Source organism: Furipterus horrens, unplaced genomic scaffold, assembly GCF_987537825.1.
Source record: "Furipterus horrens unplaced genomic scaffold, mFurHor1.1.pri manual_scaffold_8, whole genome shotgun sequence".
Taxonomy (NCBI): Eukaryota; Metazoa; Chordata; class Mammalia; order Chiroptera; family Furipteridae; genus Furipterus; species Furipterus horrens.
This window is the reverse complement of record NW_028327178.1, coordinates 58,093,826-58,238,004: the sequence shown is the minus strand read 5'-3', so window position 1 is coordinate 58,238,004 and position 144,179 is coordinate 58,093,826.

The window sequence follows — 144,179 nt, the reverse complement described above, 5'->3', positions numbered from 1 at the left end:
GAAATAGACAAATTTAGAAACATAGAATCTTTCAAAATTGAATCAGGAAGAATAAGAAAACCTTAATAGACAAATTACAACTGATGAAATTGAAGCAGTAATAAAAAAAAATGCCCCCCCAATAAAAGCCAGGACTGGATAGCCTTTACAGGCAAATTTTACCAAACAGTCAAAGATAAACTAACACCTATCCTTCTCAAACTATTCCAAGAAACTCAAGAGGAGGGATGACTCCCAAGCTCATTTTACAAGGCCAGCATTGTCCTAATTCCAAAATCTGATAAAGACAGTACAAGACAGAAAATTATAGGCCAATATCCCTGATGAATATAGATATTAAAACCCTCAACAAAGTATTAGCAAACCAAATACAGCAATGCATCAAAAAGATGATACACCATGATCAAGTGGGATATATTCTGGGACTGCAAGGTTGGTACAATATTCTCAAATCAATAAATATGATTCACCACATAAACAAAACAAATGATAAAAACCACATGATTATATCAATACATTCAGAAAAAGCATTTGATAAAATCTAACACCCATTAATTATAAAAACTCTCAACAAAGTGAAAATAGACTAACCCCTTCACTTTCTTTTAATCAGTCTCCACACCCTGCTCCTCCTTTACAGCTGTCAGTCTATTCCATGATTCTATGCTTCTGATTTTATTTTGCTCAGTTTATTTTGTTCGTTAGACTCCTCTTATAAATGAGATCATATGATGTTTGTCTTTCACTGACTGTCATTTCACTTAGCACAATAGTCTCCAGTTCCATCCATGCTGTCACAAAAAGCAGGAATTCCTTTTCTTTTTTGCTGCATAGTATTTCATTTTGCAAATACCACAGTTTTTTAACCCACTCATCTACTGATGAACACTTAGGCTGTTTCCAAATCTTCTGCTATTGTAAATAGCACGTTATGAACACAGTAGTTCGTAAATTCTGTTGAGTTGGTATTTTGGGGTTTTTAGGGTATATCCCCAGAAGTGGAATCACTGGGTCAAAAGGTAGTTCCATTTTTAATTTTTTGAGGAAATTCCATATTGTTTTCTACATTGGCTGCACCGGTCTTCATTCTCACCAACAGCGCACTAGGGTTCCCTTTATTCCACATCCTCACCAACACTTGTTTATTGATATATTAATGATAGCCGTTTTGGCAGGTGTGAGGTGATATCTCATTAATTAGTTGCATTTCTATATACCAATAATGAAGTATCAGAAAGAGAAACTAAGAAAACAATCTGGAACTTCTGGCCAAGATGGAGGTGAAGACAGACATGCTGCGTCTCCCTCCACAACTAAGAAGGAATACAACTACCTCAAGACTAAAAACAACCGGAAGTTCAAGAGAATCAAACTGCATGGAAGTCCAGCAAACAAGGATATAGAGAGGAGGTACTCATCCAGTTAGGTGAGAGGGGCAGAGCCGGGGCAGAGAGGATGTGGCATGGTGGTGGGAGCAGTGGCAGCGGCGGCAGGCCAGCAGACTGTGCAGTCACACGTTTTAGGAGGTCAGGAGGGACACCTGGGGATGTTCCCAGCTCCTCACCAGACCTCATAGCTCACAGTCCCAGCACTGGGGAAAATCAAGCTTCACTGCTTCTGATGGTGCTGACCAGTGGGGGTTGAGATGGAGGCGGGACTGCTGGTCTCTCAGCACAGTCCGATTGTTTAAAGGGCCGCCATGGTCCTGGAACATCTGCAGACCACCCACTCTGTGAATGACAGCCAGGGCAACAGCTATAGAGGTGCCAGTCCAGTGCAGAAGTGGAAGAGGTGCTTGGAAAAGGGGCGTGTGCTGGGTAGGTGGCATTGTTTCCTCACGGACCCTTCCCCCACATACAGCACCACAACGTTGTGAAACAGGTCGCCCTGTATTGATGAATCCCTAAGGCTCCACCCCTTACAATGTAACAGAAGCAAAAGCTCTACCTGGGACACAGAGGCAAACAAACACAGGAACCTGTCAGAATAAAGAAACAGAGAAGTATGGCCCAAAAGGGGAAACGGATCAAGGTTTCAGTGGGAGAACTAAGCGATGAGGAGATAGGCAACTTAACAGATGCAGAATTTAAAACACTGGTGATAAAGATGCTCACAGGCTTGACAGATATGCTTGAGTACAGCAAATGCATAAGAGAAGAAGTGAAGGTGATGCTAGGCAAAACGAAGGAAAATCCACACAAAACCAATGGTGAAGGGGAGGAAACCGGGGTTCGATTCAATGATTTGGAACATAAGGAAGAAAAAAGCAACCAGTGCAGAATGAGGAAGCAAGAATTGAAAAAAAATGAAGTAAACTTCCCAAATTTTGCAAAGGAGATGGACATAGAGGTTCAGGAAGCACGGAGGGTTCAGGTGAGCTGGGCCCAGAGGGGACCACACCAGGACATATCATGATTGAGATGCCAAAGGTGAAAGATAAAAAGAGAGTCCTGGGGTCAGCAAGAGAAAGGTGGATGGTTGCCTACAGTGGGGTGCCTATAGTACTATCAACTGATTTCTCAGAGGATATTTTATAGGCAGGAAGGAACTGGCAAGCAGTATTCAATGTGATGAAAAGCAACCCACAACCAAGATTATGCTATCCAGCAAAGCTATCATTTAGAATGGAAAGGCAGATGAAGTGCTTCCCAGACAAGGTGAAGCTAAAGGAGTTCATCATCACCAAGCCATTATTATATGAAATGTCAAAAGGACTTACTTAAGAAAAAGAAGATCAAATTTATGAACACCAAAATGACAACAAGCTCACAACTATCAACAACTGAATCTAAAAAGTAAAAACAAAATCCAACTAAGCAAACCAGAATGGGAACAGAATCATAGGTATGGGGATCATTTGGAGGGTTATTAGCTGGGAGGGGGAAGGGGGGAAAATGGGGAAATGGCACAGGGACTAAGAAGCATAATAGGTTGGTACAAAATAGACAGGGGTATGTTAAGAATAATATAAGAAAGGGTGAAGCCAAAGAGCTTATATGCATAACCCATGGACATAATTAAGAGGGGTGGGATTGTTGGAGGGAAGTGGGTACTGGGCAGAGGGGAGCAAAGGGGAAACAAAATTGGAACTACTGTAAAAACATAATCAATAAAATATACTTAAAAAAGAAAAGAAAACAATCTTATTTACAATTGAATAAAAATAACACCCTAGGAATGAATTTAACCAAAGATGTAAATGATCTTTACTAAGAAAATCATGACAGTGAAGAAAGAAACTGAAGAAGACAGAAAGAAGAGGAAGCATATATCATGTTCATGAATCAGAAGAATTAACAATTAAAATGTCCATACTACCCAAAGAAATCTATAGTTTCATCACAGTTCCTATCAAGATACCAGTGGCATATTTCATAGAACTAGAACAGATATTTCAAAAATTTATATAAAACCACAAAAGACCCCAAATAGCCATAGCAGTCTTGAGAAAGAACAAAGTTGGAAGAATCACATTACTTGATATAAAACTATACTACAAGGCCATAGTTTTCAAAATAGCACGGTACTGGCATGAAAACAGAAATATAAATCAATGGGGCAAAATAGAGAGCTCAGAAATAAACCCAGGCCATTATAGTCAATTAATATCTGACAAAGGAGGCAATAACATACAGTAGGGTAAAGGTAGTCTATTCAATAAATGATGATGGGAAAATTGGACAGATATATGCAAAAAATAAAACTAGACCAACTTCTTACACCATACACAAGAATAAACTCAAAATAGATTAAAGACTTAAAAGTTAGAATTGAAATAAAAAATATCCTAGAAGAAAACATAAGCAGTAATGTTTCACACATTTCTCTTAATGATATTGTTTTCTGATATATCTTTTCAAACAAGGGAAACAAAAGACAAAATAAACAAAGAGGACTACATCAAACTAAAAATTTTTGCACATCAAAGGAAACCATTAACAACATGAAAAGACAACCCACTGAATGGGAGGATGTATTTGTTGATATATCTAATTGTTACAACAGATTCAGTAGGAATAAACCACTCAGAGACAGTGGATAAGGAAAGCAAAATGTTTATTGCCAGCGGCTGGGCCAAGACCAAGTCTCCAAAATTGTGCCCATCCTGAATGGGGTTTAGGGCAGGGTTTATATAGGGTCTTTTCCTTCAGCGGGAAAATGACCCCGGCAGGAAATGGGGGTGGGGCATCTGCAGGTAGGTGTGTACATGACATCTGGCTGCAACAGGGACAAGGTTTACAGGGTTATCTTCAGTCATAGTTGGCTGCTTAGCCGGATTCTCTGCAGGACAGACAGCTCTGCAAAAAGGATGGATTCTCTCCAAGAGAAAAGCCTCAAAGAAGCAATTACTTAATGCTAGCAGCAGACATTTGCAAATTTTTATAGGTCTTAGGCAATGGGGCCCTTAGGGGAGGACCGGAATTCCTTACAAGAAATGGCTGAAGCCCTTCATAATGCCCCCTCTCAAACTTAAGACACTTTATAATCTTATAAAACAGTGGGTGAAGGTCTCGTGCTCATCTAGCTGCTTCCTGCTGGACATGGTCATTGTCCTACCTACCCTTGGGTCTAGAAATCTGTAATAAGAGTGAGGGTGTTGTAGGGGAGGGTGGCTTTTCCAAATGGGGAAGGATCTTGCAGAGTCCAGGTCAGTTGGCTGTCCCCGGGCAGCGGAATGCTCAGTTTCCAAGGGTTGGCACCATCGGACAAGCTGGCATGCTTGTCCTATTCTGGGGGCAATAGATTTGGCAACAGGGTTAAAAGGCATCATTAAAACCATAACCACTATATGACAAAAAAATGACTTCTTTGGAGGAAAATATGCAGGGCATGTCACACCTATCCAAAGCCCTTTTGCCTACTATACTTAGTTTGGATTGAAGGGAATATTTTAGGATTTCCCCCCTCTCAGACCTCTGGGCCCTTTCTGTCCAAGCCATCAGGACAGAAAAAAAAAAAAAAAAAAAAAAACAGTTTTAAAATAAAGCCTACAGACTACCTCATACTTTACCAACCCAACCACTTAGTTCAGCCAAACCGTTGAGTCTCAGGAGGTGGCGATGCAGATGAGCTTCTTAAGTGAGGCCTGTATGTACAGACAATTACTCAGGTAATGAGATCATAGGTATATATCCTATGAAAACAGAAATAACACACATGTTAATTTACACAGCACAATTTACAGACCAGTCTAAATCTGAGAGACTGTCCTATTGGGAAGACATCCAGTTGCAAGGCCTTTGCTATTCTTCTTCCCTGTATATTAAGCATCTTCGATAATGTCACAGATCTGGTTTAACTTTCAAATGAAAACAAACTTTAAATGAAAATAAACTTTATAGACAGTTAGCTGCACTAGTTTATAGTCTAACACTGAGCATTGTGATTTTCCTTGAATCATGATTTTTCTCCTTAAGATTACCCTCCTTGTCAGTAAAGGGACTACATTAAGTTCAGTTTTAATTTCACCTGTTCATTTGCATAAACACAACAAGAGCAGCAATTGATCACATATGATCTTTAAATGTGGTTTGCTGGAACTTATACAAGGAACCTTCATGTTGACTGTTAGTCTGCCATCAGGGCATAGAAGCTGAGCCATACACCTGCCATTCAGCCTTGCCTGTATACATCTGTCTTTTCCAAGTCCTTCGGATTTTCCATTTTGCCTTAAGGTCTCTTCCAGCCATCTTTCAGGAAAGCAACCTTTGTTTCTTCCCTGGAAAGATTGCCATGAACCACACAACCAACCAAGGTGCCAGGCCTTTTTTTTCTCATGGGCTTTTATTACCTTCAAAAGTCAAGTCCAGTTCCTCAGGCTTTCTGATAACAACCAGAGCCCAAGCATGCCTCCTTCAGGCATGACATTCCAGTCAAAGTCTTGGTTAACAAAACCTCTATTAACAACTGGTCTTATTAGTTTTAGACAAAGAAACCTAATGTCATTACTTACTCCTTCAAATTGCCAAATTATGGAGGGATCAGGTAGGGAGAAAAATATACAGTGTGAAGGAAAATCCTCGTCCTTCTAATATTCACTAAAATTGCATTTCCATGCCTTATACTTTCTTTTGTTCACTCTCCTACATGTGAAGTTTTAACTTTCCCTGGGAAACCTCAATTTACCTTTCAGAGCATATGGCCTATACCAATACAGTGAATTCCAGATGACCTTTCCTAGGTCTCATTGACCAATACTCGCAGAGAATTCCAGACGACCTTTCCTAGGTCTCAATGGCCAATACCAATACAGAGTACAGCAACCATACAATCAGACCTCAAGTGATCGAGGTTTCCTCTTCCCAGGTTTAAAACTTTCACAATATTTCCGTATATTTACCCATTCAGATTTAACTATAACCCATTTCAAATTCTTGTTCTTTTTCACACTGGAAAGAGCTATACTCAAACTCAGTATCTGGCAGCTAAAAGTTCCCTAGATTAGTAGAGATATCCTGCATTTTTCTGAAGCTTAGACCTTGCAAATGCCCTGTCATGTAGCAATGACCTGAATGTCTAGACATATGCCATTGTACTAACAAGGCACATCACCAGAAGAGCATACCTAACCCACTATTTTGCCCACTTCAAAGATGGCGGCAGCGTTACATGCAGCACTTTCAAAAATGGCAGCACCTGTATGTACCACCCACAAGATGGTGGGAAACCCACGTGACTCATCCACCATGGTGGAGCACTTACATGACTTAATTGGCTTGCTTTAAGTTGGGAGGCCCCCACTGTATCCTGGGTTCCTTGCTGGGTTCTGGCAGGATAGACCCACTCCTCCTCCTGTGGGGGTGGAACCGTGGGCTTTGTGGTCACTTCAGAAGCCGTAACCAAAAGTGGTGGTGGGAGGGAAGCCCCCTGAGTTTGCAGAGGGGTGGGCTCTGTGGAAGCCACTCCCACCTGTGGAGGAGGTGGTGCAGTGGAAGCAGCCTCCACCTGTGGAGAGGGCAGTGCCACAGAAACCACCTCTACCTGGGTCCAGTTTGGCACCAAAACATCTCCTTTTGTCTGCGAGTTTTTGTCCTCCGGATTCAGAGTGTTAATGAGGGCTATTTCCTCACTCTCTCTTTCTTCTGGTGTTTTACTCTCAGGAAAAAGCTTTGGGACCACTTTTTCCTCTGCACCATTCCATGGTCAAAAGCCCTCCCATCTTCTTGGGGCCTTGGAAGAACCAAAGCCATTTGCATAACTGAGACACTATTTACTAGCTATAGTCATGCAAAGACATCTTAAAAGCTATTCCCTTTTCCCCATCCCCTAATCTGCAGGCTCTGGGGATTTTTGGAGACCCCCACTCTGTAACAATTTCCTCCTCTAGTCCTTAGACGAGACCTTTGGAGTCCATCCTGGGACTACCTACATAGCTGAGTCTGGGGGAGGCTCTGACAGCTGTCAGAGGGGAAGGTTTTGGGAGGCTGGGTGAAAAAGGTGAAGAGAATAAGCAAAAAAAGAAGCCCACAAAACTCTTACACATAGACAACAGTATGCTGATTACCAGAGGGAGACGAGGCTGGGGGAAGGTAGAAGAGGGTATGGGGGAGATAAATGATAATGGAAGGAGACTTTACTTTGGGTGGTGAACACACAGTGCAATATACATGTATTATAGAATTGTGTACTTGAAACCAATATAATTATTTTAATCAATGTTACCTCAATAAATTCAATATAATTTTTTAAAAAACTAACAATAAATAAATAAACATCTATGGTATTTGTGATATCAGTCAAGATATAATTCAAGGCAAAAAATATTCTAAAGAATTAAAGGAAATGTGTAACTCAAGATTCTGGTGTGAAACAGTCAATGGTTCATTGAATAAAGTTTAATGTTTAATTAATTAACTATTTTCAGAGGTCTGAAGTTAGTTAAGGAAACCAAGAAGAGATGGTAAAACACCCAGGGACTATGAACAATGGTGAGTCCTTCCCATTCCTGGGTTGGAAAGGGCAGGGAAAGGGCAGTGACATCAGTACTACAGGGAATCAAGGCTCTGAGAACCTTCTTGACATGAGCTGTGGCATTTTTTACAGGATATTAAAATTTTGAAGAAGACACATAAAAAGCTTGCCTTTATGTAAGTTTTACATAAGTTTTTCACAAGCAACATGATGTAGTGACTATAGGAGCATGGAAAATGGAGCAAATCCTATACTTCTTACTGGCCATATGGCCTCATCTGTGAAATGGGGAAACTAATAGAGCCTGAGCCCCTGTATTAGCACCAATCCTAACAGTACACCTGGCCTCTTCTCAGCCCTGCTCCTCAATCAGGGGTGGACTAAATGTTTATCTTGGTGGGTGAGGAATGAATAGAAATATGACTGTTCCTGGTCATTTAGAGTCTCCTGTGGTGTTCTGTGTACATTTTACTATGTTTACTTTGGCCTCACAGAATTTATAATAACCTCATAAAAAACGCAGCTCCACGTTTTAGGCAATTGGATTTTCTGAGTTCCACTGGTTGTGCTATGGTGTGGCTCACAGGGTGAGGTGAGGATTAAAAAAGGTTAATATATGTTAAGAGCTCAGAACAAAGTCTGCCAGAATATGTTCTTATTAAATGTTGAAAATTGTGGGGATTATTTTGCATATACCTAAATGATTGTATTCAGCAGAGCATACACATACCGAGTTGAATTCAGACTAGTCACACTCAGGATTGACCCTTGCTGAGTACAGTATCCCCTCACTTATTATGGGTATTACGTTCTAGACCCCCACTCCCCTGTGATAGGTGAAAATCCACAAAGTAGGAACCTTACATTTATGTTAGTATTTATATATATTTTAAGGCTTTATAAACCCTTCCCAGATACTTATAAACCTTTCCCACTCCCTTATTAATCTTTTCCACACTTTTATAAACACTACTTATGTTCTTAAACATATTCTACACTCTTAAACCTATGTAACTTTAACAACATACATATACAGTACTGCAAAATCCTACAATATAGCAAAAAAAATCCACAATAGATAATTAAATATAATATTTTTTTAAATCCCACTATACAATGAGGCCACGATAAGTGAACCATGATATAGAGAGGGACCACTATATCTCCTAGAACAAGAGAAATAAAAGAAAAAATAAACAAATGGGACTACATCAAACCGAAGAGTTTGTGCTCAGCTGATAGTTTTATGGGAACTCCTTTGTAGGTAATGCTCTGCTTTTCTCTTGCTGCTTTTAAGATTCTTTATCTTTAACGTTTGGCATTTTAATTATGATGTGTCTTGGTGTGGGCCTCTTTGGTTCTAGTTTGTTTGGGATTCTATGTGCTTACTGGACTTGTATGTCTATTTCCTTTACCAAGTTAGGAAAGTTTTCTTTCATTATTTTTTCAAATAAATTTTCAATTTATTTTCTTCCTCTTCTCCTTCTGGCACCCCTGATTCAGATGTTGGTATGTTTAAAGTTGTCACAGAGGTTCCTGAGACTCACCTTGTTTGTTTGTTTGTTTTTGCATTCTTGTTTCTTCTTTCTGTTCTGGTTGAATGTTTATTTCGTCCTCTTGTTCCAAGTTGTTTACTTGAATCCCAACTTCCTTGCCTTCACTGTTGGCTCCCTGTGGATTTTTCTTTATTTCACTTTGTGTAACCTTCATTTCTTACTTTATTTTATTTTATTTTTTGCCATACTCTGTGAGTTCTCTAAGCATCCTTATCATCAGCGTTTTGAACTCTTCATCCAATAGGTTGGCTATCTCCATTTCGTTTAGTTTATTATTTTTTTCTGGGGTTTTGTTCTGTTCTTTCATTTGGGCCATATTTCTTTGTTTCCTCAATTTGGCAGCCTCCCTGTGTTTGTTTCTGTGTACTATATCAGCAAAAATATTGCCATGTGGAATATATGAAATTTTACTGCCTATGTTTTCCTCTATGGCTTTTATGGTGTCACAGCTTACATTTAAGTCTTTTATCCATTTTGAGTTTATTCTGGTGTATGGTGTAAGTTGGTGTTTTAGTTTTACTTTTTTTACATGTCCCTGTCCAGTTCTCCCAACATTATTTGTTGAAGAGGCCAATTTTACTCCATTTTATGCCCCTTCCCCCTTTGTCAAATATTAATTGACCATAGAGAAGAATCCTGAAACCCCAATTCAGAAGAACCTATGCACCCCTGTGTTCATAGCAGCACTATTTACAATAGTCAAGTGTTGGAAACAGCCTAAGTGCCCATCTGTAGATGAGTGGATCAAAAAACTGGTACACTGACACAATGGAATACTATGCAACAGAAAGAAAGGAGGAACTCCTACCTTTTGCAACAACATGCTTAGTGAAATAAGCCAAGCAGAAAAAGACAAATACCATATGATCTCACCTAATACAAGAACCTAATGAACAAAACAAAAAAATGAGCAAAATAGAACCAGAGGCATGTAAACAAGGAACAGACTGACAGTGACCAGGGGGAGGGGGGAGGAGGCAAAGGCAGGAAAGAAGGGAAAGAGTTTACTCAAAGAACTATTATGAATGACTCATGCACATGGACACAGGGTGGGGATTCAATGTGGGATATGGAAGAGGTGGACGAGGTAAGGGAGAGCAATGTGGGAAAAGTGGGAGAATAGAAAAACAATTAAAAAAACTATCAGCTGATTTCTCAAAAGAAATTTTGCAGGCTAGAATGAAATGACAAGAAGTATTCAGAGTGATAAAAAGCAAGGACCTACAACCAAGATTATTCCATCTAGCAAAACTATCATTTAGAATGGGAGAGCAGATAAAGTGTTTCCCAGACAAGGTAAAGCTAAAGGAATTCATCATCACCAAGCCATTATTACAGGAAACATTAAAGAGACTTATTTAAGAAAATGAAGACCAAAACTATGAACATTAAAATTAGAACAAACTCACAACTATCAAGAACAGAATCTAAAAAACAAAATCAAAACAAACCAAGTAAACAACCAGAACAGGAACAGAATCATAGGTATGAAGACCATTTGGAGGATTATCACCTGGAAGAGGGAAGGGAGAGAATGGGGGAAGTGGTGTAAGGATTAAGAAGCATAATTGACAGTAATAAAATAGATGGAGGAATGTTAAGAATAGTATAGTGTTGGGGACCCCAGACACACAGAGATCCCCTGGTGTCACAGATGAAATGAAGACTTCCCAGGCAGCTCGTGTTAGGGGGTAGAAGGCCAGCAAATGTCTGAGAGACAAATGTCTTGATTGTCTTCCTCCAAGATCTTTCATTGAGTGCAGTAATCTTAAGGGCATATAACATGCATGCAAATATCATCAATCAATGTTAACCAGTGCAGGTTACAGAAAACAGATATTGTTCAGGGATAACAATTGAAGTAACATTGAGATCTTCCTAAGGTCAGAGTGTATTGGACACAAAGACTTCAGATGGCCATAAAATAGGGAGGGTAAGTTCACTCTGAATTAAAATTAAAACCTCTGCTGTTGGTACAATAAAGCAATCAAGCAAGGTAAAGAACAGGGAAAGCTTCAAAGGACATAAAACATTTTCTCATGGCCCAATTCATACCGGGCCCACTGGCTATATCATTGAGGCATGAATGCACCCAGCTTTCCCATTTTTCTGGTCAGGTCTTACAGGCTTCATTTCCTTTGCCTGGCCTGCGTGGGGCTCCAAGTCTCTATACATTCCCAGGGTGAACTTGACAGTATAGGAAAGGGTGAAGCCAAATAACTTACATGCATGAGCCATGTACATGAACTAAAGGTGGGCTATTGCTGGAAGGAATGGGGATACTGGGTAGAGTGGGCAAAAGAAGAATAAATGGAACCATTGTAACATTATAATTAATAAAAAATACTTAAAAAACAAATCTTAATAAATTTAAAAGGATTGAAATCATGTAAAGCATGTTCTTCAACCACATAGGGAAAATTAGAAAGCAATAAAAGAAAGAAATTTGAAAAATTCACAGATGTGTGGAAACTAAACAAGACACTCTTAAATAACCAATGCTTCAAAGAAGAAATCACAAGGTAAATTAGAAAACACTTTGAGATTAATTAAAACAAAAACACAACAGACTAAAACTTATGGGTTACCATGAAAACAGTACTCAGAGTAAAATTTATACCTACACATAACAGCTAAAACTATAAACTTATTAGAGGAAAATACATGTGTAAATCTTCATGCCTTTGAATTAGCCAATGATTTCTTAGATATGACACCTACTACAAAAGCAACCAATGAAAAATAAACTGAAATTTATCACAATTAAAAATTTTTGAGCTTCAAAAACACAATGAACTGTAGAGATCCACAGAATGGAAGAACATATTTATAAATCATAGATTTAAAAAGGGACATGTAGCTAGAATAAATTTCTTAAAACTGATATAACTCAACAATAAAAGACAAGTAACCCAAGATAATAATGGGCAAAAGAATTGAATAAACATTTCTCCACAGAATATATAAAAATGGCCAATAGCTTATGAAAAGATGCTCAGCATCACTAGTCCTTAGGGGAATACAAATCAATCACAATGAGATACCACTTTATACTAACTTAAGATGGCTATAATAAAAAAGACAAAAATTGGTTCTGCTAAGGATATGGAGAAAGTGGTATCCTCACATTTGCTGTTTGGAATATAAAATGATGCAGCTGCTGCAGAAGACAGTTTGACAAAGAGTTATAGAATTATATGGCCTAATAATTTCACTCCTAGGTGAAATTTTTTAAAAGCCACATAAAAACTTGTACATCAGTGTTCACAATAGCATCATTCATAGTAGCCTGAAAATAAAAACGACCCAAATGTCTATCAGTTCATGACTGGATAATAAAATCTAGCATATCCATACAATAGAATATTGTGCCTCCATAAAAAGAAATAAAATTGAATGCATGCTACAACATGGACTAACCTTGAAAATGTTATCCTAAGTGAAAGAAGCCATGTATTTATATGAAATATCCAGGATAAACAAATCCATAGAGGCTGAAATTAGATTAGTGATTGCCAGGGGTCAGAGGGAGGTGGAATGGAGAATAACTACTAATGGGGGTGATGAAATGTTATAGAATCGATGATTTTACCTAAAACCATTGAATTGCATAGTCTAAAAGGGTGAATTATATTGTACCTCAATAAAAATTTCATTAATCTGTACATTTAATATTAATGCACTTTACTGTATATATGCCACTCTGCAGTAGAAGGTAAGAAGTGGGATACATTTAGATTTATCTAAATTAAAAGAGAATAAAAAATGTGCATGTTAGTCAAGAGATATGGCAACCAACTCTAATGCATTATTATTGATTAATTCTAGTTTTATAATCTATAAAATATATTTTGAGAACATTTATGCAAACTTGAATATATAGTCAAGTAAATATTGAATAATATCATGAAATTGACTCTTGCAGGTAAGTTAATGTTATATGTGAATGTGAGAGAATGTCCTTATTTTTAGAGATACTTCCTTGAGTATTATAAAAATTCTAATTTATTTTTCAGTGACTTAGCAATGTGTATGTGGAGGGGGGTGAGAGGGAGGACAAATATGGCAAAATGTCAATACTTGTTGAATTCAGACAACGAATGCATGGATGTTCTTTCTACTTTTCCTCATCTTTAAAGTTTTTCACAGTAAAAAGTTTAAAAGGAGAGAGAAGAGTGTACATGGCTGTGAGTGTTTAATTGAATTCTCCTCTTTCGTGACCAGTCCCATGGAGGGCCCCATCCCAGTTGCCAAATGTAGGTGTGTTCTAAGCAAAGTTCTGGTGGCTTCTCTGTCTTGTGCTGGTAGAGTCACTGCTATGGAGGAGGCCCATGAAGGGCCTCATGGCTGCAGGGCATGTGGAGCTTGGCTTCAGGTTGATCACTGGAAAACAACAAAAAGTGGAAGTCAAGTTGTCCTTGGCCTGAGGCCTGGAAATCAGCAGTATCTGCTCCTGTCAACAGCTTTTGTGTGGGTCCTTGTTTTCATTCAGATGAGGACAGTTGGTTGGAAGCTGACCCTCTGAAATGAAATACAATTTTCCTAAAATGTGGCTATCATTCAAAGGTGAAAAATCGTTCACAATCTTGGAGATTGTTCAAAACTAATATGCCAGACTGGGGTCACCTTGGGAGAACACCACCCTGAAGAAATAATCACAGGAAAATAAAGTTTGGAAGAAAATCATGGAAAGTTGAAGAGGACAAACCTACCCTGTCAAAGAAATTATCTCAAGAATGAAAAGTGAGTAAAGAGACCCAAACACTCAGCACACAGGGAGAGAATGGATAAAACTGCAAAGATGATCCAGCCACTAAAGGTGACTTTGGGTCTCTACCTCACAAACACTTCCTGCCTGTGGAGCACCAGACCTATGACAATCCCAGCATGGCCCCTCATCAACTATTCAGTTTCCATCTGAAGCAAAATCTGTCCTTTCCTCTTCATTCTCTCTTCGTGTGAATTTGAGAAGGCAGTTTATGAAAAGACTTGTATTCTGCATCCTCTTTAAGAAGAGCCCAAGGACCCTGACTTATTACTCATTTTTGGGCTGGTTGTCCATCCTTCTTTACATATGAAAGTGGAGGCTTCTGTGACTTATACAAAGATGTTCAACTCACTAACAAAGAAAAAAATTAAGAAGGAATAGAAAATTGGCTTTAATTAATTAATTTGGTAAAGCATAAAATGTTTAATCCTGAAACCAGAGGACAACCAAGTCCAGGGCTCATGGTGCCTGTAACTGCTCAGCAAAAAAAGCAGAGACAGGTGTTACAGATGGAGACATGGTCCAGGCTGTTGGTGGTCATGAACAAAGAATTGGACTGACCACACAGATGTTGTAAAGCAACACAAGAGGGGAATTTATTAAGGAAAGTACACTGTCCAAGAGATGGGAGCAAGCCATCTCTGGCCAGGGAATGGATCCCTTCTATTGAAGGGTTACAGGCTTTATGAGGTTTTTACTTAAGCTTCTACACATAGGAATTCTCAATCCTTGATTGTCCATTCAAGGGGAGGAAACCACAATGATTGTAATGAGGCAAAGGTGGTGTGAACTGAAGCTCTGGTATGCAAATGTGGAAATCTAGATGCTGACTGATGACAACTTTAGTGTCTTCGGGTTTCAAATTCTATCTTCTGCCTCAACTTCTCCCTGAGACACCTGGTTCTCAAAAATTATTTTTTGGGGGTTGCTGAGAGAAGATGGTCAATCTTCTCTATCTACTTTCTGCTGGAATGGGACAGTAGACCCTGCCAACTGATAACCATGAAACTCACCCTAACTTATCTAGTGGTTGGGGAGGTATTTCTAAGACTGGCATGAATATTGGGTTTTGTAATATGTTGGCATCGGATTCTTTAGGGATTGGTTGAAAACTCTGGAGTATCATCATCCTGATGTGGCAATCTAGAAGACAGAAATTTCCAAGGATTAGTAAGTCCCAACAGAGGCAGACACCAAGTAATACTGAGGGAATGTATCCCTTAACGGTATCCCAGACAGATTCAGGGTTCCCAGGATACAATTCTTTTAGCCATGTTGCTTGCTGTAATACTTTTTGTCAGCAGTTGTTTCTATTTACCCTGATGAGTTTATCAAGAAGTATTGACTATAGTACAAAATCTACTCTCCTGGACCAATAAGTAATCTACTTAAAAGTCCACTTGGGTTTCTGGGATGGCAAGAGTACTTAGATGCTCAGATTGTGTATTAGTTCATTTGTCCCAAAGTACTATTAGGATTATACCTCCTAATACCGCCCAGATTCTCTGTTTTGGTTCAGGTCTTGGTGCTGAAGTTGGCATAACTGACTTGTTTCTCTATCAAGTTGCCCACTGTATTGTGGTTGATGATGGCCAGCCCAGCAATTGTTAGAAGTATTGCCACAGAGCAAATCCTGGGTAATTTGAAAAAAAGAGTTATTGACACAAGATGGAATAGCAAGCATGCAGATTGTTAGCAAGAAGAGGTTTCATATTGACTTATCTTTAAGGTTTCTTCTTGAACAGTAATTTGAGTTCTTCTAAGGGTTCAGAGACATAGCTGGAGTCTGGATTCTTCTGCTGGTTTGGACATGGATCTTCTGCTTTTACTCTAGAAATATGGACCTAACTATCTACCCCTAGCAGCTTCAGAGCCCTGGTATGGTCCCTCTCTGCTGAATAGGCTCTAAAAGTGGGGGAAGGGATTTTTTTACAGGGTCATTGTGGGCATAAAGGGTGCAGGCCTGGCAAATATCCTTTACTATAGTTGTTAGTCCTTTGCCTACAAATAATTTGTTAATGATTGTTGTTGTGGCATTCCTTCCTATGTGGAAGGAATCATGCAGAACATTAAAAAACTTCCACTGACAGGCTGAGGAAAAAAAGTTTTTGTATATCCAAGGTCCTTTGTGGATGCCCTCTTGCTCAAAAGCCCAAGACATCTCCTCTGATGTATAGTTGGGTTTTATACCTGAGCCATCCAGAGAAGGGAATAAGGCCAGATTTTTGGCAGTCCCTGGTGCTGCTTTCTTGCCTCTTGGTCTGAACTTCTATTTCCATGGGAGACAGGGAAACAAATCTTTCTGGTGACCTTTGCAATGCATGACTGCAACTTCCTCAGGGAACTTTACTGCTTCTAATAGAGTTAGGATTTCTGGTCCATGTTTATGTAATGGGCGAAATTCCTAACAGTAAGGAGCTCTCTTTCTTTCCTTAGTAAAGGAAACATGCAGAACAAGGAAGGCATATTTGGAATCTGTATAGACACTAATCCTTTTTCCTTGTCCTAGAATAAGTGCTCAGGAAAGAGCCATAATTTCAGCTTTTGGAGTAAGGTTGAGGGTGGAAGGGGTTGTACCTCAATGGTGTTATATAAACTAACTACTGCATACCCCACTTCACTACCTATTCCATACAAAGCTGCTTCCATCAGTGAACCAGTATTCATCAGGGTTTTCTAAGGGTTGGTCTAGCAAATTAGTTCTACTGGAATAGTTAAAATTAATAATCTCTGAGCAGGAATGTGTCAAGTCTGGAGACTATTTTATAGGCATTAGGGGGATGGATTTAAGATATTGTAATTTTTAATCAAGAAGAAGTAGAAAGTCTCAACAGACCAATAACAAAGAAGGAAATTGAAACAGTAATCAAAAATCTCCCTGCACACAAAAGCCCTGGACCGGATGGCTCCACAGGTGAATTTTACAAAACATTTAGGGAAGAACTAACTCCTACCCTCCTCAAACTATTCCAAAAAATCCAAGAAGAGGGAAAAATCCCAAACTGTTTCTATGAAGCCAGTATTACCCTAATCCCAAAACCAGGTCAAGACACAACAAAGAAAGAAAACTACAGGCCAATATCACTGATGAACATAGATGCTAAAATCCTCAATAAAATTTTGGCAAACAGGATCCAGCAATACATCAAAAAGATCATATGCCACGATCAAGTGGGATTCATCCCAGGGATGCAAGGATGGTTTAATATTCGCAAATCAATAAATATAATACATCACCTAAACAAAATGAAAGACAAAAATCACATGATTATATCAATAGATGCAGAAAAAGCATTTGATAAAGTACAACACGCACTTATGTTGAAAACACTCAGCAAAATGGGAATAGAGGGAGCATACCTTAACATCATTAAGGCTATGTATGAGAAGCCTGAAACCAACATCATACTCAATGGACAAAAACTGAAAGCATTCCCCCTTAAATCAGGAACTAGACAAGGCTGTCCACTCTCCCCACTTCTATTCAACATAGTGTTGGAAGTCCTAGCCACAGCAATCACACAGAAAAAGAAAAAAAAGGCATCCAAATTGGGAAAGAAGAAGTAAAACTATCACTATTTGCAGACGACATGATAGTATACCTAAAAAACCCTATAAAATCCACTAAAAGACTACTTGATATAATAAGTGAATTTGGGAAAATAGCAGGGTACAAAATAAATATACAGAAATCTAAGGCATTTCTGTACACCAACAATAAAGTATCAGAGACCAAAACAAAAAAGAAAATACCATTTACTATAGCAACAAGAAAAATAAAGTACCTAAGAATAAACTTAACCAAAGAGATAAAAGACCTGTACACTGAAAATTATGCAACATTGAAGAAAGAAATTAAGGAAGATAGAAATAAATGGAGGCAAATACCATGTTCTTGGATGGGAAGAATCAACATCACCGAAATGGCCATACTACCCAAAGCAATTTACAGATTCAATGCAATCCCTATTAAAATACCAATGACATATTTCACTGACCTAGAACAAATCCTCCAAAAATTCATATGGAACAAAAAAGACCCCGAATAGCAAAAGCAATCTTGAAACAGAAGAACACAGCAGGAGGAATCATGATACCAGACATCAAACAATACTACAAAGCCAATGTGATCAAAACAGCCTGGTACTGGCATAAGAACAGACATATAGATCAGTGGAACATAACTGAAAGCCCAGAAATAAACCCAGGCCTCTATGGTCAACTAATCTTTGATAAAAGAAGAAGGAACATAAAATGGAGTGAGAAGAGCCTCTTTATCAAATGGTGCTGGGAGAACTGGACAGGGACGTGCAAAAAAATGAAACTAGACCACCAACTTACACCACACACGAGAATAAACTCAAGATGGATTAAAGACTTAAATGTAAGCCGTGATACCATAAAAGTCCTAGAGGAAAACATAGGCAGGAAAATTTCAGGTATCACAGGTAACAATATCTTCATGGATACATCTCCTAAGGCAAGAGAAATAAAGGAAAAAATAAACAAATGGGACTACATCAAACTAAAAAGTTTCTGCTCATCAAAAGAAAACATCAGCAAGATGAAAAGGAAACCAACCATATGGGAAAACATATTTGCCAATGATATCACAGACAGGGGACTGATCTCCAAAATATATAAAGAGCTTATACGACTCAACATCAAGAAAACAAACAACCCAATTAAAAAATGGGCAAAGGACCTGAACAAACACTTCTCCGAAGAGGACATACAGAAGGTCCATAGGCACATGAAAAAATGCTCAACATCATTGGCCATCAGAGAGATGCAAGTAAAAACCACAATGAGATACCACCTTACACCTGTCAGAATGGCCATCATCAACAAATCAACAAACAACAAATGCTGGTGAGGATGTGGAGAAACAGGAACCCTACTGCACTGTTGGTGGGAATGCAGACTGGTGCAGCCACTATGGAAAACAGTATGGAATTACCTCAAAAAACTAAAAATGGAACTGCCATTTGAACCAGTCACTCCACTGCTAGGATTATACCCGAAAAATCCTAAAACCCTAATTCAAAAAAACTTATGCACCCCTATGTTCATAGCAGCCCTGTTTACAATAGCTAAATGCTGGAAACAGCCTAAGTGCCCATCTGTAGATGAGTGGATCAAAAACTGTGCTACATCTACACAATGGAATACTATGTAGCAGAAAGAAAGAAGGAACTCCTGCCATTTGCGACAACATGGATGGAACTAGAGAGAATTATGCTTAGTGAAATAAGCCAGGCAAAGAAAGCAAAATACCATATGATATCACCCAATACAGGAAACTAAAGAGCAACACAAATGAACTAAATAGGCAAAGACTAGAATAGTAGTCAGTAGGGGGGAGGGGGGAGGGAGAGAAGGGGGATAAGTAAGGGAAGGGTCAAGGAATGTATATGAATGACTCATGGACATGGACAACGGGGAGGGATATAATTGTGGGAGAAGGGATGGGCTGGGAGGGGGGAGCAATGGGGGAAAAATGGGACAACTGTAATTGAATAATCAAAAAATAAAATTAAAAAAAATATATATATCAGATCCCACATTCTCTTACAATGTTAACTTGACCCTTTTCCCAGCAAGTGATGGGTGTATGTCTCCTCCCCTCAAACTTGGGAAGAGCTTTGTGACTGCTTTGATAAGTGAAGCAATTTGATTTCAGAAGCTAAATCATAAAAATGACATGCACTTCTAAATTGTTCTATTAGAATGCTCACCTTTGGAGCCCTGAGCCATTGTGTAACAGGACTGAGGTCATCATTCTGTGAGCAAGCCCAGACCATAAGGAGAGACCATGTGTAGATTCCCAGGCAACAGCCAGTGTCAAATCCTGGGCATATTAGTGAAGATACTTCTAGTTGACTCCATTCCCCAGCCATCAATCAGCACACCCTCAGTCTGGAAGTCTTTCCAGGTAAGGTCCTAGACATTGAGGAGCAGAGAAAAACCACATTTGCTCTCTAAAAAAAAAAAAAAAAAAAAAAAAAAAGATATTGCAATTTTTACAGTTACTTTAGGATTGTCCAGAAGGACCTGATATCTGGTCAATCTATCTCCTGTGAGCCAGAGATGGCCTTTCATTTCTATTACTCCTTATACCTTATGGTACCTTACGTGGAGTTCAGACCTCTAACTTCTGCCCAAAATTTAAATTAGCAGCTTCCTCTGTTAGCATGGTTGTGGCTGCAACTGTTCTTAGACACAGAGGCCACCCAGTTGCTACATTGTCTAGCTTTTGAGAGAAATATGAGGTCTGTCCTGAAAATGTCCAGCAATTAATATAACAAGAACAGTTTGCACAATATAGATGTAACCTGGCAGCCAAGGAGAGTAGACTGGAATGCACGTGCATGAACAAGGGTGACTTCACTGTACTAGTCAGTGGGGGCTGTAGACACCATTGAGTGAGCATATGTACTGTGTGGCCATTGCATTCAAAATGAGCAAGGAGAGCAATGAGTCTGCATCAAATTTTGCATTAAGCCTGAACATTCCTCCCAGGAAACTATTCAGATGATTTAGAAGGCCACGGCTATGGGCAACTGATGATTAGCTTCCTCACAACAGTGTGCTCATTCATATATCATGTCTCATGGAGTTTCTTTTCTTTTTTATCCTTGGGTGAAACATCAAATCACCCAGGTGATTCAGCCCCACTACAGCCAAAATTTGGCACCCTGCGACTTCTGGCTTTTCCTAAAACTAAAATCACCTTTGAAAGGGAAGAGATTTCAGACAGTTGATGAGATTCAGAAAAACATGACAGGGCAGCTGATGGCAATTGGGAGAACTGTATGAGGTCCCAAGGTGCCTACTTTGAAGGGGACTGAGGTGTCATTGTCCTATGTACAATGTTTCTTGTATCTTCTTCAATAAATGCCTCTATTTTTTATATTATGTGGATGGGTACTCTCTGATGTGCAACTGGTTGACTTTCATTTCCTAGGCTTGGACTAAGACCCCTAAGGCTATTCTCTGCCTCTCTATGTAAAAAGAGAAAGGCTTCTTTAAGTTGGGGATACTTAGGGCTGGGGTCTCAACAGGAGCTTCCGAGGTTTTATTAAAAGCTTGATCATATTTCTTTCCCTATGTAACAGGTTCTGTGTCTGGTCCCTTAGTAGCTTAGTATAAGGTTTTGCAGTTAGTTCAATTCTTGGGACTCAAGTTCTGCAAAATCCAGCCATTCCTAAAAAGAGCAAAGTTGTTTTGTAGTGGGAAGTGTTAGCTCAGTGATTGCTTTTATTCTTTATTGTGACAGTAGTCTAGATTCTGAGTTGAGGATATATCTTAAATGGTTTACTTTCTGTCTGGTAATTTGGACCTTTTTATAGAGACTCAGTATCCCCAGTCATGAGGGAAGTTTAGAGTTTAGATAGTATTCTGATCTGACTCTTCCTTCAAAGAGCTAGGGGTTCATCTATATATTTTAAGATGGCTCCCTCTTGTATTGTAATTGTAATTTCTTTAGATCTTCTTTTAATGCTCTTCTTAACAGATGAGGGCTATGTCTAAACCTCTGTGGTAGTACCATCCAGGTCGTCGGCAGCCGTCCGTCTCGAGAGACGATGGTGTAGCTTCTTAAGAGTCTGAAGCTACAGAGCCTGGGCAGGGTGATATGGAGGGTCTGCTGTTGCCCATGCAGCAGAACCCCCCTCTCTTCGCAGCTGAAGGGTCCAAGGGAAAGACGGAGTCAATACAGCTTGGTTTCAGGTGCGCCGCAGGAGTTGCCGGTGTTGACTACAATGTCAAACCGCCTTAGGGACTCCGGCTCCGGATTTTCTGTCGGGGTTTACTCCCTTAGCCTTTCCCCTGAAGAGGTATGCCACAAGGCAGCGGAGGTTTTTTGGAGTCAGAGTTTTCCTTCTCTGATGTGCCCTGACTGGAAGATCGAACCAGCGACACTTAGCTCGCAGGCCGACGCTCAATCCACTGAGCCAAACCAGCCAGGGGAGGTGAAGGAGGTTCTATATAAATTTTTGAAATATTTGTTCTAGTTCTGAACTATGTCACTGGAATCATGATAGGAATTGTATTTGATCTACAGATTGCTTTGGGTAGTGTGGACATTTTAATGATGTTAATTCTTCCTATCATGAACACAGCATAAGCTTTCACTTACTTGTATCTTCAGTATTTCTTTCAGTGTCATAATTTTCTGAGTGCAGGTCTTTACGTCCTTGGTGTAGTTTATACCTAGATATTTTATTCTTTTTTAAGCCATTGTGAATGGCATTGTTTTCTTAATTTCTCTTTCTCTTAGTATATTATTAACATATGAAAATGCAACTGGTTTCTGGATAATAATATTGTATTATGCTACTTTGCTGAAATAGTTTGAGAAGATGAGGAGTTAGTTCTCTTGGGGAGAGCTAACTCCTATCCTCCTCAAACTATTCCTGAAAATTCAAGAAAAAGAAAGACTCCCAAAATCTTTCTATGAGGCCAGTATTACCCTAATTCCAAAACCAGGTCAAGACACAGCAAAGAAAGAAAACTATAGGTCAATATCACTGATGAACATAGATGCTAAAGTCCTCAACAAAATATTGACAGTCAGGATCCAGAAATACATTAAAAGATCATACACCATGATCAACTGGGATTCATCTAAAGGATGCAAGGATGGTATAATATTCACAAATCAATAAACATCATAGACCACATAAACAAAATGAGAGACAAAAATAAATCACATGGTCATATCAATAGATGCTGAATAGCATTTGACAAGGTACATCACTCATTCATGATAAAAAACACTCAGCAAAGTGGGAGTACAGGGTGCATACCTCAACATAATAAAGGCCATATATGAGAAATCTACAGCCAACATCATACTCAACAGGCAAAAACTAAAAGTTATCCCTCTAGGAACAGGAACCATACAAGTGTGTCTACTGTCACCTCTTTTATTCAAAATATATTGGAAGTTCTAATCACAACAAACAGAAGAAAAAGAAATCAAAGACATCCAAATTGGAAAGGAGGAAGTAAAACTGTCATTACTTGTAGATGACATGATAGTGTACATAGAAAACCCTATAGGCTCCACCAAAAACAACTTGACCTAATAAGTAAATTTGGCAAAATAGCAAGGTACAAAGTCAATATTCAGAAATTGAAGGCATTTTTGTACACCAACAATGAAGTAGCAGAAACAGAAACTAGAAAAAATATCTCATTTACTATAGCAACAAGAAAGATAAAGTGCTTAGGGATAAACTTAACCAAGGAGTTAAAGTACTTTTAGTTGGAAAACTATAGAACACGAAGAAAGAAATCATGAAAGATACAAATAAATGGAAGCATATATTGTGTTCAGTGTTTGGGAGAATTAACATCATTACAAAGTCCTTACTATTCAAAGCAATCTATAGATTCAACACAATCCCTATTAAAATACCAATGGCATATTTCACAGATCTAGAACAAATATTTCAAAAATTTACATGGAACCAAAAATGACCCTGAATAACATCAGCAGTCTTGAGAAAGAATAGCAAAGTAGGAGGGATCACAATACCTGATAACACAATATATTACAAGGCCACTGTAATGAAAACAGCCTGGTACTGGCACATAGATGTCTAGACTGTTAGGTAAAATTCACCTGCGAAGCCATCTGTTCCACGGCTTTTGTTTGTTGTGGTTTTTTTTTATTACTGCTTCAATTTTAGTAGGTGTAATCTGTCTATTCTGATTCGCTGATTCTCTGATTGAGTTTTGGAAGATTTTATGTTTGTAGGAATGTATTCATTTCATTCAAGTTGTCCAGTTTGTTGGCATGTGGTCATATTTTCTTACAATCCTTTGTATTTCTTTGGTGTTAGTTGTTCTTTCTCCTCTTTCATTTCTGATTTTATTTATTTGGGTTTTTTCTCTTTTTTTCTTGATGAGTCTGGTTAAAGTTTGTCAATCTTGTTTATATTTTCAAAGAACCAGCTCTTGGATTCATTGATCTTTCTTATTGCTTTTTTTAGACTCTACTTCATTTATTTCTCTTCTGATCTTTATTATATCCTTCCTTCTACTCACTGCAAGCATTGTTTGTTGGGTTTTATTTTTTTTTCAAGTTCCTTGAAGTGGGAAGTTAAATTGTTTATTTGAGTTTTTCTTGTTTTTTTTTTTTCCTTTGTTTGCTTGTTTTGATAATTCTATAATGCTATGAATTTCTGTCTTAGGACTGCTTTCCCAGTGTCCCACAGATTTTGGATTGCTCTGTCCTCGTTTTCATTTGTTTCAAGGCATCTTTTGATTTCCTCCTTGATCTTTTTGACCCATGTATTGTTTAATAACATGTTATTTAGCTTCCATGTCTTTGCATGTTTTTCAGTGTTCTTCTTGTGATTGATTTCTAGTTTCATAGCTTCGTGGTCAGAGAAGATGCTTGATATGATTTCAATTTTCTGAAATTTGTTGAGACTTCTTTTGTGTCCTAATATGTGGTCTATCTTAGAAAATGTTCCATGTGTACTTGCAAAGTTTGTATAATCTGCTGCTTTGGGGTGAGATTCTCTAAAGATATCAATTAAATTCATTTGATCATGTGTGTTTTTTAGGGCCACTGTCACCTTATTGATTTTCTGTCAGGAAGATTTATCCATTGAAGTCAATGGGGGTGTTAAAATCCCTGACTATGACTGTATTTCTGTTCATCTCTTCCTCTGTGTCTGTCAAGATTGATTCATACATTTAGGTTCTGCTATGTTTGGTGAATAAATGTTTACTAGGTTTATATCCTCTTATATTGTTCCCTTTGTCATTATGTAGTGTCTTTTTTTTTGCCTCTTACAATAGTCTTGGTTTTAGAGTTTATTTTGTCACAGATAAGTACTACTATACCAACTTTTTTTCCTTTTCATTTGCATGAAATATTTTTCTATCCATTTACTTTTAATCTGTGTGTATCTTTCTATCTCCAATGGATCTCTTGGAGGCAGAAAATATATGAGTCTTGTTTTCTTAACCACTCAGCTACCTTATGTCTTTTGTTTGGGATATTTAAGCCATTTACATTTGAGGTGATTATTAATAGATACATATGTAGTGCCATTTTACTGTTAAGTGTTTTCTCTGCTTTTTTCTTTCTCCTTTTCTTCTTCTTTTTCTCCCTCTCCTCCTCCTCTTCTTCCTCTTCCTCTTCTCCTTCTTCTCTTTCTTCAAACAAGCCCTTTAACATTTGTTGCAGTACTGGTTTGGTGTTAACAAACTTCTTTAGCTTTTTCTTGCCTGGGAAACTCTGTTTCTCTTTTGATTTTAAATAATAGTGTTGCTGGATAAAGTAGCCTTGGTTGTAGGTCTTTGCTTTTCATCACCTTGAATATTTCACACCACTTCTTTCTGATCTGAAGTATTTCTGTTGAATAATCAGATGCCAGTCTAATTGATACTCCTTTGTGGGTAACTACCTGCTTTTCTCTGTGGCTTTTGGGATTCTCTCCTTGTCTTTAAGCCTTGTCATTTTAATTATGATGTGTCTCAGTGTAGGCCTCTTTGGGTCCCACTTGTTTGGAGCTTGGAGCTTTATGGACTTGTGTGTCTTTTTCCTTCACCAGATTAGGGAAGTTTTTGATCATTATTTCTTCAAACAGGTTCTCAATTCCTTGCTCACTTTTTTCTCCTTCTGGTAGTCCTGTGATGTGGATGCTATTATGCTTCATAATGTCCAAAATGTTCTTAAGCTCTCATTTTTAAAAATTCTTTTTTCTTTTTGTTGCTCTGCCTGTGTGTGTTTTCTTACCTTGTCTTCCAAATCACTGATCCTAGCCTCTGCTTCACTAATCTACTGTTTATTCCTTCCAATGTATTATTTATTTCATTATTGCATTATTTCTGACTGGTCCTTTTTTTTTTAAATGTTTCTATGTTTGTTTGTTTTTTTATGCTGATGAGTATCCTAATAATTGTTACTCTTGTTATAAATAGTAAAAACCGAAACCAAGGACTCTGAGATGCAAGGTTTATAAAGAGGAACATGCCGGGCTGTCTCAAAAGGAGAACAGCAGCTGGCGTACAGGCTGACAAGGTTTTAAAGGGAGTGATAGGGAATTACTGGAACAGGGTATTGGGGCACCTAGTGGTTGATTGGGCCTGGGGGTAACGGCGGGAACAATGGTTTGGGTCTGGGGGTAACGGCGGGCACAATGGTGGGAACAACAAGGCACTTGATTATTTGTTGGGTATGTTGCTGGGAAGAAGGCACTTGGTGATTTATTGGGCATGTTTCTGGGGAGAAGAATAGAATAATGAAGTAAAAAGTTTTCTACCCCCTACTGGTGTTTTGCAAGATTTGAGGAACTTTTCACTGGATTCCTCAATAGTCATTGTTTGTGGTTTTTACTTCCTGCTAATCAACTTATTGGGTGGGGGTCTTTGAGGCTTTTACTGAACCTAAGAACTCTAAACTCTCTATCTGATAAATTGGTTGTCTCCATTTCACCTAGTTTTTTTATGGAGAATTCTCTTGTTCTTTCATTTGGGGTCTGCTTCTTTGTCTTCTCATTTTGGTTGCTCCTTTGTATTTTCTTAGTTGTTAATCCAGTCAGCTGTTAAACTAATCAATCTGTAATCAGCAGCCTCACTCAACTCCACAGAGTGGGGAAGAGGAATTCCTGCAGGCAGGCCTTTCGCTTCCTCTCAAGCTGATGCCATTCAGAGGGGAGTGCTCTGCCTGAGAAAGATGGCTTCTGCAGTATGGCAAATGACTCAGCACAGGGATCCTGGCAGCTGCTCCTTCAGTTCTCTCTCCAGAGCCTCCAACCTTAGATTCACCTCAAAGGTCTCTAGTCCACTCTGCCCTCCCTCTGCTGGAGCCCAAGGTAAGTGACTGCAAATGAAATTTTGTGCATTGGCCCTGTAAGAGGCTCTCTGAGTCTCCAGCCATCTCACCCTGGAAGACATAAACCCGGCTGTTTTTCACAGCTGGATGTTATCTGGGTTCCTTTATGGCTCTGGTGCTATAGGCTGGGGAACCCAGCATTGAGTTTAGACCCCACACTTCTCAGGGGAAACCTCTGGCTGCTGGAATATCCCTCAGACATTTCAGCTGCCACCCCATGGGAGCCCAGCCAGCCCTCTTGTGCCTCCTCCACACTCCCTACCAGTCTTGTGGCTAAGCGATATCTTATGTCCTTAGTTATAAGGCTTCTCTCCAGCAATGTTCTGTTTGTTATTCAGGATGATTTCTCTACAATTTAGTTGTAATTTCAGATAGGTCCTGGGAGAAGGTTAGTGTAGCTTCCACTTACTCCTCTGCCATCTTGGATCTTAGAAATTGATTATTTAAGTTGGACTCCTGCAAGGATTTGTAGGGAGGGGACTGTAATTGATTAATTTGTGCTAGTTTCCTCTGCTCCTCCCCATAATTAGTTTCCTCTGAATTGATTAACTCAATCTAGTTTCTTAATTCAAGCTACTTCTTGTGTTTCTCAGCTTCTCATAATTGATTGACTTGAACTAGTTTACTCTGCTTAACTCTATTGAGTTTCCTCTGCTATGAACTCACCTCCTCAAAATTGATTCCTCTGCACAGGGGGCAGAAGCTTTCTAGTTTATCTATTTTACAAACCTAACCTGGGTTGGGAAGGTCTCCAAAAGGATTTTAAAGGGCTCAGCATCCTTGACTTATATTCAGCAAATGCAGCAAACATTTATACAGAAGTGCAAAATAGAGAGGTAGTGGGTGAAGCAAGTTTTAGGAGGAACATGGTTTGCTTGTGAAGAAAAGAGGTGCACCTGGCAACCCTTTTGGAGAGTTATAATAGCCCTGAATGGAGAGCCATGAGAGAGAATGTTATGTTTTATGATGTGTCTTCTTGCGTGGATATTGTCTTGTGCCTGGTGGGGAGCTAGTCTCTAATCTTCATCCATAACAAAGTAATCCTCATATAGGAGTCTTTTAATATGATGGGCACACTTTTGGCTCTTAACTGCCTGACCCATGCTTGCACAAAAGCAGCAAACTCTCTTCATGAAACTAGGGTATCCCAAGGCATAAAGAAGACAGAGCAAAAGTATCCTGCAACCACTGGGGAGGGTGGAAGGGGTTGTCTTACCACTCTGGCATTTTACAGAAGTTCTGGCTGGCTCAACAATGGTAGCAGGTGGAGATGGGGCTCAGGCTCTTTGTGATTATAAACAAAGAATTGGACTGACCACATAGATAGTGTGAAGCAAAGCAATTGGGGAATTTATTAAGGAAAGTACACTTCTCAAGAAATGGACTTCCGGCCAAGATGGAGGCTTAGACTGACGCGCTCGGTCTCCCTGTACAACTAGAGAGGAATACAACTACTTCAAAACAAAGGATAACTAGAAATTCCAGAAAATAAAACTACACGGAAGCCCAACGTATGAAGTTATAAACCAGTGGCGCCCTTTGGGCAGGTAAGGGGAGCAAAAGGGGGCGGTGCTGTTTGCGGTTGCACCAGGGACAGCGGCAGGGAGAGCAATCCCAGCGGCAGGGAGGACAATCCCAGCTGCAGTTGAACCCCCGGCAGCTCGCGACCCCAACGCTGGGGAAAGCAGCCACCACATCACCTTGAACAGTGAGGCCCAGGGGGGGCGGGAGGACGGATCCCAGTCTCCTAGTGGAATAACTGTGTGAATCCATCTTGGACCCCTGCCCCCAAAGAAAGCGCCACAGGGCTGCGAAATAGGTCGCGGACAGGCTCCGGTCGCTGGGTTGTGACGAGTACACAGGCACTGCCCCCTATTGCTGGCCCAAGAAAACAAAACACATCTGTCAAAATGAGGCAGACAACTATAGAAATCCCGGTGGCACAGCTCACCAGGCAACAGATGAGGAATCTGGCAGATGAACAAATAAGAAACCTGTCAGAGGCTCAGTTCAGGGCCATTGTTATCAGGTGGCTTACAGAATTAACAAAAGATCTGGAAAAAGATGAGAAAGAAGCGAAAAACACTCATAACAAAAGGAACAAAACAACATACGAGACAGATGGTGAGGAAAAAAATCCAGAGTTCATTTCAACAAACCGGAATATGGAGAAGGAACAAGCAGACAACCAATGCAGCGAGAGGAAATGGGAAGCAACGATGAGAGGATCAGAAACCTCTGGGACAGCTATAAAAGGCCCAACATAAGAATCATTGGTTTGCCAGAGAGCGAGGAAGATGAACTAGAACTTGAAAAATTGAGTGAAAATATAATAAAGGAGAACTTCCCAGACTTGGGGAAAGAAATAGTCTTACAGGTCCAGGAAGCACAGAGAATTCCAAAAAAACTGGACCCAGGGAGAACCACTCCAAGACACATTATAATCAAAATGTCAAAAATTAAAGATAAAGAGAGAATCCTAAAAGCAGCAAGAAAGAAGAAAAGAATCATGTACAAAGGGGTCCCAATTAGACTATCAGCTGACTTCTCAAGGGAGACCCTGCAGGCAAGAAGGGACTGGCAAGAAATATTCAAAGTAATGAAAATCCAAAACCTACAACCACGAATACTCTATCCAGCGAAACTGTCATTCAGAATAGAAGGGCAGAGAAAGTGTTTCCAGGACAAAATAAAACTGAAAGAGTTCATTAGATCCAAACCACTGTTATATGAGATGTTAAAGGGACTGGTTTAGAAAAAGGAGGATCAAGACTATGAAATCTAAAATGAAAACTGCATCACAAGAAACAACAGAAGCTAGGGAATTGAAACAAAGGCAAACTAAACAGGCAATGAGAGTGGAAAAAGAACTATAGGTACGGGGAACATATTGGGGGGAGGTCAACAGGGAGGGGGAATGGGGAGAGGGAGGGAGATGATATAGGAATTAAGGATCATGGTAGGAGGGAATGGAATAGACAGAGGTTGAGAAGAACTATATGCACAACTAATGGACATGATCTAAAAGGGGGGGACAACTGGAGGGAGGGGGACCACCAGGTGGAGGGGAGCAGAGGGAAGGGAAATTGGGACAAATGTAATATTATAATCAATAAAACATTAAAAAAATAGTGAAGAGATAAAATCTGAAATTAAAATTCAATAAGCAACTGTATAAGAATATTGTTTAGAAAGTTGGGAGTAAATACCAGCATAAACAACTATAAGAGTTAAGGGACTGTAACAATATAATCAATAAAATATACTTTAAAAAAAAAAAAAGAAATGGAGTGGGCCTCTCTGACCAGGGAATAGCTCCCTTTTACAGAAGGGTTACAGGCTTTGAAACCAGAAAAGCCAGTGCTCATGTTGCCTTTCATCTACCAGACCCAATAAGCAGAGACAGGGATTGAATCTTTATGGGCGCTTTATTCAGATGGTCAGTGATCTGAGAAGACAGCGTGTTTGTACCCTAATAGACTGTCTTAAATTCCAGTATACAATAGGCCCTTTTAAAGGAGAAGAGTAAGTAAGGTGGTTGGAATTCAGGGAAAAGATTAATTGGATAAAAGCTGCAGTGTCCTTCCATCTGTGCCCTGGGCGCTGGTCCCTGTGCCCTGGGCGTTGGTCTTTGTGTCCTGGGTGATGGTCACCCTGGAGTACAATGGCTCAGATACTGTTTTGATTGCTTGCTGTCCTCCTGAGGCACAAAGGTGGAGCTGCTTATGGTTTCCTGGAATCAAGGTGGTCATACCTTCAGTTCCTGAAACAATAGTTTTTTACATACATTGATTACTAAGCTCATTACCTGTTCTTAAAACTAAAATTTTCCAACATTTGAGTCCCCCATCAGCTTCATAAGGTTTTTACTTAAGCTTTTACAAATGCAATATTCCATAATCCTGCTTGATTGCCCACTTAGGGGAAGGAAACCACAGTGATAATGTGGCATGCAGACATGGAAATCAGGATGCTGACTGATAATAGCTGCAGTGTCTCGGGGGTTCCTGTTCTAACTTCTGCCCCACAAGGATTGGATTATAATTCCACTTTTATTTATATCGGAGGCTAGCACTCTGAGAAGGTGGTGGGTTTTAACCCTAACATTCACCTCACTTTAGCTCAGAAGGAGGTTTATACAGTGGAAATGTAGGGGTTTGGAGGAGGAAATTCCTAGGGGGAGTGCAGATGTGCTATCTCCCTTGGGAGGAGGAGATGGAAAGGAAGTCCATAGCTTCTCAAACTGGCTCCTTTGTTCTGGTGTTAACTCTTTACTTGCATTAGAATTCCCCTTCCTCTTTTTCCCAGAGACCTGTGATTTATGGCCAGGGTGGTTATGTATTCCCTGCTCAGGAGGTAGAGGTATAAACCATTTACTCTCATGCACATTGGTTAGGGGAGATAAGGTATGAGGATCTACATTGCTCAAAATATTTGGCTGTGTTTAATTTTCTCGTTTCAGTTTCCCCATTCCACCTGCCCAGGAATTTTCCTAGCTTCTTACTACCAGTCTCAATCCCACCTAGTGTTTCACAAGCTACAGAGATAAACCCATTTTGATGCGTTGTTGAGGCATAAAGGGAAGCTTAGAGATCAACTCAGGACAACACCGCAAACCAAAATTCGCAGACCAGGATGGGGTGTGGGGAGGCAAAGAGACTGGATACTGAATATATCTGGGACATGGGCACCATTGTGGGAGAGGTTTCTAGGGCAGGAGTCTTGGTGGTACTGGTGGGAGTTTGTGGTGGGGTGGGGGGAACAGTTGCAGGGGGAAGGGCTGGGAGGAAAGCCAAAAGAGCAAAGGAAGAGGGGTAATCCTATAAGGGGCACATGGGAAGGGAGCAGCTAGGAACGCTTAACTGCTGAGCAAAGGGGAAATGCAAGAGATCAGAGCCATGGGAATAAAGGGTCAGTGGCCCTCAATCCAGGGCAGATTGATCCCCACACCACAGAACCAGACACAATACTCCACTTGACCCGGTTAGCAACATCTGTTCATCATACTTCTGTGGATGAATAAGGGCCCACATACTCAGGGAAGACATACATGAAAGCCTTACACACTTAGAGACCTCGAATAACCACAAAGGAGAGTCTGGACATTAAAATTTTCTAACTAAAAGCAGTTCATGGCAGACAGTCATTATCCAATCTCAGAGCTAGCCTCCTTTGCTTTCTCTTGCCCCCCTACACTATCACCAATGAATTTCATGTAACCTCCTTGCACCTTCTCTTTGATAAGATGTAAAACTTCCATTCTTTGGAGCATTTTCTCAATCTTCGAGATTTTTCTTTCTACCAATTATCCTCAGTTTGGCTCTTATAAACTCTTAAAAATTCTTACAAGTTTCTTTTTTCCATTTTTTTTATTGTTGTTCTTTTTTAGTTGTCCCATTTTCTCCCATTGCTCTCCCCTGCCCAACGCATCTCCCACCTCATCCACAGTCAATCCTCACCCTGTTGTCCATGTCCATGGGTCATTTATATTAGTTCCTTGACTAGACCCTTCCCCTTCTTTCCCTCCATTTCCCCCTCTTCCTCTCTCATCACTGTCAGTCTGTTCCTTGTTTCCATGCCTCTGGTTCCATTTTGCTCATTTGTTTGTTTTGTTCATTAGGTTCCTATATTAGCTGAGTGTCAGAACATGAAGGCAGCTAGAATGCACACCTGGACTTTTGATATATGTTAATCAACCTGGCCCTGGGCTTAGCCATTTCCAAAGATATGCTGATGAACTTAGCAGTTCCCAAAAAATATGTTGATGGACTGAAACCATTCCCAAGGGAAATGATAATGAACCTATCCCAATATGTTAACTAACCTAGTGTGTGTGTGTGTGTGTGTGTGGTGGTGGGGGTGGGGGGGTGAGCTATCAGATGTAAATTATCTACTAAATATGTTGATAAGGAAACTCACCCTCACCAAAATGTGTGGTTGACAAGTAAAAAAAGGTGCCTGCAGAAGTGCAGGTGGGACTCCTACGGGCCCATGAGGAGGACCGGGAGTCCCCATTCCCCGTTCCCCAATCCTCTTGCTCCTATGGGCCCTTGAGTTGGTCTGGGAGCTGCCTCTCCCCTTCTCCCCGCTTTTCCCTCAATAAATGCATTGCCTAATACCACAGTGGTCTCTGGGTGATTTCTCAGAGCAAGGCTGTCTTGACAGTGAGATCATATGGTATTTTTCTTTCACCACCTAGCTTATTTCAGTAAGCATAATACTGTCCAGTTCCATCCATGTTGTTGCAGAAGGTAAGAGTTCCTTCTTTCTTTCTACTGCATAGTACTCCATCATGTAAATGTACTACAGATTCTAGATCCACTCATCCAATGATAGGCACTTAGGCTGTTTCCAGCATTTTGCTATTGTAACTATCACTGTTATAAACATAGGGTTGCATAGGTTCTTCTGAATTGGTGTTTCAGGATTTTGGGGGTATAATCTTGTAGTGGAGTCACTGGATAAAAAGGCAATTCCATTTTTAGTATTTTTGAGGAAATTCCATATTGTTTTCCAGTCTGCATTCCCAACAACAGTGCACTAGGATTCCCTTTTCTTTACACCCTCACCTCAGGTAGTTTTTTAGTGGAGTCTATAATTTTTTTTTATGTGCACTATCATGTCATCTGTAAATAATGACAGTTTTACTTCCTCTTTTTGAATTAGGGTGACTATTATTTCTTTTTCCTCTCTGACTGCTGTGGCTAGAACACAAGACTATGTTATATAGGAGTGGAGAGAGTAAACATTCTTGTCTTATTCCTGATCTTAGGAGGAATGCTTTCAGTTTTTGCCAATTGAGTATGATGTTGGCAGCAGGTTTCTCATATATGGCCTTTATTATGTTGAGTTATGCTCCCTCTATTACCATTTTGTTGAGTGTTTTTATCATGAATGGGTGTTGTACTTTATCAGATGCTTTTTCAGCATCTATTGATATAATAATGTGATTTTTGTCTTTCATTTTGTTTATGTGGTGTACTACATTTAGAATTTTCAAATATTAAACCATCCTTGCATCCCTGGGATGAGTCCCGCTTGATTGTGGTGAATGATCTTTTTAATGTATTGTCGAATCTGGTTTGCAAATATTTTGTTGAGGGTTTTAGCATCTATGTTCATCAGCAATATTGGCTTGTAGTTTTCTTTCTGTGTTATGTCTTGACCTAGTTTTGGAATTAGGGTAATACTGGCTTTATAGAAAGAGTTTGGGAGTCTTCCCTCTACATGGATTTTTTGGAATAGTTTGAGAAGGATAGGAGTTAGTTATTCCTTAAATACTTTGTAAAATTTGCCTGTGAAGCCATCCAGTGAAGGGGTTTTGTGTGTCGGGAGTTTTTTGATTACTGCTTCAATTTTATTAGTTGTTATCAGTTTATTCAGGATTTCTGCTGCTTCTTGATTTAGGTTTGTTTTGAAAAATATATGTTTTCAGAAATTTATCCATTTCATCTAGGTTGTCAAATTTCTTGTCATCTAGTTGTTTATAGTAATTTCTTACAATCCTCTGTATTTCCGTGGTATTGGTGATTTCTCCTCTTTCATTTCTGATTTTGTTTATTTGGGTCCTCTCTCTTTTTCTTGATGAGCCTGGTTAAAGGCGTGTCAATTTTGTTTATCTTTTCAAAAAAACAGCTCTTGGTTTTATTAATCTTTTGAATAGTTTTTTAGTCTCTATGTCACTTAATTCTGCTCTGATCTTGATGATTTCCTTTTTTATACTCTCTCTGGACTTTATTTTTTGTCGTTCCTCCAGTTCTTGTAGCTGTAGGGTTAGATTTTTTTATTTGAGAGTCTTCTATCCATTTTAGGTAGGCTTATATTGCTATGAACTTCCCTCTCAGGACTGCTTTCACTATGTCCATAGGTTTGGTGCTGTTGTGTGTTCATTATCATTTGTTCCCAGAAGATTTTTTATTTCTTCCTTGATGTCATTTTTAACCTATTCATTATTTAATAGCTTGTTATTCGTTCTCCATGAATTTGAATGTTTCTGAATTTTTTCCTTCAGGTTGGTTTCCATTTTCAAACCATTGTGATCTGAGAAGATGCTTAATATGATTTCGATTTTCTTGAATTTGTTTCTAAGGCTCCTCCCTGGGCCTGGGGAAAGGCTCTGCCCTGACCTGTGACCCAACTCATGCCACTCCTCCTGGGAGGTAGATGTAACTGTCCAGGTAATAACCTGGTGAAATATTGGGCTGTCACTATTGTGAGGCTAATTTATTTATTTTTCCAGAGCTCTCTCAAGCACAAAATGCTGAAAAGTAAAGAAAAAACTTCCTCCCTAAACCCACTCCTGGAAGGTCTGTGTGGGAGACAGAGGAAACTGCAGAGTCAGGAGCCAGTCTCCCTGGCCCTGCTTGTGAATTTTGTTTTAATACAATTTGAGAGACTTTGTTAGTAGATTAATATAAGCCATTCATGTTTATTCCTCTGTTTATTTTGTTTGTTCTATTCACATGATTTTAATATATTTTCCCATTCTGCCATTCATCAGATCACTTAATTCCTTTTTTTCCTTTTACTTCTGTTCTTTTAGTAATTATCTTTAAATTTTTAATTTTTGCACACACAGAAATATTATTTAAATTCCAGTGTTAACTAACATCTGTATTATTTCTCCCCAAATATACAAATCTTCAGAATCCCTTTTTCATTAAGTGACTCTAGTCCTCCCACCTCCCCTCATTCCCACTGATTAGCTCCAATGTTATCAAAAACTTTAATTTCTTCTAATTAGTAATATCTTGCTTTATTGTTTTAATTGATACTGATTTGATTATATCATAAAGATTCCTGATTGTGAAAGATCTATGTTGATTGTCCCACAACTCCTCATAGTTATTTATTTATTTGCTTTATATATTTTAAGCTTTGTTATTGTATATACTGGGTGCTTTAATTAATATATTTTCTCTATGGTCATTCCTTTTATCAATATGATATGTACATCTCAGAGATGATCCTTCCCTTTTCTGCCCTACTCGCTGCCTCAGAGGCTGGCCTTAATAGACTGCATCCCCTCAGACCCCTCCCTGCTCTCTCAGGCTTCCAGGAAACCAGGGGGCAGGGGCATATGAGCTCAAGTTCTGGGTCCACCACTCTGGGCCTGACCTAGACCCACTCATTCCCTGCAGGGTTATGGGCTAGCAGCAAGTGCACTCCTTGTCAAAGACCACACCACTCCTCCTCTACTACAGCCAAAATTGTCTCTGGGTCCTGGGAACACTTCCCTCTTCCGCTCTGCAGACCTAGGTTAGACCCTGAGAGCCTCATCATCTCTTGTTGTTCATTCAGCCCTGTCAATACCTCTGTAACTAAATTTGTATTTCATTAACTGCTCTTCTGTTAGACTTTTATGTCCTTCTGGTATGTGACTAATTCATTGTCTCTGACTTCAAAATGCTTTTGTCTTGTATTCTATTTTGTCCTATACAACTGCTGTTATATCCTCCTATTAATATTTACTTGTCAGTCTTAACCTTTTAATAAACATGTTAAATCCATTCACATTTACTATCCTTACCTGAGTGAATCAATACCATTATTCTTCCTCAACAGAAGCCATTTTCTTGACATCATTTTACCCTTCTCTGCTCTTCTCACATATCCCAAGACTATTTTAAATCAATACTTCTGTAAACTGAATACCCACTTACCATAGTTTCTCATCTTCCACAAGTTCCTCCTGAGTTTCTTGTAATTACCAGAGAACCTGCTGTATGATTTTTTTTTCTAGTGAGTTCTGTGAGGGTGGTAAACTCTTTTGAGTATGTTTGTATGCAAAAAACATCTTCATCTCCATCTCAGTTGTTGTTGACAGTGTGGCTAGGTGCAGAGCTCCTGTGTCTCAGCATTTGAAATACATCCTTTCTTTTTTCTTCTTGCCTTCCCTATTGCTGATTTCATCTGAAGCTCATTCTTTGTAGGTGGTCTGTGTTTTTTGCTGCTAACTATTAGAGTTGAGTCTTTATCCTTGTGTAAGGAAATTTTATCACATTTGTCTGCTTTTTGTTTTATGGTGGTTTGCTCTTCTCTTTACTCCATGTGTTCTTGCAATCTGAAGATCAATTTATTTCTCCTGTTCAACAGGTTCTCATCTTATTTCTGAAAAGATTTTCTTCTATCTAGTCCTTCTTTTCTTCCATTATGGAACCCCACTAGATAGATGTTGAAACTTCCAGATTCAATGTCCCCATACAATTCTTTCATACTTTCTACCTGTTTACTTCTTTGTGCTACATTGTTCTTCAGTGTGCCCCATTGTTACAGAACCCCTGGGCTGCTCCAGTTGAAAACAAACCCACGGGCTCTTTAGTTAGGGGCCCGATTGCCCGCCGCCAAAATTATAACTCTCAATACCAGAGTTTGGTGAAAAGAAAAAGAATTGTTTATTTAACAGTTATATAGATTTAGTTATTTGCGGATTTCTGTTGTTAAGTCTTATGCTCTTTAAAATACCCACAAACACATATCCTTGCCTCCCCCCTTTCCAAACCAGGCTAGTTTTAGGAAAGTCAGAGAAACCGTTTCCCTACTTTCCAAACACAGTTCAGCTTTACCAGCAGTTGCCAATCACTCAATCTGATTGGGGAGGTCCTTTCTGTGCTGTGGTGCCCTCCAGCTCTCAATGCAGAACTGCCTGGATTCTCAGCCTCCTTGCAAACTGCCTTCTTCCTGCAAAACTGCGCGGATCTCCTTTCCTTCTCAAAACCACATGGTGAGAGCCTCCTAACGCAGCCTGGAGACCCCTTCTCCAAGCCACATGGAGAAGGCCTCTTCACCAAGCCACATGGAGGGAGCACACGAGAGCGGGAGAGCGAGAGAGCCCGAGAGCTAGCGCACGCGCGCGCGCGAGAGAGAGAGCCAGAGCCCGAACGAGAGCTTGAGAGAGTCTCCGAGTGCCAGAGCCCGAGTCAGAGAGCGAGAGTCTCAGGGCGAGAGTCTGAGAGAGTCTGAGCGCCAGAGCCAGAGCCCGAGTGAGAACCCGAGTCAGAGCGCGAGAGTGTCTGCAGCTGCTTATATATCCCTGACTGCGTCATCTGACGCAGTGGGCGTTGCAAACAGTTCTGACCATTCACAGAACCTTACGTAGGCTCTGTGTGCTTTCCATACCATCCCCTGGTTCAAGACTCCTCCCATCTGCCTGAGGCTTTGGATGCATTAAAGCCATTTGCATAAGAAAAACAGTAGCCACCAGCCTCAGGCATGTGGAAGCATTTGAAAAGCTGCTTACTTCTCCCCATCCCCCAGCAGCAAACTCTGGGGATTTTTGGACTCCCCTGTTTCTGTAACACCATCTTTTAGTCTTTTACATGAAATATTATATATTTCATTTCCATTTGGTTCTTTTTCTTAACCCTGTCTTTGTTTTGTAAGTGAAGCAGTAATCTTTATCTCTGATAGTACTAGTGATCATGTTCACTTGTTTTTTTAATGCTAGCTTTTAGAAATTCCTGATGACTAGTCTGTTAGCTCATTCTCCTTTGGGTATGGTTCTTCCCTTTGTAGAGGATGGCATTGGCATTTCTCAAACACCTGATGACATTGCCTGCACTCCTCTGTTCTGGCAAACACCCTCATCCTGTCTGGGCAGTAGTTTTTTATGCCATATAATCCCACTCTTCTGCATTTGGGGGATTCCTCACAGTTTCATGCCCAGCATGAAGTCCCCTTCATGTTTACAAAAGCAATAGTGCTTTTTCTTTTAAATTGTTGAAGATTTTCATCTCTGGTATGGTTTAGCACAGAAAGGGAAGACTAGCATTTTGTAGCCCATAGTCCTAAGCCAGGACTCTCTGCCTTGCTATTTATTTGTTTGTTTGTTTGTTTGTTTGGGAACCCCCAACCCACAGAGATCCCCCTGGTGTCGCAGATGAAATGAAGACTTCCCAGGCAGCTCATGTTAGGGGGGAGAAAGTTGGCAAGTGTCTGAGAGACAAATGTCTCCATTGCCTTCCTCCAAGGTCTTTTGTTGAGTGCAGTTAGCCTAAGGGCATATAGCATGCATGCAAATCTCATCAATCAATGTTAAACAGTGCTGGTTACAGAAAACAGATATTGTTCAGGGATAAAAATTGAAGGAACATCAAGATCTCCCTCAGGTCAGGGTGTGTTGGACGCAAAGACTTCAGGTGGCCATAAAACAGGGAGGGTGAGTTCATTTTGAGTTAAAATTGAAACCTCTGCTGCTGGTAGGATAAAGTGATCAAGCAAGATAAAGAACAGGGCAAGCTTCAAAGGACATAAAGCATTTTCTCAAGGCCTGATTCCCACCAGGGCCCACCGGCTATATCATTGAGGCACGTATGCACCCAGCTTTTCCTGGTTTTCTAGTCAGGTCTTACAGATTTCATTTTCTTCACCTGGCCTGCATGGGGCTCCAAGTCTCAATATTTTCCCAGGGGGACCCCAAAATTTATTTATTTATTTTTAGAGTGAGAGGAAGAGGGGGAGATGCAAGAGATACATCAATTGCTTGCCTCTCTCATGTCCTCAGCTGGGGACCTTGCCCACAACCCAAGCGCATGCCCTGACTGGTAATCAAACCAGTGACCTTTTGGTTCACAGGTCAGCACTCAATCCACTGAGCCACACCAGCCAGGGTTCTGCCTTGCTTTTTAATTTTTTTATGAAAGTCATTTAAGGTTTTAATCTTCACTATTGTTGCTGTTGTAAATGGGACATTCTCCTGTAGGATCTTTGTTTCATATTGGGTTTTCCCGACTGTGTAGAGTGAGCTATAATGATGGCGTCATGGAGAGCTGTCAGAGCTGTCCCAGTGGCTTTGACCTTTACCCCATCCCTCATCATTGAATGTGTGCACTCTTGGGAAGGGTGTGTCCTTGGTCAGGGTGGCTTTCTGCCCTGAAGGGCTGTCATCTGAAGACCATCTACTGACCAGGTTCCCAGCAGATGAAGTAAGTCTTTCTGTGAAGGGGACTCCGGATGGTACACTCTATAAGATTTATTTTTGAACTGGCTACTTTTTTTTTTTTTATAGGGAAACTATTTACATGGGTATAATTATCTTTCATTCAGCTACTTACAAAAGCTCCTTAAATTGCAATTAATTTTCTATTTATTCAGAGAGATTTAATTGTACACACATTAATTAATTATCACTTTGTATGCTTGTTTACAGAAGTTATACTTCCAATTTCTATTTCTTGTATCATTGCATTAGTCAGGATTTACCCCAAAATAAATGTTTATAAAATTGTTATGTAGAAGCAGGGGTGGGGTGGGAGAAATGGATGAAGAGACTCAAAAGTTACAAGGTTCTAATTATAAAATAAATAAGTCATGGGAATGTAATGTACAGCATGGTGGGTATTGTAATACTGCAATTGTATACCTGAAAACTGTTTAAAGAGTAACTCTTAAAATATCTCATTTTAAGGGGAAAAAAATGTTTGTAACTATGTAAGGTGACAGGTAGTAACCAGATTATTGTGGTGATCACTCCACAATGTATACAAATATCGAATCATATCAAAATGAATGTAATTATATATGCCAATTACACTTCAATAAAAAATAAATAAAATAAAAATGAATGATCATAAACGAAGAACTCTGTTTTACTCTTGATTTCTCATGAGAATCTTGAGTGATATTAGCTGTTGTCTTAAAATGTGTCTTCTCTTCTTAGTAAAGAAAGCTCTTTTTAAGCCACATAAAAGTACAGTAAATGGAGATTGTTAGGAACTAGCATTAGCAAGTGAGTGGCACTATTTTGCTCTCCTTGTATTTATATGAAGAGTACCATCTACTTGTGGCAAATAATACTGGTTCTCCATTGAAATATTCTTAGTAAGCCCTGTGATCAGCCTTTTGCTTTTAAATGTTCTCAGATTGTATGCATGATGGTCTATCTTAGAATTTTTCCTGAAGCTGATCTCCAGCTCAGGAGCTCCAACCCTCTAATCTACCCTTTGAAAGATGGAAGCACATTTGTCCATCTCCATCCTGGTGGGCCCCCTGTGTCCTTGCTATTGGGAAGGCTGTAAGAATATTTGTCCTGGGAAAGGTTGTTCCTGAGGACACAATCTGGAGTCAAAAGTTATGGGATCTGTCCAGTGCCCTCTCCCCATCAAATTCTCCATTTCTGTGACCCAGGTGTTGGTCCCTCCTTTTCATCTGAGGATAATATCCAGGGAGAAGGAGAATCAAAGTGGGAACAGATCCTCACACCCAGTTGGTGAGGCATAGCCTAACCTTTGAGTGGCAGAAGGAGACAGAGGAACCACTTTGGAAGTCCTCCACCGTACCTCCTGAAACTTGTATCTCCATTTGTCCTACATCAATGACTTTCAATCTTTTTTATCTCATGACATCTATAAACTAACTAAAATTCTGCAATACACCAAAAACAAAAATATTATTTGCTGATCTGACAAAAAAAATAGGTATAATTTTGATTAATTCACACCAGATGGCTATTGTGCTATCTGTTGTCATTTTTTATTTGACAATCTAAGGGAAAAGAGGTCAGTGTGCTTGACTAAATAGTTGGGTATTGTATGCTTTAAAAATTCTGACAGCACACCAGTTGAAAATCTCTTGCCCTACATGAATCAAATCATGTCAACCCCAGTGATGCACTCACTGATTATATATTCATTTTTGCTCAGAACTCTGCTTGGCCTCATAGCCCTCAGAGGCTCTGATCATGCTTCAGCTGGCATTGTCAGACATTATGTCATAAGAACATTAAGTGCCTTTTAATTCTCTTCCTTAATGCTACTTATTGTATCCCTCAGAAAGTCTCAGTTTGCTTCTAAACTGTCTTTAACACCTCTCTAACATGTGTTAATCCCTCTTTTTGACAGAGAAAGAGGGCAGTCATCAGGCCCAGGGCCTTGGCAGGTTGAAAATGCTAGCCAGAATTGCTTGCTGTTGTAGGTGTTCATTGTGTTTGGTTTACACTTCTTGTGATGGCAAGTGGAACTGACTTTCCAGTTTTTTTGTAGGGATTCGCAGACATTTGTTTAAGGTTTTTAAGTGAACAGAATTAAAGAAGACATATGAATTAAATAAAAACATAAGTAGTCTAACACCATGACCAAATTCACAGTGTCAGGAGGTTGAGGAATGCTAATTTACAAAATGAAGCCTGACATCAAGGTTGCTCCCACCCCATCCTGACACTCTCACACAACTTCCCATATCCCCTTCATGCCCCATGTACCAGGTAAGAGGAAACATTGCCTTGGGCTTCTGCATCTATGACCCCCTCCAATCCCTCCTATTTCCTCATGGCATATCATGCCCATCTTCCTGGATCAGCTTGTAGGTCAAGGCTACTACAAAACCAGAAGGGAGAGGAGAGGGGGATAATGGTGGAAAGAAGGGAAAGGGACTAGTCGAAGAATGTATATGAATGACCCATGGACATGAACAATAGTATGGGAGTTGACTGGGAGTCAGGGGTGGGATCGCTAAAGGGGAAAAATTTGGACAACTGTAATAGAATAACAATAAAAATTAAAAAAACAAAACAAAAACTTATCCAAGTCAAGCTGCAAGTGACTGCTGTTGGTTCCACTACACATTTTGCTCTCCCTTTCCTGGGGCCACCTCATACTGGTGGGTTCCAGCCCAGTTCTGGAGGGGAGGCTGTGGTTGTGGTACATTCTGTGATCAGTTCTGACAGAGTAAGCCTTACCATACAGGTCAGCAAGACAGTGATCCTGGCTGGATGTGAAACAACACACATATTTATCGAGTACTTGTTCTGTGCAGGGTAGGGGCTGTGTGTTCCATGGATGGTGACATTACAGCACTCACTAGAAATGCACTCAGTTCTAAGAAACAGAAGACACCAATGTGCAGAGGCTTAAACCTGCAGGGGTTTGCTGTCATGCAGTGAGAAGTCCAGAGACAGCAGGTCCCAGCTCTGATTCACTGCTCTTTCCATCTCTCTGCCCTACCATCCTCAGCAGACTGGTTTTGATTCTCATGACTGTGGACTCTGACATCACATTCCAGTTTAAGGCAGGGGAAGTGAAGAAAGAGGATCCAATGCCAGGCTTGATTTCCCAGGGCCCGCAGAAGATGCTGCTGACATTTTATTGGGAGGTCACAGTCCTGGGCTGTCCTCAGCTTCAAGGGAGCCTGTAAAATGGGTGCTTTTAACCTGTGTGGAGACAATAGCTGCTTCTCCCACAAATTAAGGAAGAAGTGAAAAATAGATATGGAGCAGGTGCACAAGGGCACCCGTGAGGCATCCATTTTGCAAAGAAAAATACTGAAATTCAGAGACGTAAAGGACCTCCTGAGGGAACTGGAATTCTAAGTGGATCTGCCTTGCAAAAAGGCAATTTCCTAGCACATCAGTCCCCTTTATCTTACTCTCTGAAGCCCAAAAAAGTCTAAGAGGGAAGAATTTATTCATTCACTTATTCATTCATTAATTCAGGAAACCTGTTGTCCCTGTATCTATTTAAGGGCTATGCTGGGCATTGGAGACATGGAAGTGAATTGAATTAGGCTTTGTCCTCAGACAGCCCAGTCCAGAGGATAAGCTGGATGCAGCATCTCATGTGTAGCCAAGAGGTTACCTGGGGCCCAGGCATAAGGCCTACAGGCTGAGGGCCAGGTTGAGTGGACTATCAAAGGAGGGATAGCAGACAGAGAGGTGAGTGGCAGGAGGGCATGGCAGCTACCAGTGCAGAGAGGGTGTCTACATTCTGGGCTCTAGCCCAAATGCCCTGTGATCATTAACTTAATCCTCAAAATAACCCACAGGTATTATTTGTCTCCTTTCATCCATAGATGGAGAAACTGAGGAACAAAGAGGCTAGGAATTGATCAAGGTTATACAGCCAAGTAATATAACTCCAGGCAGGGTGGCCCCAGAGCCCATGCCCTAAATGTGTTACCTGCCTGCACTTCCTCAATCAGCAGAGGGACATAGGCAGTGCGCTGCATGTCACTGGCAGCGTGCAAACAGCCAGCATCCATCAAGGATTCTGCATCCTGAGCAGGAAAATGGGCAGCGTGATTTGGTTGCCTCTCTGCCCAGCAGGTGTCTGATGTGTGGTGGCACGGGGTGGCTGCAGTGACTGCCATGTCTCTGGCAGTGTGTCCAGCCCCTCTCACAGACACACAGGGTGATGTTTTATGTCTTAATTAAATGGAGAGGAGTTTAAGTAATGAGCAGTTGGCTGCCTGCCCCAGCTTTCTGGCTTCCTACCCCAATGACTCATGATGTGGCATCCCCAGATGCTGAGAGTCAGTAATAGATTTGCAAGGCTGATCACTGCTCTAGACCCACTTAACCAGGCTCCAGGAAGACTCTTGCCACTCTGAAATTGGATTGAATTGCTTTTCATTTTGAGTGTTGTCCCATAAATCCCTCACACATCTCCCACCCTTCAGAAAAGTGATACGCTCAGGCCTCCTCCCAGCCTAGCACAAAGGCCTGCAGCTTTTCATCAGAGGGACAGTTACTATGGGTAGGGAGATTGAGACGTGAATGTGGCATGGGGGAGGGAGGAGAGAAGCTTGCAGGAGGGCTGGCCTTGTGCCGGTTGTTTTCACTAATGCTGTCTTTCCCACTCTTTCAAGGCTCATGGGAGAGGCTGTTCTTGTCTCTGCTTCATTTCATGAGCAAGTTGGGGTCCAGAAGGGGCAGATGTCCCATGCACGGCTGCTGGGGCAGAAAGTGTCTACTCAGCAGCCCTCACCACATTGGTCTGTGGAAATTCATATTCCCTCCCCCTGGTGTCATGGCGCAGTGACTCTCTGCTTCCTTGTGGAAAATTAAGTGGACAATGCTTCCATGAAGGAAAGATCTAAAGATACCATAGATTGGCTCACTCCACAAAGATCTAAGGAGCACCTGCTGTTCAGGCACGGTTTAGGAGCTGGGGCTCCAGTCAAGAACCAAATTTCCTGCCCTCTTAGTGCTGACAAGCCAGTGGGGAGAAGCAGACAAGAAACAAGTAAACCCCAAAAAATTATCGGGATACTTAGAGGTTGTGATAAGTGTTATAAAGACAGTAGAGAGAGACTGTTGGGTAGGGTTCCTTAGAATGGTGATCAGAGAGAAGGGGATTTTGGGAATAAAACCTAAAGGATGAGCAGGGGCTCACATGGGAAGTGTCTGGGCAAAGGAAACAGCAAATTCAAAGGCTCTGAGCACTCCAGAAGAGAGAGGCCCATGCAGCAGGAGCAAAGTCAACCAGGGTATACCCAAGATGAGTCAGAAGCCAATGGAAGGAGTCACACGAGAAAAGATGGTTTTTATTCTTCATGATCAGTTGACAGTAGGCACACTACAAATGCTCATTACCACCCTCCCTGAATTCCTCTGGAACAATTCACATCATATTCTCACCCTCTGAATGCCCTGCTCTCCATTTTTTGGCTCTGCCCTTCCTACCCAGCCACCTCTTACCACACTTGCCACACACACACACACACACACACACACACACACACACTTGCCCACAGTTCCTTCTCTAGCATACTGCTTCACATTCCTTTGCCTCCTCCCCTACAAATTCTACCACTATTCACAGGAGACCTCCTTTCATTCACACTTCACACAAAAACTCCTTCACATGGGCACACAGTACCTCTCTGCCCATACACTCACATGTCCCCTGTTCCCCTCAACTGCCATTCCTAGACAGACACTGAGAAGGTAGAGCCTCTTCTCCAGGGCCCACCATCTAACAGTGTCCTGGAAGCCATCATTGTGGCCACTAGTTTCTCCCTGAATAGGAATGAGAGTGTCAGGAGTGGGTACAGCCTTCCCTGGGCTCGACATGATGCTGCTTCTCTGCCTGGATGGGATGACACTCTGGTGCCAACCATCACCATATCAGGACCCAAGGGAGGGGAAGGGACCCTCAAAGGCCTTGGGGTCACTGAAAGGCAGCTCATGCTCCTTCCAGCAGGGAGAAATATGGTTGGCTGACAGCCTAAAACTGCTGTGCCTTCAGGATCCAGAGCAGCTTCATGTGGAGACTGAGGACCAAGCACAGAGGGTACTGAAGTTGCCATTCCAGCCCAGTCCAGAGCTCCCAAGGGCAGTCTAAGTTCTGAGGCTCCTCATGAGTGTGACCAAGGTGTCTCCAGGCTGCACTGCAGTCTGAGGCTCTTCCTCCCAGTCCTCCCTCCCATCCCCTCTCCTTTTACAGGTGTCAGCCCTGCACCTGGGTGAGGCTCTCCCACTGCTCTTGCTCCCACTTCCTCCCCTCTTCCTCCGTGGGCATTTCATCCCTAAGCCTCTTGCACGTCTTATTCCATCTTGGTGTCTACTTCTTGGAGACCAGAATTGACACACTCCTTGACCCTGGCCAGACAAGCTTGGTTCTCTGGTCCTCCTCAATGACACTGCCCACCTGTGCTATCCAGGAGGGACATATATCCCACCCGACCCCTAACCCAGGGCAAGACACACTGATGGCCACATGTTGAGAGGGCCTCCTTGGCAGAGTGCTTGAGTGCTCCCCAGCCTGAGGTGGTAACAATGGAAACATGGTCAAGATCAGCTGTGGTACGCATGGCTATGAGGTGCCTCAGTGACCCCTACCCAAACCAGCACCAATTCCTGGCTCTGCAGGGTGTCAGGGACCCTTCATCAATGTTCCCAGCATTACCAAGAAAGATGGAATAGACACCCTCAGCTCTCCCCAAGCCAAGCCAAGTTTCAGGTTAACTTACCCCCAGGGACCAGTTTTAAATCCTAAAGTGCAAGCATGTGCTGAGCACCTATTAAATGCAACTATTTCACCTTGGTGTCAAGTCACACATTGCATCTTCTTATAGTCGAGACTCAGGCAGGCTATGGGACCTATCTAAAGACACACAGCTGGTGACAAAACTAGAACTCAGACTAAGTTTCCTAACTCCAGGTCCAGGATATTAGGCATAATAAGGAGGGGAAAGAGCCATAACAGGGTCCGACAGGCCTGGTGTAAAGGCGGGACACACTCTCCTGTAACAATGACTGACACAGTGTGCGTTGCTGGCCCTGAATAGAGATGAGGCTGAAACAAGAATTCAGAGCCTTGAAACAGACTCCCGTCAGATACAGGAGGGGTTCATCATTCACACATGGGGAAGGAAAAAGTAATTTACCAAATGATGTTGAGTTATCTGTAGATCAACTTGGGGGTAGAGGGGGGCAGAATCTATTATTTACACCATAGACTCAGTTAAACTTTAGATACATTAAAGATCTGGCTATATGCAATCCTATCATAGGAAATCTAATGGAAATATAGTTGAAGCTTTGGCAGATGTTTGGAAATACTAACACCAAAGATCCTATGGGTAGCTGTGCAAAGGACCAGGGTCTAGGAGGAAATACAGTAGTGGTGAACCAGTGGCAAAGGTCTCACCTCCCATGTAATCAAAGAGCTGAACATGAAATAACTAAAGTAATGATACTTTATACCTACTGAATTAGTGAAAGTTGAAAATTGAAATAAGTGCCAGCAAGGCTGCCCAGAGGTGTGCACACACAACCCACCCCCACCCCCATGCTCACAGCCAGGTAAACCAGTACTATCTTAGTGAAGAGCAATTCCGACTGCACATGTCTGAGCCCTGGACCTGGTAGTCTCACCCATGGGAATTCATCCTCAGAAAACAAAGCAAAAGGAGTGAAAAAAGCCATGAACAAGAATATATTGGTTGATGCACTTTTCACCATTTTGTTATGAAAGATCTTAAATGTACACAAAGTAAAGAGAATAGGATAATGAGCCCATGTGTCATTCCCCTGCTTCAACAGTTATCAGCTCACAGCCAATATTGTTCATCTCCTTCCCCACAACCAACACATGGTCATGCATGCACGCACGCACGCGCACACACACACACATACACATTTTTATTTTATTATTGTAAAACAAATCCCAGACCACTTTATTTTGTTCATAAGTACTTCAATTTGTGTCTCTAGTAGATAAGAACTTAAAAAATTTAATCATAATATCATCATTGATATTATGAATAATTCTTTAATATCTCTTCATTCACAGCCCATGTTCAAATTTTCCTAAATGTCTTTAGATAACTTTAACATTTAAGCTTTTAGATTTGATTTGTTGGAGTTAGGATGCAAAAAAAAGGTGAAGCATTGTTGGTCAGTTTTTCTTTTAAGTTTCTTTTATTCTATAACAGCTTTCCCCTCTCCCCTCTTTTTTTCTTCACCGAGGCATCTTTAAATAATGTCTACGGTGCATCTGCCCAGGGTGACCCAGTGCCCTTGCTTTCCTGGGCAGCAGTGGCTAAATATAACCCAGGAGCCATTGGCTGTGGGCTCCAGCCCGATCTGATGACCACCTCTGCCACCCACAGTGACTTGGCCCCCTGCTGACCTGGCTACACCCTGAGTCTGTTCCCTCAGATCTGGCAGCCCAACCAGCGCATGCTTGATCATGGCATGTTTGGATCTCTCCCTGTTTCTGGACATTCTTCCTTGCATATGGCTTCCCCATTGTACTCAACAGCTTTGGTAAGAAGCACCCATCCTGCTCCCCTCCATGGCAGTACTAACTAAGTCATCAAGAACCACCAGCCAAAAGACCATGGAGATCCAGGGGAAATGTCTCAATGGGATGCTAACTGAATGGTCACCAGCAACTCTGCCATGGCCAGCATGCACAACTGTGCACATTGTGGTTGAAGTGGAAGAAAATAGAAATGTCCATTGAACAAATAAGTAAAAGCATAGGTCCTGGAGAAAAGAAAATTGTCATTGTGTCAGAGATGGGAGAATGTGTGATATCTACAATCTCTCCAGGAATGTCTTTTAAAACAGATGAAACTAAAGCTATATATTTTCTTTTTAATTAAGAGAAGCAAGCCATTAATCCCCTCTTCATCCTTTGATTCCTGATTGAACAACCCCTTCCATCCCATCCTGTTAGAGAATAAGATTGGCCATTATCACTTGGTTGCCATGGGAACACTCTCACACCAGAGAAATGGATAGGTGTGGGTGGGAGGGGTTGGACAGACTCAACCCTAGTAGCATGGGCTCTCTCTGCCCTTTCTCTTCCAGCTTGGAGAGCCAAAGACAGACTTCCCCCAATGCACACACCCAAAATGTTTTGATCTCCACGGCTGCTGTAAAATGCAGGCTTTATTCACATATGGTGAGGCCAACAGATCAGGAAACTAGTGCTATTGAAAAGGTAACTCATTATACTCCCAGGTCCCATAAGGAGGGGTCATGACATGCCATGGGAACCACAGAGGGAAGCCCCATGATCACTCAAGAGGCTGGGGGGTGGGCAAACATTACCCAGAGACTTCACTGTGATTTCTTCAGGCGAGAGAGGGTAACCAGGCTTAGGATTGGCTCGTTTGAATAATTTTGGGACTCTGGAGTATAGGGCTGTCCCAAGTTGTCTGGTATATGGCCCTGGTGGACAGTGGCTCTTAGTGAGAGGCCTGTAGAGGAGCTGGGGATATGAGGGCTCTGGATTAGTTGGTTTGTAGTAGAAAAGTCACGTTCAGAAAATGAGTCTCTAGGAGTTGACTAACCTTGAAAGGGGCAGTCCCTCCAGTGTCAGCACAGTCTCAGTATGTCAAAGTATTAGAAAATAGTAGGCATGATTAATATGGTGATTTAAGCTAAAAACTTGGGACTATCTCTTAACCTTTCTCTCCCTCATCCCATCTATTCAATCACTGAATTCTATGGCTGTTGACTTTCACATTTTTCTACTTCATCCACTTCTCTTCCTATGGCCACCAACCTATGCCCAGAATCTTCAGCCACTGGGTGTCCCTCACTTTCACCCATCATCCATCTGCTCTCTGGGGCCACTGCACTATCCCCTGTCCCAGCACTTTGTTACAATGTGGCTTTGCCACCCCATATCCATGAAGAGTGAACTCTATTTCTTCACCCCTTGAATCCAGGCAGGCCCTTTGACTCCTTTGGCTGATAGAATATGGCAAAAGTGATGCTGTGCCAGTTCTGGACATAGTTCTTAGCTGGCCGACGGCTTCTAGTTCTGCTGTGTAAGAAGCTCAACATGCTCCATCCCAGGCCACCATGTGCAAGAAGCTCAAGCAAGCCATGTTGGGAAGGCCTAGATGATGAGACACTACCTGGAGGAGAGAAAAAGGCCAAGGAATACCAAGGCACCGGACTTGAGATAAAGACGATGAAGAAGCTGGCCTCTACCAACACTACATTGAGCCAAGAGGAACCATCCAGCTGAGCCTTTCTCAGAGTCTTGACCCATAGATTTGTTAGCAAAACAAAATGGCTGTTTTAAAGCCTTCAGTTTGGGGCTACTTTGTTATACAGCAGTAGGTAACCAGAATGTTACCTGACAGCCAGCAAGATCTTTTAAAAATGGAAATCAGATAGTGCCACTGCCCAACTTCAAGTTCTCCAATCACTTTATATAAAATCCAAACTTCTCCCTGTGGCCTACAAAACTGACTAGTGAAGCCCCTGCCCACCTCTCCAAGCCCAGTTCCCACTTCTCTATCCCCATTCTCTCTGGGCTCATTCAGTTCCATGAATACAGCACATTCTTGCACATGTTCCTCTGCCTTCGTTGACTGGACACTTAACTCTGGAGGTCAGGGGAAAATCAAGAGCTGTAGAAATGCATCTATGAGTCACCAGGTTTTCTCTGGGTATATTCTACATGATCATTATAGAATCCCTTATGGAACAGAAGTTCTACAAGAGAGAGCGAAGTCCTAACAAAGCCTTGGCTTGCTCATCAGGAAGTTCTGGAGTGACTGTGGCTGGCCAGATTATTCCTATTTGGGCTGAAATGGCTAAGCTTTTAAGCCCCCTCCTCACTCAGTCACTGGATGTAGGCTGCTCTGGGAAGGTTAAGCCTTCAACTCTCTGCAGCTGAGGCTGACCTGGAAGGATTTGACAGGCAAAGGTCATGTGCTGACCACATTCTTTGCAGCTAGACAGAAAGCCCATGCTCAAAGTAGGGAGGGTTGCAGATCACTGTCTTGGGCAGAGGAGTGGCTTGAACACAATGATTCCATTCTGCAGGTGGGGATACAGACACAGAGAAGTCAAGTGACATGTGCAGTCACCCAGGGCAGAATCCTTCTCTGCTGTAGTGCCGGGTGCTGTGGACTAGCAAGTCCACTGGCATCCATGACAAGAAGCATCCCTCCCTAGGCTTGGCACTGGGCAGGCCGGAATAAGCTTGTGTGACCTCAGGAGAATGAGATTTTGTCTGTGTTGATGCCTTCTGATAGCTAATATACATACCAGGTAAGAATTCAGATTGCAATAATAACAAATATTACAGCTAATGTTTATTGAGGAAGCAGCTTAGTATCTTACCTGCATTATTTCACGTAATCCTCATTAAATAGCTCTAGGAGCAAGACACTATTCTTATCTAAATTTTACAAAGGAGGACATGGAGTTGAGAGAGAGGAAGACCCTTGCTCAGGGCCCCTCACCTAAGAAGTACTGAGCCCCGATCCACTCGTTGGCAGCCTGGCACAGAGCCCGCTTACAACAAAAGATAAGTCTCTCCCAGAGAGACTGCCAGACTCCCATGTATTCTTCTAGAACTGTCCTATACATATTACAGCATACTTGAATGCAGTTTTCCATGGGGTTTGACCCCCCAAAACAGAGCTCAGAGCCAATACCAGGTCACCCCTTGCTCATCTTACCATCATGTACTCTACTTTGTAGGTGAGAAAACTAAGGCACAGACAGGGAGCCTAGACACTCAGGGTCACAGAGCAGGGTTTGCGGCTGGGCTCTTGGCCTCCCCTGCTTCACCAGGCAGAGCTTAGTGTAACCAGGCTCCCTATCCATCCCCCTCCCCTCACCAGACAGCTGCAGTCTCCCATTCAAGCCTCCATTATTCCCCCACCCCACCCCCCAGTCCTCAGTTTATTTTTTTCCTTTCCTAAAATGAAGGCACAGAAGTATTAAAAGGGATTGTCAGGCCTGTTAATTAGCTTGGAAGAGGCCTCTGTGGAGGCCCAGGTCATGACCATCCACCTCTCTTTATTAGCCAAATTAATGGAGACAGGAGGGCCCAGGTGGGAATAAATTGAATCCTATGCAAAGAGGCTCTTGTATGAGCTATTAACAGGAGAGAGTAGGCCTCACACTTTGCTCACTGGCTTTGTTATTGTTGTTAGGTAACCGTTGTCCCAATTTTCCCCCTGCTTTTCTCCTCTACCCTGCCCCTCTCCACAATCAATCCCCACCCTGTTGTCCATCCCTATGGGTCATTTATACTAGTTCCTTAACTAGACCCTTCCCCTTCTCCTTCCCCGCCCTTTCCATCTCCCTCTTCCTCTCTGGTCACTGTCAGTCTGTTCTTTGTTTCTGTGCCTCTGGTTCTATTTTGCTCATTTGTTTGTTTTGTTCATTAGGTTCCTGTATTAGGTGAGATCATTGGTACTTGTCTTTCCCCGCCTGGCTTATTTCACTAAGCATAATGCTCTCCAGTTTCATCCATGCTGTTGCAAATGGTAGGAGTTCCTTCTTTCTTTCTGCTCCATAGTATTCCACTGTGTAAATGTACCACAGTTTTTTTGATCCACTCATTTACAGATGTTTACAAGTGTTTCCAGCACTTGATTATTGTAAATACACTACTATGAGCATAGGGGTGCACAGGTTCTTTTGAATTAGTATTTCAGGATTCTTTGGGTATAATCCCAGCAGTGGATTTTTCATTTTTTATGAAATTCCATATTATTTTCTACAGTCGTTGCATTCCCACCAACAGTGCACTAGGGTTCCCTTCTCTCCACACCCTCACCAGCATTTGTTGTTTGTTGATTTGTTAATGATGGCCATTCTGATAGGTGTGAGGTGATATCTCATTGTAGTTCCAATTTGCATCTCTCTGATGGCTAGTGATGTTTGTTCAGATCCTTTGCCCATTTTTTAATTGGATTGTTTGTCTTCCTGGTGTTGTCATATGAGTTCTTTATATATTTTGGAGATCAAACCTTTGTTTGAGGTATCATTGGGAAATATTTTTTTCCATTAGAGTTGGCTCTCTTTTTATTTTGATGAAGTTTTCTGTAGCTGAGCAGAAGTTATTTAGTTTGGTGTAGTCCCAGTTGTTTATTCTTTCCTTTATTTCTCTTGCTCTAGGAGATATAAAGGTGAACATACTGCTATATGTGATATCAGAAATTTTGCTGCCTATGTTTTCCTCTAGGACTTTGATGGTGTCACAGCTTATGTTTAAGTCTTTTATCCATTTTGAGTGTATTCTGGTGTATGGTGTAAGTTGGTAGTATAATTTGAATTTTTTGCATGTACCTGTTCAGATCTCCCAACATCATTTATTGAAAAGACTATTTTTTACTCCATTTTATGTTCCTGCTTCCTTTGTCAAATATTAATTGACCATAAAGACCTGGGTTTATTTCTGGGCTCTATATTCTGTTCTATTGATCTATATGTCTGTTCATGTGCAAGTATCAGATTGTTTTGATTATAGTGGCCTTGTAATATAGTTTGATATCAGGTACTGTGGTCTTCCTACTTTGTTCTTCTTTCTCAAGATTGCTGAGGCTATTTGGGGTCATTTTTGGTTCCACATAAATTTTTGATATATTAGTTCTAATTCTGTGAAATATGCAATTGGTATTTTAATAGAGATTGTGTTGAATCTATAGCTTGCCTTGGGTAGTATGGACATTTTAATTATGTTGAGTCTTCCAATCCATGAACACAGTATATGCTTCCACTTATTTGTATCTTCCTTCTTTCTTCAGTGTTCTGTAGTTTTCCAAATACAGGTCTTTTACCTCCTTGGTTAAATTTATTCCTAGGTACTTTATTTTTCTTGTTGCTAAAGTAAATGGAATTTTTCCCTAGTTTCTGTTTCTGATATTTCATTGTTTACAAAAATGCCTTCAATTTCTGAATAGTGACTTTGTATCCCACTATTTTGCCAAATTCACTTATAAAGTCAAATAGTTTCTTGGTGGACTGTATAGGGTTTTCTATGAATACTATCATGTCATCTGCAAATAATGAGTTTTGCTTCCTCCATTCCAATTTGGATGCCCTTTATTTCTTTTCCTTCTCTGTTTGTTGTGGTTAGAACTTCCAATACTATATTGAATAAATAGGTGAAAGCTGACATCATTTTCTTGTTCTTGATCTTTGGGGGCAAAGCTTTTAGTTTTTGCCTGTTAAGTATGATGTTGGCTATAAGTTTCTCATATGTGGCCTTTATTATGTTAGATATGTTCCCTCTAATCCCACTTTGTTGATTGTTTTTATCATAAATAGGTGCTGGATTTTATCAAATGCTTTTTCAGCATCTATTGACATGATCATATGATTTTTTTCTTTCATTTTGTTTTTGTGCTGTATTACTTTTATTGATGTGCAAATATTATACAATCCTTGTATCCCTAGGATGATCCCACTTGATCATGGCGTATGATCTTTTAAATGTGATACTGGATCTGGTTTGCCAATATTTTGTTGAGGATTTTAGCATCTATGTTAATCAGAGATATTAGCCTGTAATTTTCTTTCTTTGTTGTATCTTTACCTGGTCTTGGAATTAGGATAATACTGGCCTCATCAAAAGAGTTTGGGCATCTTCTCTCTTCTTAAAATTTTTGTCATAGTTTGAGAATAGCAGGAGTTAGCTCTTCCCTAAATGTTTTGTAAAACTCACCCGTGAAGCCATCCTGTTCAGGGCTTTTGTGTTCCAGGAGTTTTTTGATTACTGTTTCAATTTTACTAATTGTTCTTTGTATATTCAGACTTTCTGATTCTTTATTTTTTGGAAGATTATATGTTTCTAGAAATTTGTTCATTTCACCCAGATTGTCAAATTTCTTGGCATATAGCTTTTTGTAGTGATTTCTTACAATCCTTTGTATTTCTGTGGTATAGGCTGTGATTTCTCCTCTTTCGTTTCTGATTCATTTTTTGGGTTCTCTCTCTTGTTTTCTTGATGAGTCTGGTTAAAGGCTTGCCAATTTTGTTTGTTTTTTCAAATAAACAGCTCCTAGATTTATTGATCCTTTGAGTTGTTCTTTTAGTCTCTATATCCTTTAATTCTGCTCTGATCTTGATTACTTCCTTCCTTAGTTTGTTGTTGTTCCTCTAGTTCTTGTAGATGTAGGGTTAGGTTGTTTATTTGAGATTTTCCTGTCTCTTTTGGTTGAGCCTGTATTGTTATGAACTTCCCTCACAGGACAGTCTTCTTTGTGTCTTATAGGTTATGGGCTTTTGTGTGTTCATTTTCATGTGTTTCCAGAAACATTTTGTTTTCTTCCTTGATCTCATTATTAATCCATTCATTATTTAAACTGAATGTTATTCAGTTTCCATAAATTTGAATGTTTTTGAATTTTTTACTTGAGGTTAGTTTCTAGTTTCAAGCTGTTGTGATCTGAGAAGATGCTTGATATGATTTCAATTTTTATTGAATTTGTTGAGGCTCGTATTGCATCCTACCATGTGGTCTGTCTTTGAAAATATTCCATATGTATTTCAAAAGAATGTATATTTTGCTTCTTCGGGGTGAAAGGTTCTGTATATACCAATTAAGTCTATTTGATCTAGACTGTTGTTCAATGCCACAATATCCTTGTTGTTTCTTTGTTTGGAAGATCTATCCATTGTTGACAATGAGGTGTTAAAATACTATAGTATGAGTATGTTGCTGTTGATATGTTTCTTGAAGACCTCCAAGATTTTCCTCATAGATTTGGGTGCTCCTATATTGGGTGTATATATGTTTACAAGGATTATATCTTCTGATGGATTCTTCCTCTATGTATTATGAAGTGTCCTTCTTTGTCTCTTTTTATGTCCTTTGTTCTGAAATTATTTCGTCTGATATAAGTATTGCTAACCCAGCTTTTTTTTTTCCATTTGCTTGAAATATTTTTTTCCATCCCTTCACTTTCAGTCTGTGTAGATCTTTTGTTATGAGGTGGGTCCCTTGTAGACAGCATATATGTGGGTCATGTTTTCTTACCCATTCAGCTACCCTCTGTCATTTGATTGGAGCACTTAATCCATTTACATATAAGGTTATAATTGATAGGTACTTATTCATTATCATTTTTCCCTTTGTACTTGTGTTTCTGTCTCTCCCCTTACCCCCTCTCTCTGTCTTTTTCTTTTTCTTCATCTTCTTAAAGCAGGACCTTTAGCATCTCTTGCAATGCTGATTTGGTACAGATGTATTCTTTTAGTTTTTTATTTTTTTGTCTGGGAAATTTCTTAATTTGTCTTGCATTTTAAATGAGAGCCTTGCTGGGTAGAGTAGTCTTGGTGACAGTTCATTGCTTTCATTACTTGAAATATTTATTGCCATTCCCTTCTGACTTGTAGTGTTTCTGCTGGAAAATCAGCTGATAGCCTTTTGGGGGCTCCCTTGTATGTTCCTAGCTGTTTCTCCTTTGATGCCTTTAAGATTTTCTCTTTATCTTTAAATTTTTCTATTTTAATTATGATGTGTCTTGGGATAGGCCTCTTTGGGATCATCTTGTTTGAGACCTTCTGTGCTTCCTGGACTTGTGTGACTTTTTCTCTCATCAAGTTAGGGAAGTTTTCTGTTATTACTTTTTCAAGCAGGTTTTCTGTCCCTTACTCCTTCTCTTCTTCTTTTGGTATCCCTATTATACGGATATTATTATATTTAATGTTGTCTGGAAGCTCCCTGAAACCCTCTTTGTTGTTTTTCAGTCTTTTCATTTTGTTGCTCTCTCTGTGAACTTTTTCCACCTTGTCCTGTAGCTTGCTGATCTGATCCCCTGCTCTATCTAGCCTGCCTTTAATTCCTTCTATTTTGTTCTTCATTTCAGATATTATATTTTTCATTTTCTCCTGTTTTTTATCGATAATTTCTATGTTCTTCTTCATAATGTTGTAGTTCACAGTGAGTTTCTTGTAGCTTCCCTGAAGTTCTTTGTAGTTTTCACTAAGCTCATTGAGCATCCTTATAACCATTATTTTGAATTCAATGTCTCATAGTTTGCTTGCCTCTATATCATTTAGCATTCTTTCTGGTGATTCTTCTTTTTGTTTTTATTGGGTTTTTTTTCTTTGTCTTCCCATTTTTTGTAATTCTTCTTGTCTATTTCTGCTTCTTACATTGAAGTGCATTGACTCTCTCTCTTTGTGGTGTGACCTTCTGTAGTAGGATATGTGTGGGATTCAGTTGTGCAGTCTTCTTGATCTTCTGAACTTGGTTCCCTTCATGCCATTTATGTGGGATCTGTGATTGTAATTGGGTTTTGGTTGTTGGCTCATTCTTTGGTGGTTCCTTCCCTCTGGCTGGCCAACTGAGAGTCACTCCGCCCACCACGTCTTGTGTGCTATTGTACAAGTGCTGCCAGAACAAAACCAAACAGTCATGGAAAGAAATCCGTACTCACAAAAATAACACCCACCTACAATCACACTATCAACAGCAAATGAGCCAATGTTAATAAAGATGTAAAAATATTAAGGCACGACAAGAAAGTAAACATTAATATGAGATGACTAACAGAAAGAAAAATGATTTTGACAGGGTAGAAGGATTAGTAATAATAAGAGTAAGGAATAGGGAGAAGGCAACGAGAGAAACTGAGTAAAATTTACATTGTAGATTAGTTAAGGGAGGGAAGAAGGCAGAATGAAGTAACAGAAAGGAAGTGAATAGTATTAGGTTTAAACAGAAATTTAAAATATATATAATTTTTTTAAATGAAGAAAAAGAGGAATAAGAAAAAGAAAAGAAGAAAATTAGGAACCAAGTTGGAGAAAAAGACCCACCACAGCACTATCAACCAGCAATGAGCAAACATTAATATTGGTGGGATGAGAATAAGAGGGAAAAAAATAAATAAAAGCTTAAGAGATGTCTAGAGGATTTTGAGTTGATAGGGGGAAAGGAATACTAAGCATGAGGAATGAAAACCAGGTTAAGACAGGAAAAATTCAGATTTAAAATGAAAATAAGAAGAGGCAGGAAGAAATGGATTAGGAGAAGGGAACAGTAAAATTTGATATTTGAAATACAAAAATAGTGAAAATTTAGAAATGAAATTAAAGAAATTCAACAACAACCACCATCTCCACAACCAATGAACAAAGATTAAAGCTTGAGAGAGAATAAGGGTATTTTAAGAAAGAGAATAAGAATATGAGATAACTGATAAGAAAAATGGTTCTGAGAGGCTGGAGAGTGGAGAAATGGTAAGAGTGCAGAATGGAAACAAGTCATAACAAGAGAGAAATAGAATTTAAAACAGAAATAAGAAGGTAAAGTGAAGAGAAGAGAGGGGCAAATTATGAGGTTTGAAATAAACTATAATATAAAAACAAATAACTTTATATGCACAAACTTGAAGGACAAGAAATGAATGTTAAAAAGCTATGCAGGTGAGAAAATAATGCAAATAATGAAGAAGATCACAGTGGAATTCATCTCAGTGTTTACCGCTTTCTTCTCTTTCTGGATCTGCCCCTGGTGCTGTCAGATGGTGTCCCCGTTTGGCTCTAGGCAGCCTGTTGGAGACTACCAACAACTTACAGTCAGTGGCTATCTCCTTCAGTTGTTAGTCTAGTCCATTTGTAATCAGTAGTCAGGCTTTAGCATCACAGGGCACAGCATAATAATTCCTGTGGGCACGGCTATTGGTTCTCCTCAGGCTGATGCCACTTGGAGAGGAGTGGTCTGCCTGAGGAAGATGGCTCCTGCAGTATGAGGGATGACACAGCACAAATATCCTATAGGCTGCTCCCTCAGTTCTCTCCCCAAAGCCACCATCCCCAAACTCTCCTCAAGTCTCTCTAGTCTGCTCTGCCCTGCTTTTGCCAGAGCCCAGGGTAAGTGACTGCAAACAAAATTTTATGTGCTGGTCCTTTAAGAGGCTCTCTGCATCTCAAGATGTCTCTCCCTGGCAGATAGGTAGCCCACCACTTTTGAGAGCTGGATGTTATCTAGGTTCCTTTCTGACTCTGATGCTGTAGGCTAGGGAGCTCAGCTTGGGGTTTAGACAAAACATTTGTCAAAAGGAACTCCCCAGTCACTGAAGTTTCCCTCCAGTACTTCAGCTGCCACCTGTGGGAGCCCAGCTAGCCCTCTTGTGTCTCCTCTGCACTCCATACCAATCATGCTGTAGTGATGTCTCTTCTTCTGTATGTCTGTGGTTATGAGGCTTCTCTTCAGCTGTTGTTCAGTTGGTTATTCTGGATGATTCCCCACAATTTAGTTGTAATTCCAGGTTGGTCCTGTGCGGAGGTTAGTGTAGGTACCACTTACTCCTCCACCATCTTGCGTCTCACTGGCTCTCTTCTAATGTCTTTCTCCTGCTACTACCAGATGCTCCCAGACACTCACTCAGGGAGGAAAGGTCCCAGGAGAGCACCACCTGGGACCCTTAAGTCCATCCATGGGTTGCAAAACAGTAAGGTGGGCCAGCCCCAATAAGTGAGGGATATGCTAACTTTAAGAGGAGGGAGGCTTCACCACAAAGCTAGAGTTTTGGGCGCCCATCCCACCTAATGCAGCAAAGGCCCTGGAATCCAGGGAACCAGCACTCCCTGCCCTTGGGAGAGGGGCACAGCTTTGACACTCACTCCCTCACCTCATCTTCCCAGCACCATGCGCAGGAAGCATTGTGATCTCTTCTTCTGTGACAGGAGACAGACCTAGGGCTCAGAGAGTGCAAGAGACTTGTCTAGGCGGGACAGCTAGGGAAGACAGAGCAGAGCACTAACCACAGCCACTGATCTGTGACATGGGCCTGTAGTGGGTAAGACCCTACTATTCCCTTACAGCTCTGGCTTATGGGTGCTAACTGTTACCCCCATACTATGAAAGAGAAAGCTTCTCAGAGAGAAGCTTGGTGACTTGCCCAAGGTTACTGAGCAATAGTGTGGTGCCAGTCAAGATGCCAGCTCTGGCCACAGCCCTGGGCTAGCCTTTTAGCAACCTGGTCAGGGCTGAGCTTTCAGTCATGGCTGAGAAACCACAAAGCTCAACTGGAACTTGCCTTTCAGGATGATAGCTCTTCTCTCCACTCTCCACCCCCTCCACTTCTGCCACCCCCTCCACCCCCCAGCATACAAACACACACACACACACACACACACACTGCTCCAGCTACATTCACTTTCTCGCTTTCCTGGAATGTGTCAGCATTTTTCTGCCTCAGGGCCTTCATCCTTTTGATCCTTCTTCCCAAGTACTTTGCTCCAAATCTTTGCCATGTTGACTCTTCCTTGTCACTTAGGTCTCAGTCCTTTGTCACCACCTTAGAGAAGACTTCCCTGACTGCCAGACATAAGACATGCAGCCTGCCTTCATTCCTGATACACTATAATGCTAACTTTTTCCAAAGCTCCCTCTAGAATGGTCTCATTTGAGTATGATAGCTCCAGGAGGGCAAAGCCGTCTCTACCCTGTTCTTGACTGTGTGCCCCAGACCCAGCAAACAGTAGATGTTTGGTAACCACAGCTTGAATGTCAAGTGCATGGATCTGGAGCACCCTCTATGTGCCAAACCCTATAGGTATTCGACGTCGTCGGCAGCCGTCTGTCTCGAGAGACGATGGTGTAGCTTCTTAAGAGTCTATCTGCACCGCCGAGAACGGCTGTGCAGTCCGACTCGGGAGTGACACGGTATCTGTCTCCTCCCATGTTGAATCGACATCTTGCGATGACGCTGGAGTGTCCTCTCCAGTGAAGCTGAAGCTACAGAGCCTGGGCAGGGTGATATGGAGGGTCTGCTGTTGCCCATGCAGCAGACCCCCCCTCTCTTCGCAGCTGAAGGATCCAAGGGAAAGACGGAGTCAATACAGCTTGGCTTCAGGTGCACCGCAGGAGTTGCCGGTGTTGACTACAACGTCAAACCGCCTTAGGGACTCCGGCTCCGGATTTTCTGTCGGGGTTTACTCCCTTAGCCTTTCCCCTGAAGAGGTATGCCGCAAGGCAGCGGAGGTTTTTTGGAATCAGAGTTTTCCTTCTCTGATGTGCCCTGACTGGAAATCGAACCAGCGACACTTAGCTCGCAGGCCGACGCTCAATCCACTGAGCCAAACCAGCCAGGGACAGCTGCCAAATACTAAATTTAAATATAGTCCTTTACTGTGTAAAAAAGAACAAGGATTGGAAGCATGTTATAGTTTATATATTTAAATATATAGAAAGTTTGTGAATGTTGCAGAAGGTCTGTAAAAAGTTGTAATAATAAAAAAAAAATTGTGAAAGTTTTTAAACCTAGGAAAAGGAAACTTCAATTACTTATGGTCTAATTGTATGGTTACTGTACTTTGTATTTGCATTGGCCATATGCTCTAAAAGGAAAATATATAGGTATTTAATCCGCTGAATTCACACATAGTGTTAGGTGAGAGGTCCTGTGACCCACTGTATGGAACAAAGGAATGAGGACTCAGCAAGCATGGCTCCAAAACCATGAATCCCGGTTAGGCCCCAGCTGTGAGCTACTTAGAATCTGCACCTCAGCCCCTCTTCTCTCCTCTCCCATCTCAGACCTTCACATACCTGGGAAAGGGTGGTGAGTAGAGACTGCTGAATGGGAGTAATGGTCTCTTGAATGATGGTCCCTCAGCCTATGTCATCCTCTTTTTTGTATTCATAAACTGCAACTCAACTTTAAGGCCCAACTCTGCCTATCCACTGCTATTCCTCTCTTCTTTCCTGAAGGCAGAGTCTACTTTCCCTTTCTGAGGATGAAAAATAATAGATATTCACTTTCTCAGCCTTCCTTGCAGCTAATAGGGGCACAGACCAATCCTGGGAGGTGGAAGGGTATTTGACAAGTGTCTTCCCCTTCTCATAAAAAAAGTTTCATGAGAGTTAGTGTCCCCTGTGATTCTTTGCTGGGCACTGTGGTGTCTGCTATGCTGACAATGGCTGTGATTGTCATTTTTGTGACACATACAAAGCAGCCTGAGCTGCTTGCCCCCAGCCCATTCATGGCCATGGACATCTACATCAGTAAGGGACATCTACATCGGTGGTGAGGACCTCAAATAATGGCTTTCCGAGTCCTCACAACCTCAGAAACCACCAGGAATCCAGAGCCTGCAGGATGTTGTCAGAAACAGGGAGCAGGGCCTTGCCTTAGAAACCCTGGCTGCCTGGACCGACCCACTTCTATCTGATATACCCAAGGTGAGAGAGAGCAGAGGAGAGGGTAATATCCAGGAATTCTGGACTTTCTCCCAGGGAAACATCTGGGATATTCCTCTTGGCATTGGGCCAGAGGGGTTTATTGATCATACGATTGCAGCTTGCAAGGGAGTCTCATTCATTACTGAGAAGCATTTCCTTGGGAGTGTTTACAAACCACCTAGAAAACCAGCGACAAAGAACCTACTCCCCATATTTTCCAGCTTCCCACAGAAGTCAGAATCAAGCATCGAGGATGGATGGAGCTCAGAGCTAATGTAGGATTGGGAGAAGCTTTCTGCTCTAAAGAGGGCTGAAGCCCAAGAGGGACAGAGGCTGTTTTGAGGACAAGAGCATCTGAATTTCTTCAACTGGGAGCTGCATTTTGGATGGTGCAACTGTGAGGGAATAGCAGAGCACAGCTGGAAGACAAGCAAGTCAGAGATGGGCCCCCAAGAATGACCTGCTTAGACTGAGGTGAGCATGGGACATACCCTCCCATCAGACTTCATCATGACACTTTCTTTAGGACATCCCTCCTCTCTGTCCTCAACACCAGATGGCTCTGATCAAACTCAGCACATAAATCAACACATATATGAATTTCACCTTATCAGGAATGAGGAGAAGAAAGAGGAATGGAGGAGGCACAGGCAAGGAGAATATGAATGGAGGAGGGTCTCAATCTCTGCTGGGGAACCACTCTGAATCATTATCCTTGTGACCCTGAAACTCACCCCCACACCTCAGGAAAGCATGTGTCACAAGAAATGTGTCTGAAATGTCCTCAGCAACATTGTTCCTGAACTGAAAGAAAATGTCCTGAAAGCAATTTATATGACCACCCACAGCAGACAATGGACAAATACAAAACAGTGTATTCAAACAACGAAAGTCCACACAACACTGAAAATAACTGAACTATAGGACAGACCTCAAAGCGAATGAATCTCTGAAATAATGTCACCCAAGAGAATTAAGCCACAGAAGAATATACAGGTCTGATTCCATTTATATAAAATTAAAAAAAAAAACAAAAAACCAGAAAGCCTAAACAATAGATAGCCTAAGCTATACAATGCACAGGGTAATAAATACAAACTTCACTATAGTTGTTGGGGATTAGGGGTGGGAGGCTGCTGAAATTTGGGAATGTTCTATTTATTATACACTCATTTTACTATTCTTTAAACCATACATAAACATTTCCCACACTTTTGAATCTATAATACATTACACAGTAAATATTCTTTAATAAGAAAAAATATAAAAGCTGCAGGTGGTTTGAAGGAGAGACTAAATAAGTGGAAAGAAGAGAAGCAGAGGAGCAGAAATGAGAAAGGTGGAGAGAGCACTCGTGAATGGCAAACAGACACACACAGATACAGGCCAGCTGCCTGAGTGGCTGAGCATACCTGCCCCCTCCTCTTCAGTTTCTGCCTTCACATGCCCCCTGCATGATCAGTGTTTCAAATACTGCCACCACCGCCCACCAAGTCCCAAGTTGGTCTCCAATGTGCAGCAGCTGGACATTCCCACCAACCCCAACAGTGGTGCCCTATCTCAGACCCTCTATCCAGGCCCACAATTACCATTGCCTCTCCTGCTTGCTTCATGGGCCTACTTCAGAGCAGTAGTCTTGTCTAAGGACTCCTACTGTTCCCTACACCTCTTTTTGCATGAAGCTCATCCTGGCCAGGCCAGAACTCCACTCACACCTTGTCAGCATCCCAATATTGTCACACTTAACAATATTCAATAAATGCCTTCCATGCAGTCCTCCTCTGATGAGGTACCACTAGGGAAGAGAAGCATCAGCTTCCAGGCAGTACTCCTGAAGCCACATGGTCCTGTGGACTATGTACCTGAACACATGGGGCCAGAGCCTCCCATTGTGCCTTCATGGTCTTCAGAGGGTCAGGCTAAAGGATGGGAGGCCCAAAGCTCTCTTCCTGGCCCCACACAAGCTCAGCCAGTCACCCCAGCCTCTGAGACGTGGGGTTATTCCTGCTACTGCCCTCCTAGTTCCAGTGTCTGTCCACTGCCTCCATGCTATGGAAGAACCTGAGTTACAGTCATGTGGTGACATATGATATCACAGTCTTGCCCTGCCACCCTCAGCCCACTTCACTGAGCTGCCAGTTACTTCCCATGTAGCCGAAAGTTCCTTCCAAGGGCACCCACACAAGCAGATCCCCAGGATGCTGACAACATCCAGCTCAAGAGATGGTGAGGGACTACCATTGATTGGCTCAGGTGGTGCCCAGGAAAACTCTTACCCAGTGTTCAGGGCACTTGGTGTCAGACTGGACTCGTCTGAATGCAACAGAGCCACTCACTTTTCAGGTGCAGCTGGCAGCTCTCCTGACTGGATCTACCCTATCACACTGCACTCTCTAAGGCAGGTGGCTGCAGCTGCAGAGAAAGTCTGGGGCCTTCTCTCCATTTGCATGCTTCAATGAAGAACTGCCTAGCGCCCCAGTGCCTCAATACTTGAAAATTTATCAAATACAATATGCATAAGTTTACAAGTCTTTAGGCTTTGCACAAGTAGAAAGTTACATGTGTGTACACTTGCATAACTACTGCCCAGATCAATATTTAGAAGACTTCTGGGCCTGTGAATCCCTTTCCATCATTATCTTACCTGTCCTTTAACATGACATAAATAGATTCATGCTGTGTACTCTTTGTATGTGGGTTATTCTTGCCTGTGATTCATTGTGTCTGAGGTTTCTCCATGTCACATGTTGCAGTAGTTCATTCTTTCTCACTGCTGTGTAGTATACAGTTGCATTATTTTATCACAATCAACTTTCCTATTTTGCTGTTTATGGACATTTGGTTTGTTTCCATTCGGGGGATCTTATAAATAATGCTGCTAAGAATATGTTTGTTCATATTATTGTAGTGAAAAAATGCATTCACATCTTTTGGGCATATTCCTATGGGAGATTTGCTAGGTCATATGATAACCATACAGTTAATGTTGTCACTTAATGTTGTCAATAGATTCTGTGACTTTAAGCAAAACTAAGTATAACAAAACCAATTTTACCATAAGCTAATTGATGTAAACAAAAGTTAAATTCCTATGGCATCTCATCAACATTATAATGATGCAATGTTGAAGGAAATGATGTTATTTTAAGATATGCTGTATATTTAATTTTAGAAGGAACTGCCAAATAGCTTTCCAAAGTGGCACTACCATTTTTTGCACTCTCAGCAACAATGAAGGAGTTTCAGTGACTCCACATTCTTGTCAACCCTTTCTATTATCATTTTAATTGAGATATAATTTACATACCATGTAATTGAAACTTTTGATTATATAACTCAGTGGTTTTTCTTAATATTCACAAAGTTGTGAATATCACTACCATCTAATTGAAGGATAAACATTTTTGTCACCCCCCCAAAAAAAACCGTGTACCCATTAGCGGTCACACCTCATTCACCCTATTTTCTCCTTCCCTAGTTTTTACTAATCAGTAATTTCCTTTCTGTCTCAATCCCAAATATTTTACATAAATGGAATCATACAATATGAGGCCTTTTTGACTGATTTCTTTTACTTAATGTTTTTGAGGTTCATCCATGTTATAGGATATATTAGTACTTCATTCCTTTTTATGTTTCCATAATATTTAATTCTATCACAGTTTGTTTATCCATTTGTAAATTGATGGGCATTTGTTCCCCCTTTTTGGCTATAGTGAATAATGCTGCTATGAACATTCATGTACAAGTCCTTCCATGGGCATATGTTTTCAGTTCTCCTTAGAGTATACCTACAAGTGGGAAGTCTTGGTTGAATGGTAACTCCATGTTTAACTTTTTGAGGAATTGCAAACTGTTTTCCAAAGCAGCTGCACCATTTTATTCCTACCAGCATTGTATGAGGGTTCCAATTTCTCCACATCCTCACCACTTGTTAATGTCTGTCTTTTAAGTTACAGTCATCCTAGTAGGAAAAGGTATTTCATTGTGGTTTTGATTTGCAGTTCCCTGAGGACTAATGATATTGGGCATTTTTTAATGTGCCTATTGGTCATTTGTACTTCTTTTTTGGAGAAATGTTAATTCAAGTCCTTTGTTCATTTTTAGATTGAGTTATTTGTCTTTTTTATTGTTGAGTTATATTTTTAAATATATTCTAGATACATGTCCCTTATCAGACATATGATTTGCAAACATTTTCTCCAGTTATGTGGAGTGTCATTCCACTTTCTTCATGATATACTTCGAAGCACAAGTTTTTAATTTTGATGAAGTCCAATTTATCAATTTTTTTATTGGCTGCTTTAGGTATCATATGTAAAAAACCATTTCCAAGTCTACTGCCAAACCATTGGTCACAAAGATTTATTTCTGTGTTTTTTTCTAATAGCTATTATATTTAGGTCTTGATCCATTTTGAAACAGTTTTACATATATGCTATGAGGTGGGAGTCCAACTTCATTGTTTTGCTTGTGGATATCCCGTTGTCCCAGGATGGTTTGTTGAAAAGATGGACTTAGCACCTTTGTTGGAAATCAGTTGGTCATAGATGTAAGAATGCATTTCTGGACTCTCAGTTTTATTTCACTGTTATAATAATATGTTATTATGTCAGAACCACATTGTATTAATTACTGTAGCATTGTAGTAAGATTTTAAGTGGGAAGTGTGAGCCCTCCAACTGTTCTTCTTTTTCAAAATTGTTTTGGCTATTAAGGGTCCCTTTTATTTCTATACGAATTGTAGTAGTTAACTTTATGTGTCAACTTGACTGGGCTATGGTACCCATGTGCCCAGTTTTAGGTCAAACATCAGACTAGATGTTGCTGTGAAGGTATTACTTAGATGTGATTAACATTTAAATCGGTATACTTTGAGTAAAGCAGATTACCTACATAATGTGAATGAGCCTCATCTAATAAACCGAAGCCCTTAAGGAAAAAAGACTGAGGTCCCCATGGAAAGAAGGACTTCTACTTCTAACTGCCTTTGGACTCTGATTACAACATCACCTCTTTCCTGAACTCCCAGTATGAGGGTCTGCCCTACAGAATTCAAACTTTCCAGCCCCCACAATCATGTGAGCCAATTCCTTAAAATAAACCTCTATCATTCATAGATAGATAGATAGATAGATAGAGGCATTCTATTGGTTTTGTTTCTCTGGCGAACCCTAATATAGACTTTTAGGATCAGCTTAACTTCATTTTAAAAAGCAGCTTCAAAAATAGAATTTTCATGGGGATTGTGTTGAATCTGTAGAACAATTTGGGAAGTAGTCCATCTTAACAATATGAAGTTTCCAATCCATGAACATTGACTGTCTTACAATTTATTTTGGTCTTCTTTAATTTCTTTTAAAAATGTTTTATAGTTTTTATTGTAGAAATCTTACACTTTTTTGGTTACATTTTTTTCCTAAGTATGTTATTCTTTTTGATGCTATTATAAGTAAAATTGTTTTTTTATTTCATTTTGGGGGTTGTTCATTGATAATGTATAAAAAATACAGCTGCACTTTGTACATTGATCTTTATCCTATAACATTACTGAATTTATTAATTAGCACTATAGTTATTTTAATAATATTTTCTTAATTATCTCTATAGTTATTATTTATAGTCTTCTAGTTATTAGATCTAATATTTATTTTGTGGGTTTCTTAGAGTTTTTAATATACAAGATCAAGATGTCTATGAATAAGAGTAATTTTACTCTTCCTTTGCAAACTTTTATTTCTGTTTCTTCCTTCTTTTTTCTATTCTTTATTTCTTTTCTATTTTCTTACCTCTTATATTCTTTATTTTTTTATTTCTTATTTCTCTTCTTTATTTCCTTTTAATTTATATTTCTTGCCTATTTTCTATGGCTAGAATCTTCAATACAATGTTCAGTAGAGGGCAGAGGGAAGATGGAGGAGGAGTGAGGGGAGGCTGTGCTTTCTGGCTCCTGAGACTAGTCTGTAGTTTGGACTGATTGCAGACAGAGCATCTCAGTGATCAGCTGGACACTGGCAGGAGTCGAGCCTTGGCACTGCTGGATTAGAGAAGACCATCTGGGAATGACCTGTTTGGTGAGGATAGTGCAGAAAAAATGGATGAGATGGGATTTATGACTGGGGTGGCTACCCGAGCTGCGGCTGGAAGTACACAAAGGCTTTTTAGTGACCACAGGCTTCCCCAGAGAGGAATAGGGAGGGGAGCAGGTCTCTGCCTATTGCCAGAGCCAGGAGTAGGCCAGGTGGCATCTGGCACTGAGAGACAAGAAACAGTGTACTGCTGTGTATGTAAGAACGTGTTCTTTTCTTTATATTTTTCTCTTGTATTCTGTGGAGAGGGTAGGAGAGGTTGGGGGTGAGAGGAGATCCTTGAGGAGCACAGACACAGAAGTGCGCTCACCCACTCCCCAACCCTCCCCTTGGGTCGCATGAGCACACACAGGGAGTTGCCCTTGTCCGCTGGCCCAGGCGCTTGACCAAGTTGCTGGCTGCACGTCCAGGTGCCCCTCGGGCCCACCCCAACAGGCATAAAATCAATGCACCAACAGGCACAAAATCAACCCACTGGGCATGCAGGAGATCGTGAGCAGACATCCCTGACCTGCCCCAATAGGCACCAAACCAACACACAGGCCACTTGCGCAGGCGCTACTTGTGCCCACCCAAGCGGGTGCAAGCACAGTGGGCGGCCACACTCACAGATGACCACTTCCACCATGTACAAGTGTCCGGAGCCCCGACCCAAGGGGTGAGAAACCAACTCCCAGGGCACAGCTCAGCAACCTTGAGGCTAGCAGGCAGGCCACTGTCGCGGGCATGTGCAAGCATGCAAAAGCAACCTGGCCGGCTCCAACAGGCTCCAAATAATCTCTCTGGCCACCGCTTATGGGTGTTACCCATGCACGTGACCCATGGGCACGAGGCTAGCGCGACCAATACCGCATGCGGGCGCACACCACTGCCGCCACAATCAGGAACCTCTGGCCCGCCTCAATAGACCAGATGTGGATCCAGAAAAAGAAGACTGCACACAAAGGCTGAACTGAGTAAAAACTTCCTTTTTAAAAAATTTTTATTTCTGTTTTAATTTTTTAAATTTCTATTTTATTTTATTTTAATTTTTAAAAATTTCTTATTTTTAATTTTAATTTAAAAAAAATTTTAAACTGTTTAATTTGTTTCATACCATCTCTCCCTCTCATCCTTCCTCTTTAATTTTCGTTTGGTTGTTTGTTTTGTTTAGCCTCCCTTTCACACTAAATATATAGCATATAACTATTATATAAATCTAATACTATACAATTCCACTTTCTTACCATATTCAGCATTCTTCCCTCTCTTTTTTTATTATTAACATACAATGTAAATATTATCTACTGTCTTGCATCGTCTTGACTCTACTTGCTACTATTATTATTCTATCATCCGCCCTCTGAAAAATCATCTTTTTTCTTCATTAAAAACAACTGTTATCTATTCTTTGTATAGTATAATAGCCCTAACCTCTCTACATTTATATAATACTGGCTCATTTGCTGCTGATAGTGGGATAGAGGGTGGGGAATATTTCAGAGGGTCTGGGTTTCTTTTCTGGGCTGTGTGTTTGTGTTTTTAACAGCATCTCCACAAAAGAACTCAAGAAAAGGTGGGAAGAGTGACTCTCAATCAACTAGCCAGAGGGAAGGTCCCACTGAAGAGAATCAGAAATATAACCAGACAGCATAAACAAATGACATAAAGGGTAACTCAAGAACATCAGGCTCAGGAGATCAAAGAGACTGCACCACTGAAACCCCCAGATCTCCTATAAAGAATCCCATACCACAAAGGAGGGAAATCAAAGCAGACAAATCCAAAAAAACAAAAACAAAAACAAACAAGAAGAATCCAACATGGGAAGACACAGAAACAACCTCCCAATGAAAGGAAAAGAGGAATCTCCAGAAAGAGAGGTAGATGAAATAGACATAACCCAAATGTCAGACAAGGAATTTAAAATAACGGTGGCGAAGAAGCTCAATGTACTCGACAACCTCAAAAATAACTACAACAACCTCCAAGGAAGTTACCAACAGCTCCAAGGAAATTACAGGGAACTTATGGAGAACTGCACCAGCATAAAAAAGGTAATAGAAACTATTAATAAGAACCAGGAAGAAATGAAGAACACAATCTCGGAACTGATAAACACAGTTGAATCAGTCAAAAGCAAGCTAAACAAAGCAGAGGATCAGATTAGTGAGTTAGAGGACAATGTAGAAAAAAATTCCCAGACAATACAGCAAAATGAAAAAAGATTGAAAAAATATGAAGAAAGTCTAAGGGAATTACAGAATAACATGAGACAAAATAATGTTTGGATCATTGGAATAAAAGAGGGAGAAGAAGAAGAACAAGAGATAGAGAAACTGATAGGAGAAGTAATGAAAGAAAATTTTCCTAACCTGATGAGAGAAAAAGTCATGCAAGTTCAAGAAGCACAGAGAGTCCCAATGAAGAGGAACCCCCAAAAACCCACTCCAAGGCACATCATAATTAAAATGGCAACATTCAAAGACAAAGAGAGAATCCTAAAAGCAGCAAGAGAAAAACAGCAAATAACATACAAGGGAGCTTTGATAAGGCTATTGACCGATTTCTCAACAGAAACACTACAAGCCAGAAGGGAATGGTCAAAAACATTTCAAGCAATGAAAAACAAAGGCCTACAACCAAGAATACTCTATCCAGCAAGGCTCTCATTCAAAATGGAAGGTGAAATAAGGAGTTTCTCAGACAAAGGAAGACTAAAAGAATACATCTCCACTAAACCAGCATTGCAAGAGATGCTAAAGGGAGTGTTCTAAGAAAAAAGAAGAAAAGAACAAGACAAGAGAGGAACAGAGGTACAAAGGGAAATGAATAAATACGTGTCAATAATAACCTTAAATGTAAATTGATTAAATGCTTCAATTATAAGACATAGGGTAGCGGAATGGATACAAAAAAAGGACCCAAGTATTAGCTGTCTACAAGAAACACACCTCAAAACAAGAGATTTACACAGACTGAAAGTAAAGGGATATAAAAAAATATTTAAAGCAAACGGACACACACACAAAAAAAGCTGGAGTAGCAATACTCATATTAGACAAAATGGATTTCAAAGCAAGGGCCATAAAAAGAGAAGAAGAAGGGCATTTTATAATACTTAAGGGAACAATTCATCAAGAAGATATAACACTGATAAACATATATGCACCCAACATAAGAGCACCCAAATATATAAAGAAAATACTAGAAGACCACAAGAAGGATATTAACAGCAACGCATTCACAGTAGGGGACTTTAACACTCCATTATCAACAATACACAGATCTTAGAAGCAAAGAAACACCAACGATATACAATATCGAACAACACACTAAACCACATGGACTTAACTGATATATATAGAACTTTCCACCCCAAAGAAGCAAAATATACATTCTTTTCAAATGCGCATGGGACATTTTCAAAGATAGACCACATGATAGGACACAAAACAAGCCTCAACAAATTCAAGAAAATTGAAATCATATCAAGCATCTTTTAAGACCACAATGCCTTGAAACTAAAAATCAACCTCAGAGAAAAAAAATCAAAGACATCCAAACTCGTGGAGAATGAATAACATGCTATTAAATAATGAATGGGTTAAAAATGACATCACAGAAGAAATCAAGAAATTTCTAGAAACTAATGATAATGAACACACAACAGCCCAAAACCTGTGGGACACAGCAAAAGCAGTCCTGAGAGGAAAGTTCATAACAATACAGGCATATCTGAAAAAGAGAGAAAATCTCAAATAAAAAAATCAAACCCTAAAGTTATAAGAACTGGAACAACAACAAGAAATGAAGCCTAGGGCAAGTAGAAGGAAGGATATCATCAAGATTAGAGCGGAATTACATGACATAGACACTAAACAAACAATTCAAAAGTTCAACAAAAGTAGGAGCTGGTTCTTTGAAAAAATAAACAAAATCGAGAAGCTTTTAGCCAGGCTCATCAATAAAAAGAGAGAGAAGACCCAAATAACCAAAATTAGAAATGAAAGAGGAGAAATCACGACTGATATCACAGAAATACAAAGGATTGTAAGAAATTACTACAAACAACTGTATGACAAAAAACTCAAAAACATAGAGGAAATAGACAAATTTCTAGAAACATATAATTTTTCAAAACTGAATCAAGAAATAGAAAGTCTCAACAGACCAATAACAAAGAAGGAAATTGAAACAGTAATCAAAAATCTCCCAGCAAACAAAAGCCCTGGACCGATGGCTTCACAGGTGAATTTTACAAAACATTTAGGGAAGAATTAACGCCTACCCTTCTCAAACTATTCAAAAAAATGCAAGCAGAGGGAAGACTCCCAAACTCTTTCTATGAAGCCAATATTACCCTAATTCCAAAACCAGGTCAAGACACAACAAAGAAAGAAAACTACAGGTCAATATCACTGATAAACATAGATGCTAAAATTGTCAACAAAATATTGTTTAACAGGATCCAACAACACATTTAAAAGATCATGCACCACGATCAAGTGGGATTCATCCCAAGGATGCAAGGATGGTTTAATATTTGCTAATTAATAAATATGATACATCACCTAAACAAAATGAAACACAAAAAACAGATAATCATATCAATAGATGCAGAAAAAGCATTTGATAAAGTACAACACCCATTTATGATAAAAACACTCAGCAAAATGGGAATAGAGGGAGCATACCTTAACATAATTAAGGCTATATACGAGAAACCGAAGCCAACATCATACTCAACGGACAAAAACTGAAAGAAAGCATTTTCCTTGAAATCAGGAACAACACAAGGATGTCCAATCTCTCCACTCCTATTCGACATAATGTTGGAAGTCCTAGCCACAGAAATCAGACAAGAAAAAGAAATAAAAGGCATCCAAATTGGAAAAGAAGAAGTAAAACTATCATTATATGCAGATGACATGATAGTATACATAGAAAAACTTATAGACTCTACTAAAAAACTACTTTATATAATAAGCGAATTTGGCAAAATAACAGGGTACAAAATAAATATACAGGAATCTAAGGCATTTCTGTACACCAACAATAAAGTATCAGAGACCAAAACAAAAAAGAAAATACCATTTACTATAGCAACAAGAAAAATAAAGCACCTAGGAATAAACTTAAAGAGATAAAAGACCTGTACTCTGAAAATTACGTAAAATTGGAGAGAGAAGTTAAGGAAGATACTAATAAATGGAAGGAAATACCATGTTCTTGGATGGAAAGAATCAACATCATCAAAATGGCCATACTACCCAAAGCAATTTACAGATTCAATGCAATCCCTATTAAAATACCAATGACATATTTCACAGACCTAGAACAAATACTCCAAAAATTCATATGGAACCAAAAAATACCCCAAATAGCCAAAACAATCTTGAGACAGAAGAACACACCAGGAGGAATCACAATACCAGACATCAAACAATACTACAAAGCCATTATGATCAAAACAGGCTGGTACTGGCATAAGAACAGAAATATAGATTGGTGGAACAGAATAGAGAGTCCAGAAATAAACCCAGGCCTCTTTGGTCAACTAATATTTGATAAAGGAGGAAGGAACATAAAATGGAGTGAGAAGAGCCTCTTCAACAAATGGTGTTGGGAGAACTGGACAGGGACTTGCAAAAAAATGAAACTAGACCACCAAATTCCACCACACATCAGAATAAACTCAAGATGGATCAAAGACTTAAATGTAAGCCATGAAAGCATATAAGTATTAGAGGAAAACATAGGCAGGAAAATTTCATATATCCCACGTAACAATATTTTAATGGTTACATCTCCTAAGGCAAGAGAAATAAAGGAAAAAATAAATAAATGGGACTACATCAAACTAAAGAGTTTCTGCTCAGCAAAAGAAAACATCAGCAAGATGAAAAGGGAACCAACCATATGGGAAAACATATTTGCCAATGATACCTCAGACAAGGGACTGATCTCCAAAATATATAAAGAGCTTATATGACTCAACATCAAGAAAACAGACAACTCAGTTAAAAAATGGTCAAAGAACCTGAACATACACTTCTCTGAAGAGGACATACAGAAAGTCCATAGACACATGAAAAAATGCTCGACATCACTAGCCATCAAAGAGATGCAAATAAAAACCACAATGAGATACCACTTTACACCTGTCAGAATGGCCATCATCAACAAATCAACAAACAACAAATGCTGGCGAGAATGTGGAGAAACAGGAACCCTACTGCACTGTTGGTGGGAATGGAGACTGGTGCAGCCACTATGGAAAACAGTATGGAATTACCTCAAAAAACTAAAAATGGAACTGCTTTTTGAACCAACAATTCCACTGCTAGGATTATACCCGAAAAATCCTAAAACACTAATTCAAAAGAACTTATGCACCCCTATGTTCATAGCAGCCCTGTTTACAATAGCTAAGTGCTGGAAACAGCCTAAGTGCCCACCTGTAGATGAATGGATCAAAAAATTTTGGTACATTTACACAATGGAATATTATGCAGCAGAGAGAAAGAAGGAACTCCTGCCATTTACCACAACATGGATGGAACTAGAGAGAATTATGCTTAGTGAAATAAGCCAGGCAAAGAAAGCAAAATACCATATGATATCACCTAATATAGGAAACTAAAGAACAACATAAACAAATTAACTAAATAGAACAAGGAGCAGAATAACCGTCAATAGCGGGGAGCGGGGAGGGAGAGAAGAGGGATAGTAAGGGAAAGGTTTAGTCAAAGAACATATATAAATGACCCATGGACATGGACAACGGGGAGGGATATGATTGTGGGAGAAGGGGTGGGCTGGGTCGGGGGGAGCACTGGAGAAAATAATGGGACTACTGTAATTGAAAAACCAAAAAATATAAAAAAAGTAAAAGATAAAAAAAAAAACAATTTTGAGTAGAAGTGGTCAGTGCAGGTATTTCCTTTTAGTTCTAGTCATTTTTCTGGGGTGTGGAAGTATCTCATTATAGCTTTTATTTGTATTTTCTTGTTGTCTAGCACATCTATCTTAGATCCCCAGTAGATAAAAAATTTGAGCATGTTCATCTATATCTATATCTATATATAAATATAGATATGTATATTTTCCAAATTTTATATTTATGTTCTAATGTCTACATAAAGTTTAATTTATGTCAATTCTTTGAGAAAATTTTAATATTAAATTTCTTCACCTTGAAAGATTGTCTGGGACACTTCCAAGGTAAGCACACCTCCCTTTGGGGCCTCTTAATGACACTATGCTCATGGCATTATCCACCAGATGAAGCTTTCCTAGGAGAAGCTGAGTGCTCTGCATTGGGGAGGGACTGTGGACCAATCTCAATTTCCTGACCTAAACTTCTTTCTGCAAAGTGAATGGTTGTATGGACTTCTGTTGCTCAGAGCAGAGTCCAGCTCCAGCCGCTCACTAGGCATGCTTTTATCCAGAAGACAGGATTAAGGATACCACCACATCTGGGGTTGGAAGAGGTTTGGATTGGAGTTCTGCAGCTTGGTGGCTTACCTGGGCATCTGGCACTTGGCTATTAGCTGTGCTGCCATGTGTAGCTGGTGGTACCCTACAAGGTGATCATAACAGGATCGCCAATCCCACACACTCCCCTTGCAGTAAGATACTGACATTCCTCTCATCAGGTGGTTGTGGTCTGTGTTTCCTCACTTTGATTCATTGGGGACCTGTGACTATAGCAGCAGTAGCACTATGTTATGTCCAAGGCTGGTTCACAGGAGGCAGTCCCATGTCCACCTGGTCTTATTATGACATTTTCTCTGGAAATCCAATCATGTTACCAATAGGAAGCAGGGACCACACATAGCTGATGTCAGTCCTAGCTGATGGCCTGCATTGACCACAAACATGGAAGGGAGTCAGCTTCAAGATGGCTTCTAGCCTCATCCCCATCTGGCTGCAACCATGTGAGAGACCCTGAGCAAGAACCACCCAGCTGAGCCCATCCATCTATGCCAGGAACCAGGAGAGATGATGATAAAATAATTTTGTTGTTTTAAGCCATTATGGACTTAATGTTTGCATCTCCCTTCTAATTCACATGTTAAAGCCTCAAGTCCCAAAGTGATGGTATTTGGAGGTGGGACTTTGGGAGATGATTGGGGTTAGATGATGTCATGAGGGTGGGGATTAGTGTCCTTATGAGAAGAAAAAGAGACCATGTCAGGGCACATCAAGAAGGCAGCTGTCTGCAAAACACTATGAGGCCCCTCACCAGGAACCAGATCTTCACCTTGAATTTCCTAGCCTCCAGACCATGAGAAGTAAATGTCTGTTGGTTAAGTCATGCAGTTCTGTGGTATTTTATTATATCAGCCTGAGCTGACTAAGACATAAGCTATTAAACACTGAATAGTTTACAGATAACCAGAACATTATGGGCCAGCTATTGGAATATTGAAGTATGGTTAGTGCCCAGGGTTTATAATCCTACCTGTACCATTTGTAAACATTAACTGGGCAAGAGACTAGCCTGTTTCTTCATCTGAAAAAGCAGATGATAATAGTTCCTACCTCACATCTTGGTGGGGTGGATAAAGTGAATGAATATGTGTCAAGTGCTTAGAATGGCACCAGGAACATAGTTAATTGCTCAATAAATGTTAGATCATGGTGGCAGGTGATAGAGGGGTTGGATTTAAAAATATGTGAAATTTCTCTAAAATCAATGAGAGTCTGTTGTACAAAAGTGATGGAGTAAGTGTGCTGGATGGGCAGCTCACCACAAAGAAGGGAGGTGGAAGGAGGCCTGTCAGTCCAGTGTGGGCCCAGGAAAATCTGTCCCATCCTCCAGGCTGCCTCCTAGCCTTCCTACTGGCACTGGGAAGGGGGCACACCCACCCTGGCCTGAGGCACAAAACTCCACAGCCAGCCACTGCTCTGCCAAAGCCCACACCCTGACCCTGTGCCCCCCCAAGATGTCAGGGCCACTGCAGCAGGGGCTTGGGCAGAACATCCTCTCTGGGACTTCCTGTCAAAACCTCAAGGACACGGGTTGTCTTGGGAGGGGCAGGGAGGAGCAGAGAATATTTTTAAACCTACAAGAATTTAATTTACGCTATTTATCTATCAAGTAGTTATTATAGGTTAAGTAACTAACACTGGCTTATTAAAATTACTTGAAGATGATAATCACCCAAGACTTCCATTTGATTTGCTCCCGACAACAAGAAGCAAATTGTCCTGCTGGGAATGTCTTTAATAATGATTCAGATAGTGTTATGGCTACATAGGTGAGATTGAACACTCTGAAGCGGTGTATAAAGTAAGCAAAGGATTTTTAATGATGCCCAGGAGTTGGGCAGACCCTGAGCTGGTCTCTAACATGCTCCACCCTAAAATGGAGTCTAAATGCTGGGTTTTCATACTGGTGCAGTCTCTTTGTTTCTTCTTTGGCGGGAAAGAGCCTTAGGAAGAGGGGGCTGGGTAGGACTGCAGGAATGTCTTGGCAGTAACAGAAACAGAAATTAGCAAGGCTATAAGGTTATCTACGGCGGCAGAATAGCTTTTGAGCCAGGAACGAACTCCCTGTGAAGCAATTTATTTTCAAAGGGCTAGACATTCTGCAAAGCACAACCTTTACAAATGTTATAAACCAGACACAAGTAAATGGAAGGTGATAGAGGCTGAGGTCCTTTTAGCTTGTAAATTACTAATTGCTATAACACTTTTTTTTACATTCCTTTTTCCAAGGCCTTTTAGCAAGTCCTTGCTACTTTTTACAAAGAACATTTAAAGTCCTTACATACTTACATATTGAAACTTTTTACAGGGAATATTTGGTGCCCCTAGATAATCCCCCCTCTAGTCCCTGGACTAAGCCTATTAGGGACATCTAGGTACTATATGTAGGGTTTTTAAACCCTGGTTTTCAGGAGGGGCTTAGTAGCAAGGATAAGGAGTTGGGTATTTATAATGTTAGCTTTCAGGAGCTGCAAGGAAGAAATTAAGAAGTTTCCAGAAACAAATGATAATGAGTATACAACAGCCCAAAACCAATGGGACACAGCAAAAGCAGTTTTGAGAGGAAAGTCCATATCAATACAGGCCTACCCAAAGAGGATAGAAGAACTTTAAATAAAAATTTAACCCCACAGCTACAAGAACTAGAACAACAATAATAAACAAAGCCCAGAGCAAGTAGAAGGAAGGAAATTATTAAGATTAGAGCAGAATTAAATGACACTGAGACTAAACAAACAACTTAAACAAAAGCAGGGGCTGGTTCTAGGCTTATTAAGAAAAAAAGAACCCAAATAAACAAAATTAGAAACAAAAGAGGAGATATTACGACTGATAACACAGAAATACAAAGGATTGTAAGAAATTACTATAAACAACTATATGGCAAGAAACTTGACAACCTAGATGAAATGGACAAATTTCTAGAAACATAATTTTCCAAAACAGAATTAAGAAGTAGAAAGCCTGAACAGACTGATAATGAAGAGTGAAATTGAAAAAGTAACTAAAAAAAAAAACTGCCAGCACACAAAAATTGGATAGCTTTATGGGTGAATTTTACAAAACATTTAGAGAAAAACTAACTTTTACACTTTTCTATGAAGCTAGTATTACCCTAATTCCAAAACTAGGTCAGGACACAACAAAGAAAGAAACTACAAGCCAATATTACTGATGAACATAGATGCTAAAATGCTTAATAGAATGTTGGCAAACAAGATTCAGCAACACATTAAAAAGATTATACATTATGATTAAGTGGGATTTATTCCAGGAATGCAAAGATGGTTTAATATTCACAAATTAGTAAATGTAATACACTATATAACAAAATGAAAGACAAAAACCAATGATTATATTAATAGATGCTGAAAAGGCATTCAATAAAGTACAACACCCATTTATGATGAAAACACTTAGCAAACTGGGAATAGAGGGAGCATACTTGAACATAATAAAGGCCATATACGAGAAACTTGAGGCCAACATTATACTTAATGAACAAAAACTGAGAGCATTCCTTCTGAGATTAGGAACAAGACAAGGATGTCCACTTTTTTTCTCTTTTTTTAAACAGTGTTGGAAGTTCTAACCACAGCAATTAGACAAAAAGAAATGAAAGGCATTCAAATTGGTAAGGAAGACAAAACCGTTACCACTTGCAGATGACATGATAGTATACATAGAAAACCTTACAGACTTCACGAAAAAACTACTTGACCTAATAAGTGAATTTGACAAAATAGCAGGGCACAAAATTAAAATTCAGAAATTAAAAGCATTTCTATATACCAACAATAAAACATTAGAGATAGAAACCAGAAAAAAAGAGAAAAAAATCCCATTTACTATAGCAACAAGAAAAACAAGAGTATTCAGGGATAAACTTAACCAAAGAGGCAAAAACCTGCACTCGGAAAACTACACAACCCTGAAGAAAGAAATTAAGAAAGATACAAATAAATGGAAGCATATACCACATTTATGGATGGGAAGAATTAACATTACTAAAATGTCTATATTATTTAAAGCAATTTATAGATTCAATGCAATTTTTATTAAAATATCAGCAACATATTTTATAGACCTAAAGCAAATACTTACAATTTAATTTAGCAGACATTTGTTAAGCACTTGCTATGTGCCATGCATTGTAGATTTAATGATTAATAAGAAGAGCAAATGGAATGTTAGCAAGATGGTGGAAAACAAATTTCCAGACCCTTATGGAAACATTAAATTAACAACTAGGAACTGACAAAAATAAGTTTTATAGCTTTGAAAACTAGTCAAAGATTAATAACAATTAAGGAAATGCCCAACTAAGAAAGCGCTACATTCAAAATGATAGAAAATTTTATGGCACTTTACTTATTTTTGCCTTACCCTTTTCTTAGTGTGGTGCAGTATACTTGGGAGGAATTAGCTTAATTCCCAGTTTTTTTTCTTTTCTTATAAGGAATGGCTGAAGCCCCTGTATAATTCCCCTTCTTAGACTTAAGACTTTTTATTTTATAAGAGGACAATGGGCGAAGGTCTCGTGCTCTTCTAGCTGCTTCAAGCTGAACGTGGTCGTTGTCCTACCTACCCTTGGGTCTAGGAATTTCTAATAAGAGTGGGGGTGGAAGGGAGTGTGGCCCTCCCTTATGGGGGAGGATTTTGCAGAGTCCAGGTTAGTTGGCTGTCCCCAGGCAGCAGCATGCTTGGTTTCCAAGGGCTGGCACTGTTGGACAAATTGGCATCCTTGTCATATTCTGGAGGCAACAGATTTGGCAACAGGGTTAAAAGGCATAATTTAACCTACAACCACCATATGACAAAAGGCAGGGCTTAATTTTTCAATGTCCCACATTAGGAAAAGAAATGGCTTCTTTGGAGGAAGGTGTGCAGGGCATGTCACACCTGTCCAAAACCCTTTTGCTCACTATACTTAGCTAGGTCTGAGGGGAATATTTTAGGTTTCCCCCCTCTCAGACCTCTAGGCCCTTTTTGTCCAAGTCATTAGGATAGAAAAGAGAAAAAACAGTTTTAAAGTGAAGTCTATAGACCACCCCATACTTTACCAACCCAACCACTTAGTTCAGTCAAACCGTCGAGTCTTAGGAGGTGGCACTGCAGATGGGCTTCTTAAGTGAGGCCTATAAGTACAGACAATTACTCAGGTAACGAGATCATAGGCTTATGCCCTATGAAAACAGAAAGAACACACATGTTAATTTACACAACATAATTTACAAACTAGTTTTTAAATTTAAGAGACTCTCTTATTAGTAAGACATTTAGTTGCAAGGCACTTGACATTCTTTTTTGCCTGTAAATTAAGCGTCTTCGATAATGTCATAGATTTGGTTTAACTTTTAAATGAAAACGAACTTGAAATGAAAACTTTATAGATAGTTAGCTGCACTAGTTTAGTCTACCATTGAGCATTGTCATTTTCCTTGAGTCATGATTTTTCTCCTTAAGATTACCCTTCTTGTTATTAAAGGGACTGTATCACGTCCAATTTTAATTTAGCCTGTTTATTTGCATAAACACAACAAGATCAGTGATTGGTCACACATGATAAGTCTGCTTTGCTGGAACTTATACAAGGAAACTTCATGCTGACTGTTAGTCTGCCCATCAGGGCACAGAAGCTGAGCCACACACCTGCCATTCAGCCTTGCCTGTAAACACCTGCCTTTTTTAAGTCCTTTGGATTTTCCGTTGTGCCTTGAGGTTCCTTTTAACCATTTTTCAGGAAAGCAACCTTCGTTCCTTTTCTGGAAAGATTACCATGAACTGCACAACCAAGGTGTCAGGCCTTTTTCTTATGGACTTTTCTTAGCTTCAAAAGTTAAATCCAGTTCCTTAGGGCTTTCTGGTAACAACCAGAGCCTAAACATGCCTCCTTCAGGCATGTCATTCCAGTCAGTCTTGGTTAACAATATTTTTATTTACAACTGGTCTTCTTAGTTTTATGCAAAGAAATCTAATGTTATTACTTATTTTTTCAAATTGTCAAATTTTGGAAGGATTAGGTAGGGAGAAAAATATATAGTCTGAAGGAAAATTCTTGTCTTTTTAATATTTAGTAAAATTGCATTTCCATGTCTTATACTTTTCATTATTAAAACCATACATTTTTTTTTAACCTTTATAAACTTTTAACAAACCTTTGCATTTACATGCCTTATACTTTCCCTGGTTTCTTTTTTTTTTATGTGAAGTTTTAAATTTCCCTGGGAAACCTCAATTTTCCTTTTAGAGCATATGGCCAATGCCAATTCAAAGTACAGTAACTATACAATCAGACCATAAGTAATTGAGGTTTCCTTTTTCTAGGTTTAAACACTTTCACAATTTTCCTTTTTATTATTACAACTTTTCACAGACCTTCTGCAACATTTATAAACTTTTAATATATTTTACCCATTCAGATTTAACCATAACATGCTTTTAATTTTTGTTTTTTTCCACACGGTGAAGGATTATACTTAAACTTAGTATCTGGCAGCTAAAAGTTTCTAGATTTGCAGAGATATTCTGCAGCTTTTTGAAGTTCCTGCTTCTCCTTCTTTTTTTCTAACATACACTTCTGAGCTTTTCTGAGAAGTTTTTCAATTGTTTTATTTGGCCTATTACTATTCCATTTAGGATTTATATTGGGAAACTTTTGTTTGGCCAGGATAATTCCCTGACCAGGAGAATGCTTGCTTTTTTAATATTTTTATATCAGCCCACCTGATTATTCTTTTTTTTTTTTTTTCTATTGAAGAGAATGTTTAGAATGGACATTAGTTTTATTTATGTGTAACAACACTTTTCCTTAAGATATAGGCATATTACCCCTGCTGAAGCAGTGAGGAGATTGAGGGCCCTTTAGTTATAGCTTTAGAGGTGTTGTTGATTGGCACCCAAGCAGCTTGAACCAGTTTGAAGAAGAGCGGCCTGAGTTTTAAAAGTGTCACTTTTTTCTTTCCCTCCATGTTGGAGAGACAGACATTCTGCTGTTTCTGTAACCTGTAGCAAGGGGATTAGACGGCTGCTTCGCTAGCAGATTTAACATTGCCCCTCCTTGCAGCTCTAGCAGGGAGTATTCAGATGCAAACTGAATTGCTAGAAGTTACCTGGGGTGGAAAGAAATGCTGCAAGCAGTTTCTCTGGGAAAATTTTTAAGGAGCCTCATCCCTCTGGCCAGGGCTACAAGGCAGCGGGAGACAGCACAGAGGATCCTAGGCTTTTTTCTGTGACACTGCCCATATTGATAGCCTTGGTTTTCATGTTCCCCACCCCACTGTCCCGCGCCTGCAGCTGTTTGAGAAATAGCTATTTGAGCTGGAAACCAGGGGCCTTCCCAGATTACAGAATATGTTAAACTAACCCACATTTGTTTGGCCTTGACTAGCCATCTGTAAGATAATACCTTTTTTTTTCTTCTTCTTCATAAAAAAAACACTTTTCCCTTAGAAGTGCAGAGCAGGAGCCACTCTCTCAAGGCACGGCTCCCTTCTGCCTTGCTACTTTCTCCAATAACCCTCTCCCTTTTGCTTGTTGCATTTTTGCTCTCTGAGAGACACCATTTTACACTTATAATATTTAGATTTAAAGTACTCCCAAGGGGGGGGGGCTATCCGACCCCAAAAGCAGGCCACTCTGACCTACAGAATGTTTTCAGGGTGCCAGAGTTCATGAAGGGGTTTTATCCCCGGAACTTGGGGGAATTCCAGAGCACACAGTCAAGAACTGTGGGTGCAGGCTTAGACTGGCATCCCCTTATGTTGGCTAAGGTGATTGCTACAAACATGCACTTAATTTGGATTACAATTAGGAGCAGGAACACAAGGCACAGGAACAATTCCCCTCTCACGGCGCAGACAAACATGGGCTGGGAGCTCCCAAAAGAAGCCAAACAAATGCCCGCTTGGCCTTTCCTCCTGCAAGGCTAGAGCCCACTCAGACTTCATAGACTGAAGTTTGTGGAGTCACACAAAAAGGAGGAAATAACTTTTTTTAACTTTAACCTTAACATTCACTCACACATTCACTCAGAGGTTAAACAATCCCACCCAAACCCCGCCTAGGCTTCTGAGATTAGACAAACAGCATCCTCTACAGGCAGCACAACCCCAAATCAAAAGAGCTCTATACAATCCAAACGAAGCTAGCCAAGCCAGCTTCAACAAATTCCCTGTTCGGGAATATGTACCTCTGCGTCCAGAGGACAAAAGAGACCAAGTCTCAATGGCAGTGGCCCAAGTCCGCTGCCCAAATGGGTTGCCACTCACCTGTCGCTGAGGCTGTCCACTGTCCTTTGCTTACTCTAGACTGGGCCGTCGGGGCTTCTAGCAGCTCCCAAGTGTCTCCTGAGGGGGCAGGGAATTGCTCCAAACTGGAGCTGCAGCCGCTGTCCTGCCACATGTCAGCTAGACACACGGGACAGCACAAAGTCCCGGGGGTCACCGAAGGCAACACTGCTTTACAGAGGCATCTCCCTGGGGCCTTCAAAATGTTATGGCTACATAGGCAAGTTTGAACACTCTGAAGCAGTGTATAAAGTAAGCAATGGATTTTAATAATTGCCGGCCAGTCAGGGAGACCCTGAGCTGGTCTCTAACAAGCTCCGACATATAATAGGCTGTAAACGCTGGGTTATATACTGGTGATGTCCCTTTGTTTCTTCTTTGGTGGGAAACAGCCTTAGGAAGAGGGGGCTGGGCAGGACTGCAGGAATGTCTTGGCAGTAACAGGAACAGGAATTCACAAGACTATAAGGTTATCTTTAGCTTGCAGCTGCAGCCTTTTAGTTAGGTCGAATTTTTTGTAAACCAATTAATTTTGCAAAAAGGCTAGACACTTTGTAAGACATAACTTTACAAGAAGTCGTGCTCATTATTATAACACAGCACCAGGCACAGGCCACACAGGGCGATGTCCAATCACTGGTCACGCAGGCTGCTGAGTGCATGGAAGAAGAACAGCTTCATTCAACAGGGCATCCTAACTCCTGCCCAGGGCTGGGCCTGAGAGTATGTTAGACCCAATGTTCTGTTTCAATGCCTGTCTCTCTCTCTCCTAACACCATGGATTTGCAAGATATGCTAAAATCTATTAGGTAGGTTGGCCTTCTTTGCTTGTTTTTTTCAAAACAGTCTTCACTATTTAAACAATTTTATTCATATATACATTTTAGAATAAATTTATTATGATAATTTTTAAAATCCTGCTGCAATTTTGTGTGTGTGTGTGTGATTTTGGCAGTTGTGGTGTGGAGGGATGCACTAACCAGACTCCTCAATTTATAGCTCAAATATTCAGCTCTTTTTGATTAATTGTTATTTGCTTTCCCTCTTCTCACTTCACTACCCAGAGGTGACCAGCCTATGTTCAGTGAATGTGCTTTGTACATGTGCTTTCAAAATGAGCATTGCTGTTTCTTGTATATTTTAAATTTACATAAATAGTGTCTTTTTCCTCACCCAGCACTATTTTTAAGATTGTTTCATGTCTGTCATGACTTTACCCACTGCTCCCCATTACGTCCTCCATAAAGGACCCTGCATGCCCCTTCTCACAAGGCCCCATATGCATGGGTATGAAGTCTCCCAGGCTGTACCAGAGCTGCTTGCTGGCTCAGGTCATGCTCACATATTAAACTTGAGTAGATCATGTGAGATCTCCCTCCCAAGTGCCACATCTACCTGCATTCTCACCTGAGGTCTCTGAGACCCACTGCCCCACAGCTTGGCATCATCGAGTGGTCTTGTTTTTGCCAAATGAGCAGGAGAAAGTGACCTCCTGTTATTTTAATCTGCTTTTCAGTATTAGTGGTAGATACTAAACAGTCAATATATATGCAGACTAGTATAAATTCTAGAGTCTTGTCAGTTTTAGACATTGCAAATATCTTCTCCCAGTCAGTCACCTGTCTAGGAACTTTCTTCAGTGTCCTTTAATGAATATAAATCTTTAATGCTGACGACAACATATTCATCACTTTATTTATCTTACAGCCTTTGATTTTGATATTATGTTAGGAAGTCCTCTCCCAGCCCTCAGTCACAAAGATATACTTTGCACTTACAAATTGGAGGATAACTGACATTTTTTCAATGTTAAATGATCCCATAGATCCTGGAAGCCCAGGCAGAGGAAAAGAATGTTTTTAGTTAAAGTTATTAAAAGAAAAAATGATCCTGAGCTATCTTACCTCAGACCACAGACCTTGCCCATCCCCTGCCCTGGATGGCCCAGCTGAGGTCAGAGACTGGCCCTGTTCCTAAGGCAGCTCCTCACACCTTCACTCTAATAGGACTTACTAAGTGCCCATCTTGGAGGAAACCAGGCATCCCGAAGGCAAAAGGGGCATCATGGGGACAGAGAGCCAGCCCAGCCATTAACAGGGAAGCAGACAATGTTTAAAGATAACAAACACAGAAAGTATAATGGCAAGTTGTGCTCCCCATCTTAACCTAGGCACAATCTCTTATCTGTATACTGAAAATATATACACTTTGCTACATGTGTATAATACCACAATAAAAAAAGTTCTAACTCCACCCACCCCACCTCCCCACAAACACAAAGGCATCAGCAATGAGGAAGGCAAGTCAACAGAAACTTCCAGGAAAAGACACAACAAGAGATGCTTGGTCACCAGAACCAAAGATGGCCTGGGATCTCAAAGGTCTAAGACATCATAACCAGAAGCAACTAATACAGGGGAAGGCGAGTAAGGCTGAGAAGTTAGGACAATCTGGACCCCAGTCCCAGATCTGCCAGTCACAGGGGTGATCTTGAGGAAGCTGCATAACCCTTAGAGCCCCAACATTCCCATCTACAAAATGGGCTGGTGTTACTACTCCAAGGAAGCAAGGTGTGCTGGGGATTCCTTCTTAAATAGATAGTTATCCATGGGACACCATGCTCCCTCATTGTTCCCTTGACCTTCTGTGTCACCAGCATCCCTACCTGACCACAGGGAATAAGCTCTTGGCCAGGCCAAGGACAATAAGACACATAAAGAATCAGGTTCAGAGGAACCACTCAACAAAAATCTGATCGTTTCCTTTCCAAAAACAGGCTTGTCAGATACACATACTTTAAATAGAGCAGGGTCTTATTTACCTACCTGGGCCAGGCACGACTAGGCAGAAAGCTAGTAGGAGATGTGAGGAGCTCGGGGTGCAAGCTCCATCAGCAGAGGCATCCCTCATCACTGCAGCCAGGTATTACCAGGTTGACAGAAAGCAGCTCCCAAAGTAAAAGAACTATCTTCTGTCATACATAACTGAAATCTGGATTTAAAAATTTTTTTGTTTATTTATCTTTAGAGAGAGGGGAAGGGAGGGCAAAAGAGAGGGAGAGAAACATCAATGTGTGGTTGCCTCTTGCATACTCCCAAATGGGGACCTGGCCTGCAACCCAGTCATGTGACCTGACTGGGAATTAAACCAGCAACCCTTGGGTTTGCAGGCCGGCACTCAATCCACTGAGCCACACCAACCAGGACTGACATATGGATCTTTATGTGAAATCTCCTTATTTTAAAATGTTGGCAAATCATTGAAACTATTTCAAATTCTGTGCAGTTTAAACAAAAATCATATCTGGGCTGCCAGATTGCCATCTTAAAGCATGTTTCCACCATGTTACAAGGGACACATAGAGAGGTTGGCCAACTGGGCCAGAGTTACATATTAAACAGGTTAGGCAGTGAATGATTGGGACCTAGAAGCCATTCATCTATCCTATCTATTAACCATCGTCAATTCATCCATTCATACAGCATCCATTTATCTTCCATCCATCATCTATTCATTATATATCCATGTATCATCATCTATCCAGCCATTATTCACCCATCCACACACTACCTATTATCTATCCATCCATTTATTTATTATCCACTCATCTATTATCTGTGCATCCATCATCCATGCATCCACACATCTGTCCATTATCCATCTGTTTATCCACTCATCATTCATTCATTCATTCATCAACTTATCATTCATACAAGGATCCATTCATATACACACACACACACACATACATACACACATCATGTATCCATCCATCCATTTATTCACTCAGCTTATATTCATTGAGTGCCTACTGCATGTCAGGCTCCTTGTGATAGGGCCAGAGGACACAACAATGAACAGACATAAGTCCTTCTACTCACAGATATTATATTCTGAGGGAAGTTGGCACACAAAACATTAAATTATAGAGTATATCAGGAGGCAAAATTATTTTGTAGAAAAATAAAGCCAGGAAAGGGTTGTACTGAAATGGGGTTGCAACTTGAAATAAGGCCTTGCTAAGAAGGTGGTATTAGAGGAAAGAGTTGAGAGAAGTGAAAGAGAAGTGGTACACGAAAGAATAGCAAGGAGGCCAGCTAAGGGAGAGAGGAGAGAGCAGGAGTGAACATAGGGGATGAAGGCAGAGTGATCTTGGGTAAGTAGTCATACACAGACACTGTGAACAGTGGCTTCTAGTAGAGGTGGGACCTGCTCTGACATAGATGTGACCAAGACCTCTCTGCATGGGGAGCCCTTAAAGAAGGGAATAGAAAAGGGGTGCTGAGGGAGGGAGGATGCTGTTGTGGAACAGTCGGCAAGGGATGATGGAGGATGGGAAGAAGGCAGCTGAGCATAGAAGGTGAAAGAAGTAGTCAGAATCTAGGTACATACACCACAAAGGTAAGGTCAAGTTGGTGTGGGGCAGGGGGAGAGGAGGCATCAGGACGGGCAAAGCCTTCAAGGCCTGAGTACCTAGAATAAGGAAGGGGCAGGGCACCATGTGAAGGTGGAGATGCCAACCTGGTGCCCCAAGTGGAACTTTGCAGGCAGGTGGAATTCAGGGAGGGGTTGTGTCAGGGCACCTGGGCTTCCTCCTGGGCCAGCAGACAAAAGGGCTAAATTGAGCAGTCTCCCCTACAGGCCAGGGCCCCAGCTTGCCTTCGCCCTGGAGCCAGCCAGCAGCAACTCTTCTCTCCTCTGGGCACTGGCACAGCCTCACTCAGGCCCCACCCTCATCTCAATGAGCTGCTTGCTGGGGGCCACGCAGAAAGGCCCCGTAACAGGGTGGAGACTGTGGGAGCAGCTCTCACAAACCCAGGCCAGGTAGAAGCTCCCACCCCTCCCAAGATAGCCAGGTTCAGCAAATAAAACAGGATACCCACTTACATTTGAATTTCACAAAAACAATGAATTATTGGATGGGGCATAATTTTCCTAAAAACAAATTACTAATTTTGATCTCAAATTTAAATCTATTTTAGAGTTCTTTATCTGGCAACTTCATCCACAACCCCAAGGAAGAAAAAGAGGGAAATTTCCAGGAACCCAGGGAGAATAGGCTGAGGTGGCTGCTGAAGGCACAGAAGGGAAGGGACAGCAAGGGGAAGAATGGAGGCAAGAGTTACAGCCAGGGGATGTGGTAGCTATCCCCACACAGATGTGTGAGGTGGTGGCTTTTAGGCTCCCCTGTGTCTAGTCTCTTGTCAGGGGTCGTGCAACCACCATTAGGCCCACAAAAGGGCCAGGTAGGGTGGCATCATTCCTCCCTTTTAAAGATAATTGCAGTTGAGCCTCAGAGAGGGAGATATATTTGTAAGGTTTTTTAGTGGGTGAGGAACAGGAAGAGGACCTGGACACAAAGCACCTAACTCCAAAACCCATGTCTCTTCAGCTCATCTAGGGCTCAGGGGAGGAGCATGGTCTTCTCACCTTGGCGTCAGAGGTGAATGGACACCTGATTCAGCAGGCAGAACACAGGCTCAGAGGTCACTGGTGTGTGGGAAAGATCAGTCAGCACAAAAGGTCAGCAGGGACTGAAGGACTGTGAATGCTGCCCTTAGACAAGTGACATTAAGAAGACCAATCTGGACCCCAGACCCCCGAAGTTTCATGTGTTACTTCCTCTTGTAGATTCCATCAACCCTTCCAATGCAATTATTTCCTAAATTGAGTTCAGCAACAGCCCTCTTCCCACCTCCTCCTACATTTCATAATTGTGTGTGATCTATATGGTAGATTACAAAACTGACCCCAAGCCTTACCTTCTCTTTCTACCATGCTCTCTGCAATATGATTTTGCAGCTTTTCCCATCAAAAAGTGGAGTGTATTTCTCCACCCCTTTAGTTAACAGAATACACTGGAAATAATTTTATGCCAGTTTTGAGCTCAGACCTCAAGAGGTTTTGCTTTTGGAACCCTGAGACCAGCATATGATGGCCCAGGATAGCCCACTAGAAGATGAGAGGTATATGGAGAAAGGCCCACTATCCCAGCAGAGACCTCAGACCTAGAGAACCCAGCAAGAACAATCTAACCCAAATGCTAATCCACAGTTGTGAGCTAAATAAGTAGTAGTTGTTTTAAGCAACAAAGTTTTGGGGTAGATTTTTAGGCAACAAAAGCTACCTGATAGAGTGCCCCTATCTGAATGTCCACCATACAGCAGCATTCTCAGATTTACTGGCCCTTAGTCTCCAAAGAACACCCTGAGTTCCTCTAGGTTGGGGACTTGTCTTGGTCATCTCTGCTACTTCAAGAGAGAGGTCGGGGCTTCCAGGTTTGAAGTGGATTTTAAGGAATGATTGTTGAAAATGGAAATGATGCATTGAAGCTCTGTCATCAGCTTCTGACAATCAGATCAGGCTCTGTGCTTCAAAATTTGTGACTTGGGCAGGTAACTAAATCCAGTGCCTTGGTTTCATTATGTGTCAAATGGGGATATGAGTGGTTTAATTATGGAGTTGTTTGTAAAGGTAAAATAAGTGAATACTTAAAGCAGTGCCCTGTTGGCATTTAATAAGTAACTATGTGGATGGTCACTGGGAGTAGCAGGAGTCCCAGAGGTCTCATAGCCTGACTCAGCTTCACCTGACGCTCTGAAATTTGAGTCCCACTTTCAAATCCAAGCTGGAGGGCCCTGGGTCAGGTCTCTGAGTTGAGGGCCCCTCTCAGTCTCCTGGGAGCCCTGGCCCCTGGATCCCTCCTTACCCACCATTGGGTCTGGGGTCTGCCCCTGCTCCCTCAGCCTATTAGCTCCCCTTTCACAACCTCCTCCCTTCCTCCCAGGAAATGTCACTGCAACAACATTGATAAATATTTATAAAAGCAGGAAGGAGATAGGGTGCAAACAAGCCAAATAAATAAGCATATTTTAAAACACAGTTGATTTCCTCAGTGGAGGCCGTGTGTGTGTGGGTGTGTGTGTGTGTTTACGTGCATGTGCACTCATGCGTATACACATGCTATATGTACTAACCCATCAACTCACAGAATGTTAGTTCCTTATAGGTCATCTAATAGGAACTGCTCCTTTTACAGATGAGGAAACTGAGGCCCAGAAAGGGAGGGGTTTGCCCAAGGTAGTTCAGCCAGATGGTAGTCAGCTGAGACCCATGCCTAGTATGCTGGTCTTATGCATGCTGAAGTCCCTGCTTGACATGGTGTCTGTAAGCAGAGAACGACTGTTGGTAAATGCATTAAAGGACTGTCTGTTTACTCTGCTCTTATCTGCGGCAATAACTGTCAATGTAGGGGAGATTGCTGAGGTCTGTTTCCCAGGCCTGCCTGTCAGTGAGGAGTCAGCACTGGCATCATGAATGCCTGCATTGCCTGGAGCATTCTGGCAGGGTTTTCCAAGGAAGGGCAGTTCCCAATAGGGCTCAAGACCAGATTATCCTTTTCATGGGAACTGTAAACAGGTCACTTGTGTGTTTGGGGAGGAGGCCTGGAACCTTGGGGAAGTCCCTTCACCTGGGCTTCATTTTCCCTATTAGCTTGATGAGGTTCTACCCCATAGGGAAAAAAACCCATGCCCAATCCACAACTAATTCCATAAGACACTCTTCTGTAGAATCCCTCACCTGTGGCCATCTCAGGACATTCCCAGTGGCTCATGGAGAGGCAGGGCAGGGAAAGTGGGATCACTATGGCTGATATGAATGGGTGGCAGGTACCCAGCTATTCACAGGAAACTTATTTACCCAAAATCCCTAAGACTTCGGCACTATTACACACCACCACCCCAATTTACAGGAAGAAACCAGGGACTCAAAGAGGTTCTGGTGGGCCCAAGGGCCCCAGCTAACACAGGCAGGGTGTCCTCTAAGGACAACAGGTGCCACCACTATGCATGCAAGGGGCACCTCTGAGCACTGACTCAGGCCATTGGCTTGCTTAAGGCCCTGACCCCAGGAGGCAGAGCAGCTCTATTGTCATTAAGTTGGGTTTTGCAGAAGAGAGTCTGAGCCTCCAGGAGTCTGATCCACTGGACACGTAGGGTACGAGCTAAGCTCTGGCCTCCCAACAAGGAGCCCTGCAATGCCCAGAGGGTCCTAAGGTGCCAGTATGGAAACCACTGGCGGAGGAGGAGGGAGGTTGGGAGGGCGAGGCAGGTCCACAGCCCAGCACCCTCAGGTCTCCTCTAGCCTCTGCCCAGACACCCTGGACACTCGCTGGATCTCCTATTAGCTCTCCCCAAAGTCAGCCTTAGGTGAGGATAAGGCACAGGCTTCCCTGTGCTCTGGTCCCATTTCTCCATTTTTCTTTTCTTCTCTTTTTTAAAACCTGATCTGGGAAATTATTTTTTATTTTTTAATAAAGTTGTTTTGAGAGGACAAGCAGCATGAAGATGAGTCTCTGACCTTTCTGGGACCCCTGGTGGCCCCACTAATGACTTTCCTCTGCTGCGAAGAGGGGCAGTGCAACCAAAGTTCCCTCCTGCTCCAATTCCAGCGCCTGTGCAGCCCCAGAGAAGCCCATCCCTCCATGTATTCATTCCTTATTTTATCTTAGAAACAAATAGTGTCAGGCGGCTGGGCAGCTTTCCTAGAAGAAGACTCCGTGGTGGGCCTTGTGCAGGTGACATGCCGGGGGAGGAGGGGTGTGAGGAAGGGAAAAGGCAGGGAAAGATCCTGGGATGGGTGGGGTTTTAGCTGCCTCTGCTGGATGGAGCCTGAATAGCACTGAACAGTCCCACCTGGACAAGTGGACTGGAGTCTTAAACCCTGAACCCTCTGTCAGTCCATCATTGGGGGGGTGTAGAATACTACCCCCAACCCAGGGAGGAGGGAAGTCCCAACTTCCAAGAGGTCTCTTAGCAAGGAGGCCTCATTAGCCTGAGGCAATGGGAGAAGGGACAGCTGAGAGCCCCTAGCAGCCACCCTTCATAGCACCCTTCATAGCATCCACTGAAAAGCCCTTCCTTGTACCTGGTGCTGCTCATCCCAGGGCACAGATTTTTTGTCTGCCCAATAAGGGCAGTAGGTCCAAAATGCTGGGAAGCCTCCAGGCCCCAGTGGACACGAGTGTTTCAGAGGACTGAAGCTGTAATGGGTCCCAGCTATGACATTCAACACAGTCTGGCCAGCTCTGTGGGGAAGGCCTGGCCCTCCTGATGTGTTGCACTCCTCCTTGTATGGTCCCTGAGACTTCCCTGTTCTTCTCCTCTGTGGAGCTTAGAGCGCAGCATGTGGACTGGGGAGGAAACATCCATTGCACTGCCCTTAGGGCACCTGTGGGTCTGTCCTGGGGAAGCAAAACCCCCCTCTCACTCACCCATGATATCTTTGGCAATGGAAATATAAAGGACCTCTGGAGAAACCCTCCAAAGTTCTATTCTCTTTGACAACATGGCCTGGACTCTGGCAGCTTGTGGCAAGTCCTCTCTGTCCCTCTGGACCAGAGCCATTTCCTGCCCATCCCAGACAGGTCCCAGATCATCTGTTTCCAAACTAGACACTGTGGTGTACCACCAAATAGCCAGTGTGGCTGGGCCCTGCATGCTGAGCCAAAAGTCCAGGCACTTTCCTGAAAAAAGATGTCACCTCTCTTTCCATCCACTCCTCCTTCCCTCTAGTCCCAGCATTGTCCTTTCTACATGGTCATGACAGGCCCCTGCATTTGCCCCTCTTGGCCTCCCTATCTCCCAATATTTCCCTTTTCAATAGAACCAGAGGAAAAAGGGGGCCCACATTGAACACCACCAAAGCTTTCAGAACCTTTCAGACAGAGATGGAGCCTGCGGAGTGGGCGTAGTGAAGCAGGTAGCTATTGCCTGAGTTGCCTGGAACATTTCTGGTTGGTGCTTATTGTTCTATGTGACCACCACACTATATCCTTTCATTCACAAAGTAGCCATGTCCTATGACATGATCATTATGCAAAACCAGGATCCTATGAGCCCCTTGATGGGTATGAGGACTGAAGTGAGGGACTTGCCAGGAAGTCTCAATGGGAAAGCTTGGTGTGACATCAGGGTCCCTAGAGGGACCCTCACTATCTAGTCTAATGGAGTCTGCAGAACCTGTGTGTGTGCCCAGGATGTGAGCATGGGGCTCCAGGCCTGTCCGGGGCTGCTGTAGTTGGGCCAGGATAAAGCAGGAACCCAGAGGAAGAGTTGGGCAATCAGGAGGCCATGGCTTCCGTGAGCTATTCCTCCTTAGAGGAGCTGGGGTGGTAGGGAGCTGATGGAGCTGCAGAGGTTAGAGCTGTCGCTGGGCCCAAACTGAAAGTTATGGCCCTCTAATCCACCACTTTTGGGGAGCTCTACACCAAGGGCAAATCCACAGTGCTAGACATGTGCACACATGTACACACAGCCAAAAACACATGCACACAGACACACACACTTCAATCACTGCTCACTAAGCCCACCTCACTCATACACGTACAGAATATGTGTATTTGTATATATACAAATATATATACATAACTTCTCTTCTCAAGTGCCCTCCTCTCTCTCTTTCACACATCCACACCCACACACATTTAGACCATAAACACATACACATAGATATAAACACTCACAATGCACAAACACTAGCCAGAGCAACAAATATATACACAGAAACAAGTATATGAGTATATATCATAAAAGCATGTACTCAGAGACACAAATATTCAGACACACACATAAGCACACACAAGGCACAAATGTGCTCATTTACATAAAGACACAAGAGCATACACACATGTGCAAGTGCACTTATAAAACTCAGTCACAAGCCTTGGCAGACCCAGACACACTTACCTATACCATATACACACATAAACCATCTCCTCCATCTTGCTGTCTGCCTCCTTCAAAAATCCCTCCAGCACTCTCTCTCACTCTTTCTCGCTCTCTTTCTCACTCTCTCTCTTCTCACACACAAACACGCACATGATTAGCTTACCATTGTTACAAGTGAGTGAGCCCTGAGTGACTTTGGTTTGAGCCCAGAATGGAGCTTTTCCAACTCTGGCTCTCCCATCCATTCCCCAATTAACCCAGGAAACAGTGCTGCTGAAACAACGTGGTCTGAGCCCAGAATAGAGCTTTTTCAACTCTGGCTCCCTCACCCTCTTCCCAATTAGCCCAGGAAACAGAGCTGCTGGAACAGCCAATTCAGTCTGGGCCCCGGGTGCGCCTGGAGCTAAAAAGCACCTGTCACTAAGAGGCTCCCTCTCAGCTCGCTGACATTTCCCACCCCTGGTGCAGCCCAGCAATTATGGAGAGGCCAGAGCATGCTCAGAAAGAGGGCAGGTGGGATTGTGAACTGAAGGAGCCCTTTCCAGCTCTTCCCCAGCGTAGAAGCCCTTGTGTAATCATCCATCCACCTAGCAGGTATTTGCTAGGTGCCTACTGGTGAAAGGCACATGCCAGGTTCTGGGGACACAATGGTGAGCAGAGGCAAACAGCCAGCCTTCATAGACCTGATGGTTTAATGAAAAATAAACACACTCATCAAACCATTACAAAAGTAATTGTTATATTGCAACTCTGCTCAGCACAACTCCAGTGAGGGACATGTTCCTATGAGAGTCCCAGAATGACATCTGACCTCCTCTGGGAGGCCAGGGGAGTTTCCTCTGCTTCTGAAGCCTCTTAAACTGAGGCACTCTATGGAGGAGACAGGAGGAAAGGGTGAGGGAAGGGATCAGGGCGCATGCAAAAACCTCTGGCTGATCCAGAGTAAGTGAGAACAACACGTGGCCGCATCTTATTCTCCTTAGTGCTTCTCAGAGCTACAAGTAGGGCAGGCACTATTCATTCCTGTTCAAGCTCTCTGGGACCCTTGCCACTCAGGTGCACAGTTCCGGTCCTTTGTGGTCCAGGATGCTGCAGTCAGCTCCATGACCTGAGATGGAGACTTTGAGCTGGGAGATCCATTGTAGAGATGTGAAAACTGAGTACCAGAAACCAACATTGGTCACAGTAAAGGAAGGAAGTGCCAAAGACAACATAACCAGTTAGCCAGAGCACCTTATAGGGTAACTGGTCCAAATTCCCCATTGTACACCGTCCCTTCCTGAAGAACAGGTAGGAGGCAGGGTGAGTGTTGGACTGCCTGCTATAACCCCATGGAACTGACATGTGTGTGGGTGTAGGTGTATACAGGTGTGCATCTGTATGCACATGTGTGCGTGTGCTGTGATGTAGAGGAGCTAAAGACATGAACAGGCTGCTTTTGGACACCCACACTGTCTGTTCTGACTTGGCAGTGTTCACACCACAGGCTTGCTTAATATTTAGTGAATTGCCCCTGGTCTCAAGTCAGACAGAGGGTCCAGATGAGAGTCTGGAGATCATACCCCCCAAAGCATCTGGTAGCCAGGCCAATGGGGGCAGGGAGCAGTGTGCCCGCAGCAAGCCCAGTGTTGTGGAGTATGTGTGGGCTGCTGTGTTTAATACAAGTGCTCGAATAAACAAGCCCAGTAGGGCTTGAGTGGGGAGGTGGGTGGGCTTCCTGGGAAGAACCCTTAGTGGGCTTTTGAGAATAAATAGCAGGTATAAGGGATGTCAGAGAATTAAACACACATTTCTGGGTACCATCCTGAGTGCCCAGTGTTGGCCAGCAGAGCCCTTTCCAAAGACCCAGAGGATTCAGGTCCCCTGGAACAGGGTAGACATCAGGCAGGCATGGGGGCAGGAATTGCTGGACAGTTCCACGAGAGCAGCATTCAGAAATGGGGGGGGGGGGGCACTTGCTAATCAGAAGGAGCAGAGGCTTCTCTAGGTCCTCAAGGGCACTGCCTGCTTCAGGGCACAAATGCAATGTATCAGCTAGCTTTTTCTCCATAACAAACCATCCTAAAACTCGAAGGCTTAAAACAATAGCCATTTTTTAAATTTTATTTTTATTCTTTACACTGTTACAGTTGTCCCCATTTTTCTCCTTTTGTCCACCTCCACCCAGCTCTTCCCCCCGCCCCCACCTTCCTTCAGGGCATCACCCCACTGCTCTCTGTGTCTATGGGTTACACATAGATGAGAGGGAACCCCCAAAGTGGAATTATCTTCTGGAGGTGTGCCCCTGTAGTACAGGCTCCTCTCACTAGATGAGTGTTCTAGGAACCCATCTGTATCCGTGTACCAGCTGGCATTGTTTTGAGAGGCTGTGTTTGGCTTCAGTGAATTTTTTTTTTGAAGACTTTTTCAATGTTTGCCTACCTCATAATGAGTGATTTACACTGCACCTGCCCACACTGTGCTGAATTTTCAGCAATTTTTGACCCAGAATGGTATTACCCTCATGCCCCACCCTTCCTATTCACCTCATCTCACCCCAAGCAATCTTGTTGTTTGTTTCCCTGGATGAAAAAAGTCCTCAAAGGGCAACATTTTGCCAATGTGGAAGAGGTGAAACAAAAAAAATGGCAGAAACACTAAAAAGCATCAAAATTGACAAGTTAAAAACTGTTGTGAGCAGTGGAAAAACCATCTTCATAGGTTTATTGCATTATATGGAGAGTACTATGAAGGTGACTGAAGTATAAACATGTAAGAATAAATACACAATTTTTAATAAATAAATTACAGGTTTTTGGGGGTCCTCCCGTATGTTCTTTGGCTAATCTTTTCATCTTTTTTTTACCCAGTCATCCCTGCTCCCTCCCCTCTGACAGCTGTCAGTCTACTCCACGTATCCACACCTCTATTTCTATTTTATTCATTAGATTCTACATATAGGTAAGATCAAATAGTATTTGTCTTTCACTGACTGGCTTATTTCACCTACCACAATAATCTCCAGGTCCATCCATGCTGTGGCAAAAGGTTAAGAGTTCCTTCTTCTTTACTGCTGTATAGTATGTAAATGTACCAGAGCTTTTTTATCCACTCATCTACTTATGGGTATTTGCACTATTTCCAGATCTTGGTTATTGTAAATAATACTGCTATGAACATAGGAATGCATATGTTCTCTCAAATTAATGTTTCAGGATTCTTAGGGTATATTCCCAGAAGGAGGATCACTGGGTCAAAAGGCATTTCACTTTTAGTCTTCTGAGGAAACTCCATACTGTTTTCCATAGTAGCTACACCATTCTGCATGCCACCAAGAGTGCACTGGGCTTCCCTTTTCTCCACATCCTCACCAGCACTTGTTATTTGTTTATTTAATTGATGATAACCATTCTGGCAGGTGTGAGACATTGCAGTTTTAATTTGCATGTCTCTGATGGATAGTGATGTTGAGCATCTTTTCATATGTCTAAGGGCCATCTCTATGTCCTCTTTAGAGAAGTGTCTATTCATGTCCTTTGCCCATTTTTCAGTTGGATTGTTTGTCTTCCTGGCATTGAGTTGAATGAATTCTTTATATATTTTGGAGATCAAACCCTTGTCTGAGGTATCATTGGCAAATATGTTCTCCCAAATGATGGGTACCGTTTTCATTTTGATGATGGTTTCTTTAGCTGTGAAGAAGCTTTGTAATTTTATATAGTCCTATTTTTTTCCTTTGTTGCCCTTGCCCTGGGAGATATATTGGCAAAAATATTGCTACACGAGATGGCTGAAATTTTATTGCCTCTGTTTTCTTTTATGATATTTAAGGTTTCATAACTTACATTTGTCTTTTATCCATTTTCAGTTTATTCTTGTGTATGGTGTGATGTGTTGGTCTAGTTTCATTTTTTGTATGTACCTGTTCAATTTTCCCAACATCACTTATTGAATAGATTGTCTTTACCCCATTGTATGCTCTTCCCTCCTTTTCAAATATTAATTGAGCATGGGTTTATTTCTGGGCTCTCTGTTCTGTTCCATTGATCTATATGTTCATTTTTATGCCAGTATCAGGATGTTTTTATTACAGTGGCCTTGTAATATAGTTTGATATCAGGTATTGTGATTCCTCCTACTTTGTTCTTCTTTCTCAAGATTAGTAAGGCTATTTCGGCTCTTTTTTGGTTCCACATAAAACTTGGGAAAATTTTTTCTAGATCTGTGAAATATGCCATTGGTATTTTCATAAGAATTGCATTGACTCTATATATTGCTATGGGTAGCATAGACATTTTAATGATGTTAATTCTTCTAATCCACAAACACGATATATGCTTCCACTTATATCATCCTCAATTTTCTTCTTCAGTGTCCCATAGTTTTCTGAGGACAGGTCTTCTACCTCCTCGGTTAAATTTATTCCTAGGTACCTTATTTTAGTTGTTGCTATAGTAAATAGGATTGTTTTCTTAGTTTCTCCTTCTAATAGTTCATTATTTGTGTATAAACATGCCATCAATTTTTTAATATTAATTTATATTCTGCTACTTTGTTGAATTCATTTATTAGATGTAGTAGTTTTCTGGTGGAGTCCTTTGGTTTTTTTATGTACAATATCATGTCATTTGTGAATAATGACAGTTTTACTTTCTCTTTTCCAATTTGGCTGCCTTTTATTTCTTCTTGTCGTCTGATTGCTGTGACTAGGACTTCCAGTACTATGTTGAATAAGACTGGTGAAAGCAGACATCCCTCTCTTGTTCCTAATCTGAAGGGAAAGTGTTAGTTTTTGCCAATTGAGTTTGATGTTGGCTGTAGGTTTTTCATATATGCCCTTTATTATGTTGAGGTATGATCCCTCTAGTCCCATTTTGCCGAGAGTTTTCATCATAAATAGGTGCTAGATTTTATCAAATGCTTTTTCTGCATTTATCTATATGATCATGTAATATTTATGTTTCATTTTGTTTATGTGAAGTATCACATTTATTGATTTACAAATATTGTACCAACCTTGCATCCTTGGGATAAATCCCACTTGATCATGGTGTATGATCTTCTTAATGTATTGATGGATCCAGTTGTGTTGGTTAGATCTGCTATGTCTCCCAAACTTGTTTTGGTGGTCTTATGATGCAGGTGTCTTGTTGGTCTCAGTTGCACAATCTTCCAGATCATCTGAGCTCCATGCTTCAGGAGTGTTTCTGTGGGTTATGTGCACCCCCTGTTGCAGTTGAGTCTTGAATGCTGTTGGCCCTTTTGTGGGTGGAGTTAACCCTTCAGGATGGAAGACTGCAAGGGTAACCCTCAACCATCATATATGAGACACTGTACAGGGGCTGCTCCTGGAGGCGGCATAGTTTCCAGCAGGGTCTGGTGCCTGCAGGAATCCCTCTTTGGGTGTACCAGTTGTGTGGCTAGTTAGGAAATCTCTGGTGTGGTCTGAAGCCCACCCTGGATGTGTTAGTTCTGGATCCACTTGAGTGGGATTCAGGTGAAGGTTGCTGTCAGACATTGTGTGTAACTGGCCTTCAGCTGCCTGTCTATATGTCCCCATGCTGTTCACTGTCTGTGTCTGTGTCCACACGACCTGCATGTGCATGTGAGGGGCCAATCTGTGTGAAAGGGTCAGCTTCTTTCTGCTTAGATCTCCGTGAGGTTCACCTCCCCTTTTCAGCCTCTCTGTCTCTCCCTGAGGTTGCCTGGTCTTCCTCTGAGCCTTTTTATCAGAGACTATAGAATGAGCCCAGGCTAGTTGAGATAGAGCTAGTGGGTCCCCTACTTGGGGGTCACAAATATAGTTAGGAACTCAATGAGGGGAAAGGAGCCCCTGCTTCAAAGCCAGACCCTCCAGTCTCTGCCAGAGTTTCCAACCCTAGTTCCCCCAGGGGGGCTTGCTGCAAGTTCAGGTTGGATACAGACAGCTGTTCCCTTTGCAGGAGAAAGCTCAGCTGCCTTGAACTCAGGGGGATAATAAAAAGAGTTCCATTGTGGGATGATGCCAGCCCAGTCTGAAAAACAAGGCTAAGTTCTTTGACCTTTTCCTGCACAACAGCCTCCAAGAGTCTCACACTTTGAATTGTGGGTCTCCCATTCTGAGCTGTTTCTCCTTTCCTCCAAGGAACTGCACCCAGTGGGGGGGCATTCAGGACTTGGCAGGGCTGATTCAAACAGTTTCCTTTTGAGGGTGGTGCCTGCAAACCTGTAGAAGAGGGGTAGGAACTTCTTTCTTTTCCTGGGGTAATGTGGGCTAAAGTTGCAGCGGAACTTGGCTTTGCCTCCCCACAATGTAGCCACACAGCCCAGCACTAGCCCATCTGGTTCCTGGATGGAAACCTCCCTGGGAGACACAGTACAGTCCCAGCTCTGTGCGGCTCCCTGGTGTGCTGCTGAACCAAGCAGGATGTGGCCAGAATTCCCAGCCCTGAACCACTCTCTGATCTCTCCGTGTGGCTGGTCTCAGCAGGGTTGGGCCAAAAATCCCCATTTTGCAGGGTCTTGTAACCCAGCATGTCAGGACCATAAGTCCCAGTTTGGCATGGCTCCCTCCTGTTGCTGGATACAGTAGGACAGGGCCAAAAGTCCCAGCCCCACGCAGCATCTCTGGGCCTCCGAACTCAGTAGCAGTTGTGGCTCAACAGGTGGGGTGAGGGGCACTGGCTGTGCACTCAAAGTTGGGGAGACCAGTCTTCTTTTTCAAGCCACACAGTTAAGTCACTGTCTGGGTCTCCACCTAAAGCCTCCCCAGAAAATAGAGGGCACCTGAAAGTTATTGCTGGGTGTGGCTGCAGACCCCTCTGCAGGTCCCAAGAATGGCAGCATGGCCTCTCCGGCAGTGGGAGTCCAGACTGTCAACCCTGTAACAATAGGAGCGCTCTACCCTGGGAAGGAGCATTCTGAGTCTCCCAGGTGAAGTGAATCCCCACTGATTCCCAAGACCAGATGCTACACAGAATCCTCTTCCCATCTCTGTTGCTCTGAGTTGGGGATTCCTGAGAAGGTTAAGATCTCACGCTCAGGTGGAGGGAGTTCTGCAGCCGTAACATCTTTCTGCCTTCTCAGCTGCTGTCACACCTCTGTATCTCAACCCTTCTTACTAGTCTCTATGTAGCTTTTTCTGTACTCCTTGGTTATAATATTTTATATCAGCTAGTTTTCAGTTGGTTGTTCAGGTTAATTTGTTCTGCAATTTAGCTGTAAATGCTGTTTGGAGCCAGGAGCAAGTAGACGCAGTTTCCATCGTACTTTGCAGCCATCTTGGAATCTCTAATAACCATTTTTCATTTAGCATCACATTCTGGATCAGTTGGTGTGATGCTGGTCTGACCCAGATCTGCCAGGCTTTCTCAAGTATCTGTGGTTAGCATAAAGTTCTAGAGTGGCACACAGCCATGTCTGGAGGTTGGCAGTTCTGTTGTCCTTGGTGCCTTGGTTCTCCATGTGGCTTTTTACCCTCCAGCTGCAGGTTACCCCAGACTTATCTCCATGACAATCTCAGGTTTAAGTGTAGTAAGAGATAGCAAGCTCCAGCACATGGGGATTTTCCAACCTCTGTCAGTGTTATATTTGATAATGTTCCAATGGCCAAACCAGTCACATGACCAAGCCTTCATTCCAGAGGTGGAGAAGCAGACCCCAGCAGGATTGGAGCAACCACAGATCCCTATTCTGAAGGGACATGTGTACAAGAAAGGGAGTGATTTGGGGCCATTTTTGCAATCAGTTGATGGCTCAATGGACCACACTGGAGAAGAAGGATGTGAAGATGAGATAGTCCCTTCCAGAACTTCCATGGATCACAGCCCAGATGCCTAGATGGGCCAGGCAGGCCATGTACTTGGGGGAAATGTCCCAGGTGTGGTCCACAGTAAAAAGTAGTGTGACTCAGCTGGGCGGCAGCCTTACTAAGCATCATTGTGCACTATCACGAAGAAACAAAGGCCCAGTGTTGCCCAAGCTCCTAATGTTTCAATAGAAGTTAGATATCTGTATTTTTATGTGAAATCTGCTGAATTGTCAACTAATTTAAAATGTTCACTATGCTAGAGTGACTTTATACTTCGAAATACTGTATAACAATAACAGAGCAAATGATTGATATACCAACCCTAGAAATGGGGCTCAAAACAGGGCATTTAGTAAAAGCAACTGGAGTCTCTATACCAGAATGCTTCTTGGTCAGAGCAGTCAGGCTAGTGGCAGGTACTTCCCTGGGACCCTCCTGAGGTGCAGGCAGTCTGAGTGGGCCTCTTGAGCTGGGTGGGATTTCCCAAATGGATATGCATATGACATGTATACAGTGACCTTACTGTATGGGATTTATATGACAATAAAAATTTAAAATCAAAACTCACTCTACACAGGACACTAAGTGAATCTGCAGACTGACCGTGACGCAGGGGAGCAGCCTGCCCCTCTGCTCTAAGTTTAGGGCAGGAAATAGGGACTGCTGGAGGCCATGGAGGGGAGTTACATGTGGTAGTATCTGCTAAGGATGAGGTATGAGACAGGAGCCATGACTAAAGGTTTACAACATGCTGGCACTCTTCTTCTAAGTGGCTTATACTTATTAACTCATTTAATCTGATTTCACAACAACCTGGTGAGGTAGAAACTATTATTATTGTAATCTCATTTTACAGATGAGGGAACTGTAGATCAGGGAGGCGGATCATGTGCCAAGGTGAACCAGCTGGTCATTTGACATGAGCTGTCAATCTGAAGCATGATACCACTTAGCCTCTCTAATCAGAGGCTGACATATGCTACCTTATGAGCTGACATGACCAGAATGAAGCAGCTCTCAATTGAAGCTCATCGTGGCATGGGGGTGGGGGGTGCATTGCAGAGCATTTAGAAGCACAGATGTCCCAGATATGAAGGCTGGACAGCATTGTGGGGTGGTCACAGGACCCCGTGGTAAACTGGCTCAGGTGTTTGGTGTATGGCAGTGGCATCAGAGTGACCTAGTGATGGGGACAGAGAGTGAGGAGCACTCTTCCCAATCCAGCCTGTCTCCAGAAACCCTGAGTGCTGCTCTATGCCAGTACTATGTGATGCCACGGGCAGGCTGGAGGCTTGAGATGGGTTGTTCATACACCTGGCCCTGTTACCCAGGTGAGGTGTCTGGACTGGAGGGACCGATGGGATGCAGGCATCACTGCTCTGAGAAAGCTGAACTTGACTGGGTGCAGGCTGGTTCTCAGATTGGCCTTGGCTGTCCTATGTTTAGGAGTATAGAAAGGCAGGAGTAGAAGGCCCAGAATGTGCCCTGGCAGAATTACCAAGTTCAGGGGTACCAGAGGGATGTAAGTGGTGGTTAATACAGCCAGAGTTTCTCCCTTTTACAGCTGATGCCCTCCAGGGGTTTGGAACATTATTTTGACAATGTGAGGAGCAGAGGAATGGGAACAGGCAGTGGGTAGAAGCCCTCAGGGCATGGCCTGTGGCAAAAGCTACTTAAGGTCCGGAAGGCAGAAGGTGCAGGGCATCATGGAGGTAGGGAGAAGCCAAGTTAAATACCAGTAAAGTCCCTAAATCACTTGCAATCCACACCCTGGGGTCTTACCCACCAGGACCTACTCAGGGACCAGCATCAGGGTGTGGCCTGAGTTCTCTCCAGCTCTGTTTATAGCAAGTCAGCCTGAATCAGGAATCAGGGCATCTGAGGGCATCCCTACATGTCTCCTGCAGTGACTGAGGCCATGCACACTGGGGTTCCACCTGATTTCCAGGTCCAAGGCACTGAGCGGGAGTCATCCCTCTCATGACCCTCACAGATTCTCCAGTGTTCAGCAGAACCCAGACCCAGCTAGGACAAGACCTGATTCATGCTCCTTGCAAGGATGTAAGCTGAGTCTGACTGGTCATTGCCTATGTTGCAGGATACATAGGTCCTAGGCAGAGGAGAAAGTCATCATAGGGAATAGAAAGGCTGAGAGGCCTATGTCTGTGTGGGGGGTGGGTAGAGGGTGCAGCAGAGTGCCAGGGAGACCAACCAGCCAACTTCAGACCCATAACAGGAAGCCTCTTATTGGGTCATGCTTTGGGGCCTATAAGGGCCCAAGTACCCCTGGGAGGAGCCAGCTATGGGGAGGAAGATGAAGTGTTTTTGTTTGTAACCATGTTCATTGGGAAGCCAACGTCAGGACAGGAATCCTGCAGGGGAGCCACCATGGCAGCATTATGCCTGAAGCTCTCCATTTGTCACCCTGTGACAGCTTGTCAAACTCTGACAGGGACTCAGGGGTTCAGAGGCTGCACAAGCACCCAAGCATGCAGTCAGAAAGTAGCCCTTTGGGCCCTGTCCTTCCTCAAGACAGCAGGTCAACTGGCCCAGGACCACTTTTCCAAATAGTTTGGTGTAGCCAAAGCTTAGAGCAAGCTGACTCCAAGTTTTGGAGGAAATGACAAAGGGTGGAAATTAGGTCAGCTCCTTAAGGAGGAGGAGAAGAAACCAGAAACTGTCTGACTACAAAGGGACAACAGACAATAGCGCACAGGGCCAGCATGTCAGAGAGAGCAGGTAATAGGACAACTTTCTTCAATTATGTGAAGAAGAGCAAGTATTGTCAGCCCTGGGATGGCAAGGACACTGATAACAGATGACTGGGAATGACAGGCATTTAATGGGTTTTTCCCTGCAATCAGTTAACCTAAGCCAGTGGCCCTGGTGACAGCAAGGGGTGAGGCACTAGGAGAAGCAGGTAAGGGCCTGAGCGCAAAGGCCCCTTTGTACTGTTTTCCAGTCCCATGCTTGATGACAAGATTTTGGTCATAGAAACAGGACAAAGGGCTCTAGTATTCAACAGGCCTTCCTGAGGAAGGGGGCAAAGGGCTTGGCAGGCTGCTGAGGCTGTCAGGACACACGGTCTCTTCACCCACCAGTGCTCTTGGATGCTGCTGACATGAGACCTGCCTAGGACAACCCATAGACATGATCACTTACAATACAAGTCACACATGCACCAACTCACACACACAGACACCCAGACCCGGAGACACAGAGCTGGCCACACAGACCCACATTCACTCACACACACTCTCATGGACACACCACACACACCAGAGAGACGTGGACACCCAGACCCAAAGAAACACACTCACACACTCACTCCCAGGTGCTCATTCAGCACACCCAGACACCAAGCATTCACACACATGCTCATAAAACACACCCAGACATGCTCAAATCTAGATACACACATGTCCATAAGTATAATCATGCTCTCAAGCCAGTCATAAATGCACACATAGTTATATACTCACATATGCTCACACACACTCAACACTCATGAATAAACAAGGCCACCCCACACAAATACAAATCACACCTCAGACACACACTCCTAAAAGTTCCCATACATGCCCTGGTTGGTGTGGCTCAGTCGGTTAGAGTGTCATCCCATAACTGAAGGTTTGTGGGTTCAATTCCTAGTCAGAGCACATACCTAAGTTGTGGGTTCGATCCCTGGTCTGGGCAAAGGTATGTGTGACCCCCAGTCCAGACATACAATCTTGGTATGGGTGCTGATCCCTGGTCTAGGTGTGTACAAGAGGCAACCAATTCATTTTTCTTTTTTGCATCAATGTTTCTGTCTCTCCCTTCCTCTTTCTCTAAAATCAATGACAAATAATGTCCTTTGGTGAAGATAAATAAAAAATTTTTAAGTTCCCACATATGTCGATATGGTGACCAGACCCTCCTACTCATGAACATGTCCTTGCAGTCACACATAGTACATCCTTGTTCACCTGTCGTCCCACCATCGGTCAAGCACAGTCTCTTGATAGTGGCCTTGCTGGGGGTCCCCTGCACTCCCACCTCACCTCACACCCCAGTCCAGAACCCACTCAGGCTGAAGGAGAGAATTTTCTCAGCACAGCTTTGACAGGCTCCCCATCCTCCTCACTGAACCCACAGCCCCAGACAGCCTGCACCTTTGGCATTCTCCTGGAACTCACATGGACTTCATTCTTCATTCACCTCTCATGTAAATGTGTTCTAAGCATCTATCACATTCCAGGACTGCATTCCACTTGGAGATCAATCATAAACAATACAGGCCAAGATCCCCCTTGTAAAGCATGCATTCTAATAGGGAAGGCAAGTAACATGGTAAGTGAGCAGGGCACATGGTTTGGGGAATGTGAGAACTAAATGCAATGGAAAAGCAGAACAGAACAGGGTGAAGAAGGGGCCAGCTGGCAGAGGGAGTGTTTAAGGGGTGGTCATGAAAGGCCTCATTGAGAAGGCAGCAAGGGGTTCCAGGCAGAGAGAACACTGGTACAAAAAGACACTAATGTGCCTGAATGCAGGGGAACAGAAAGGGAAGAGAGCAAGAAATAAGGCCAGACAGGAGCAGACAGCACACCATGCCAGGCTGACAAGCCACTCTGAGTGTCTGACAGCAGGAAGCCAGCTGGAGGCTACTGCATTAATTCAGGCGAAAGTTGTGCATGGCTCTGACCAGAACAGGTGAGAGAGGTGGCAGTCTGGGGATACTTTGAAGGGAGGGCCAAGAGATGCCGATGACCGATTGCTATGGGAGTGGGCTGAGGAAGAGCTTGCTGGGGAAGAATGTCAACAGTTTCTCCTGGACACTATAGTATGTGGAATAACCCATCCCCCCTCACCCCCCCGCACACACACACGCATATATACACTGTCCATGTCCCAATCTCCAGAGTATATCACCTCATATAACAAAAGGGACAGCAAATGTGATTAAGTTAAGGATCTTAAGATGAGAAAACTATCTTTGATTATCCAGTGGGCCCAATGCCATCACATGGTTTCTTGTAAGGGGGCAGGAGGGTCAAAGTCAGAGAAGGAAGCAAAGAGAGAGAGAGGAAGCTGCAATAATACTGGCTTTGTAGAAGGGAGGGAATCACTAACCAAGGATGCAGACAGCCTCTAAAAGCTATTTCTCTAGGCAAGGAAACAAATTCTGTCCTAGAGCCTCCAAAAGGAATGCCATCCTGCTGGCACCTTGATTTTCAACCACAAGAGAAGGACTTTGTATTACTTAAGTCACTAAGTCTGTGGTTTTCATTACAGCAGCAAGAGGAAATGAATACAGGCATGCTCAGTGGGAGATGGTAAGAAGGCAACTGTATGCACAGTGCGGTATACCCTAGGGGTGTCGTCAGGCTTTAGGAGTTAGAAGCCCTGACACAAGGTGAGGCCACCATAGGAATCTGGGTAACAGATATAAGAAGAGGATCTATTTGCCCTGGCCAGTATGACTCGGTTGGAGTATCATCCTGTATGTTGAAAGTTTTCAGGTTCAATTCCAGGTCAGGGTATATACCTAGGTTGTGGTTTGATCCCAGTCAGGGTGCATATGGGAGGCATCAATCAATGTTTTTCTCTTACGTTGATGTCTCTCTCTCTCTCTCTCTCTCCTCACTTCTCTCCCTCCCTTTAACTCTTCCTCCCACCTTCTCTCCTTTCCTCTCTCTCTAAAAGCAATGAAAAAATGTCCTTGGGTAAGGATTAAAAAAAAAGAAGAGGACCAATCCAAACTCCAAGGTCCCCAATATTGGGGTCAGAGAGACTAAAGAGTCCAGAGAGAAAGGCTGCAAAGAAGTTTCTCCTGTAAGCCTTGTGAAGAAAGTGCTTCAGAAAGGAAAGAGTGGATCAACAGAGTGTGGTACATCCATGCAGGGAAAGCACTCAGGAATAAAAAGGAAGGCGCTACTGATACAAGCCACAAGTGAGTGAACTTCAAAACTATGATGTGAGTGAAAGAAGCCCTACATGAAAGAACACACATGGTAAGATTCCAGTTTCATACAATTCTAAGAAATGCAAAATATCCTCTGTCATAGAAAGCAGACTGGCAGTTTCCTGAGGCTACGGTTGTGGAGCTGTGAGGAGACTTCAAGGGCTAATGCAAGTGCTCTGTAGTTTGATTTTGGTGGTGACCACATGAGTAAACACCTTTGTAAAACTCATTGAATTGCATACAATAAGTGGGAACAACTTATTTTATGTAAATCATACCTCAGCGAAGTTGATTTAAAAAGCCAGCAGAGAGCATGATCACCTTCAGCTTCTGCTGGTAGATGAAGTAGGATGAGGCTCTGGAATCATGGACCCTGTGACATCCTTTGGTGGACACAAGCCAGAGAGAGATGGATGTGATTGTCTAAGGCTATCAGGATAATCCAGTCATCTTGACCTACAGTTGGCAGAGGGATGGACATGTGACCCAGCAATGGCCAATGCTGTGTGAAGAAATTTGTTAGGTGATGCAGGAGGGGATACTGTCACATGAGCACAAGGTGCTTGTTGCTACAGCAAGCATCTTCTAGCCACAATGAGAGGGCAAGTTAATTTCACAGACTGACATGTACACTGGTTTTGTAGGACCTTGGAAACAATACTGGACTGGTTACTCTCCATTCCACCTCCCCACCACACCCACTCTTTGTCCAGGAGGCTGGCCCAACATACCCCAGTGAGTTCAGCTCCCTTCTAGTGACACTAGCCAATGGAAGGTGTGAAAAAAGATCAAAGAGATATACAGATGTCACTATGCTTCTTTCCCTCCCTCTATTTTGTGGGCTCCCTCACCTAGAGTGGCTACATCTCTTCCTCCCAGACCTCATCAGTTAACAACCTCCTCCCCTCCCTGGATTCTGGCAACACAATTTTCTTCTCTTGCCCTTTAGGCCTGGAGGTACCAACAGTTCCCAACCTGTGCTAATTTATCAACAACTTGTGAGTCCCTTTGACTATGCTCGTATCTATGAAAATAGTCCTTTACTTCCAGTTCACACAACTGGCTATCCCAACTTACTATTATATAAGATCATCAAATATACATATGTCTTAAAGCACTTCAGGTCAGCCAAAGGCGGTCCTAACAGACTCACCCAGTCAGCTCTCCAGCCAGTGGAGAGACAGGCCCTCAAGCCCATAATTACAAAATACTATCAGCACAGGGCTGAAGGTGTCCATCCCAGAGTCCTAGATCTGGCCTCATCGGATGCTGCAGTACCATGGGCATTGGCAGTTAAGGGAGTCAATGCACTCCACTTGGAATTAAGGCAGTTTGACTTGGATTCCTGTCTCTTGCCACCAAAAATTTTTAATAATCTTCTTAAATAAAAGGACCCCAAAAGATGTGTTGTGAATCTAATAACTAGAAAAATAAAAGCTAAAGAGTGTGTCTCAGAAGCTGGAATTGGTTAAGCTGAAAACAGAATACATGAACTTTCCAAAACACTGAAATATATAAAAATCGAAAAAACGACAAAGGAATCTTAATGGGGGAAAAAACAGAGAACAAACTACTAGGACAGAAGTAAGCCTGAAATTATTAATTACAGCATTATATGTTTAACTTAATGTTTCATATTAAGTATAAAACAACCAGGTTAAAGAGTCCACCTTTTCATATTGAGTGAAACAAAATCAAATTAAATGTTATTCATGAAAGACATTTCCGAAGCAAAATTACAAAATATAAAAATATACAAGCATATAAAACCAAGAAGAATGCATGGCTCAAATATTCATTTCAGATGCAGTAATGTATAAGACAAAAAGCAAAAAGCATTACATGGACAAGGAGCACCAAACTCTCATGAAATTTTATACACCAAATTACACTGCATTTAGATATAGAAAAAAACTCTTAGAACATGAGGGAGTTTTGTAAAAATACTCTACTAATTGAAAACCATAATTCATTTCTCACAATCTTGATAGACCAAGTGAGCAAACAAAGGGAAGCAATGAAGATTCTGAATAATATAATGAATAACAGGTGTGGGTAGGGGCATTTCTACTTTCCTGGTGGAAACATAAAATGGTATAGCTTTGTAGAGGGTAATTTTATTTTTCACAACCATATCCATTTTGTATAACTTTTGACCCACCCATTCTTTTGGTAGAAATTTGTCTTGAAAAAAAAAATTAGTTACAAGGCTATTTATTGCAGTATGTTTTGAATGGCAAAATAAGAAGTCTAAATGTCAACTAATAGTCAATTATTGGTTATGTAAAATCAATTATTTTTGTACAATGCAATTCTGTGCAGCCATCAATAATAGTGTTATACACGTATGTCCATTAGCATTGTATTGTTAAGTAAAAAGACCAAGTGATAAAATAGTCGTCGGCGGCGGCGGCAGTCGTCCGTCTCGAGAGACGATGGTGTAGCTTCTTAAGGGTCTATCTGCACCGCCAAGAATGGCTGTGCAGTCCGACTCGGGAGTGACACGGTATCTGTCTCCTCCCGTGTTGAATCAACATCTTGCGATGACGCTGGAGTGTCCTCTCCAGTGAAGCTGAAGCTACAGAGCCTGGGCAGGGTGATATGGAGGGTCTGCTGTTGCCCATGCAGCAGACCCACCCTCTCTTCGCAGCTGAAGGGTCCAAGGGAAAGACGGAGTCAATACAGCTTGGCTTCAGGTGCGCCGCAGGAGTTGCCGGTGTTGACTACAACGTCAAACCGCCTTAGGGACTCTGGCTCCGGATTTTCTGTCGGGGTTTACTCCCTTAGCCTTTCCCCTGAAGAGGTATGCCGCAAGGCAGCGGAGGTTTTTTGGAGTCAGAGTTTTCCTTCTCTGATGTGCCCTGACTGGAAGATCGAACCAGTGACACTCAGCTCGCAGGCCGACGCTCAATCCACTGAGCCAAACCAGCCAGGGGATAAAATAGTACATACCCCAAAATACATTTTTTTCCACTGAGACTTTGAACAGTTTTTCTCGTGCTTTTTTCTTCTTCTGTTCATTTTGGATAATTTCTATTGCTATATTTTCAAGTTCACTAATCTCTTCTTTTGCAACATAAAATTTGATTTTATTCTCATCCAATGATGTTTTCATCTTGGACACTGTATTTTTCATCCCTAGAAATGCAATTTGGGTCATTTAAAAAATATCTTCTACATCTCTACTTACCTTTTTTAACATACAGAATATATCTTCTATTTTTTAAGTTTTTTAAAAAATATTTTATTTTTTATGCTATTACAGCTGTTTCACTTTTCCCCCTTTGAAAAATACATGGACATGGACAACAGTGTGGGCATTGACTGCGGGAGTAGTGGGTAGGATGGGCAGAGGAGAGCAAAGGGTGAAAAATTGGGACAACTTGTAATAGAAGAACAATAAAAAATGATTAAATAAAAAAAGAGAAAAAATCCATTTTTATAAAAATGTAAGAAAGGCTGTAAACTAAAATATTAAATAGATAAACCATGGTTGGTGAGGTCGTGGTTCATTTGTACTTGTTATGTTGTGGTTTTTTAAACTTCAAAATTTCCTACAATAAACATACATTAATTGTGTAATAAAAATAAATATTTTAAGGAGTAAGAAGGGTTTGAGTAAATTACAATACAATGATATAGTCACAATCAACAGCCAACAAAATTTGTGTTGTAAAATTATATTTATTGCTATGAAAGATGGTCATTACACATCATTAAGTGAAAATTGTGCATTACAAAACAGTGCTTGTACTAAATCTCTTCTTATTTAAAAATAAAAAGCATGTCTATATGCTTAGAAAATAAGAGAAGATTACAAAATAAAATATTCAGAAAGGTTATCACTGGAATGTGCAAGAGCGGAGTCCTTTTTTTATCTTTGTGCATTTCTGAATTTTCTGAGTTTTCTGTAGCTAAAATATATTCACTTTGTAATTGGAAATTACATTTATTTTAAAGAAAGTGTTAGCACCCTTGCATCCCATAATTTTACTTCTTTTAGTCTTGGGGAAATGACATTTTCTTATATTTGTTTCCTTAAACTATCAGTTCTCACTCCAGAGGACAGTGACTCCCAGAGGAGTTGGCAATGTCTGGGCATTTCTGGTTGTCACACTGGGGGATGGGAGTGCTACTGGCGTTTAGTGAATAAAAGCCAGAGATGCTGCTAAACATCCTACAATGTACAGGATAGTCCACACAGCCAAGAATGATTCTAGCCTCAAATGTCAATAATGCTGAGGTTCAGAGACTTGCCTTAAACCATCATTTCTTTTTTGTTGTTGTTACTATGTAAAGAACAAGTCATTCTTCCAACTCTGCCCACATCTCTGCAGAAGTCACATTCAGAAAAGACCAGAAGCTAAAGGCACATTGAACTTGACCTCAGTCTCCAAAAATCTTCAAGGGGCACTTCTCAGAATCTCTACCTATTGCAGCCTGCATAGACCAGAACATTTCTACAGCCAGCTTATCTCCATGCCTCAGTAACTCTCCAGGTCTCTCTGCTCTTGTCTCCAGCTGTCTACTTAAGTGCTCCCCTTTCTCCAGCATCACAACTCTACTCCCTCTCTTTATACTCTAGATCCTGCACCACACAGACATGGAACGGGGAAGCAAAGATGGCACTTTTTTTTTTTTTTTTTACCTGAGGGCCGGAGGAGGTACCAAGTGTGTGTGCCAAATAAAATATATGGGTTTGTATAATCTCATTAATAAGAAAGAAAGTAACTTTTGCTAATATCTACTGTATGGATTGTCTTTAGTATATTATCTATACATAAAGGTACATATGTTGGGGGCTGTGCTGCTCTGCTAAAAACCAGTTTCTGATGAGTTGTGCAACACTGGTTATTTGAAGGTAACTGGCATGGAAGAGTAGGGGAAGAAGAGTCTTCGCTCTTTGCAGAGTAGACTGGGAGAGAAGGCAAGAATACAACTCTTGTCCCCACCACAATCTGATTTTAAGAGTAATGCTGAAAAGTCTACCACCTGGTGACATCTGGGGCCATAAACTGTACTCAGTTTACCATCCAGAAATTCCTTCTTTTTACTCACAGCCATCCTGGAACTGAGACAATAACATTGGGATTTTCTTCTTTGGCTCTAGACCATGGCTTGTCCCAGCATTAGGTTGAGTATGGGATGAAAGAAAGTGGCTTCTGAATGTTGGGATGGCCAGATCTAGTTTTTCTCATCATTTTATCCCTAGTGCCTAATACTGCCCCTACAATTTAGGTACTCATTACTACTCATTGATTGGGTGGATAGGTGGATTGATAGACAAATGGATGGATAAATGGTTGAGTGAGTGGGCAGATGGATGAGGAAAGAATGTAAGGACAATTTTTTTTCTATTCATATGTATATGAATAGATGGACAAATGAATGGATAGACAGAGGGATGGATGGATGGATGGATGGATGGATGGATGGATGGATGGATATATGAGCAAACAGGCAAGTGGATGGGTGGGTGATTTCCACCCTTGATTCCTGGACACATGATTCTGGGTATGGGTAAAACAGCCACTGCTCACTGGTTCAAAGCATAAACCAGAATCTGTAGTATGACAAGTCTTTGCAGATGTATTCTCCTAGCTGGCTCCATATCAAACACCTCAGTAATCATTTCCAATAGTCTCTATCAGGGGTTGGCAAACTGTGACCCATGGGCCAAATATGACCTGTTTCTTGTTTTTTAAATAAAGTTTTATTGACACCAGCCAGACACATTCATTTCTGTATTGTCACTGGCTGCTTTCACATTACAAAATTAGAGTTGAGTAGCTGCAACAGAGACTGTGAGGCCCATAGAGCCTAAAATATTTACCATGATGCCTTTACAGAAAATATCTGCTGAGCCTTAGTCTGTAACATCAGCTGATTCTTAAGACCAGGAGAAGCTGTTTTCAGATAAAATGCCCCTGTTCCAATTCTCAGTGTTTCTCTCCTTTTCAATCAGTGCCCCAGCATTTATGTCATGGATGTTAATTCAATTTATGTTGTAATTCCACAAACCCTTGGTCAAATTTAACATCTTATTTTTGGCTGCATCAGCCCTGCAGCTACAAAGGAAAAGAGATTGTTTTAGGGACATTGTAGAAGTTCTCTCTTTGACCATGTCTTAAGTTGAGATTTTAAAATTCTGAGCTTGTCAGTTTCTTTCTGTAAACCTCCATGTGCAGTCAGAAGCAGCCAATCAATTGTGGAATTCTTGTAGCCATCACGCCCCATATGGCCAGTCCCAACAGCTATTTAGTCTCCCAAAGCAGTGTCTTCAGAAAACCACATCCATTATCTGAAGGTGACTTAACCCATTTGTGAACCTACAGATTGCTTTTCCCCTCCAGATAGAATGTAAGTTCTATGAGAACAGAAACTCTGTTATTTCTATGCTAAAATAATACCAGGTATATAGTTGGCACTAAATAAGTGCAGAACCAACACCAAGCTGGCCTATAGAGGAAAGAGAATGTGTGGGTTCACATAACTGAGACCAATATAAAATAACTCCCTTTTTTTCTTAAGTAGTTATAAATTGGGTGTCTGTTACTTGCCACAAAATGTATTTGATTGATAAGGTTCTCAATTCATTGCCCTGGACCAGGCTTCTGAAACTTGAAATTCCAGAATATCTGAATCAGTCCATGTGGACCTGAGGATGTGCCAGTCTTTCCAGATCACTTATGAAAAGAGGAAAGATGTCTAGGTCCCCAACACTCAAAGCTGTTAGGATTTCTATGCAACCTAGGGACTCCATACAGGGATTGTCTGTCAGCCACCTGGGAGCAAGTTTCCAGGGGCCAAGTCATAGTGGAAAAGAAAGAGCACAGCAGAGAAAAAGGAAAGAGAAGAGCCTGCTTAGGTTCTTGACAAAACAAAGACCTCAGAGCACAGGACACCCAGCCCAGCAGGTGCTCATCTAATCATTGTGTTTTCTGGGCCTCCTAGGTGCATGGAGACCAGAATTTCATACATACCTCTTTTGTTGTTACATGAGAAAAGTTGGACTCAGAGAAGAGAGATGATTTTTCAAGTCACATAGCAAGCCAACATTAAACCTGTGGCTAGAACCTGAGTCCCTATCCAAAACCTTTCCCCTACCCCACACTCAGCCCAGTTTCCCAACCACTGTTCTTCTAAGGTGAGTTGAGGATCTCCCTTCCTTTCTCTGCAAACACTCCCACTGCCATTGCCATTCCATGATCCCTAGATTTAAAGGGCTCACTTTCCCACTTTCATACTGCAGATCCAAATGCCCACTGCAAAACCTCCATGCCACCCAGGACCAGTCTGGGGTACAGGTGCCCACTGTCACACTTCACATGGGTGCTCCTTTTCACTCACTCCAGGCTGGGCACCCAGGACCCAACACAAAGTCTGGGATACAGGAGACCAGATTACAAGCTCAGACACAGCACAGGCAAGGACCCTGTGTCGACCAGCTTTTGCAGCACAATAAAACTGAGCCAGAACTTACCAGCTTAAAATCACAACCATTTATTTAGCTCATGATTTTGTGGGTCAGCAAGTTGAGCTGGGCTCAGCCAGATAGTTCTTCAGTGTGGACTGGGCTCAGCTGGCTTTAGCTGGGCTTGCCCGTTTCACCACGGCAACAGCACATTGACTGAGAACAACCTGACGAAGAATGACCTCCTCTGGCATAGTCTTTCTCTGTTCCATCTGTCTTCCATCCTCCAGCAGGCTAGCCAGGCTTCTTCGTCAGGTAGCTGAGCAGTTCCAAAAGCTACAGTGGAAATGTACAGGGCCTCTTGAGATCTAGGCTAGGAACCAGGACACTGTCACTTCTGTTACATTTTAGTGGCCAAAGCAGGTCTCAGGCCAGCCCAGAGTGGAGAAGGGACTGTATTACATCAGAGGGGTGCAAGGGTATAGGAAATTTAAAAATGTGGATATTTTTGCAAGCAGTCTACCACAAATTCTAAGTATTTGGTAAACATCAAGGACATGCCCTCCTATAAAGTATTTATGTCAGGATTTTAACAAACCATTTCAGTTTTACTTTGGAAACAAAAAATGACTAAGGACCAGATCTTGCTCAGGACTGCCAACTTGACACCTCTGTAAAACACAGTTAATGAATGTTTTTGAGGGGGTAAAAATGAATAAAAGTATTTCCCACCTAAAAGATGCTTGGTAACTTCTGATACCAGCAACTTGGCAAACTGCAAAACCTGAACATCCCCTGTGCAAGCATACAGAAATAGTAAATAAATAGAACAAATAGACCTTTGAAGCCAAGAGAAACTGATAGAAAATGAGGGACCAGGAGAGAGTGCCAAGATCTAGAAACCAAAAGAAAACTGAAAAACAGTGCAACAAACAAGGGAGGAGAAGCAGAAGACACAGAAACTATGAAGGTAGGTGGCTCAGGTGTGTGAGGTGCTCAGATTCTGATGCTCTTACAGGAGCAAGAGTAAGAACCTTGGCCTTGGGTAGATATGGGGTTGAAACTGAGAACCCCTAGAGTGAAAGACTGAATATACAAACAGACAATGGCCAGATCATATAGAGAAATAGAATTCAGGCCCACAATCTGCAGCAACCATCCCAGGAAACCAACCATCATCTACAGACACCATTCATTAACTATGTCCTACTGAGGGCTCAAGTGTCCAGCCTGCTCTCCACAGATCAGACTTGTAGGAAGTCAGACCACTATCTGTAACAATGAGACCAGAATGACAAACAATAACCCCTGTAATAACTGACCCCAAATAATCAGGATTTGTTAATAACAGACAGCTTCCCTAATTTTGACCCTGTTTCCAACTTAAGACCAACCAGAAATAGCAAATATCCCACCAAAAACAATAACAAGGTTAGCTTACATCCAGCTTTCTCAGACCAGGACACACTGAAGCTCTCCCCTTTTTCACTACCAAACTTTACCACTCTTCTGACAGTCTTTGAGTCTGCCAAAATGTAGGTGATGGTAGCTGATTCCCCTGATATAGAAAGTTCTGAATGAATAAATAAATAAGTAAATAAATAATCTTTGCTTTCTCTCATTTGGTTGGCCTTCATTTATTTCCACAAGAGAAAAAAAAAGCCTTCTTAAAAGCTGGACCAATTCCAGATATTTATCTCAAGATATGTGACCAAAATAACTCTCTTCCAGCAATGTAGGCGTATTTACATTACAAACAACTATTAACATATCTATTCTCAGTAGACTAAAGGGAAAACCATAAGGTTAACTGAATATATGTAGAATAAGCACAATATGATTTAATGTTTATTCACAACAAAAACTCAACAAAATAAGAATAAGTTGAAACTACTTAGTGTGATACAAAGTATGTGTGAAAAACTCACTATAAAGTCATAATTAGTGATGAAATAGAAACATCTAGTAAGAGTTAGGATCGTGGCAAGCATGCTCACTAACACTGTAACTGAAAAATGCAGGTTTGGCTGTCTGCTTCAATGAAAGCCAAAATTTTGAGACAGGTGCTGGTGTAAAAGATAAGAAGTTTACTCAGGTGCTGCATTTGGGAGACATGGGGGCTTCTTTCTCAAAGACCACCTCTCCTTCCTGCTCAAGCCTTCAGTTTTTATAAGGATGGGGTGGGGAGGACTTTTTTTCTACACAATTATCTTGCTAGGTTTTGTTGCACTTGGGCTCTAATTTCTAACTTCTGGCATGCCCACTGTAAGAACCTCCCCCTGTGTCATCTTGGCCAATGGCAGAGACTCTCTGACTGTCCATAGTAGTTGGGGGAAGCTGCAGAACCCGCTATCAGAAGGCCTAGAGATGCAGCAGCTCTCAGTGCACCTCCTGACACTGGATGCTGTGCCTGCCAATTGGAGTCCACAGTGCACCCCTGAATCCCAGTACACCTGCATCCTCTGCACAGCCCCAGCATACTTGCCCCTCCAAAGTGGCCAGCTAGGCCTGTGCTCTGACAACTGCCTATGGTAACAATTCTCCCCTTCAAAGCTCTTGACCCTTTTAATCTTACAAGGGTAAATGAATGGAGATCTCATCTGTGGTTTCTTCCTGATGTCAAGGGCTATAGTCTTACCTATCCCCAGGTCCAGAGATCCTTGCTATCTACTAAAGGCAGAGGGAGGTCAAGAAAAGAGGGAAGCCTTTACACAAGAGAGAAGAATTGTAGTCTTTGGAAAGTAGCAAAGGTGGTGTCTAGAGGATGGAACTGCTGAACAAGTGAAGCTGGTAGACTGCTTTGTATTTCAAGAGGCAGTGTTGCAGATGGGCTTTCAAGGTGATTCTTATTGTGTAAACAAGCAATCAAGTATTTAGTGAGGGGCATGCCTAATAGTTCAGGGGGAATTGTAGTGAAATCAGAAAAACCAGAGTGACCAAAGGATCATCATAGTCAAATCCTGAGCAGTGCTTTGGGTGGCCACCCAACAGTGAAATAAGTTTACTGAGCAAAAACCACTGTCTGGGAAATGTGGACAAAAGCATTTTCAGTCCAAGCATGGGAATCAAGTATCAAAAAAAAAAAAAAAAAAAAAATTAAAAGTAGCATTGTCACTTACCTTTGGGATACACTGTCTCTTTCTGAAAGAGGAATTTTAATCTCGGCCCAACAATGGATTGGGGCAGTCTGGCATTAGAGAAAACTATGTGTAAATTTTTGATCCCCATGCTGACATTTTAGAAGTTGAAGGAACACCTGTTTTTGAGATTGTCCAAAGAGAGAAGATGGCGGAGGAGTGAGGGGAGGCTGCACTCTCAGGCTCCCAAGACCTGTCTGTAGTTTGGGCTAATTGCAGACAGAACATCTCAGTGAGCAGCTGGACACTGGCAGGAGTCGAGCCCTGTCACTGCTGGATTAGAGAAAACCATCTGGGAACAACCTGTTTAGTGAGGATAGCAGAGGAAAAAGGGACGAGACAGGATTTCTAACTGGGGTGGCTCCCCAAGCAGTGGCTGGAAGTACACAAAAGCTTTTTGGTGACCACAGGCTTCCCCAGAGGGGAGTCAGGAGGAGAGCGGATCTCTGACCGCTGGCAGAGACAGGACTCGACCAGGTGGCATTGGTGCTGAAGGACAGGAGACAGCGTTCTGCTGTGCAAGTGAGAACATAATTTTTCTTTATATTTTTCTCTTATGGACTGCAGAGAGGGGTGGAAAGTTCGGGGGTGGTAGGACATTCTTGAGGAGCACAGGTGCAGAGGTGCACTCGTCCACTCCCTAACCCTCCCCTTGGGTTGCGTGGGTGCGCATAGGGAAGTGCTCTCATTCACTGGCCGAGGTACTCGGCCGCGAGTCCAGGTGCCCCTCGGACATGCCCCAACAGACATAAGATCAGTGCCCCAACGGGCACAGGGAGGGCCCACTGGACACGCAGAAGACTGTGCGCAGACACCCCTGGCCAGTTCCAGTGGGCACCAGGCTGGAGCGCAGACCACTTGCTCAGGTTCTGCTCCTGCCTGCCCAGGCAGGTGCGGGAACAGTGGGCAGCTGCAGTGTGGGAACAGCAGGTGGCAGCAACTCACAGATGCTCACTTCCACTGTGCACAAGTGTCCGGGGCACCGCCCTAAGAGGCAAGAGACCAACTCCAGGAATGCGGTTCGGCAGGACTGAGGCAAGCTCTTGGGCGGCTTTATGCTTGCATGGGCATGCGAGCACAAAAGCACCTTGGCCAGCTTCAATAGGTGCCAATCTCTCACTTCCACTGTGCCCAAGTGCCTGGGGCCCTGCCCTAAGAGGTGAGAGACTGTAAGCCTGAGGCAAGCTCTTGGGCGGCCTTGCACGTGCAGGGGCATGCGGGTGCAAAGACACCTCGGCTAGCTCCAACAGGCGCCAAAGGAACGCACCATGCTGGCCACCACGGGCGCACACCGCGCTGCAAGGAACAGTAACCTCTGACCCACCTCATTAGACCAGCTGTGGTGGATGCAGAAAAAGAAGACGACACACAAAGGCTGAACTGAGTAAAAACATTTTTTTTTCTTCCTTAAAGGGAAAGGGGGAAAAAAAAAACTATATCTCTAATTTGTTTCGTGCAATCTCTCCTTCTCATCCTTTCTCTTTGATTGCTGTTTATTTGTTTGTGTGTCTAGTTTAGCTTCCCTTTCACTATAAATAAATAGAATATAACTACTATATAAATCTAATACTATAAAATCCCACTTTCTTACTATATTCTGAATTCTTCCCTCCTTTTCTTCTATTGCTATTAACATACAATGTAAATATTATCTACTGTCTTGCGTAGTCTCAACTATTATTAATCTATCATCCCCTCTCTCAAAAATCATATTTTTCCTCCCTAAAAACAACTCTTATCTATTCTTCCTATGGAATAAAAGCTCTAATCTCTCTACATATATATTAATACTGGCTCATTGGCTAATGATAGCGGGATAGAGAGTGTGGGTCTCCTGCCTGGGCTGTGTGTTTAAGTTAACAGCATCTCCACAAAAAACTCAAGACAAAGTGGATAGAGTGACTCTCAATCAACTAGCCAGAAAGAAGATCCCACCAAAGAGCATCTGAAATATAACCAAACAGCATAAACAAACAACATAAAGGGTAATCCAGAAACATCAGGCTCAGGAGATTAAAGAGACTGCACCACTGAAACCCCCAGATCTCCTATAAAGAATCTCATACCACAAAGGTGAGAAGTCAAAGCAGACAAACCCAAAAAACAAAAACCAACAAGAAGATTCCAACAAGGTAAGATGCAAAAATAACCTCTCAATGAAAAGAAAAGAGGAATCTCTAGAAAGAGAGGTAGATGGAATAGACATAGCCCAAATGCCAGACATGGAATTCAAAACAATGGTGGTCGTCGTCGGCAGCCGTCCGTCTCGAGAGACGATGGCGTAGCTTCCCGAGAGTCTATCTGCACCGCCGAGAATGGCTGTGCAGTCCGATTCGGGAGTGACAATCCCTGCCGCACTTGGTACAGGTGAAGGCAGATGGCTGTTGTTGCTGCTGCTGACGCTGCTTCCGCCTCGATCTTTTCTGGACCGCCTCCTCGTTGCGCGCAGCCTCCGCGCGTGACGGACCTTGCCTGACCGCGAGCCTCCAGGCTAGGCGGTCGTCTGCTTGAACTTCCCATGTGTTCAGATTGATGGAGCATTGTGTCATGTCCTTTTTGCAGATGTCTTTGAACCGCAGTTTTGGGCGCCCTGTCATCCTCTTGCCTTCTGCTAGCTCGCCATAGAGGAGGTCTTTGGGAATACGGCCTGCATCCATTCTTTTGACATGGCCGAGCCACCTGAGGCGTCTCTCGCTAAGAACTGCATGCAAACTGCTCATATTGGCTCGCTTCAGCACCTCGGTGTTGGGGACCTTATCCTGCCAGGCGACATGCAGGACGCGTCGCAGGCACCTCATGTGGAAGCTGTTGAGTTTCCTTTCGTGCCTTGCGTAGGTGGTCCACGTCTCGCTGCCATAGAGGAGAGTGCTGAGTACGCAGGCTTGGTAGATGCGCAGTCTGGTTTTCTCAGTGAGGCTGGAATTGTTCCACGCTCGCCGGTTCAGTCTGGCCATAACTGTGGCTGCCCTGGCGATTCTCCGGTTGACCTCCAAGTCGACTGACAGAGAGCTCGAGATGGTGGACCCGAGGTAAGTGAAGTCGTTGACAACCTCCAGGGTGTATCTGTCGATGGTGATGCATGGGGGAGTCCCCGTGCCTTGAGCCATAACATTCGTCTTTGTCAGGCTGATGGCTAGTCCGAACTCCTTGCATGCGTGGGAAAGGCAAGTGACTAGTTGCTGGAGTCCCTCTTCGGAGTGTGATGTCAAAGCTGCGTCGTCGGCGAAGAGCATCTCACGGATGAGCACCTCTTTGACTTTGGTCTTGGCTCGTAGACGGGCCAGGTTGTAGAGCTTGCCATCGGATCTGGTGTGAATGAAGACACCCTCGCTGCAGTCCTTAAAGGCGTATTGGAGGAGCATGGAGAAGAAGATTCCGAACAGCGTAGGCGCGAGGACGCAGCCCTGCTTTACTCCGCTGCTGACTGGGAAGGCCTCAGAGGTTGCGCCGTTGTAGGACACCGTGCTGTGCATGTTGTCGTGAAAGGACATGACCACAGCAAGCAGATGTGGTGGACAGCCAATCTTCTGTAGCAAGCTGAAGAGTCCGCTTCGACTGACCAGATCAAACGCCTTCGTGAGGTCGATAAAGGCGAGGTAGAGTGGTTTATGCTGCTCGTGACACTTCTCCTGCAGCTGGCGTAGGGAGAAGATCATGTCCACTGTTGATCGGCCAGCTCTGAAGCCACACTGGGACTCTGGGTAGACGCGGGAAGCAAGGGTCTGCAGGCGGGCAAGAGCGACCCGGGCGAATACTTTGCCGACGACGCTGAGGAGAGAGATGCCCCGGTAGTTGTTGCAGTCGCTGCGGTCTCCTTTGTTCTTGTACATGGTGATAATGTTGGCGTCTCTCATATCCTGGGGGATGTAACCCTCCTTCCAGCAGAGACAGAGTAGATGGTGGAGCGGCTGTAGCAGGACTGGTTTCCCGCTCTTTAGGATTTCTGGAGGGATTCCGTCGCTTCCTGGTGCTTTCCCGCAAGCAAGGCGGTCGATGGCTTTGCTGAGCTCTGCCGCAGTAGGTGGGGTGTCTAGCTCCTCCATGACTGGTAGGTCTGGGATGGCGTTAAGAGCTGTGTCTGTTACGGTGTTCTTCGTTGCGTACAGCTCGAGGTAGTGCTCGGTCCACCGCCGCATTTGCTGTTCCTGGTCAGTGATGACCTCACCTGTCTTGGACTTAAGGGGGGCGATCTTGGAGGGGATTGGGCCTGTTGCCTTCTTGATACCCTCATACATTCCTCGTGCGTTGCCTATATCGGCGGCTTCCTGAATGCTTCTGCACAGGTTTAGCCAATAGGTGTTGGCACAGTGGCGGGCGGTCTTCTGGACTTTGTTCCTGGCAGCCCGTAGAGCTTGAAGTGTACTGGGAGTGGGTGTGACCTTGTAAGCCAGTAGGGCCTTCCTCTTAGCCTCGATCACGGGTTCCATTTCTTCCCAGTGAGCCTCGTACCAGTCAGCGTTCTTCCGCTCTTTCTTCCCGTAAGCAATAATGGCGGAGTTGTATATGGCGTCGCGGAGACGTGGCCAATTGAATTCGATAATGTCATCTGCCGCCACTCCCTCGCCGAGTGCATCTTCCATCTTGTTGATGAATTGCTGGGTCTTAACTGGGTTGCTGGCACAACTGGTGTTGATGCGTGGGCGACCCTTCATCTTGGAGTGGTGCAACCTCTTCGGCATTATGCGCACCTTGCTTACCACGAGGGCATGGTCAGTGTCGCAGTCTGCACTGTGGTAGCTGCGGGTGAGGAGGGTGCTGCCAATATCCGTTCTTCTGGTGATGACGAGGTCAAGCTGGTGCCAATGGCGGGAGCGGGGGTGCCTCCATGACACCTGGTGGATCTCTTTGCACTTGAAGAATGTGTTTGTCACGCACAGGCCGTGGTGACACAAAAGCTCAAGCAGTCACTGACCATTCTCATTGATCTTTCCTCTCCCAAAGTTTCCAAGGCAGGTGGGCCAGGCCATGTGGTCGGCTCCTACTCTTGCGTTGAAGTCTCCAAGGAGATAGAGAGCGTTACTTCTGGGAATCTTGGATAACACTTCGTCCAGTGCATGGTAGAACTGTTCTTTCTCTTCGGTGGTGGCGCAGAGGGTTGGGGCATACATGCTAAGAATGCTGACTGGGCCGGAAGTTGTTGACAATCGGAGGGTAAGTAATCTCTCTGTGCCTCCTGTGGGTGGCTCTATGGAGTTAACAAGCGTGTTCTTCACAGCGAACCCAACACCGTGCTGTCTTGGTTGGTCCAGAGACTTCCCTTGCCAGTAGAAGGTATAGTTGGTTTCTCTGATAGTTCCTTTGTCGGCCAACCGGGTCTCCTGTAGAGCCGCAATGTCGATGTTTAGTCGTGCCAGTTCCCTATCGATGACAGCGGTTTTCCTGGCACCCTTGATCCACGGAAGGTCTGCAGTAAGTCCGGGGCACATGGTCCTGATGTTCCAGCTAGCGAGGCGAAGAGCCGGAGGCTTCTTTCTTGTTGTTTGCTTGGAATTAACTGGTGCGGGTGTTTTGTGGCCCACTTTTCGAGAGGCGCCTCTCTGATCCCCACGCACCCAGTGGGGCAGGCGAGCCATGGCGAGACGGTAGCTGTCCAGTGAGGTGCGATGACCTCTCCCACCGTCAGAGGAGACCCCTGGCGCTCGTTTCCTTCGCCAATCGGATGAGCTTATAACCGGTATCTGTCTCCTCCCGTGTTGAGTCGACATCTTGCGATGACGCTGGAGTGTCCTCTCAAGTGAAACTGAAGCTACAGAGCCTGGGCAGGGTGATATGGAGGGTCTGCTGTTGCCCATGCAGCAGACCCCCCCTCTCTTCGCAGCTGAAGGGTCCAAGGGAAAGACAAAGTCAATACAGCTTGGCTTCAGGTGCGCCGCAGGAGTTGCCGGTGTTGACTACAATGTCAAACCGCCTTAGGGACTCTGGCTCCGGATTTTCTGTCGGGGTTTACTCCCTTAGCCTTTCCCCTGAAGAGGTATGCCGCAAGGCAGCGGAGGTTTTTTGGAGTCAGAGTTTTCCTTCTCTGATTTTAGAGATGTCCTTCCTCTTTCCTCCTTTACAGTCTTGAGGGCAGCATTTACAGGCTAAAATAGAAAACTGGCAGTGTAACCTTCTAAGCAGATACTACCAATACCCTGCTTGGGTATACTCACCCAACAATAAACATCTCTTAAATGTCCTCCAAGTGCCATGCCTCGAATTAGTAAATGGCAGTGCAATGGCAGTCAAACATTTGGATCAGTTTCACTAAGTAAACCACCAACACAAGTAGGTTTTTAAAACAATAGAATAGTGTCTCATTTTATTAAAAATAATAACTATTTTTAAGCAACTTACCAGCAACACTGAATAAAAACCTGGCTGTGTTTCCCACTGTTTCAACTGCTCCTCAGCTGGCTTTAACACAGCAGTATCCTGACTGGTGGCCTGAGTTAAGACTTGAAGAACAACAGTGCTGGCACTATTGAGATCCATGGAAACCAATTGGCTCAGTCCGAATAGCCCGGCTCTCCAGCTTCCACTGTCCAACACGAAGTGGCGTCGGTTGGTCCCGCGCCCCACGCTTGCAAGTCCACGCGCCGCCGCCCACTGATGCCGAAAGCGGCTTCTAGGAACGCGCCATGTTCTGAGTCGCAGCTCTAAACGATGCGGACGCTAGAATATCGCGTCACAGACATCCACAGCAATAAAAAGATCAAAATACTGATACACAAAACAACACAAATGAATCTCAAAAAGCATTACGCTAAGTGAAAGAAGCAAAGCACAAAAGTCTACATGAAGTTCTAGAAAATGCAAAATTATAGAGACAGAAAGCAGATCACTGGTTGCCTTGGGCTATGGGGCTAGAGGAAAGGATGATACAACAAGACACAGGATAATTTTTAGGGAGATGGAAATGCTTTAATCTTGATTCAATAGTAGTTATGCTACCGAAAAGCAATTTGGGGTCCTGCTGCCTGCTGCCACCCTCTAGGCAAAATTCCAGAAGCAAAGGTTTGGTGATAAAGAAAGTCTATCCAGTCACAGCTTCAATTACTTAAGCCTATCAATTAAGGCTAAACTCTGACACCTGGGCCCTGCTATCATTTCCCTCTGTTTTAATCACCTTATTTCTATAGGGCTAGTTACAAACTAAAACAGCATAAAATACAAAAACTACACAACTTTGGAAGAATGACAGGCTTCTGCCTCATAGCCTGTTCCCTCTAGAACACCCAAAGAATAAACCAGGGACCCTGGTGGTGAAGAAGCTCAATATACTTGACAACCTTAAAAACAACTATGACAACCTCCAAGGAAGTTACCAACAGTTCCAAGAAAATTACAGGGAACTTGCAGAGAACTACACCAGCATAAAAAAAAGACACAGAAACTATTAACAAGAACCAGGAAGAAATGAAGAATTCAATCTCTGAACTGAAAAACACAGTAGAATCAGTCAAAAGCAGACTAAACAAAGCAGAGGATTAGATTAGTGAGTTAGAAGATAATGTAGAGAAAACTTCCAGACAATACAGCAAATTAAAAAGGATTAAAAAAATATAAACAAGATGTAAGAGAATTACAGGATAGCATGAGAAGAAATAATATCAGGATCATTGAAATAAGAGAGGGAGAAAAAAGGAGCATGGAACTGAAAAACTGATATATCAGGAGAAATAGTGACAGAAAATTTTCCCAACCTGATGAGAGAAAAAGTTATGCAAGTTCAAGAAGCACAGAGGGTTACAATGAAGAGAAAACCCACTCCAAGCCGCATCATAATTAAAATGGCAACATTTCAAGACAAAGAGAGAATCCTGAAAGCAGCAAGAGAAAAACAGCAAATAACATACAAGGGAGCTCTGATAAGGATATCGACTGATTTCTCAACAGAAACACTACAAGCCAGAAGGGAATGGTCAAAAATATTTCAGGCAATGAAAAACAAAGGCCTACAACCAAGAATACTCTATCCAGCAAGGCTCTCATTCAAAATGGAAGATGAAATAAGGAGTTTCTCAGACAAAGAAAGACTAAAAGAATACATCTTCACCAAACCAGCATTGCAAGAGATGCTAAAGGGAATGTTCTAAGAAAAAAAAAAGAAGAAAAAAAAAAAAAAGGAGAGGAACAGAAGTACAAAGGGAAATGAATAAATACACGTCAATAATAACCTTAAATGTAAATTGATTAAATGCTCCAATTAAAAGACATAGGGTAACGAAATGGGTAAGAAAACAGGACCCACATATTTGCTGTCTACAAGAAACACACCTCAAAACAAAAGATTTACATAGACTGAAAGTAAAGGAATATAAAAAAATATTCCACGCAAACGGACCTGAAAAAAAAGCTGAGGTAGCAGTCCTCATATCAGACAAAACGGATTTCAAAGCAAGGGCAATAAAAAAAGACAAAGAAGGACATTTAATAATACTTAAAGGAACAACCCATCAAGAAGATATAACACTGATAAACATATATGCACACAACATAGGAGCACCCAAATACATAAAGAAAATACTAGAAGACCACAAGAAGAATATCAACAACAACACACTCATAGTAGAGCACTTCAACACTCCATTATCAACGATAGACAGATCATCAAAGCAAAGAAACACAAAGGATATACAGGCATTGAACAACACACTAAACCACATGGACCTGATTGATATATATAGAACTTTCCACCCCAAAGAAGCAAAATATACATTCTTTTGAAAGGCACAGGGGACATTTTCAAAGATAGACCACATGATAGAACACACAAAAAGCCTCAACAAATTCAAGAAAATTGAAATCGTATCAAGCATCTTTTCAGACCACAATGCCTTGAAACTAAAAATCAACTTCAGAGAAAAAAATCAAAGACACCCAAACTCATGGAGATTGAATAATATGCTTTAAATAATGAATGGATTAACAATGACATCAAAGAAGAAATCAAGGAATTTCTAGAAACTAATGGCAATGAACACACAACAGCCCAAAACCTATGTGACACAGCAAAAGCAGTCCTAAGAGGGAAGTTCATAGCAATACAGGCATCTCTGAAAAGGATAGAAGAATCTCAAATAAAAAATCTAAACCTACAGCTACAAGAACTACAACAACAACAAACAAAGCCTACAGCAAGTAGAAGGAAGGAAATCATCAAGATCCGAGCAGAATTAAATGACATAGAGACTAAAAAAACAATCCAAAAGATCAACAAAACTAGGAGCTGGTTCTTCAAAAAAATAAACAAAATCGACAGCCTCTAGCCAGGCTCATCAAGAAAAAAAGAGAGAAGACCCAAATAAACACAATCAGAAATGAAAAAGGAGAAATCACGACTGATATCACAGAAATACAAACAATAGTAAAAAATTACTACAAACAATTGTATGGCAAGAAATTTGACAACCTAGAAGAAATGGACAAATTTCTAGAAGCATATAACCTTCCAAAACAAAATCAAGAAGAAGTAGAAAGTCTCAACAGACCAATAACAAAGAAGGAAATTGAAACAATAATCCAAAATCTCCCTGCACACAAAAGCCCTGGACTGAATGGCTTCACAGGCGAATTTTACAAAACATTTAGGGAAGAACTAACTCCTACCCTCTTTAAACTATTCCAAAAAAAACAAGAAGAGGGGAAAATCCTAAACTTTTTCTATGAATCCAGTATTACCCTAATTCCAAAACCAGGTCAAGACACAACAAAGAAAGAAACTACAGGCCGATATCACTGATGAATGTAGATGCTAAAATCCTCAATAAAATACTGGCAAACAGGATCCAGCAATACATCAAAGATCATACATCACGATCAAGTGGGCTTCATCCCAGGGATTCAAGGATGGTTTAATATTCGCTAATCAATAAATATAATACATCATCTAAACAAAATGAAAGACAAAAATCACATAATCATGTCAATAGATGCAGAAAAAGCATTTGATAAAGTACAACACCCATTTATGATGAAAGCACTCAGCAAAATGGGAACAGAGGGAGAATACGTTAACATAATTAAGGGTATATATGAGAAGCCTGAAGCCAACATCACACCTAATGGACAAAAACTGAAAGCATTCCCCCTGAAATCAGGAACTAGACTAGACTGTCCACTCTCTCCACTCCTATTCAACATAGTGTTGGAAGTCCTAGCCACAGCAATCAGACAAGAAGAAGAAATAAAATGCATCCAAATTGGGAAAGAAGAAGTAAAACTGTCATTATATGCAGACAACATGATAGTATACCTAGAAAACCCTATAAACTCCACTAAAAGACTACTCAATATAATAAGTGAATTTGGGAAAATAGCAGGGCACAAAATAAATATACAGAAATCTAAGGCATTTCTGTACACCAACAATAAAATAGCAGAGACAGAGACAAAAAAGAAAATACCATTTACTATAGCAACAAGAAAAATAAAGTACCTAGGAATAAACTTAATCAAAGAGATAAAAGACCTGTACTCTGAAAATTACATAACATTGAAGAAAGAAATTAAAGAAGATAGAAATAAATGGAAGGAAATACTATGTTCTTGAATGGGAAGAATCAACATCATCAAAATGGCCATACCACCCAAAGCAATTTACAGATTCAATGCAATCCCTATTAAAATACCAATGACATATTTCACAGACCTAGAACAAATACTCCAAAAATTCATGTGGAACCAAAAAAGACCCCGAATAGCAAAAGCAATCTTGAGACAGAAGAACACAGCAGGAGGAATCACAATATCAGATATCAAACAATACTACAAAGCCACTGTGATCAAAATAATCTGATACTGGCATCGTCGTCGTCGTCGTCGTCGTCGTCGTCGTCGGCAGCCGTCCGTCTCGAGAGACGATGGTGTAGCTTCTTAAGAGTCTATCTGCACCGCCGAGAATGGCTGTGCAGTCCGACTCAGGAGTGACATGGTATCTGTCTCCTCCCGTGTTGAATCGACATCTTGTGATGACGCTGAAGCTACAGAGCCTGGGCAGGGTAATATGGAGGGTCTGCTGTTGCCCATGCAGCAGACCCCCCCTCTCTTTGCAGCTGAAGGGTCCAAGGGAAAGACGGAGTCGATACACCTTGGGTTCAGGTGCACCGCAGGAGTTGCCGGTGTTGACTACAACGTCAAACTGCCTTAGGGACTCCGGCTCCGGATTTTCTGTCGGGGTTTACTCCCTTAGCCTTTCCCCTGAAGAGGTATGCCACAAGGCAGCGGAGGTTTTGCGTAAGAACATACATATAGATCAGTGGAACAAAATAGAGAGTCCAGAAATAAACTCAGGCCTCTATGGTCAACTAATCTTTGATAAAGGAGGAAGGAACATAAAATGGAGTGAGAAGAACCTCTTCAACGAATGGTGCTGGGAGAACTGGACAGGAACTTGCAAAAAAAAAAAAATGAAACTAGATCACAAACTTACACCACATACGAGAATAAACTCAAAATGGATCAAAGACTTAAATGTAAGCCATGACACCATAAACGTCCTAGAGGAAAACATAGGCAGAAAAATTTCAGATATCTCACGTAACAATATCTTCAAGGATACATCTCCTAAGGCAAGAGAAATAAAGGAAAAAATAAACAAATGGAACTACATCAAACTAAAGAGTTTCTGCTCAGCAAAAGAAAACATCAGCAAGATGTAAAGGAAACCACCATATCGGAAAACATATTTGCCAATGACGTCACAGACAGGGGACTGATCTCCAAAATATATAAAGAGCTTATACGACTCAACATCAAGAAAACAAACAACCCAATTAAAAAATGGGCAAAGGACGTGAACAAACACTTCTCCAAAGAGGACATACAGAAGGTTCATAGACACATGAGAAAATGCTCAACATCATAAGCCATCAGGGAGATGCAAATAAAAACCACAATGTGATATTTTACACCAGTCAGAATGGCCATCATCAACAAATTAACAAACAACAAATGCTGGCGAGGATGTGGAGAAACAGGAACCCTACTGCACTGTTGGTGGGAATGCAGACTGGTGCAGCCACTATGGAAAACAGTATGGAATTACCTCAAAAAACTTAAAATGGAACTGTCTTTTGAACCAGAGATTCCACTGCTAGGATTATACCCAAAGAATCTTGAAACCCTAATTCAAAAGAACTTATGCACCCCTATGTTCATAGCAGCACTGTTTACAATAGCTAAGTGCTGGAAACAGCCTAAGTGCCCATCTGTAGATGAGTGGATCAAAAAATGTGCTACATTTACACAATGGAAATGGAATACTATGTAGCAGAGAGAAAGAAGGAACTCCTGCCATTTGCAACAACATGGATGGAACTAGAGAGAACTATCCTTAGTGAAATAAGCCAGGCAAAGAAAGAAAAATACCATATGATATCACCTAATAAGGAAACTAAAGAACAACACAAGGAAACGAACTAAATAGGACAAAGAGCAGAATAGCAGTCAATAGGGGGAGGCGGGAAGGAGAGAAGAGGGATAAGTAAGGGAAAAGTTTTGTCAAAGAACGTGTATAAATGACTCATGGACATGGACAACGGGGAGGGATATGATTGTGGGAGAAGGGGTGGGCTAGGTGGGGGAGAGAAATGGGGGAAAAATGGGACAACGGTAATTGAAAAACCAAAAAAAAATTTTATAAAAAAATGACTGTGAAAAAAATTGGGAAGAAAGTTCACAAATAAACTGACTTTCTATAAATTTTATAGGAATATGGAAATATTACTCCCTTTGTATGTATACAGTTTGTCATTAATATACTAATTAAATTTATTATATGAAAAAAAAAGAAATTGTCCCATCACTCCAGTAACCAACACCACAGCTAAACTTTTCTCAGTTAGTTTTGCACTTACTATTGAGTATGTAGCTCCCATGTCTATGAGGAAGCCGATTAGCTTGTTTTCCACTGTCAACTGTACCTGGGGCTCCTGTGGAGAAATACAAACAACACAAGGGAACAATTTTTAACATAATTCCTGTTGAGTTCAATTTTTCAGCTGTTTTAGACTTAAATAGGCATGCTGATCTAAAAACTGCAGTTAGTTTTCCTCTATCACATCAAGTTTTTCTCTACAGCTTATCTTAATGTGACCACTCTAGGCTGAATTGAGCAAAGTACTAGTGCTCTCCTCTTGGCTGAGAGCAAACCTCCTTTGAGTGGGGAGGGGGAGGGGATGACCTTGGAGATTAGCGACAGGTTCATACTTGTCTAGGCTATTCAGTTAAATCTGCAGTGAGAAGTTGTGTGCCGCTCTGTATAGTGAATTGTATTCCAAAGTGTAGTCCAAGTCCTTGTCTGTATACAAGGAGTTAGCAGAATTTATTTTTTTTATTTACATATGTACTTATTTTTTTTCCTTCAGATCATGTCTGCCTCTGCTATTTCTCATCGTAGGTGCCTAAATAACCCTGATTCATTTTGTTATATCTGTGGGAGTTTCGCGGTTCCCAAAGGACAAACATTAGTGCATTTGTCAGGCAAGCCTAATTTGCATATTTTGAAGTAAAACTTGGTGATCAGGATAAGTCTTGGGCCCCTCACAAGGTGTGCAAGCAGTGTGTTAAGAGTTTATGGATGTGGAAAAAGGGAACAAGTGATCAATTGCCATTTGGTATACCTATGGTTTAGCGAGAGTCCAGAGATCATTCAAGTGACTGTTACTTTTGTATAGTAAAAACGTCAGGATATAACAAGAAAAATAAATGTAAAATAGAGTATCCTAGTCAACCATCAGCTATACACCTAGTGCCTCATTCAGCTGAAATCCCAGTGCCAGTTTTCACTGAACAAACCCTCTTTCAAAAAACAGGAGTATGGTGAAGGACTAAATGACAGCAACAATGCAGATTTTGAAATTGAAGATGACTCAGTTCATAATGGATTTGATCAGCAGGAGTTGAATGATTTGGCATGAGATTTGGGACTATCCAAAAAAGCTTCAGAACTCCTAGCATCAAGACTGCACAAGAAAAACTTGCTTAAAAAAGGAGCGAAGGCATCCTACTTTCGATCAAGAGGAAGTGCATTTCTGCAGTACTTTCGAAGTGACAGTGGCTTTGTGTACTGCCATAACATACATGGTTTAATGGAGGAATTGGGAATTCCAATTTATAATGCAACTAAATGGCAACTGTCCATAGATAGCTCAAAGTGGAGCTTGAAATGTATCCTCCTCCACAATGGCAATTTATTTGGTACAGTCCCAATTGTTTTTGTGAAGGATATGAAAACATAAAAAGAGTTATTGGTCTGTTGCAATATCACAAGCACAACTGGATCATTTGTGTTGACTTTAAAATAGTCTGCTTCCTTCTTGGTCAGCAACATGGCTACACCAAGTATTCCTGTTTTCTGTGTATGTGGGACAGCAGAGCTCATGGGAAGCAATGGGTGGAGTCAAACTGGCCTCTAAGATCTGACCTCAAACCTGGTGATTCAAACATTCTACATGAGCCACTTGTTGACAGAAAGAACATTATATTTCCACAACTGCACAAAAAACTGGGTCTTATGAAGCAATTTGTTAAAGCTTTGCCCATTAAAGGAGACTGTTTCAAATATCTCATTTTGGCATTTCCTAGCCTGTCGTTTGAAAAGATAAAATACCTTAATATGTATGTTTGGTAGCAGAACTTCACTACTTGTACACAATTTGACTTACAGTAACAATATATAGCTTTTATATGAATAAAGTAACTAAATAAACAGTATATTCAGGTGATTTTTCTTTATTTTCTTTTGTATGTACATTCTGTATGATTTTTGGGACAAAGGGAGGGTATCCTGTACCTTAAAAAGTTGACGTGATAGAGAAAAACTGTGGTCATTTTTGGATTCAGATGCCAAAAGTTAGTCAAAAACAAGTGTCAGTTATAACTCAATGCGTAGGGAACTGCTCCTTGTGGTTTAGGGAATTTGGGAATTATAGCCCCGGGCTGAGCATGACTGCTGCCGGCATTCCAACTGTGCTTGTCTTTAAGTCTCAACATAAAACTGTGTGTGGAACATAACCAAAGACCACTCAGAGGGTTGCCATGCAAATCGGATTTAAAGAATGCTTATTCTGCTTTAGAACTTGCTCTACTTTCTTTATCATTAATGTAACATAAACAGTCTCTAGCAAGCAATGTATAAAACCTTGCACCTACTGCCAATGTGGCATCAAGATGTTTAATAGACCCCGACACAGACTGGTCACTGTACCCTCTGTACTAGTACATGTAATCTGTTACTGTCAACTGTAATCCTAATGCCTCCAAGCTATTGATGACTCATGAATCTTGACCTTGTATCTCTTGTGTGTATCCTCCTCAATAAAAGGCATGAGGGAAGAAGGTCTAATTGCTGTTCTCCACTATAGAGGCAGCCACCTTCCTTCCCCCGGACATAATGAAATGTCCTGGGTAAGTTTGTTCCACTGTGGTCACGAAGACTCTGCTGGACAGACCAGCTTCCAACTGAGCCTAGGGTGTATGAGGCACCTCCACCTCATCAATGAAAATTGTTCCCCAGTGTAATAGGTTGGGAGGTTCTAGGGGAGCCCCTGGGCCTCCTTATTCATCATCAGATTCATCATTTCTTTCTAATATTTCTTGGCAAGAGTTTCTATCCTTTTCCTTTTCCTTTTTTTTTTTTTTTTTTTTTCTTTTTGAGTTTCAGGCAGTCCTTTCTCTAATGGCTCTCCTCCTTGATTGGTGCCTGATGGGTCTTTCTCTCTTCCTTTCAGGTCCCATCTCACCTTGTGATTTCCCCACATTGTTTCTAAGAAAACAGTGTCATGCTTTAATTTCCTTGTTTCCTGGACGCGATAAACTTTAAAGGCTATGACCACCATCTGCAAAGAACTCATTCCCAATGCTGCATCTAAATGTGGGAGCTTCCTTCTGATATTTGGGGCACTTTGCCCAATAAAAGTTATGTTTACCACCCACACATTTTCTGGTGCCTGTGGGTCAGCATCAGTGTGCTTAAGATAGGCCTGATAGAGCCTTTCTAAAAATTCAGAAGGATCTTTGGTTTCTGTTGTATGGGCTGTATCATATTCAGGCTCTTTTATTTAGGCAACTCTTTCTTAATCCTTCTAATATGTATCTTTTATAATATACTAGGGAATCTAGGACCCAAATAATTAGGTCCTAGTTGGGTTCTGTAAATGGAATTGCCTTCGTTGAGTTGGGGGTCCTGTTGAGATTCTCCTAATGGATGTGATGAGCCTCTTCATTAGCCTTATTTATAACTAGCTGCTTTTCATCTGTCATTAGCAATATGTTAAGGACAGCCTGTACATCTTCCTAGTTTGAATGGTAAGGGGCAAAAAAGAAGGTGATAACAGCTACCATTTTCTGAGGTGTTGGAATTCTTCCAATTTAGTAAATCTGAAAATGGAGTATGGCCCAGTAGAGGCCAGCAGGATGGCCTTCCTGATTTATTCCACCTATAGGGTATTGCTTCAAAGGGAGTTGTCCTGTTCTGGATAGGGATTCTCCTTGGCCAATTTTGGTGCCTTGCTGGGTCTTTGAGGAGAACACCATTCCTTCATCATACAGGGATGGGGCTGTTGCCACTCTGAGCCCTATTTCTAGCGTATCTAGCAATGGGGAAGGTAGCAGAAGAAATCTTCCTTCTGCTAATCCTGGGTTTCCCAGGTTCAGGGCATTAAAAAGACTCATCTCCTTATTTTCCTTTTTTCCCTTTTTTCCTCTGACTCCAAAAAACCTCCGCTGCCTTGCGGCATACCTCTTCAGGGGAAAGGCTAAGGGAGTAAACCCCGACAGAAAATCCGGAGCCAGAGTCCCTAAGGCGGTTTGACGTTGTAGTCAACACCGGCAACTCCTGCGGCGCACCTGAAGCCAAGCTGTATTGACTCCGTCTTTCCCTTGGGCCCTTCAGCTGCGAAGAGAGGGGGGGTCTGCTGCATGGGCAACAGCAGACCCTCCATATCACCCTGCCCAGGCTCTGTAGCTTCAGCTTCACTGGAGAGGACACTCCAACGTCATCGCAAGATGTCGATTCAACACGGGAGGAGACAGATACCATGTCACTCCCGAGTCGGACTGCACAACCATTCTCGGCGGTGCAGATAGACTCTTAAGAAGCTACACCATCGTCTCTCGAGATGGACGGCTGCCGACGACGACTATCATGGAGGGGTTTTGCAGCCAATTTCCTTCTCTGCATCATTAACTTGTTCCTTTATTTGCTGAATCTTTATTGTGTAAAGGCATAAATACCTGGACATAAGGTATTTCATCCTTGACCATTGGCAAAACAGTTCCAATTGTACAATGGTATAGTAATTCAGGAAACCAATTAGTCTAAAGTATACATAGGCCAAGCAGTGTTATAATAGAAAACAAATTTCTTCTAATCTGCTAAAATTTGGCCTAGTGGGCTCCCTTCAGGAGTTGAAACAGAACCCTTTATGGCAAAAAGTACAGACCCAAAAGCATAACTATAGAAAGACCCCAGACAAAGTGAAAATACATGAACAAAACTTGGATCCATAATTCCATTAGTCCAAATGAGTGGTCACAAGCAAGTCCTAGCATCTTATCTCTTGCCATCCAATACCACAAGTGATCATGACCAGACTCAAATGGCATGAAGTCTAAGTGCCATGAAACCCAACTGGCATGAAGCCCAAGCAGCATGAGACCCAGGCAGCAGAAATAACTCACCAACTGTTACCACAATGGTCCTAATAGGACCCAAGTGGCACAAAGCCCAGGTGGCACAAACCCAAGTAGCATGAAGCCCAAGTGGCAAGAAGAGAGGATCCCCTAGTGTGTATGCTGGTTCAACTTACCCAGTCTTGGAGTCCATCGGCTCCCCAGAAATCTATTTTTTCTCAACAGCTAAACATTTCAGGTGGCTGATGCCTTAAGAAAAAGTGCAGAGAAATTTTTTTAGAAAAGCTCTTGGCAGCTGCCAGGAATTCCCCACAGTCCTGCTTCTGGGGTCAGCCTGCCATAGACAGCTGGGACCCCAACCTGAATCCTCCTGGACTTACTGAGGTCCATGATGTCCCACCAGCTGCCAAAAACTATAACAAAAAATGCAGATTTGACTGCCTCCTGCAATGAAAACCAAATTTGTGAGACAGGTTTTGGTGCAAAAGATAAGGTTTATTCAGGTGCCATACCTGGGAAAATAGTGAACTCCCATCTCTAAGACTATCACCCATTCCTGCTGAAGCCTGAATTTCTTATAGGGATAGAAAGGGGAGGGCTTTTTTCTATCCAATTATCTTGCTAGTTTTGGGCACTCTGGGGTCTTGTCCATCATCTTTCTAGCTTTCAGTGCTCTCATGCCCTATGCATTCATCTTTTTATCTTTTGGCCCTCTTAGTGTAAGAACCACCTGCTGCACCAATGAGAAAGACTTCCAGCTTTCTCTGTCTATGATAACAGAGGGGAGCTGCAGGGCCCACCATCAGGAAGCCTAGAGATACTACCACCTTCAGCCTGTTTCTCAACTTTAGACAAGTGTGCACAGATCTAAGGGAGACAATTGGAGTCCATGGGGCACCCCTGGATCCCACCACATCTGTGTCTTCTGTACAGCCCACATATGACCCAACCCTCCAAAGTGGCCAACCAAGCCTGTGCTCTAATAGATGCCTATGGTAACATCAGTCCATTTACTTAACATTGTGTTAAAAGTTTTATCTTGTGCAGTAAGAAAAGAAAAATAAATTAAATACATAAAGATCAAGAAGGAAGAAACAAAATTTTTCATTATGTACGAATTAAAAGATTAGCTACACTAAAAGTCTTAGAGAACCTACAAACAACCTAATGCAACTAATAATAAAACAGTTGGTCAAAATTGCTGGATACAAGGTCAAAATGCAAAAACAAAAATTGTATCTAAACCACATCAGCTTTCTGATTAACAATCCAAAATTTTAAACTTATTATTCTTTAAATAAGAATAATACATTTATAAGATTAGGGAAAGATCTAAGAAAAGATATGCATAATTTTTTTGGTAAAAGTTATAAGACTTTATTCAAAAATATAAAAGAAGACCAAAGTAAATTAGAGATGTGCCATGAGTGGGTAAAAAGACTCAATATCATAAAAATGACAGTTCTCCCAAACTGATCATTAAATTTAATTTAAACACAATTAAATCCCAATAAGGAACTTTATAGAACTTGAAAAACTAATCCAAAAATTAATGTGGATGAACAAAGGCTTAAGAATAGCTATGACATTGCTGTGCAAAAAAGGGGGGGAACCCCCCAAGATAGTTCTTAAGATCAACCAGAAAGCCTCAGTAACTAGAACTATGAGTACTAGCACCATACAAGACATGCACGAAAGGGCATGACTCAGGCTCAGACACAGAAGGAAAGCAGTAGTACTGCAAATCAATGGGGAAAGGTGATAGAAAACAAATAACATTATCCTTTCAGAAAAAAGAAAATAAAATATTTAACTCAAGTCTTACACTAAAAAATATACATTACAGAATTAAATGATGAAGAAAAACTGTAAGACCTGTAAAAGATAAGAAACTATGTTTATGACTTCTGGTAGGGAAAGATTATTGAATAAGACAAAATCACAAATTACAACAGAAAGATTGAGAACTTTGCATACATTAAAATTTAAAGTTGCACTAGGACAAAAGACACAATATAATGTACAATTTTTTAAAAAAACTGTAGGGTACCTGTCCTGCAGATCTCTGATGCAGATGAAATGACTCACAGGGGAAATGTCTGAGGAAAGAGGAGGGGAGTGCCTCTCGGTGGAGGACACTGCCGGACCTTCCCTGGGTCTGAGTTTTTATAGGTTGGCTAAGTGCAGAAATGCATGACTTGAGGAGGCAGCCCACCTCCTAACTATCATGAGCAAGGACAAAGAGAAATATGAATCAACAGGTAGTAATAAGTGGTTTAGACTTTTAGGGCCAGAGTACATTGCAGAAATTTAGACTACAATCTCAGAGTTAGACATTCCGTTGATACAGATTTGGGGTTATACAAAGCAGAGTAGGCAGAGCAGGCTTTACTAGTGTCAAAGAGCACATTGCATTCTTGTTTCTTTTCCTAAGACCCTCTGGACAGTGGGAACAGTTGTGCAAGAATTGGAGCATGCTAATTAGCTTGTCCTTAAGACTTATGGGCCCATATGGTGGTCCCAGCTCAAAGTAGCAGTCAGTTTCCAATACCGGTTTCCCACATCTCCCCCTTTTTTGTTAACAGAGTGGGATATGGTAGTAATACCGATAAAGCCTGCTGTTTGCCTTTCACAGATGTTATCATGGACAAACAGTTTATATAGGCATCTTAGTATACAGAGTATAATAATGATTAGAATACATCCTATAGCTCCTATTGCCCAAATTCTTAGGTTCAGTTCATTAAACCAGTTCTTAGGATTGAGCCACTGCGGGATTTGAAAAACCTTTTGTTTAGTCAATTTTTTAATGTCCTGGAGTTGCTGGTGGAGTTCAAGCTGCCATTGATTAACTTGACCTTTGAGACTGGTGGAGAAGGCCCCCTGTAAGATGACATTAGACTTCTTCCCATGAATGTTGGCTAGAGTGTCATTTTAAAGGAGTGACATAGAGCTTGGATAATCCTGGGTAGCATGTAAGCTGCTGACGGGTGACTAAAGCATCCTGCTCTTCCCCTAGCCATACTATCGCAGATTCTACAGCGGAGAGCCAGACAAGGATTTCCTGGTCAATTTGTGTATGCTGAAACATCTCCTGGGTGGTATTGGTGAGAAGGACATCTATAGCACGAGCAGTTTGAATAGATTCAGTCAGAGCTACAGTAGCAGCAGCTGTTGCTGCGATAATGACAGCAGAGACAATGCAGGCAAGGACACCTAGGAATCGCCATACCCATACTTGGGAAAGGGCATGGTTTATAGCTGCAAGTCCTCCTGGGTCTTCCCATTCTTGGGCGACATTAACTGGTAGCCACAGCTCTGCCTCCTTCCTTGATTTTTCAGGCTTTTGGTCTGGCAGCAGGTTCCCACCAGAACGGAGGTGTTTGCTTTGCCATGATACGGTTTCACCCATTTTGCTGACCCGTAAACACAAGCATATCCTGTTCTCCAATAAATCAACTGGACCTTCCCATTTTTCTTCTCCTTGAGGGTCCTGGTACAATACTAAGGGGCAAGGTTTATTATTTTTTGGTCCATTGTGGCAGAAATGCCATTCAATAGCTGAAGAAAGAGAGTTATTACAATTTAAAAAGTTATAAGTATATGCTACCAATGTGATTAAGTTTTTAGAAAAGGATTCCATACTCCCCCTTTTTTGTTTTTTAAGAAGGTTTTTGAAGTTATAATGGGCCTGCTTAATAATGGCCTGGCCCATTGGGTTATAAGGAATTTTTGTTTTATGCTTGATATTTTATTTTTGTAGGAATTTTTGGGTGGAGTGAGCTGTATAGCCTGGTCTATTATTAGTTTTTATTTATTGTGGACAACTTAAGTAGCTGAATGTCTCGAGTCAGTGTGTTTCTACATGCTTGGCCTGTTGCGTGATAGTGTCTTTGGGTGACATAATGTTTCCATTCCTGGCCTTCCTGCCAGGTAATGGCAGTCCTGCCTGATTTTCTTGATTTATTTATAAATATGATTTTTGCTTTTGATATTGGTATTTTACTTAGCTTATTTTTAGGCAAATATTTAATTTTGGAATATTTTGTAAAAGCTTGTCAGAGGGAAGACAGTTTTTTTTATATAATTAGCTATTGCATATTGAAATTTTAAGGATTGACTAAACAACTGTTGTAAATAAAGTTGCATGAGAGGAACATGAATAACTGCTGGATCCTGGCTGAAAAGTTGCTGAGGTTTTTTTTTACAGCCCTTTATAATTAGGTCGCAAAGGGCTGTTATATAAGTGGTGCTAGTATGTTGGAGTTGATGAGAGAGAAACAGCCACTTAATTCTGTTTAAGTGGCTGTAGCTGGCCAATTAATTTTGTGGGCGTACATAAGGTTGGAAAGCAGAATAGCCTCACGGGACATTGAGGGTTAACTTTTCTGTCTGGCAGTTGCAAATATGTTGATTGATAAGATTTAATTCTTTTAAAGCCTGCTGAGAAAGAGTCTGCAGTGAGTTAAGGTCAGAATTTCCTTTTAAGGAGTTAAAAAGATGAGTAAGCTAGTGGGTAGTTACACCAAGGCTAGGTCTTAGCCAACTGATAATACTTAACAATTGTTGGGGATTATTGAGAGTTAACGGCTTTGGAGGATTTATTTAAAGCACTTGAGGTTGAATTGTTTTGTTAGAAAGGATATATTCTAAATATTTAGGGCTTTGATTGTTGTATTTCTTCAGGAGCTACTTGTCAGCCTGCCTGGGCTATAGATTGCTGTGAACAAGTAAAATACTGGTTAGTTGTTTCTGAGATGGCACAGCCACTAAGATACCGCCCGTGTAGTGACATGTTATGGGTTGGGCTGTTGCCGTTTAGTAGGCTTCGAGGCCGAGTGTACAAAATGCTGACAAACAGTAGGGCAATTTAGCATGCCTCGTGGCAAGACTCCCACTGGAATCATTGCAGTGGCTGGCAGTTATTAAACACTGGGACAAGGAAAGCAAATCTCTCCCTATCTTTTTTTGCTGGAGGTATGGTAAAAAAGCAGTCTTTTAAATTTATGACCAAAAGCAGCCAGCCCTTAGGTATGCATGCCGGGTTTGGGACACCATTGGTAGATAAAATTACTATTAGCAATTGGCCTTATTAGGTTTATGCAAAGAAACCTTATGTTATTAATTATGTTTTTAGGGTGCCAAATATTGGAGGGTTTAGGTAGGAATAAAAATATAAAAGCATGAAGGAAAGTTCTTGTTCTTCAAAATTGCATTTTTATGCATTATACCTTTTATTACTAAAACCATATAATTTTTAAAAAACTTTTATAAACTTTTAACATGTTTTTCATTTTTATGCCTTACACTTTTTCTTGTTTCTTCTTTTTTTATGTGAAGTTTTAACTTTCCCTGGTGTGAAAAATGCTCACAATAAAAACCAGGACACAAGACTTGAGCAGCAAAGCGAGGCATTTATTCACGAGTCTGCAGAGTCAGGCGCACCCTCAGCCAGGAAAATGTGCGCGCCAAGTAGACAAAGAAAACTGGTTTTATAGTAATGCGATTAGCTCCCCCTTCCTAACACGATTAGCTTCCCCTCCCATCTCTTCTTCCCCATTTCTCCTGAGTTACAATTCAATGTGATTATCTAAATGCCCCCTTTGTGATTTGCAAACATGCTACTACTGTAAACTCCCTTCTCCCATTTTTCCTTTGTCTGGTGATGACTATCTTTCCCCCTTCAGAATGTCCCTTAAGACCCTCTAATTACACCTGCCCTCTGCTACTAACGATTTTCTACTGGTTTGGGAGTCACCACTTCCCTGCTTCTTACAATTCTCCCCGTCTTCTCTTGGGAAATTGACTATTCAAACCATTCTATTTATCCCTTCAAATCTAAGGAGGATTTCTCGACTTTCTTCCTCATAGTTAGGATTCCCTTTGGCCTCTAGGAGGAGGAGATTATGAAAAGTTGCTGGCATTTGTTTAGTTAATGCATTCTCAATTAGTCTCTGAACTAAACCTCTGACACATAGAATAATACAGCAACCTAAAGCTGTGAGGATGCCTGCTACCACTATGAGAGATATGAGAGCTGATGAGATCATTCCTTTCCAGTTGCCAAACCAGTTTTCTAACCATCCTCTTATGGAATTGTCAATACCTGAGTTTTCCACTAATTCATTTGCTAAGGTAGTTAGTCCCTGCAGAGCCTTAGTGAAAGATCCATCAGGGGCTGTATTATTAGGGATAAAGGTGCAACACTGTCCCCCAAGCATTACACATACACCTCTCTTTTCTGTCAATATCCTATCCAGTGCCATCCTGTTCTCCCAAGCCACTTGACTGGTTGCATCTAATTGTTGAGCAATTCCTTCTATAGCATTCCTTGTATAATTGATAAACCTCTGCTGGTTACAATAAATATAATTTATCCAATCAACAATTTCATTAATGGTCAACCACCAGAAGAGCACTGACTCAAACGCTGCTGCTATCTGATTTCTAGCTTTAAACTTATCTGGAACTCCTCTAGGACCCCAATGGTATCAATATAAATATGAGAATCAAAGGATCCACCAGGCGCCATTGATCTCCTTTTCCTAGCAGGGGCAGTCTGGATCAGTTTTGGAAATGCTAGGGTAAATGGGATAGCCACTTGAACCAGGGCACAGGTTCCACTCCACCTATCAGGTAGGATTTTCCAGGGACTCCTCTGCCCCAAATACCAATAGACATCTGCTCTGGGGATTCGGAGGGGAATATAGTTGCCTGCCCCACTGAGAAGGTGGCTCGCATTTCTGGTATGAGTGCATGTTAGGAGTTCTTCCACAGGGGTATCCGAATTTGCTTCCACCTAGAGAGGCAAGAAGAGTAATTCATGGGCCCCACTGAGTATGAAGGGAGGGATTGAGTCCCATTACTCCTTATAGAGGGAAAGAGGAGACAAGCTTCTGCAAGTCTCATTTTCCCATGAATTCTCATCCTGGTAGAGAGCGAGCATACAGGCCATTCCCGAGGGGTCAGAGTCCCAGCCTAGAGGAAATCATATGACCTGTGCCTGGGGCCTCCCTGTGGTACAAGCATAACAGTTGCTTTTATTCAGGGATTTAACAGTAAATCTGACCCATTCTACCCAAGCATTTTGCATCCTTGTACCCAGTCTCTAAGGTTTGTCTGAGATCTAATACCTCAAAAACGTTTATCTTGGCTGGATTATTCTGGGTCTTTTCTGAGGTGTTTCTGAGGTCTGGCTTGGGGAAGTCAGATTTTCTAGAGAAGGAGGAGTTGTCACTAAGTGAAGACCTAGCCACCCTACTGCCAGATACATCAGCTCCTAGGCCATAAACTCTGGTAGCCACATGGGTTCCCGACTTAAGGCCTGTGGCTGTGACTTAAGTGTTAGAAGAGGGTTGCACGGGAGAGGCTGGCAGTTTTGGGGAGAACCTCCTTTGCTTAAAGTTATTTTAGGCAGGAGCAGTTTTTTGTTGTTGTTGTTTTTTTGTTTGTTTGTTTGTTTTTCAATTACAGTTGTCCCATTTTCCCCCATTTCTCTCC